The sequence below is a fragment of the Lepisosteus platostomus genome, chromosome 3 (genome assembly GCF_059453375.1).
Source record: "Lepisosteus platostomus isolate fLepPlt1 chromosome 3, fLepPlt1.hap1, whole genome shotgun sequence".
Taxonomy (NCBI): Eukaryota; Metazoa; Chordata; class Actinopteri; order Semionotiformes; family Lepisosteidae; genus Lepisosteus; species Lepisosteus platostomus.
In genome coordinates, this window is record NC_142613.1 from 71,016,420 (window position 1) to 71,133,942 (window position 117,523).

General features: G+C 37.8%; 1 protein-coding gene across 3 annotated transcripts; it reads right to left on the bottom strand.

The window, feature by feature from the left end:
• Positions 1 to 16,721: 16,721 nt before the first annotated feature.
• col12a1b (collagen, type XII, alpha 1b) lies at positions 16,722 to 110,069 on the bottom strand. 3 transcript variants are annotated; one of them, XM_088626664.1, is made up of 66 exons: positions 109,941 to 110,069; positions 107,797 to 107,902; positions 101,609 to 101,725; positions 101,069 to 101,212; positions 99,715 to 99,777; positions 98,313 to 98,576; positions 95,362 to 95,526; positions 94,829 to 95,002; positions 94,180 to 94,470; positions 93,263 to 93,865; positions 90,685 to 90,957; positions 89,836 to 90,111; positions 87,766 to 88,038; positions 80,577 to 80,846; positions 78,328 to 78,594; positions 77,591 to 77,783; positions 75,756 to 75,880; positions 73,161 to 73,310; positions 72,949 to 73,068; positions 72,608 to 72,772; positions 72,041 to 72,181; positions 71,044 to 71,183; positions 69,807 to 69,936; positions 68,998 to 69,143; positions 68,482 to 68,611; positions 67,647 to 67,786; positions 66,312 to 66,441; positions 64,846 to 64,985; positions 64,597 to 64,729; positions 64,483 to 64,503; positions 64,095 to 64,234; positions 60,308 to 60,437; positions 59,388 to 59,527; positions 57,737 to 57,866; positions 56,124 to 56,266; positions 54,491 to 54,620; positions 53,993 to 54,135; positions 53,260 to 53,389; positions 52,681 to 52,800; positions 51,746 to 51,892; positions 51,326 to 51,442; positions 47,489 to 47,641; positions 46,848 to 46,922; positions 45,834 to 45,973; positions 45,545 to 45,668; positions 44,926 to 45,069; positions 44,325 to 44,489; positions 44,062 to 44,100; positions 43,405 to 43,543; positions 42,190 to 42,332; positions 41,707 to 41,816; positions 33,388 to 33,546; positions 33,007 to 33,084; positions 31,382 to 31,468; positions 30,998 to 31,051; positions 30,493 to 30,588; positions 29,434 to 29,487; positions 27,747 to 27,800; positions 26,791 to 26,844; positions 25,486 to 25,557; positions 22,179 to 22,214; positions 22,024 to 22,090; positions 21,689 to 21,877; positions 21,274 to 21,351; positions 19,315 to 19,485; positions 16,722 to 17,738 (listed from the first exon to the last, which is right to left on the bottom strand). In XM_088626664.1, the coding sequence occupies exons 2-66, from the start codon at positions 107,870 to 107,872 to the stop codon at positions 17,587 to 17,589; spliced, it is 9,363 nt and encodes a 3,120-aa protein (XP_088482790.1). In that variant the 5' UTR covers positions 107,873 to 107,902; positions 109,941 to 110,069; the 3' UTR covers positions 16,722 to 17,586. The 3 variants fall into 3 exon arrangements, with proteins under 3 accessions (XP_088482790.1, XP_088482789.1, XP_088482791.1); XM_088626663.1 differs by having other exon boundaries at positions 109,894 to 110,059; XM_088626665.1 differs by lacking the exon at positions 16,722 to 17,738 and adding an exon at positions 18,589 to 18,967 and having other exon boundaries at positions 109,894 to 110,059.
• Between the last annotated feature and the right edge of the window lie 7,454 nt (positions 110,070 to 117,523).

Consider the following 117,523-nt stretch of genomic DNA (forward strand, 5'->3'; position numbering starts at 1 on the left):
ACTATTTGTGCTGTACATTTACTTTTTACAATACTGGGGGAAAAGAATTTTGATGTAGTTACATTGTTTAACTAGTCTTGGAACAATTTGATGTTTTCTGCTTCAAAAGACAGCAGAAGTCCATGACTCAGCAAAGAAGAGTTGCTTTTTTGAGGATATAGCTTGTGCAAAATGTCCTTATTCAATCAATTGCATATAATGAATATTGTTTGACTGATGCATACACTATCAAAATAGTGCCAAAACTAATTGGAGTGCAGCGATCGCAGTTTTTGTTAAGAATTTTATATCATTTTTTACAGCAAAGTCAAAATGAAACAGGGCAGGGCAGCCGGGGCACCAACCTTAACCAAGAATCTCTGCTTGTCAGCGTCAGAAGAAGTCGTGACTGCTCCCTGCTATTTAAGGGACTGGGGAAAGGACCGCAGCCAGAGCAGGCAGTTCAGCCAGGGATTCCCTGGCTTGCTGTTCTGGCCCTTGTTCTTGGACTGGGGGGTAACAGGGGAAAGTTGAGAGGACAGCCAATCTAAGCACAAAGCCCCTTCCTCCAGCTCCCGTGCAAGTGAGAGGCCAAAGCTACAGTGTTCGTGAATGAGAGTTTCAGCATTTTTATTGTACATGGGTGGTGGAAGATAAATAACAGCATCCATGCATAAATAACTTAATAAAACTGGAAGAGGTGATGAGATTGAAAATGATAGGAGACATTTTATGCTCTGCGCCTCTCTTTACCTGGCGTCCAGGCTGGTTGTACATCTAGTTCTTGTTGTGCAAGTAGCAGCTGTTGAAATTGTCAATGCCATCTTGCAGGAGAGCTCTGGGTAAGCGGAAGGTACATTTCACACACATACTGTACATGTACCACGTTGAACAACTGGTATAAGAAAGAAAAACATGAAAGAACAAGCAAGAAGAAGAAATGTATCGATGTGTGAATAATAATAAGAGAAAGTTATTATGATTTCTTGCCACTGAAGAAGACTAGAAAGCTTTGTGAAAGTGCTTTTAAAACTGAGAACAAAAGACATATTTTTACTAAAAAAGGATTTTGGATATCGGGACCTGGCTTCCTAGTCATGTTTAGAAGCTGATAGCTTCTTTCAAGAAACAGCTGGGTGAGATCCTCAGATGATTAACTCCATGCGACGAAATGAGCTGAGCTGAATGGCCTCCTCTAGTTTGTAACCTTTCATATGTCACTATTACTGTAGCTTGGCCTGGTGTAACATCATTAGTTGAGTACTGTACAGCTGTAAGCATGAGTCAGAGCTGTCAAGAGGTCGTGAATTTTAAAGCTGTTTGTAAGTAGCTTATCATTGAAGCCTATATGACAAAAATACACAATTTCTTTATCATTTTTGTCATACTTTTAAAGTAAAATTCTGCAAAGTATTATATTTTTTTACCACGTTACATTTATACTTTTACAATTATAACTCTTTGGATATAACTGGAACAGGGTGAAATATGTAGTTATCACACAATAATCTAAAAGAAGGATTATTTAGTTGAAGATAGAGATGCTTAATGCACCTGCCAGAAGTTGCTAATATTGAGAATAATCAAACACACCTGTATGCCTGACTGCTTATTCTGGTTTTTTCGCACCTTACATGCTGTACCTACAGTACTCCCGCATGCCTTGCTAAATTACTGTGTGCCTTATCGGCATCACATATGAAATCCTCCTGCCCTTTGTTGGAACCCATTCTCTTTGTTTTATTTCGCTCTGGTTTCTACAGTATGTCATTAGTTTCTTGGTGTTTAATACAATAACTGTTGAATATTGTTGCTGGATATTATTGGGAGTGTCATGGTTAACGAGCTTCTTGAATATTATGGGGAAGGCAGTGACAGTACCTCTGGATTGGCAGACAAGAGGATATTTGAGGGGGCATGGATACAGTGTATCGTATGGGAGTATGAGTCGCCAAAACTGCCGCTGTGTGCCATCCCAGTTCCTGTATTTACAGAGCAAGAGCTGCATCTGCATTCTTGTCGTTAAGTTGAGCCCATTTAAGGTGGGTGTCGGGCTCCGCCAAGGGCGCATCTCGTCTCCTGTCCTGTTCATGATCTTTGTGGACAGGATATCAAAGCACAGCCAAGGCTGGAAGTGTAGCAAGTTTGGGGATCTGAGGGTTGCATCTCTGTTGTTTGTGGATGACATTGTCCTCTTTGCCTCATCTGACTGATCTCTGGCACGCACTGAAGAGGTTTGTAGGTGAGTGTGATGACTGAATTCCAGGCTCAGGATGAGGGTCAACACCTCCAGATCTGAGGTCATGGTTATCTCCCGAGAAACACTGGCTTGCTCTCATCAGGTGAGGGGGAAACAGGAGCCCTGAATGGACCACTGAGTGCCTCAGGGTCTTATTCAATAGAGTAATAGAACAGCGGCACATGCAATCGATCAGTGGAGAAGAAGGTGCTGAGCTTTCAGATAAAGCTTTCGGTTTACTGGTCAATCTATAGGGTTGCTGGGCTTACTCTCCATGACAGGTTGAGGAGCTTTGCAGTCCAGGGGGACCTGGGAATAGAGTCACCACTATATCAAAAGGAGTGTCTCAGGAATCTGGTAAGGACTCTCAGAAGAGACCTCAGAGTTTACCCAGTATATACTGGAAGGACATGTGTCGCATGCCCTGGGCACAACTGGGAATCCCCCAGAAAAGCTAGAGACTGTTGCTGGGGAAAAGGAAGTTTGGCCTGCTCTGTGCTCAGTCTGTTACTGCTGCGACCCTCACCAGGAGTAAGCAGTTAGAAAATGATGATATTAACAATGAGCTCTGACGTACTATAGGCAGGTTTTTCAAATATGATATGATATGGTAGTCCATATCTTGTCACTTTCCTTTTCTTTTGGAAATATTAGAACAATTTGTTGCAGGCAACTAAATACTCCCCTAACTTGAAACATTTCAAGCTGGTTTAAAAAATTTCACTCTTGTTAAACTTTCTGATGATCTCATGGTGGTGGATTTGATTGCACTGTCTATTTTAATTCTCTTGGACCTCAGCACTACTCTCTAAATCATGAAAGTCTTCTTACTTGGTTTGAGGGATTATCCTTGATGCAGCCCTTAAATGGCTTAAATATTATGTTTTATTTCTCTCTGTGGTTTTTACGTCTGAGGTTGAATTGGTTACATCTGGTGCTCCACAAGGCTCAGTACTGGACCTTCAGTTGTAATCATGTTTTCTCTTGGTCAAATATAAAAATTATATGGTCTGAAAAAAATTTTCTATGCAGATGATACTCAAATCTATTGCCACACTAAACGTGATACTAAAAGTGGCTATTTCAGTATTCCCTGAGGCTTTTCTGATCTGAAATCTTGTATAAATAAAATATAATAATAAATAAAAATGGTTGCATTGTGTTATAATGCTGATTTAGCAGTCCCTTGCTTTACAAAACCAAGGGTTTAGGTGTCTTCTTACTATGAGGACCTGCATAAACTGAATAAAAAATAAAAACCAAAGCTACACCGTATTGCCACTGTGTCAGTTTCACGCGCACTCTTGACATAGAACATACTAGCAGTACCATGCATGGCAACCAGCAAACACACTACTCACCTGTTTCTCAGTCTGTTGCCATGACTACATGCTCAGGTTTGATGTCTGTCTGATGTCTCCTCCACCTGTGCCAACGTTCTGATCACACCTGTCTCATGAGAAACAGATTATTCACGAGTAACAGAGTAACAAGTCTCGGCAGTACAGTACTCTGAACTCTGTTTTAGAGTCTGCTTTGAGTATCAGTCTCTAGATTTGTGTTCTCTGCTTTGTGTACTTTCAGAATTCTCTGCCGTTGCTTCGTTTCAACCTCACCTTTCATTGCACCTTGCACCTTACACTTGGGGTCTCTTCTCGGCCTTAAAATGCTGCTTTACTTTGTATGAGCAGAGACATTATACACTGTTCGCTGTATCCGACTTAATTAAGACTGGGGTCTGTCACGTTTCAGGGCTTGTCAAGGATAGTATCCCAGTGGAAAGAAAACAACTCTAAAGCCCTAAAATAAGTTCCTAGAAGGGCAGAGAGCCAAATTGGAAAGTGGCAAAGTGGATTTCAGTTCCAAAAATGTAGCCAATGGAGCCGTTCGGCTTACATGACCATGGGATCTCATCTCTGCAGGCCTAGTGGATGAAAGCAATCAAGATGCAGAGTTGGGAAAACTGCCCCAAGAGTGTATCAAATGTGGCAGGCTAATGAACAGCAGAGGAACAAGGAGTCCAAGGCGGCTGCCTGTGAGACACAGATCAGCGAGATGCAATCCAGTCAGGTTGTCAGGGATTGCTGACTTCAAAATCAAAGGAAGGTGAGCAATGAGCTAAAAGTGTCTCCGAGCAGCAGCTACAGCCACCAGGCAGAAATGGAAGGGACCCAGCACTGGATGACTGCCGACCCTGAGCTCCAGTCCAGCATGTCCAATTGGAAAGGAAGTAATGAAGGACTGAGGGGTCAAGGTGAAGATTCTTCACTCCCAACTCAGACAGGAACTTGCTGAAAAGTGACATCTGGAGGAGCAGATGGCGCCCACAGAATCCCTGCAGGAGACTCTCCAGAAGAAGACAGGGGGAGATCAGAGGAATATTCTCTAACTGAAGAAATTGAGCAACAATAGTTTCAGATCAACGGTCTGCTGGTTTAACACCCCGAAGCCATTGAAGTGTCAGTGACTGCTGAAAAAAAGTGTCAAAAGAGATTTGGCTCAGACAGTGAAATGAATTGCAGAAGAGCAGCTGGGGTAGTGCCAAAGAGAGATAGGGAAGGTTCTTCATTTGCTTTTCACTCAGATTCCCATTGACACAGTGCAGAATAACTGGGTTTAAGAATTTACAGAAGTGTTGAACAGTAGGAGCTGGTGTGAAAGTTCAAATTGGCTGAATTCCAGCTGAATGCCACCTGAAAATATCCCAGTTGGAAACTCAGAAGCTGAGCAAGGAGCTAGCTTTGCTTCAGCAGTGTCTTGAAAAGGAATGTGCATTCTGTAATTTATTAATAGGCTCTGTGAGTTGTATTTAATTAATTCAGAGTAATTGGTGATGAGTCTGGAAGTCACATTCTTACAATGGTGTACTTAGTGGATTGTTTGGTATATTAAGGGACTTATGGTGTCAGTTGGTGGTTTGGTTTTGATCACTTTCTGAGGAGGCTGTTTTAGAGCCTCTTTGATGTAAGTACATGCATAAAATCTGAAATAAAACATCCTGCACTGCAGAGGTTGGTTTTACAGATTTAAGATTCCAGGAGCCACCTTGATGAAGTGAGGGGTATGTCACAATCTACAGTACATACAATCGTAAATGGATCTCTTCCATTAGAAAAATGCCAGGATTCATGATGTATTTCTATGCTGTATATCTGTTTGCAACTGAAAAACTTGTCTTTTTAAGTGTCTGTATTGTAGTAGGAGTTTCTAAAATTACACTTAGCAGGTCACGTTTTGTTTTAAAATTAGGTACAGTAGCTAAGGTGGCAAGGTCACAAGTGAGCACATTACTCCCATTTTCGAAACATTGCACTGACTTGCTGTCAGGTTTCAAATGTATTTAAAAATCCTCTGCTTACATTATAGGTTCTGCATAGTGTGGCTCCTCAATATCGAGATATGTTATCAGCTTAATCTTCCTCGCTCATCTGATTCTGATTCAGTACACATTTCCCATGTTTGGCTACACTCAATGTGTGACAGGGCTTTTTATTACGCCCCAAAGGTTTAGGACACCACCTCAAAAGAAATCATTGACATATTGAAAACAGCCACACATGGTGTTTTTAAATCTAAACTGAAACTTTAAAAAGGCTTTTATGAATATTTGTGAATAGTCTCCTGTAATTGCTTTGTTTTTCCTAGCTTTGTAATTAAATTTAATTTTATTTTATTGTGAAATGTGTGTTTTATGTGCTCTAAGGGACTTTGAGATGATTCCATTGCACTGAAATGTGTTACATGTATTACTACTTTATAATTTAAATGTACACTTAATTAAAAAAAACAGTTAGACATTGATGAGAAACCTTAGTGCCTTTTATTATGAGTATGACTGGATTGACTGGATTGGATTGTCTTCTGATTGTATGGTAGTTCGTACTTTGTCTCAGTATGGGTAAAATCAACCTGCCTTAAAGTGCTTTTTAATGTTTTACCTACAGTATTAACAACTAAAAATAGAAAATTACTTGCAATAATGATAGAAGTATATCTGTTAAATAAATGTAACTTGTTAAATTGTGATTCTAAAGAATGTAAACTACTAAGGTATGATTAACAAATCAAGACAACTAACATTTAGAATTCTTTCTTATTATTTATTTGAGCTTTTGACAACTAATTGAATATTAATACAATTTATCTTACGATCTCTAATAAGATTCCACAGTGTTATTTCATTTCTTCCCAGCTCAACATTAGAGAAGCCGTGCACCTCAAAGTTTGAACTGTTTCTGAAATGCCTATGAGGATGACTCATTTCCCTACTGTATATCCAGCCACTTCATAAAATGTGGTCAGACACAGACAGGTAAATCAGTCTAGCAAACTTATAGAAATAATAAAAACAATGTCAAAGAAAAATATTCTTTTTTTTCATTAATTGAAAAGTAAATATATGACTAATACTAAATACTGGGATCTCAGTTCTCAGATTTCAGTTTATATACAGTAGGTTGAGTTGAACTGCCTAAGTAAAAAATATTTAGCTGTTTCTGGATCTACAGTATATCTGGAAGATATTTAAGGCAACAAAAACTGGTGACAAATAAGATGGAGAAGAATTTTAAGGGAAAAAAATGTATTCCTTGGTCCAGGGTAAAAAGAGACATTTGGCTGACTTGCTGTAAGCAAGCTACCTTTCAGAGTGAGAAAATTAAACAGCACTCCAAAGTTAACCCAAACAATTCTTACTGAAACATACGCAGCACTTAAAACTAGTTCCTGAACTCAATAAATCTTCAGTAAGAAATATGAAGGATTATGATGATGAGAGAAGGCACAAAATTGTTTTTTTTCCACAAGTGGGAATTCACATTTTGTGATATGTCATTATGTGTGAAGGGTCAGAAGCTGGGTTTTTAAAAAGACATTACTCTCACATTGAGTGCTGGTGAAAGGTGTGATCCAAGTTTAAGAATAAGCTTGGCTTCAGATGTCTTTCTGAAACAAGAGTCCTGGAAACCCTGTAAAAGTACACAGACAGAAATCTCTTAATGGCAGAAATCTTTCACACCTTTCCATTCATTTACAGATTTCAGCTTTTCTCGGTTCTCCCCCTTGCTTTACATTTAGTTAGACTCTCCTCTCCTCACCTGCTGTGGCCATTTTCACGTGTTCTCTGTCGATCTCCATTACTTTATATCCTTGAAATTATTTTCTGTCTCCTCCGCACGTGAAGAAGACACAACAGCCTTTGTTTTAATACCTCCTACTTTTCACCATGGAATTGACTTCTATTTGTTGCTTTGCAGCCAGCACAACAGCACAACTTCCTGCTCGAGCCTATTCATAACGGAATGCATCTTAATGTCTTGGTTCAGAAAAAAGAGCCTGTTTAAAGTTTCCTGACTCTGACACTACTGATGTATGCCTTTCTCACCTGTGCAGGTGTGCATTGGGATAGGATATATTTTTATTCAGGACAGTTTATCTTCACAGAACTTATACGATAACATATACTGTAGTGTGTCAAGTCACCCACTTTATGTGTTTCCAGACACAGATCTCTGAGCAAAAATGCATGGTTTCTCTACAGCAATGGCTGTAACCTTTACCTTCAGCTTTAGGATAGTATTTGGACCTACAGTACATCTGAAAATGAGTCTTTCTACTGCCAACACGATGTGTTGAGCTTTTTTGTGAGATGTTGTATTTTGAGGCACCAGTAACTCATTCCTGCAATGTCTTTTTTTCTTATCTGATATACCTATGAATAGCACTATGAAACAGATGTCTTTCTACAGCAGTCCTATTAAAAATGTGATCCTGTCACATAACTTTCATCCTGGGCTCATTGTGCAGGCTACCTCAAAATAATATAACAATGATACAATTTTAACACTGCTCTCCTACATACATTTGACCAGTAAATCTTGGGAAGTTGTTTATACTGGAGTTCAGAAAGGACTTTATGTTTCATTTTCCAAAACTATTAAATTCACTTAAAATGTAATTAAGAGACTTTAAAAAATTTTCATCATAAAAGATAAAAAGACAAAGCAACATCTGTTTTTTTTCTCCTAAAGTCAACGATGTCAACATTTTACGTAACTAGATGCTGAAGAAATTTGATTCATTTTTGTTTCCAGAATATTTCTCTTAATAAGTAGCTTTGTCAATCTGTTCATTGTATGACCATCAAACCAATTTTTTTGCTGTCAAATGTGAATCATATACTATCACAGGAGTCCAAGGAGAAAAATAAAGGCGTAACTTGGATGCGTGCTAACACCATCTGATACTAGACACAATCACGGAGGCATGCATACTTGTCTGCTGCCCCTTGCAAACGTTTCACTTTTTTTGCCAAATAGCCTGGAATTAAAATTGAAATTACTGAAAGTAAAATCTTTTTTCTTCATTTATATGCACATCCTACCCAACAACTTCCAAGAGGAAAAAAAAAATTCCAGAAATTGTTAGAACAGTGTTTAAAAATTAAAACTGAAATATTTTGGTTGGATTGTAGTAACAGGCAGACCAATAGCACCAGGTTGCCCCACGTCCTCTGCCTGGGGGCATTGGTTTCTATACGACTCCTGAACTCCTGAGCCCGGGCTTACCCCCGACCCGCCGCTACGCATAGGGTCTTTTTCCGCTCTCCTGCCAATCCACGGTTCATCCCTTCAGACATCCGTGACAGTGTGTGCATTTCAGTGACCTGCAATCGATTGGTGTCCTGTCCAAGGTGTACAATGCCTTAAGCACATTGCTTGAAGAGATAGGCTCTGGCTCTCCCGTAATCCTGAATCACTGATGAAATTAGTAGAAAATGGTGTAACTGGTATATCGAAATAGTACACCAAATGAATTGGCCTCCATCTGTGTTAAATTGCAATGATTCAGTGATTACAGAGAAGTTAATGGCAACTTTAAAACTTTACAACTTTACAGCCAAGACTGGTCAGAGTGTGCAGGTGGCAGCAATATCCTAAGCGCTCCACAATTATGCCCTGTATTGTAGATTGACAAAAAAACACCAAAACATTTAATGCTGACAACATGTGTCAAAAAATACGGTCTGACAGAACTAAAATGGAACTGTTTGGCCTAAATGCAAAGCCTTACATTTGACACGTTATTGGAAATACTGTACTTCAGGTAATATATTTTATCAGGAACGGATGGGACTCAAGACTGAATGTGCAAAAAAACAGTAAGCTATTTAGTGCAGTACATTTCTCTTTACAAGGGTAGACTTTACCAACAAAAGCAGGAAAGGGAGTTCTCTTGGCTTTGAGGACAAACATCCTGGATATTGTATAAATACTTCTGACTTAGCAAGTTTTAAAAATATCAATTGTTCATTTAGCTTTTAAATGCCACCTAGTTTGTAATGGCCAGCTGTTATAAGACTTAAGTCTCCTGCAGTGAATCTCTTACTAGCTTGGTAGAGAATGAAACACACACAAGCTCATTCTAGGAGCTAGGAGTGATAAATTTCTCACTGACAGTGCTGCAGGCCTGCAGACTCCAACAAAGACAGAACAGTTGGAAAAGTCAAGAGAGTCCTGAATGATCATTCCCTACTCGCTACACTATACTGCCAGAAGACTGCCAATTATATACCACTATTTGCTCACATGGCACAATTCTCGACTAAACTCAATCAAAATAGCATCTGCATCACAGAGTTCAATTTGCATGCCAAGTAAGCATGCAGAAACACCAGCTGATACAGCATTGATCCAGATAATTATTTCAATTAAGGCAGGGTGATGCAACGTCAGTCCAGCCTACATATGTTCTACATCTCTTCAAAGCAGCAACACTTAAGAGCTGGAAGAGGATATAAGTTGTTCCAGTTAATTTAAGAACCAGCTGATTTTAGTGCTGAGTTAAAAGAAAATCTGCTTGCACACTGGCCCTAACATGATCAGAATGTGACCTCCCCATCTAAGCAATTAAGATTAGATGTGAAACAAAAATCATAGGACCTAAATTGCACATCTCTGCCTGAAAAGATCTATAAAAGTAAAGTAAACTAAGTTAATGTTGAGTTATTGAGCTAAGGTAAAACAAAGTTTCAGAGGTTAAAGTTAACATCCTAGCAATAAAACAAAATTTCCATAAGATAAATATATTGCTTAATAGATTATGGCACTTTTATCTATTTTCCAGGCAACAGCATGTGTTGAATTCTGATTATTGAGTTTTCCAGATGTGTTCATGCAATTAGGAAAAACTAACCAGTGTTCTGAATTCTAGAAATCATACATGAATACAGAAAAATGCCGGCGGTGAATGTTAGCACAGTAACTAACTTGCACTCTTTTTTAAAAAGCCCTTCAGATAATCATATTTCTTTATTCTGATGTAGTCAATCGTTATACAGTATGATATAAAGATGTCATAAAAAAAACTAAGATATGAATAGTAAATGAAGATTTCCAAAACTCATTCAGGAATCACACTTGGTATCAATTTGATGTGCTGACACGATTGTAGATAAATGATTAAACTAGAAGATAGAAAAACACAAGGTTACGAATTTCTTCATGTATTCTAATTCCATGTTGTAGACTTTTATTCAATATGCCTTTTTATATGTTTTTTTCTCCCATCTGAAATTAGCTTGCTTTTTTCTGCTTGTTTTCACGTGACATTATGAGTTATAGTCAGAAAAATGCTAAGCAGTGTGTTGAATTTGTAAGAGAATAATAATGATTATTGAGCGGGATAGTACCAGGGCCCTGGGTTCAATTCTGGACCTGGGGTGCTGCCTGCGTGGAGTTTGTCTGTTCTTACTGGTTTTCCTCCAGGTGCTCCGGTTTCCTCCCACAGTCCAAGGACATGCCGGTGGGTTAATTGGCTCCTGGAAACACTGACCCTGGTGTGAGCGTGTGCTTGTGTGTGCCCTGCGATGAGCTGGTGTCCCATCCAGGGTGTAGCCTGCCTAGCTCCCAATTTTATTCCCAGCATAGGCTCTAGCTCTCCTGCAACCCTGTTTGGATAAAGCAGTTAGAAAACGGATGGATGGAGTTTTCATATCTAGTAAGCTAATAAAACCCTTGATCAAGCTTAAAGCTGCACTATATGTTTAAAAAAGGTTTTTGTTTTTTATAATATTATTATTTTTTAACACTCCAGCTCCCCTACAACCCTGAAATGGATAAAGTGGACAGAGAATGGATTGACGTATAAATGTAAGCACTTGAAAGAGTATCTTGTGGAGAACAGTCTGTCTGTCTTGTGTATTAGCTGAAAGTCATGTCTTTCAGCGTGCTTACGTTTATGATTTGATAGAAATATCACAGCGTAATTTCCATGGTGAAATCTTAGTAGAGAGAGCACATATTCTTCATCATAAGCCCATGGCCCCTGTTTAATAAAAATGAATGTATCAGTTCAAGGATGGCTAGCCTTGTTAATTTGGTCGGACACTTACCACTGCTGTCACATCCTGAGTGCTTGTGGGAGCCAACTTACAGAAAAAGCTGACCTGGGCTGGTGTGTCAGAGTGTCCTCCTGCTGCATGGCAATGCAGTTGCATACTGTCAACAGCACCAGAGAGTGTTCAAGTTAACATTGATGGAAAGGGCTGCACCCCCTGCCTCACACCCTTGACCTGGTATCCAGTAATTTCCAACAAAGGTAGACCAAGCGGTTAAGCCTTGACTTCAACAGCTTGATATGTGTCTTCAAATTTGCTGGATTCAAAATTCTGGTGTCATGAAATAATCATACCTACTAATTAGAAGAAAGTGGGATGTGGGAAAGTGATGAATACTTCTGCTTTTCTATTGTTCCTATCTGTAGCTTCATATGAATAAACGCATCAACAAAATAGCTCTTGTTTCCTTACTGAAACACCTTCATACAGTATGTTAAAAAACGATGGAAATAGAACATACAGTACTGGGAGACTGAATGAAGATATTCTCAAAATAAAGTCAGGAATATGTTCATATACTTTTTAGAAATTTAAAATCTTCTTTAATTTCGTTTTTGGGATGGCAAATTGTGTGTGTTCCACCTCTTGGCTCACAGCTACAAACCTTGCACTGTGTGACTGCACGCAGGGGAGAATGAGCAAGCACAGGCAGACACTTCCAGCCCACTCACCTCCGAGCCATTTGTCTCTTCACACATCAGGCAGCACAGCCCCGTACCGGAGCTTCAACGCCAACTGGAGGAGAGGTGTATCCCTCACCAACAGCACCGCATGCCTGCAAGCGCCCTGGAGACCACAGAATACTTGCTGTATCGCTGAGAGTCCATTTAATCCCACCCCAGCCTCAGTGGCGCTCAGCCAATTGGTGCTTTTGTACAGCATATGATTTATAGTGTATCAGTGCTGCTATTTTCCAGGCTACATTTTCCATAAAAATATTGTGGAAAGACTCAATCAGCAATGCTTATGCTTCAGTTCCCAATGGTTGCCAATGAACTTGTTCAGTATTAATGTGCTTCATTGGCAAACTGGTCGACTATTTAGTTCGGGTCGTGCCTTGCACTTGACGAACAAAAACGGCTAATGATGATCTAAACTGAAGTAAAAAGAGGATATAGACAGACTGCAGTAAGCCTGGGAAAGCAGTGTGTGTATATATATATAAAAAAAAAATATATACTTATCCAGTTGTGCAGTATGATCTTAATGACATGATCTTAATACAGACATGACAACATTTGCAGGTAGCAAGCATCTCATTGTGGTGGACTGCAGGATACAGTGAAAAGGGGGGAAAGTTGTTTTTGAGTCCGTTTTAGGGGCTGTACAAATCTAAATGTCCCTCAGTGATTTACAAGGCTGTCTGAACCCAATCTGCTAATTAGTATCAATAGTTCCTCATATAGTGTCCTATTAACTGCCCTATTATCCCCTCATATAGTGTCCTATTATCACTGCCCTGTCTTTCTCACACCTGAAGAAGGCTCCACAGCCGAAACGTTGTGCTTTCTTCTTTAAACTCTTACTTGTTCCTTTGCAGCCTACACATCCTGACGTAGCTACCCACCTGAACTACTAGTGTCCTGTCAAGGTAGATATCTCATATTCTTAGATTGCTGCCGTACTTATGCATAAAAAACGAAACAAGAAGAGGGTTGCAATGACCAATTCACTGGTCATACCACCTGCAGTTTGTTTTTCTAGGAACACCCACATCAGGCGTCCCAGGAAGCTTGCAGCCGCAAGGGTGTAGGCCAGAACCGGCAGTCATCAGGCTGCTTTGGCTGTGATCTGATGGATATCCGACAGCCCCCTCCCAACCTGAGGCTCTGCAACAAATGGTCTTTGGTCTAGATCTAAAGATCTAAGGAATTCTAACGACCGAAGACAGGGTCAGCGAGGTGTGACAAGCAAGGCAGTTCAACTGTGGAATGCAATATGCAGACTCCAAAGAGGCTCTATTGCACTCTCCTGCTGAAGTTGTCGTGTGTCAAAATCAAGGTCTTTTCCTAGATTCTACAAACCAAATTAACCGACTTGATTAAACCAATTTAACTGGTCTTGTCATGCCCATTATAAAACCTGTTCAAAAGTTGCTTTTCATTATATTCTAATGCTTTTCATTAGAAAACATGAACAAACAAATTAAGGTTAATTTATTCATTAAATTATTAATTCTAATTTAGCTAACAAAAGTACCATCTTGGGGATGATTTTTGTTGAATCTCAGCTGCTAAACAAGGCTGGGGCTGGTCAGGGAAAAGCAAGGTGTTACGGTAAGTTGTGCAAGAGAACTAGCAGGTATACCAAACAGCGTCCTGTGGTTGCCAGGGGCAACTTCCGCATTTGCATGAGCTCTCAACATGTGCTGAGCCCCTGCAGGTGAAGTCGGGATGCTTGTCAATTAGACCAAAATTTTATCTCAATCATTTTAATAAGCTGCCTATTTTAGGCAACTCACTCTGTGGTGTCAGGGCTCTGACACAGAGCTACGCAGCTTCTGAGCAAGTTTTCTCTCACTGGCAGCACACTCGGTGTTCACTGCTGGCAGTACACCTCACTGCAGCTTTTTTTGAACAGAAACTGCAGTATAACAATAATAACTTATTTATATAATGATATCAATAAGACGTAATTTGGGTTGTGGAAGAATGGAGAAAGCTATCCATTCTTGTTGTTGACGTGAATTTCTTTCATGACTTAGCAGGATGAGGTCCCTGGAACATGTAACTATGGTACTACCAAACTGGCTATATGACCAGAGTGACCTTTCCTGGTTTGTACCATGGTATCCTGGTATGTTGTAACATGCCTTGCTTGGTATGAAGCATATGAGGAAAACTCAAGCATTCCAGCTACAGAAATAGAAACCTCACAATGCTTAACCCCAAACACTTGTAGTTTAAACCCAGAGCATTTTCTCAAAAAAAAACCCTTGTGTGTGAAGAAGCAAAGATACATCAACGAAATGTCTGAGGATTGACCCCCCAACACGGCACGTTATAATGTAAGGTGTACAAACCAGCTGAACAGTAACAGGGCAGGATTAACAATGGGACTGGATATTTCAAATCATATAAAAAGGGACAAGTCAGAGCTGGAAATCTGGAGAAACGCCACGGAAGATGTGCTCCTCATGAGATGGACTGGTATTGAAAGCCTAGAATTGCACCCTTGACCTGTTCACTCTCCATTATCCACCATCGGCTACGTCAAGGTTCCCAAACCTGGTCAAAGAAGCCCACAGGCCTGTTCCAACCGAGCTCTCAGTTACACAGCTGAACTTGTGTGGATGTTTTCAGATCTTGAACATCAAGTTGCTTTTTTTTTTTAAAACGATGCATTTCACAAGTAAATTAAAATCCTAAAATGGGGGAAAAAACTTTTCAAATATTCCAATCAAGCAAATTGTTAGCTCAGTTAAGGCTTCAATTAGTTAATTAAACTTGGCTGGAATGAAAACCAGGGTTTTTGTTTGGCCTCCAGAAATAGCATTTGGAACCCCTGAACTACATCACACAGAGTCTAATGTATGTTCTTTGTAAGAGAATATCTCTAAATCTTATCTCTTTAACCTGTTTGAGTATGGGCTCTGAACATTACAATAGTTCCACAGAGCTTGAACATTTTCCTAAATAAAGTAGTCATTATGCCTCCAACGGAAAGCTCAAGTTAGTTGATAATTAATCACATCTTCGTTTAGGATTTCTAACGTAAAACAATCGACCAGACACTTATACTGTATACCTGTATATATATATTTTAAGCTTAGGAAGCTGTGATGCAGCATCATCCATTAAGTATTTTCCTCTCTTGCAACCATAAGACTTCACGTCTGGCAACAACTCTTTCTTTCCTTATTTCGTGATCTTTTAGCAGATCTCTAACAACAGTAACCAAAAGATTCTCTGTTCACTGCAATTTATTAAAATAGTTCAAAGGTAATTCATGTATATCCATCTCACCATTGTTAACTCATTCGTTTAGAGTCGTTATTTTTGTTCAATTTGATACTTTATCTAACCATGATAAGTCAATTGAAAACAGATTTTCATGTACAATGATGATCTAGACCCATTTGACCCATTGTGTAGCAGGGCATTTTCTGCGCTAGCAATGCTGAAACATTCTCCTTTTTGGTATTTGAGTCCTAACCACTGCTCCACAGTGCTGCTAACTAATGCAATGTCACATTAATATGATTGTATTATCACAGGGGTTATGTGAATAATTTAAACTAGTGATTTAATAGAATTGGACTTATTTTGAGCACTTAATATCAATATATACTGGTCTATGAGCCTATGTAGAGACTGCCACACTGCAGTTACGATAACTGAGCCACTATTTGTGTTTGGATATGCCCCAGAATAGCTTAATATATTTTCAAATTGCTTAATATATGTCTGTATTAAATGTTTTTTTTTTTATTTTAATTGACATTTGTACATAATTTGGACTTTCTAAACCTTGATGTTATCCAAACCACAAAATATAAAGGAACTGTGCAGCATTTTCTTTTAAACACTGGGCCCATACCCCTTTCTTTAACTCGTTTGTTAAAACAATTCAACCCATAAGTCTCAATTTTCCTTACACTGATAGAATTAAACATACTGTATATGGAATTGACATTTGCATGCAAAAGATAGCTTCATAGTTTGCCCTGTTATGCAACACATTCATTCTCTACCTTCTCACCTGGTTGGTAGAATGATTTTTTTCACAGAAATAAAAACTGCTCAGTCCCCAGGTATCATTCAGCTCAGAAGACTCATCTGTTCTACACAGTGCCTGTGAACTCTCATCTCAAACCGTTTTAAGTAACACTGCATTGCACTAAGGATTTAATCTTCAAACTGGTAATGCATTTTGCAAATAGCAACAATTCACTGTAATCATGGAACCATCAAGGGGTTCTCATTACTCTTTTGTAACCAAACTGTCTAAAATTGTTTAATGTTTTAGTGCTTACTATTTCATTTTGTTTTGGACGTATCTTATGCTCCCAGTTTTATGATAGTCTTTTTGTCTTTTTGTTTTATTAAGTCATATTATTAATAATGTAGATATACAACTTTAAGAAAAGACACTGGACACACGTGGTACATTTTCAGTAGTTTTATTGAAAAATGCCTCTTCTGTTTCAGAAATAAATAAGAAAATAAGGCCGTGAAATTCACAATTTGCAGTTAAAAACATGAAAGCAACAATTCTATAGCCATAGTCTTGCAAACAAATTCCAACTGCATTGAATATTATGGGAAAAAAAACATTAAAACAAAACTATATTCTGATAAAAAAAAATCCATAGTAAATATACAACACAGACATGCAATTCCACCTTTGGTAAAATCAGCTGTGAGTTGGTATAATAAAACTGTTAAATATTTAGTTTAAAATAACCATCTTGAAGTCATGTTTAATTCGAGTATTGAAGTTTGGTGAACTGTAGGTAGATCTTGTACAAACTGTCCTCTTTTGCAATGACAGTGAAAGAGGCAAAATCTATGATTGCAGTACATCAACAAACATCATTACAATCAGTCATTTGCGGTGAACTGTCAGAACTCTTACAAATGTGGAAGGATCCATGTCGCTTATTGATGAATACCCTCATGCTGCGAACATACATTTTGCTCTTATAGGATGTTTTCAAATGCTGAACCTGGCATGATGAGTGCATTAAGAATTAGACTCTTTAGCAAACAAAGCAGTTATATTACAAGCAAAGACACTGATGGGAACAGATAGCAAGCTCACAGGGTTTTATGAAATAATGTGTGGGCGTTTTATATTTTGTCCTTCCCCCCCCAGTTTTTGCTATATTCACACACACAAGGGTATATCAAATGAAAGAAGAGTATGAAACCCTTAGAAATTTCAAGCAAGGTTGTGTCAATGCTAGCATTTGTGAAAATAGCAAATAATTTTGTAAAAAAAACAACAACTTAACTAACCCTCTTTTTTTTTAGGATGACCTGCTCTGGGGATTCTTGCTTGAGAGTGATCTCTTTCCACGCTGGTTTCGTGTGTAACCGGATGACTGTAATTCTGTTTCTTCAGGCTGCTCCACTGGAATTACTGGGACTACGTAGGTTTCGTGTTCAGGCGGGTAAGGTTCTGGTTGGAAATATTTTTTGGCCAATTGAACATAAACATCATCTGCAGTTTTCGACTCCACATGCACAAAGAGTAATTATTGTATTTTCTGAACACTGCTCAAGAGCTGTAGTCATGACAATGCAGACATGAATAGTCAATGGTTAACTACCAGGTTCCACGAATGTTATAAACACGTTGTAGCTTATTTCAAAGGCAGAGCTAATACATGTACTGTATTTGTAAACATTTAAGTATTTTTTTCTGATTTTCTGACAACTTAACATATGAAAACATTATATAGTTACTGTACGTTTAGTTCAAAATTAACAGTACAATTAAGGGATATTGTTCTTAAAAAGATACATACTGTATATTATAGAAATATAAAATATAATGTGGTAACATACTGTTTAAGTACAAGTACGTGCCATAGTGATTAAAGGAGTGCATGCCAGGCTTGTGGCATTATATTATGTTCCTCTGAAGAGTTTTGTCTTTATTTTTTAAAAAATATCAAGTAAGCTTTCCATCACCAGCCTTTTCTTTACATTTAGCATTCTGGTTGCTATTCCTCAAAACATACTGAGGTACAGCTGGTGCTGGGGGAGCACACTGACTACAGCAAAAACAGAAGAAAAATAATTGGGAAAAAAATACTTTCAGCATTCGTTCTGTAAACGCAGAGAAACTCCTAGGCTATGTGTACAAATGGCACGTGCTTTATTCTGGACCTGAGCAGAGCCTGTGTCAATCAAGGTAGGCAAAAACAAAAGGAGGTTATGTTGGCATTCAGCAAGCAGCCGGTTATAATGCAGAAGCTCATTAAAGATGTTAACTGATTTTAGTGAACGTGATTCAAATCGAATCCTTTACAAGGCACAATTAGTTTATTTACAGATATCACTTCTACATTGTCATGTTAACACTTTTGTTCTTGGTTATAAATCCACCTTGTTAGTAGGTCAGCATGCTCCTTTGCTGAAAGAAGCTTCTTTCTGTTGGTTTTATTGATTCAAGATGCAAACAGGCTTGCTATGATGCCATCACTGTTGCTTGTCTGATCTAGTAGCTGAAAAGTTATTAGTAAGAGTCCCCTCCTTTACGACGGTCAACAATGTTCAGTAATCATATCCACGGTGATTATCCTTAAAGGCTCATAAGCACGTGAGCAAGTATCTCAGAAACAGGACTTTCAGGATTTCAAAATGTAAGCAGCACAGGCGACTTAGAAAATTACTATGCCGAACCTGAAACAGGTTAAAGAGGATGTTAGTTTTCAGGAAAGAAGTATTTTTCTTCTTTTTTTAAAAAAAAAAAAGAGGTGAGGAAAAAATACCTTAAGTACTTCTAGAGCAGATCACACTAATTAAACAGTGCATAAGTATATCATATATGTTACACATAGCACAACAAACAATAAAAACTAGTATAAAAACTAGTACGAAATGCCATTACTGGTACAGACCTGAATTGTCTAGGTCACATCAAGACATTCTTGTATTAAATTTAATGTTGCTGAAACAATTCAACTTCCTAGAGCTGAGCAGTCCCTGCTGTATTGGTGGCTGCAGTGGTCATGGATTGTCGAACCTACCTGGGAATCCTTGTCCATTGTAAGGGATGCCAACGCACTGCGAGGAATCACAGTACCCAGGGGGTCCGGGGGGGCCTCTCACTCCCGCAGAACCCTGGCGACCAGGTGGACCACGAGGTCCAGGAGAGCCTTGAGGGCCTGGCGGGCCAGTTCGGGAATCTCCCGGAGGGCCTGGCGGGTTGCAGACAAACAGTTCTCACCAACTGACATCACCCTCAAATCCCAACTGAACGGAGAAGGGAAAAATTGGGTTGTGCCACTGTAATTTAAATATTTAAACTGTTCAATTAAGAATAAAGAGAGCTATGCTCTGCTGAGTTACTGGCACTTTTTTTTCCCTTTTCCGTCTAGACGATATAAACCTACTATGGAATTTTTTCTCTCTCTTTCTAAAATCCGCACATGTGTTGTCAATGAAGCCACCAGAAAAAATCTCATTGTACAACAATCTGATTAGCCTCTGAACAATGACTCATCATCACTAGCTTCCCCTACTTGTAGGCAATTTCTCTTTATTCACAGAAACAGACCTGGCTATGTTTGACCCATGCTGTAGACATCAATGAGTTGCATGGTTTTTTTCTAATCCTTGTGTGATAGGAAAAGCTCTTGAGACCTAGTGCTTTAGACAAGCACACTGTATTACAATTAAAGTGAATGACTGTGTTAGTTCTGCTACCCCAAGCCCCCTGGGTGGGTGAAGTAATGCTTTTGTTGGACAGGCTACATTATAGTTTACAGAAATGTAAAGCCTTTTCTGCTGGTGGTTAAAATCTAATGTAAATTCCGTATGGTGTCTCCAATAAAAAAAAAAGTAAGACTAAAAATTATCTCCAAGAAAAAGAACAGTATTGTTGCCAGCAGAACTGTAAATGATCACATGACAGGAAAATGAAAAAAAAGGAGAGTGGTCCATTGTTCAACTACGAAAATTCTCCTCTTTTTGAATAAGTAACAAAGTTTTTTCTAACAAGAAGCGCTGAGTTCCAATGCTTATGAAAGATAGCTTAATAAAAAGATTAAAAAATAAAATCAAAATCTGTTATATAAGAGTGCTCAGGGGTTAATTACAAAACCAATTGCAAAAAAAAAAGAATAAAAGATGGTATTGTCGGTTACGGTTATTTGTCAATACCAATTACATACCTACTGTACACACACAAACATCTGTATTGATTAATTTGGATGATCTATTTTATACTCAATTAGTAAATATAACATTTTTGCCATAATAACATTGGTGCTATTTTGAGTTTCAGTCAAAATCAGGTGTTGTTTTTTCTGACAGTTCCAGCCAATCAGAACTGTCCAGACGTCTTTAATATGCTTCCAATTAACAATGAATTTGACCCCCGTAAAAAAATCGAAACATCTGTGAGCATCTGTGTGTGGAGGTGAATCTCACGCATGAACCACATTAATTCATAACAAGGAAAAACTTTCACTAGTATGATTGTTCTTGTACAGATTTTTGGTCCAGCTGCGCTTTTTAAAGATTCTATTAATTACATATTTTTTTCGAATTTTAGCAACGTTTTATACTTTGTTGAATGATTTGGCTCAGAGTTGTATACTGTTATTTATAGTACAGATATTAGAACACACGTTATGAAAAATCTGCATCGAGAGCTATATATTTTTCCACATTCTGGGGTCTGTCACTGGCTTGTACCAATTTTACATCAAATCAACAGATCTAAGTTAGTATTAGCACAACGTTTCTTTAAAAGCTGCTGTGAGAACAATTAGACTTTCCTCAAGTTGTCATCTCCCTCTACTCTTCAGGCACTGCAGGGTAAATAAGGTGTGTGTTAATGGAGATTACTGTCAACAGAAAGGCCATTTCGGTGCCAGCTGTTGTAAGCATTGGGTAAAAGGGAACATTATGCTTCTGGCTTCATTGAACACTAATAAGGGGAGAAACAATTGTCATTTGGCAGTTGGTTCTGTAACACATACCAGGTGGTCCGGTTAAACCTCTTTGTCCCTGGGATCCTATTCCAGGACTGCCTCTTTCACCCTTCTCTCCTGCCGGTCCTGCGTGAAGCACAGAACACAGTCGAAAGAGGCAGAGGTTAGTTTTACTAAAGCGGTGTCAAATGGAGGGGTCTGGAATTGCTGTGGAAAGGAGTAAAACACGATGTTTCGGACGCAGAGCCTTCTTCAAGTGAGGGAGACAGCAGAGGCACGGCAGAAAGGTCTCTTCTCTCTTGACTGCACTCCCCCACCTCTTGCTCCCATACTGTATCTCTGCCATTGCACTCTCTGCCGTACACACCCGGAGAAGGCTCTGTGACTAACCTGTGCGCTGGCCACAGTGCCGGTGGCTTTGCTGAGGCAGCGCCTGATCTGTATATTGGGAGATCTCACCCACCTCTGTCTCCGGGACGGCCTGGTAGCCCGGGGGAGCCTGGGAAGCCGTTACTCCCTGTTGGCCCTTGTTCACCGCGAGGACCAGAGCTGCCAGGGGGCCCAGGTGGCCCAGGAGGACCGGGATTGTTGCGGTTGGAATAGTACCCGTTGGGGATTTGGTTTAACATCGTGTCAATCCTGCTCATTTGACCTGAAGTAAAAAGAGACGCAAGAGGGCTTAATAACCCATTTGCAATTCCTTTTAGGACGTCAAAGCGGATTTACTTTGGGACAACCCTCAAGGTTTTTACAGAATCCCCTAAATTAATGCAAGAAGCTGGAAAAGTGGGAACTAACCGTTCACCAGCTGTTCGCAGACTTGTCTGGCAATTGAACGCATCATATTCTGGGATGCAAAGTCTCCCTGCAAGAAACAATATTTCATTAGGATGAAGTTATATCCCCTTCTGCTCAAGAACAAGGGAAACATATCTTTAAAAAATTACACTTACTCTCTCCCCCTTTTCTCCTTTCATACCAGCTGACCCCTGTAATGAAAAAAAAATCAGAAATAATAATGTAATTTGTCATTGAATTAATAAGAAAACTGGTCAATGTGGCTCACAGTTATTTGTCAGGTACCAGTGCATCCTGGAAAGGGCAATATTTGCATCACCTAATTCCACTTGGTTTATAATATGGAAGCCTCAGACCCCTGCAAACCATCCAACATAAATAGCAGACAGCATTTTATTTTGTTCCTGTCTTAATATGTAAATTGAAGGGACAGGTTATTGTTATTTGGTGGTACACAGCCCTACCAAAATATTAGGGAATTATATGTTCCATAAAAGTGACCTATTGTGTAGAAACAGAGCAGTATACCCTGATGCCTGAAGCTGTCAAGAAGCAACAGGTCAAGTCTGTTAATCAGTGTACTGTGCTATAAGAAAAAAGGCCGATGTAAGAGACCCCTGACTACTGTTGGTGGTGTACAAGTTTTTTGTGCACTGCTGCATAAATTAACTCTGTAAACCCTTGCATTAATGTAGCAATTTCTATCCCAAGTGGATGAATTAGCCACATTACACAGCAGATCGAGGGGAGTGGTGAGAAATTGTTTCAACAAGTGAATTAATGTGGAAATTTAAAAAGGCCAAATCGTACAGACCCAGACAAGAATTGCGCCAGGACACTGAGGTTAACACCTCTACTCTTTCAAAAAGTGCCATAGGAACTTTAATGATGGAAACTGCAGAACTGACAAACGTGTCAATTCAGACACATCAAGCCCTCAAAGGCAGCTGGTGCAAACAAATGGAAGTGCACTTGAGGTTTCAAGAAGTCAGAGAAGCAAAGTGAAAGAAGGGAAATTTCACATCTTGTGAGAATACCACCATGTGGCCTCATAGCAACATGCCCAATTGTGAACATCTAGCAGAGCTGGTGCTTTGAAACACTGTGGCTGAAATCACCATTGGAGGTGGACTCAATTGCTATTAAAGGTCACTAATATCTTGAGAGAACAGCACACAAATACAGTATAAGCAGAGACACCAATAAAATAAAATAGACTAAACAATCTAGGAATGCACATGGGGTTCCAATGTGAATTTATGAGTTATGTCACAGTTTTTAACATTTAGCCCTGTTTCTATTGTTTGCTTAATTTTCCCTTTTGCAAATTCCTTCTATGGTTAGCTTCCTTAAAGCTGAAAACTACTCTTCTATGAAGGGGCTTTCTATCCCTACCCTTTAGAGCCAATCTCCTCATTTCAAATAAATCAAGCTCTTCATTAGTAAATTTAACCTGTTATTGTCTTAATCTGTGCTCTTGAGCCACTTGTTGAACATGTATTGAAGTAAAAAAGCTGAAGGACTGGGGATCTCCAGGGAAGGAGTTGGAGATCATCGTTTTACTGCCTCTAATACCAATCCTTTAAGGATGTTGAGCTCTTGCTTTTGTTCAGAACCTGCAGTTACTAAACTGATTTTGTTTTTTTTTGTAGGATTGGACAGGCATTTATGTTCCACAACCACTAGGTCCTAATCCTTTCAAAAGACAATCCACTCTACTGACTGGTAAAAAAATAAATCCAGTTGCAAGTTCCTTTTCTCATAAGGAACAAGCAGGAAACCAGCCCAAAACCTCAGCAATAATAGTACAAGGGTCAGACCACCTGAGCCACTCAGTCCCATAACTGGACATTTGCTACTTAGTTTTTCCAGGCTATGTATAATGGGTTGTCTGCAGATACATTCAAACTTCGGTATTAGAAAACTGTCTCATCATATACAGGACTGCAACAACCTACAGCCTATCTCAGAAGCAGGGCACTGTGATAACACAACTGCTTTACCTCTAGAAGGGATGCTAATCCATTGAAGCACAATGGTGGAAGTGACAACTTAGCCAATCAAACCTAACCAGAATATCTTGAAAATGCAGTGAAAAATAGCAAACACCACATACAGTATACAGATGCCTGAGGCTCGGATCAAACCCAGGACACCGGAGTTGTGAGGTACTGTAGCTGTGCTACCCGTGTTGCATTTCACTGTGCAAAACAGACATAAACGTTGGGATTTTTGTAAACTTCACTACCTATATATTTAATTTTGCACTGCAGCAAAGAATGGCATGTGTCTTTTTACCATGAATCATTTGGGATAAAATCTCAACTTAAGACACAATATGATATCTATTTAATTTCCCTTAATTGTGGAAATTGGCATATTTCCCTGCTATGTACAATTGCTTGCCTGGAAAGTTCACTTTTAAATTTTGAAACAAAATGAGAAATTGTAAGCAAAAAAAACGGGAGTATTTCAGAATTGCTATGTCTAAAGATGATGATATTGTTGTCAAAAAGAGCATTCAAGATCCCAAGAAGATATTAACCATTATTTCAAGGGATCATGTGAATGTAAAATATACCACCAACTTCCTGCCCCCCTGTCAGTTTAAACAAACATATTATTAATACACTCCCTATGACATAGCTGTAGCAATATTACCCTAATCAGGTATAAAAGTTAATAATTACACTACAATTTGGTACCTTGGTACCAGCATAACAGGACATGTCATGCTAGTTTTTTAGTTTTGTTTCAAATCCTGCAGTAAGTGGCAAATGATTTGTTTCTAAAACATTTCCGGAGCATGAAGTTTTCCTAGGGAGGCTTTTTACTGCATGATTCCAGCAGCCAAGAAAATGTCTGTTCAAATTTTGGCTATGCCAACTGTCGGAAAACTCTTAGGCACAGTACAGAACTGGCTGCACATTGATGGTGGAGTAAACCAGCTCTCAGATTACCATTCACCACTGATTTGTGTAACCAATCAGATGTTTTCAAGTCTAGACATTATCAAGAAAAGGCTGTATCTATTCTTTTGTTGACACCAAAGCGCTGCAGTTTGCAATCCACCCTTCGTGAAGAAGAGGAAAGAGAACAACAAGACATGACATCTTGGCAGATTCTTGGAGGCCGCATTTATCTTCTAAGATAAAGTACTCAAATGTAACAAAATGAAATATAGAAAAACACTAAATCTTTTGCAACACAGAAAAAATGTTCAAAGTCATAATTTCTACATCTTAAAAATCAATCAGTAGAAAAACCTATGCTCACGCTTAGCATGTTTTTAATTTAGAACCAGATTATATGACATTTCCATTGGCTCCTTAAATGTCTAGTTTCCAAGATAGTTAATGTTGTATTGGCAAATGTTTCACTGCACCTAAATATTTTATGTTAAACTGAAAGAGATTGAGTTAAACCATTCTTATTTGACATAATAACGAAAAATACACTTACCCGTTGTCCTGTGTCTCCTGGTTTCCCTGGTTGTCCAGTTTGTCCAGGCATTCCAGGAGTCCCTGGTGCTCCCTATACAGCAAATAAAATGGCTTCATATTCTTGATGTTGGCAGGACAAAAGTAGATAAAAAATTGTGTCTCTGTCTTATGGTCTCTCTTAAGTGATATTTAAAAATGACCTGGCCTGATCAAATTGGCGATACTGACTGCAAAATAGACTATGGGGTCGTGTCTACTCCAGAAATGGATTTCAAAATTCCATATAGTGAACACTGCTTACGGCTGGAAACAAAAAAGCCTTTTACCAATAAAGAAACAATGGCAACTGTATACTTTCTTTCAGAAAATGTACATACTGTATACTGTAGTGAGAGTTATCAGACTTATGTGCCAACAGAAGAGTTGGTACTGACTGAAGGATCACGGGCAAGCTCACTAACACCCAGTAAGTCACAGGGGTCACTATTACAGTACATAACAAAAAATGTAAAGTTGCCAACTCAAGTACACCCATTCATAGCAGAGGTCATTAAATTGTGTGCCTTCACATTTCTCTGATGCTTGGTAGCCCACCGTCTGTGCTCTTTGCACCCCTGGACAAGTAAACGTGCAGTGCCAAGTGTGATGAGCGGTTTTGTACTGCAACCCGACAATGTTATCCTGTTCTGTGGAGTTTTTCGGCAACCATTTTTGATTAAACAAAATTCTGCAGTAGCTCGCCAGTTTTGCCTTGAACTTTGAACTAATGCACGGACATCACAGTTCTGGAGCATGTGCTTCTACCCACTATTTATCCTTGGCAGATGATAACTTTCCTTGTGGTTCCACATTGACATCACCTTCATCCTTGCTGCATATAAAATGTTGAACAGTTTTGGTCACTGAAGCTTCTGCCACATGGGCCTGAACAATAACCTCTCTTTCAATGTCACTGAGGTCTCTTCTTGTAGCAATCCTAGCCTTAATTATACACAACCATGTCTATATACACCTATTAGACACCTAGGCATGGTGAGATAGTATTTGCCTAATTTTGCCTAATTAACATGAGCCACACTTGAAGCCTTGGTGTCCTGCATTTACCCCTGGTGTTTCCGTTTTTTTGTGAATCCATCATCGATTCACAATTAGGGGATTAGAACTAAACTGGCCCAAGACTATGCAAGCTAGTAAAATAGACATTGATATTCAGGCTTAATGCTGGTGGTGTGAAATGAATGTGTACAGATGTGTTAAACCGACAGCTCTCTCAATAGAAGTAATCTCTGTAGATTAAAGTACTTTGCCTTACAAAAATACATACCATTGGTCCAGGAGGACCCCTGGGTCCTGCAGGTCCTTCTTTTCCTGGGGGTCCCTATAAGGAAAATGTAAATAAAATAAAAACTAAATGATTGAAGAACTCAATAAAATGTCAAAGAAAAGGAGTTAAAAGCAATCTGTTTAGCACATTATGTACATCTGCTAAATTTATGGAATTGTTTTATCACAGGGGAAAACACTCATTTAAATATTTATGTTCACAGCTATCCTTAGGAGAACAGTTAGATTTATACATCTAACTAGGTATATAACTGTATTAAAAAAAAAAACATCATACAGTTTTAATTAGATTTGATGAAAACTGATGAAGTATCAATGTTTCTTACAGAGGACATAAACACTAATCACTGGATGAATCTATGCTGATTTTTATTGCCATTCTTATAATATTGAGCACATCATTAGTGTAAATAGACACTTAAAGATGTGGAATTATCAGCGGCCTTAGGTTTGGAAAGATGCTTTATAAATACAAATAAATATTTTTGCTCTGTTATATTTTCATACCATACTACAAGTGCTGAACACTCAAAGTCTCTAAAAACAGTTTCAGTTCGTCTGGAATTGCTTGCCATTTCTTTCATTTTAGAAGCCTTCTCATGTTCCTTCTGATAACCTGAAGCATGTTGTAGTGCTAATCACATTCATTAAGTTACTGGCAAGTTCTTCATTTACTCAGTTTCAGCCAGGAGAAGACCACCCAAAAAGTAAAATGCAGCAGCATATCAGGTATCCTTATTACTTCTCACATGGGGACAATAAACTAACTACCGTACGTACTGTATGATCTAAAAATTCTTTCCTAAATAAGATTGCTTTTTCAGGAGAAATCTAGAAATAGTAAAAAGCACAAACTGGTTCATACAGAAAACAAGTGATTTCGCGGTTCTGAAAATACTACATACTGTAGCATATACTGAGAAAAGCATAACTCACCCTTCCACCAATTGGACCAACAGGACCTATCGGGCCAGGTGATCCTGGAGGTCCCTAGGAAAGCAGCCAGACAACAGTTATAAGGACCAGATTATTTTGCATACATAACCTATGCTACAAAGATACTTTTGTACCTACGACCTACAGTACATGCAAAGGTACATAACCACACAAGTTACAATGTTACAAGCATCCACATTTTACTCAAAGGCGCTGGTGTTTTCTGCTATTATAATAACTTTTCTTTACAAGAACGATTTGGAACAGCTGATTGTGTATGTGTGTGTTTTTGGCATCTTGACCCGCAGCCAAGAACCCTGTGACCACACGGAAAGCCCACCTTTGAGCTGCTCATCTTATAACACATCATAGGCAGCACGGCCCCACACAGGAGGTGCAGTACCAACTGGAGGAGAGCCACTTCCCTCACTGACGGCACCAGTAGCCGGCAAGTGCCTGGGAGGCCAGCTAAGAGCTAAAAGAGCCCTGGCCAACTAATCCCACTCTGCCCTCTGTGGTGCTTGGCTAATTATGTATCAGGCTCAAACACGTGTTCAGTGTTTGTAGAGCTCAGCTAGTGCTCAAGCATATGTTTTTATCATTTGAGCTGCTCGGGAAGCTCAGCCAAAAGCAAAACACTTGATATCTTCTTTCACCCAGACCCTTACTTTAAACCTAATTTGTATCTTAAACGTCAGGCCTGTCCTTAACCCTGACCCTAATTCTTATAAAAATTTCATCAACTTCTCCTATTTGTGAATCATTACCTTAATCCAATCCTTCAATCCAACCAAACCCTAATCACACGACACCTTAACTGTACCCATGGCCTAGCAGGAACTCCCAGATGTTTTCCAAACTGGGTTTTGATGTGATTAGGAGGTGCACATCCATGGCATCAAAGCTATCGCTACACCACTGCATCAACCCAGGGTTCTTGCGTCCTGAGCTGAACAGCTGGTGCTGCTTTTTACTTTGAGGAACAATCCATCCTCATGATTTCTTCTTGGTTAGGATAGGCATAGTTTTGTTTGCTCACTGTCCACAGTCTGAGTCAACTGGTCTAGCACAAGGTCCATATTAAATGAATGATAGCATATCAGTATATATACAGTGTATAACAGTAACAATGGTTCTTTCTGATCTAGTTAAAATCCCTTCCTGTTTACAGGTTCCAACTCTCACGTTTATATATTTATTTTCTGGACGTGACTAATTCTACTAATTAGCAATAAAGGCTATTTACTCAATGCCTGGCATATAACCATATACCCTGCTTCCCCTAACATGCATTCAGATTTCCACTGTAGAATTTTTATTTTTTTTAAAAAATCAACTTGCAAAAGGTAGAAAAAAACAGTCCCAGTTCCAAGTAACCTGATCTTGTGCATGATCTTCCCACCATCTAGTTGCATTCCTTAATTTTATATTTGCCCCTAGTCGCTCAATTAAAGTAATAACTAAAATGTGAATGATACATTAATAGTACAATTTGATGGAAACAGATATAAATAAATATAACTTACTTGTAGTTTTAGCTACTCATGATTCTTTCCCCTATGGAATAGTGTCTTAAGCTTGCCAAGTGGAATGTTTCCAAACCAGTAGCTAGTATTGCACACTAAGGACTATCTTCAGTTTCCTTTGAAACAACACAGTACGAGCTGTAATTGAAAGCAGAGCTTACTTGGCGCCCAGGTAGTCCTGAATCACCAGGGTCACCTTTTGGTCCAGGGCGGCCCTTAAAAGAGAAACAATTAGACAATTGTAATAGGTTATATGTTTCCTTAAGATGTAGGCTGTAGATATTCTGTTAAAATCATTCATAAGCTCCATTGGTTCATGGGGCTGGAGCTCACTCTGGTTTCTTTACTCTTAAGAGCATTCAGAGCACACTGATACCCAGTTATACAGCTGGGTTGACTGCGGTAATCAGAAAAGTACAGCTTGTGGGTACCAGCCCTCTGTGTATCTATTGAAAGCAATGTTTTTTTTATCGGTGTAAAGGGTATCGATATGACACTTTGGTAACAATCTGTATCATTGACCTCATGCTTCTCCAGTAATGATCCGATATACTCTTGCTATGAAATCTTAATGTAAAACTTCCACAATATTCAAAAAGATTTTTTCTGTGGTTGAATATGGTTGAATATGGTTTGAATACCTGCATATTAATATATTATAATGTAACATTTTGAAACTATAAATGCTGAAACACCACCGTGTATCTTTTAACAAAGGATGCAAGAAAATTGACACAAAAGACTATAGAAATTGAAATTAAAACTTTTTTAACCCTGGCCCAGGAGCCTTTTAGATGTTCTGCTGCAGCATAAAATATTTCAGTTTTATCATTTCAGAAATCTGCTAAGAACTCCACAGAAGCAGAAGGTTCACATGTTCCCTTATTTATCAACTGCACAGGGTTTTTGAACTCGTTCTGAGTCTTAGATGGCAGAGATGATTCATGTTCCTCTGTTAAACTGATTTAAACCTCTCTCCCACCTATATAATCCAGACATGGAGGAATGCTGGAAGACAGGCTGTCACCCACAGTTAGCCAGTAAATTTGAAATACTGTAAATGGGTAACATAACTTCAGCTACAGGGGGCTTTTGTTGAGGACAAAAGTTTGAGATACTGAAGTAACATAATAACTGATGGAAATACACAATGCAGACGGTGAAATTAAACACATCTGTGTAGATAACGTCCAAAAGAGATTTTCTACTACAAGACTTACAGGTTCTCCAGGAATGGACAATCCGTTGGGTCCCTGTGGGCCTGGAAGTCCCATAGGGCCAGGTAAGCCTAGTTCACCCCGCGGTCCAATTGGACCCTGCCAAAATGAAACAAGTTTCGATTCAAATTGTGTTAGGAATTTACACGTTTCTTCAGTGGATCATGTGTTCAGAATGTGAGAGAGAATTACATATCCCAGCAAGAAATGCACTTTGTTTCACTTTCTTACTTTTCTGACACCCTACTGTATCTTCTTTTGCAGGAATAAAATATACTGATGGTGGCCCACAATAAACTGTTGTTAGATAAACTGACTGAACATGGATTCAATCATTGAAATGGAAAGTCAACATCATCTTCCATCCATGACCGGAAAGCGTAAGGACTCCTTTCTCAGATTTCCCGAGTCTATTCTGGAAGCAAGGGTCGAGGATGGACAAAACTGAGAACCCCCGATTCTAAAACCCCGTTTAACGTATCCGTCCCGGGTCAATAAGTTAACTTACAGCTGGGCCCGTTTCTCCTCTTTCACCTCGAGGACCTTTGTTGCCAGGGCTGCCCTGTAAGGAAAAGGATTTCAATTAAGCAATTAGGCAAAAGAAGAAATTCACGCCACAGTCTCACACTTCTCAAGTCACAATATCTCACCAGTTAAAAAACAGTACAGTATCAAATCAAGCTTTAAATCAATTTTTAAACATGCCTTCACCAAAGAATGCTGAAAACACTGACCTTTAATCTCCTCCACATAATTTACATCACACTTATTAGGACTGTGCTTGTATGTTTACTTCGAACAAGGGTGTTGCAATCGCCTCTCCCAGAACAGCACAGAGGCTCACTGAACAATGAGACGGGTACAGATGTGAGACGAGGGGAGATGTGTTTACCGTAGGTCCAGGAGGCCCCGGTGGACCAATGCTATCCTGAGCACATGTGCAGGCATGAGGAAGAGCGGGGCATTTCGCCTCATCTCTCTGAAAATTCAAGAGGACAGCGCATTTTTCAAACGATGCATTATCTGAAACCGAGTTGCACAACTGACTTGAGCAATGTTGGGACTCTGCAACCACATTTGCTTTTTTTTCCAGAAAAGGAAAAAAAAATCACAGGAAAAAAAATCCTTGAAGATATTGTGCTTTTCCAATACCATTAAGCAGATGTAATAATGTGCAAGACTGAAATGTGATGGGCAAGATATTTATTTATGATGTAAATATACTGAGCCCTCAATGGGTTCTATAGACAGATCACGCAGGAACCATGCGAATATACATCCACTGCAAAATCATATAAGGGTGATTGGCTTTTTTGGCTTTTAAGTGGTAAAAATGCAACCAGAAGAAATCACCTTAACTTAGTAAGTGGTGTTTTCCCCTGGCAGGTTGAAATCTGTTCATTTCATCTGTTCAAGGGCTAAAATTGGACTCTCTTTGAAGAGAGCACGCAATGCTTGATTAATCAGAAAATCTAGTGGCTTAAAAGTGAACATTTGACTATGAAAGCTATCAACAATGACAGGATTTATTACTGTATGAGTGAGTGGATATATTACAAGGGATTTCAAATGTGAAACTCCAAAATTAAAGCCAAATGTCTAAATCCATTAAATAATAGAACTATACGTATGCTTTTGACAGTGTCCTTATTTCTTAATTAATTTATTCACACCATTCACAAAGGGGTTTGCCATTACACACTGTCAAACACTGAAATTATTCAAACAAAACGAAACCCGATGTTACATATGTCTTTTATATAGCATATCAATAGAAAAATACCTCTGAAAATATTTCTGAAACTGTCACATTAGACAACACCAGAGACTTTTTTAATCAGATTTGTTTTAAACACACTCTGACACCTGTACACACAAAAAAGTTGTGTAGTTTTAACTGAGGTTTTGAAAAAGGCAACAGTGAAGACATGAATTACTGGCCATATGTTCCTGTGAAACATCCTGTAATAAACCTTTTAATTGCAGAAGCTTTAATTTTTCCATAAAATGTATCTCCTTAGGGATATCGGTTTTCTTTTATGCAGTTGCATCAGTCGTGCATCTGCTTATATTTTGTAAAACTAAAAAAGTCAAATAATTAAAGCGCTACGGATAATTGCAAGGGGTCTGCTTCGGGAGTCATTCAATTTCTATTTGATCAGAATTTGACAAAACTAAAAAACTAAAGGAAACAATTTGGAATCATTGCACTGCGTGTAAATCAATGAATAATTCTGCCCTTACAGTAATACAGTATACAGTGAGTTCCACGAGTCTCACGGGAAAGTTCCATGCAAATGAAAAAATAAAAGGCAGAGAATCTAATTTGTGGATATCTGCATAAGAAGGATAGTTCTTCTACACTGACGTTCAAATCTCAATCAGAAACACTGACAGACACTTCACACAGTCACAATAGCTTAGTAATACTTCCACACCAGGCTGTCTGTCAGATGATAACAGAGTGGATAGCTCAATGATTTTCTCTGCAAGGACACACGCCAACGTTAATCTTACCGTTGACGGCAGGTCACAGCATCTGTCTCTGCTCGTCCAGCCTAAGCTGCAAACAATATCGAACATCTGGAGCTGGAACTGCACAACAAAACGAAACCCGATGTTACATATGTCTTTGATATAGCATTTGTACTTAAAAACAAAAACACGAATTCACATGGAGGACCCACAAGGCTTCGGATGATGAATGACCTGCACCAAGTTTACAGGGTCACAACTCACCAGAATTAACATAAATTGAATTGTATAGTCTTAGTTTAATTGTATGCCAACTGGGAAAACATCAACGTTTAAACACAAACTAACAGCTGTAATAAAATACAACTTTTATGCCGAGTTTGAGCCGTTGTTGTATTTTATAGTGATGTGGCCTTTACTCACTGTTGCCGAATCCCCTCGTGTACCCCTGGACTTCACCAATTTGCCAAGAACTTCATAGCCATCCAGCGTGATGTTGTTTGCTTCCTTTATTTCTTTCTCCGCCACTTCCTGGCAGTCCACATGCAATTTAACATTCTTGGGGGAAACAGCAATGTGAAGCTGCAAAGAGAGGATTTTGGATGGAGGATATAAATGTTTTTTCCAGAGCAAAAATATTTCTCATGCATTTATCCTGTCACTCCGCAAATCATTGGCAAATCTAGTCTGGCAGACAGGAACAAGAAATGACTTGATGCTGATGTGCTGTATCCTCCCGGTTTCATTATCTGAAAATGCAATTCTGAAAGCAGATCAAAAAAGAATATCCACATTTTAAAATCATTAACGATGACCTGGGGTAAAGGCTTTACAGATATAAACTGATGTATGTGTAACTTACAACAGAGCAATACTATATTTAATACATTTTCTATCTTCAGTTTCAGTCAGAAATGACAAACTGGAGAATTCAAGCACTAGCTTTTGTACATTGAACTGGTGTAAACTCAAACTAGCTACTCAAACCTGTTTGTGGCCTGTAAGGGGTATGACTGTGGTAAACAATAAATGTGTAAATATTTCCGCAATCCAAGATCCAAGAGATCTTAATACTGTATATTGAACTTTATTGATTCCTGTCCAGAACTGCCATACCACATATTCTAATGAAGTCATTTTGTGGTTTGCCATCAATAATACAATTCTACCCCACTTACCCCTACTAACATGCAGTTTAAGCTACAGTTAGACAGACTTGGAAAGAACTGCGAGATTGTGAGATTTCATTCTTCAATATAACAAGTAATGCACTCATGGAATGAGCCACAGGCTTTGGCAACCACCTCTGGTGGTGTTACATTCAATTTCCTTGGTAACAAAACACAATGTTTGGCTTACATCTGAAGTAAAGGGACAGGTATCCCTAGGGTTTGGCAACATTAGTTGCAAAGACGATAAACATTAATAAGTAATTTACACTTGGCATTTTAGCCTTAGGGAAAATGTAGCCGTGACCCACACACCTACTTTTAAAGCAGAGGGAGTGAAAAATATTCCTGTGCCAGATTTTCCTCTAACTATTGCCATGATCCAAAGTTTCTGTCTTATTTTTTTAAATTATAAATACCATGATAAATATATGAGCCATGAAAGCTAATCTTTGTAAACAACTGGCAATCAAGCCCTCTTCTGCCCTAGCATGAACTGTGACCCCTGCTGTAATTATCTAGGTGGGTTGGTGAAGAAGAGAAAACTTCTAAACTTACTATGGGCCTTACCTCCCATCTGACATTGCACTAGGCGTAGTTTGTGAACTTAACAGGCGAGCAGAGCAACGAGAGGCATGGTTCAGCCAAATGGTATTACTTTGTAATAATTTCATTAGCACAGGCAAAATGTGTCCCGTTAGCTGAAATATTAACTGGCAAACAACATAAGGATAGCTAGCAATAAAAATGTATTAGCTTACAGTAGCTACTGTAAACTCTACCTGGTTAACATCAGCTTGTTTAGCTAGTGCGGAATTTAAATTAATTATGTGTTTGAGGTGACAGTATTGCAGATTTTGGGGCTTAGGGACGTCAAGCCAGTACAACTTTTTTTTTTCTTTCTGCAACTTGTTAAGAAAGTATGATTTGATTTACTTGGAAAATTACAATCTATTGAATCTAATGTGAAAGCAACAATTCATGAATTTCACAAACCATGACTTGATTTACTCCGGAAATTAAAAGCTATTTGAACTTCATGTTAAAGAAGCAATTCTTGATTCTGTGTGCTATACTTATATTAGAAAACTTCATTTATTACATGATCTTTTCTACAGTATAATGCATATGCGAAAATCCAGTTCTTGTATATCACAACATGTCACCAGAGAAATTTTTGCCCTCCCCACTGTTCCAGAACATTAGATGCCAATGGTTTACATTTCCTGAGTTTAAGACTCATGAATGTGTTTCACTAAACATTAGAAGAAATGAGGTGTGAAAACTCCTCTATTAGAAAAACTATTAGAAAATGCATAATAATGCTAAATAAAGCATCAGAGCAAATTGCTTGTTAAAATTGTCTTAATTTCCTAGCAATAATGTTTTCAAAAGCTGTTTAACTAGAGTGCTTCTGGCCAATAATAAGAGACCATGCATATGCAAAATTCAAGACAGGACACACACCTGACAAATTATACAAATAATTGTAACACCTCAATTTCGCTTCCGGATCAATAAAGTCTTATCTATCTATACTTAATGTGGCAAGTACAAAATATTACATGTGTGACTAGTATAGCTCTACAGCGTCCCTGCCAGAATTAGACCACAGCCATGTTCAGCTTTGGTCACCACACTAGAAGAAAGATATTGCTTCTCTAAGGCAGTACAAAGGAGAGTAGCCACACTACCGCAGGGCCTAAAGGAAATACCCAGACAGTCTGTAACTTGAATATTTATAGCGTGGAACATAGGTTATGTGGGGACTTGATTCACCTATTGAAAACACTGACAGACATTGATCAAGTCACCACACTTCTTCAAGATCTGCAACAACGCCATTCAAGATAGAAAACTGGAGACACGTCTTTACAAAAGGGGCATGTGGAACCAATTCCTGAGTCATGTGGTTGAAACTGGCCCTCTGGGATCATTCAATATGCTGATCACAACAAGCAACAAGCCTCCAAGCAAGTAAGATGTGCCACGCTGCATGGCCTCCTGTCAGCTGCATTTCTGTGTTGGCCTCACACTATGGGATCCTATATTTGTTAAGCAAGGAGGAAAATGTGTATACCACATGACTGAGAAAAAAAGCAGATTTTCGGTCAGGGTGCACCTCTATCAGCCTTTGCGAGAGAGAATGGAAAACAATGCTCACATACTGTATTTCAGAGTCCAAGCAAATTAAAGATGAAGACAATATTAGGAAAAATAGATACACAATGTATTAACTGTCACCACCTCTGGGGAAACCACTGACGGACTAATAGGCAGTGCAGCTGGAGGAGTTACTCAGGGGCCAACAGGTTTTGGGATTCGCTTTTTGCAAATGTCTGTATAAGCATTACATTTCCGAGTTCTGATTCATTCAGCAAAACAAGGAGGAACTCTTTCCCGGACGGCAAAAAAGCTGTAAAGCAAAACAAAAATTGCAAGGGGAACACCCAGTACACGCAGAAACCTGGACTAGAAACACATCTTATCATTTTTCTGCCACTGAGGGAAACCCTTAATGTAGGTGAACCTACAGTATTTTGTTTGAAACGTCTCGTCTTACACTTGTTGGTGTTTCACTTACCCATGTGTATACCAAAACACTCTGCATATGGTTTTATTTCTAATTCTGTCTTGTTCTATTCCCTGTTGACACATTTCCATTTCCAGATTTTATCTGCCTCCATTTTATTATTCTTGGCTGGGCCTTGGGGCCAGGCTTTGCTGTGTCTCTAGTTTTGACTGCAGTTAAATCAAAAGGTTGCAAGTTCACCTCCTAAGAATGAATGTCATTAATTTAAGAGTGCACTGAAAGACAACACAGGAGAATAACTGATATCAGACATTAAAAAAATGCTCAAGACCATTTCAAGCTCCATTCAATTTTTCAGTTGGGGAAAAAATAACTGAAAAGACTGTTTAGTGGGAGTATGACTGTGTGCCACTTTCAATTAAAAAGACAAATCTTGACAAAGATTATTAACACTCTTTAACAATTACCTCTGCCTTGTTCTGAATACGTCTTTGTCATGCAAAGCATGTGATTGTCAATAATCGTGGACAAAAGAATAAGATATGCATTTTGTCCTTATCAAAAACAGAGAACTGTGAATATGTTAAATATGTGGAAGCATTTTTGTTCATTTTATTCAAGTCTGTTGCTGGTGTTTTGTGTAAATCAGAACCCCTTGCCTTGATTGCTTTTGTCCAGCAATGTGTGGTGATGCATATTTTAACGACTTTCGGCAGATTATTGATATATAAGATTATTGCAGATTTACAGGAGAAAATAAACACTTTAAACACTTAAATAGATTTTTAATGGTTTGATGCCTATTTATCTATAGAAAATAAGAATTAAATACCAGTGAAAGAAACCTGTATGTCTGCAATTACACTTGTTAAAGGAACAAACTCCACAGTTACCGAAGGAGGTTTAATATAACAGGTTTTCCCATTGCTTCTTAGTTTGTACGAATACTGGCACCAACTACACTGCTAATGGAAAGTATGAGTGGTAAACCAACTCTTGCTGCTTTCACAGAGCATTTAGAGTTCCTAACATGGCAAGGAGTTTCAACTTCATAACTTAAAAACAGTTTTCAGAGTTTAATTTAGCACACAACTGCCTCCACCTAGTCACACATGTATTTGTCCCTTTGAAAGGAAGATGTTGGCTCATGAGCAAAGTGCCCGTTATGTCTCCTTTAAAGGTCCTAAACACTGACAATCCTTTAATCCCCTGAGAATTTATGTAGGACTATTAAATTCATCCTTAAGTTTTTTCCCACATGTTCTGGTACTGCCAAGTCAACAGTATCAAGGTTTTATTTTAACTGTTTAACTATTCCAGGGAAAATAGAAATTGTTATTTTATGGAATAAACAAATAAATACATAAAAGCACCTACACGATATTCCGTCTAACCATATATAAAACAATACAAATCATCAATATGCTAATATTTTTTTTAAAATAAGACTCTGTTCCTTAATATGATTAATGAAAACTGATAACATGGAGCTTACCGACTGGAAAATATGAATTTTGAAATTTGTTTTTAAACCTGCAGCTTCAGTACTGAAACAGGCAACACATTTAAATAAAATGGGATTCAAAGTCTCTTCTTTCGTGTGTTTACATGAATGATATTCTTTTAAACAACATTTTAAAGTAACAATGGTTGTAAATGAAAGACAGCATCATCCCATTAAAAATGAAGCATCCAACAGCCTAAAGATAAACAATGTTGCTGTCATTTAACCTACTGTGAGGGAAAACTTTTGCATATTGAAGGGGTCAATTATGTTACTGCAGCCAAGTACAAATGCCATTCCTGACATTGATATGGAACAAAGCATTTGCACTGAATTCTGGCACTTACAGAGTGTCTGGCAAGGCCCTGCTGAGTATCTTTACTGAACTACAAATGAGTGCACCATGCTGATACACCACATTAACTACTGTGCTATGAGGCAAACCACAAGAACTACCTCCCTCTGAGCAACTACTAGAATTCCCTGTGGTCAACTACTAGAAGCAAAGCAATACAGACCTTAGCCAGAATCTGAGCAGCAAACTTGCAACACAGCCAAATAAAGAAGAAAAAAGCTCAGCTGGCATTCCAAAGGTTTTCTGATGCAATTGTTTAATAGCTATAGCAGTGACCCAACATTTTCCAAGCTAACATGCCAGCTTTTCCAATTTTTTTAATATTCTCATTGAAGCACCTTATTGGTTCCCATGAAAGTTGGGGACATAACTGCCCATGGACTATGTCATTTGTTTTCTTGTTTACAGTCAGTTACCTTTCATGAACTTTTTCACTGCCTTAATAAAAGAGCTGACGGCCTTCTGAAACTTTGTCATTTGATATTGCAATCGATTTTCATACAAGTGCCCTTGTACTCTTATCTTATTATTCTACTGGATTTACCCTAAGCCTTCTCACTCATTTTAGATTTAAGTGAAACAAAACAAAACCTGACTTCCTTAGATATTACATTGCAGGCTGGTCTGACACTCCTACAAGGCCTAAAAGACTTTGGCACTGCAATAAAGTGAGACAGCCCTTCAAAGCAGAAATGTGATTCTTGTCTGGGTTATGATTTAAACAAAAACACTGCTGTGCTTCCTCAGAAAGAGATAAGGAATCACACAGCTGATTCATCATTTTATACACTTCAAAAAGAATGTGATTTAAAGTATTAATTTGTGCAAAACGTGCAGTAGAAGGCAGATACATATGATAATCCAAAAACTGCTTTCTTGTTATGTTGCATAATGTCATTATTTATTCTAAACAAATTATTAGAAGAACAAGGCAGTGTATAATTTAGCTTGTTCTGGTATAACATTATGTCTGGACTGACTGCACACAAGGCCATAGGTCAAGTGAGTCCCATACCCCATAAGTGATGTTATTCAAACAAAACACACACATCTCAGCAAAATATACACAATGGGGCGCATTTTCCTATTTGGCAATGGCATGCTTCAATGAAAGAAAGGATCACATTGTCCCTGAACATCTTCCTGCCACCAGTGAACTTCTTGTATGCCCTGCCTTCTGTAAGTGCCTGCTCAATAAGAGGACCTTAACAGCATCATACATTAATCTGTGGTGGTTTCTGCTGGAATATACAGGCAAATGCAGTTTGTAGGGTCACTAGCCAGATGAGAAATTCATTGCTATTGTGAGTTAAACAACAGTTTTCATTGTAGCCATCCTAAGCAAAAATAATAATACTTTTTTAGTGTGAAATCCAAAAACAGAAAGAAGCCTTTTGATTTAAAATGTATAAAATCTTCACAGCATAACTTCAGCATAATGATTTCTTGTGATCTTTCACCCTTAAATAATGGTTCAGATTAGCACACCATTGGCATTGTTTATGGTTTTGTTCTACTTTAATTCATGTATACGTCTAAAACCAGAATTTATGCTAATGCTATAGTCATAATGAACAACATAAATCCTGCTTCAACTATAAGTGTTGTGGACTTTCATCTTGAGTTTCCAGTTCTATGGAGAAATTCATCTTATGCATGCTATAGAATTTTTTCTTGTTCCCTGAAGATGAAAATCCTATGACAGCTAGGAAAATATGTTTTAAACTCATTGGTGGGTCCATTATACTGGTTTAGGTTGAGAATCACTGTTCCACATTACACTAACCTAGAATATATTTTAGTTCAATGTTGAAGGCAGATGGAAAACAGTGCCAGATGCCAGAGCTGCAATGTGGACCACACTGTTCATTAAAAAAACAGTGAAAAGTACTGAATGTTTATGTGATTTGTTACATAAAATTGAAATCAACTAATTGTACAAAAATCAAACTGAACAAGCTTTTAACCTATCCACCTATCTTTGTCTTTTAGAATTGTTCCTTGAACAATTTTTTAAAGATCTAAATGCTCTTCTGAAGACATTGTCCGCAGAATCCAAAACATTATTCCAAAAATAGAAAACAGCCAAATTCTAAAAGTCCTTTACAGGTTTTCCAAGACTGTCCGGGGTTCAAGATAATACATCTAGTCTTCCGAAAATTGCTGTTCCAAATCCACTATCTCTGATTCTGAAGAATCTCAATCTTACCAGTTTTAAATGTATATTTTATCAATGATGAAAGACCTGATTAACTTGCTTTCTATTTAGTTTTAAGTATTCAATAACTTGAGGTCTGGAACCCAACCCAGAAGATACTAAAGGTCTCCAGGTCCACGTCTACATCTCTAAAAGTATACATATTACAACACAAAACTCTTTTTTCCCCACTGATATCTATCAACTTCTCCAACATCTTTTTTTTTTACTCTTACAACTATTTTGCTCCCATCATGCAACATTTTACACTTTTTGTAATATTAAACTTAATTTATCATGAATTAACCTGTGCTTGTAATCTCATTTTTGGATTTCATCACACAGCCTGGAGAATGTAAGATATTCGTACTACCTTCACAAAACTCAGACGTTACCAAGCATATTTATAGACCTTAACCTTCCATGTATGTCTAAGGGCAAAGACCCCCTACAGCATCCTTGTACTCTACAAGGCACTGCTCAAGAACAGGTTCTGTTGTTGTGTTCATCTGCACTGCCATCTACAAAAAGCTCCTTTTACTTCTTTAAATTAGCTTATCTTTTATTAGGTATTTTATTAAATCCCTTTGAAAATCTATGTATACAGCATAAAATTTTAATTTAAAAGATGTTTTTTCATTGATGCCAAGGAAATTCCTGAAGCGAAATCTCCATCTGGGAAACTCATGTTGACTGTGCCTCTCTTTTCTGCTCATTACTAGGATTGCATATTTTGAACAATGGATTTCATGATCCAACAGACATTAAAATAGTAATTTGCAGTTTAATTACAACGTCAGTCTCTGAATGCTGATACTATATCACTAGGTTCAGAATTTTAATTTGTTAAAATATTACTTCACAGAACTCTTAACTTTGCACACAGTTTAGCAAAGATAATTACTTATTTTTTAGGGAAAGGTTTAAATAAAAGTCCCTAAATCATTTGCGCAGAAACTGCAAATTAAACATCATTTACTGTACCTTGTGGAAGCTTCCATGAAAGATCTTCTTAACTTCATCATTGTCAAATGTCACCTTCTGAATCTCTCCCCTAGTATCCTTGTTGTAGAATGATAGTGTTCTGCTGGAAGCTAAAGGAAAGAAAAAGCATTTTATGTAACTCTTCAACAATACATTAAAGGAGATGTCACGCAAAGCTAATAAACTAGAAAGCCTGGATGGGAAAAGCACAGAAATGAACATTTAACATGCTGCCAAGCAGATAGACAATGTAAACTCTGCAGAAAACAAAAAAATCTCCATTTTAGTGACAGCAGTAGTATTCAAATTTATGTTTCTGTTCTGAGGCCTAAGCTGTTGTGTAATAATCAAAAGATCAATGCAGTACTGAGATCTGGAGCTTATTAAAGCCACTTCATCATGGGAAAGTCAGCAAAACCTCAGTTCAACTACAGCTGCTAGACAGCTACTCCTTTTATCCATCCCAAAAAAAATGTTCCTTACGATCCATCGTGATCCCAACTTCAGGTTTGTTGCTTTTATCTGCAATCTGCCAGATGTCGAAAGCTTCAGAAGGTGAGTCTGGGAGGAGACGCAATGTCAGGATGATGGTGTAAGCATGTGGCAACCCTTCTGGGTGAACCTCTCTGTGAAAAAACAAGACACGTCTGTCAAATCCACTGAAAGCTCCTGATGGGCCAAATGGATTTTTTATTGCAGCATTTATATCCATTTTCAAAGGAATTTCTGCTGTCATTTAATATTTTAACAGGTAACAGCTCGTTAAAGGGAAGGATATTTTTATAAGAAGAAAATACAAGTGTGGTCATACTGTATAGTGAGATATTTTATGAACTGTGGTGAAAACTATGGCAGGTCACATGAATTTAGATGCATTTCGACGCATTACACTCACTTAAAGTAGGTAGGTCAAGAAAGATTTAAACAGGGGTAAATTATGGAAGACTAGACAAAATAGGAAAGGTTTTAAACTCGTCAACCGATGAGGAGATACAGTTACAGATAGTCATATGAAGATAATATCAAATCATTTTACAAGCAGACTCCATCACTTAAAGTACTTGGATTTGTCTTGTGTCTTCTCTCCTTTTAAATCTTATAAGTGCATGTGTTTTAAATGTATCTCATGGTGCAACCAACTGTGTAAATAAAATATGCATTAATTCATGTCATTAACATTCCCATGACTGCTGGTACTAAAATAACCTTAAGGAACATGCACTTATTGGAGATATATTTCTGATTTGCAATAACTGTAAAAAAATGTTTCCTAGTACTCGTAGTCTCATGTATAAACTTAAGGACCATTATGAAAAAATATTCTAAGTGTGGTTTACACTAAGAAGTCATAACACCAGCATTTCTCATACCTAAATATAGCCTGAAAATATTTAAGTAGAGCTAATAAATTGCATCTTGTGCCTCTTAGGTGCCTCTCTAACCTCACTACGGAAGAACAAATTGATTCATATGCAGCAAATGCACTTTAATTAATTTAATGTCACATCAAAATCTGTTTTTGGCTCGCATTGTACAATCTAAAATAATAAACAAGCCAGGACTAAAATCATGATAATGTGAGCACAGGGAATTGAAATTTTCTTGGTTTGAAAAGTCATTAAAAATAATTACTGACGTTAAACAATATTACACCAAACATTAATCTCTGATATTCCAAAATTACTTATTTTTACTTACTTTGTTGGCTGTGTGAGGTGTGCATTTTTGTGGAGTCTGTAGGCTATAAAACTGTTGAAAGATCCTGGCTCCATAGATACTCCTTTTACAGAGGCAAAAGTCTTCTCTGTCAAGTTGAATGCCTCAAGCATTCGGAAACCTATAAAATTTCACATAGTCGAGATAAATAAATGCAGAAACGTATTTATCCCCATTTCATTTATTTCATTATAGTCGAGTCTGTGGCGTGAGCTCCATGGCATCTTTTCCCTGGCTAGTCACATCCCACAGTTCTTTCCTCCAAAAAGGAGTTTTAGCTGACCTGCGGTTGGATGTTTCTTGTACAATCCTGGCTCTTCTCTGCTCTTGAAAACCGTAACCCAAAATCTGCCAACCACAACCTAGAGTTCCGCTAACTCCAGGTCTGGACAATCAAAACTTCGGTAACACAGTGCTCTTCTGTCTCCTGTGGGAAGTTATGTTCTTAACCCTAAACGATAACCATAACCTTTAAACCACTAAACCTTAATCTGGTCTCCAGATCCCTCAACCAACCAACCAAAACTCTATCATAATGACAGTTGTGCAATTATAGCCCCAAACCAAAACTCCCTCATAATGACAGCTACACTGTTACACTTCACACTTGAGATGATTAATAAGAAGTAATAGTCTTACCGGGTGAGGTGTATCCATTGAGATATATCAAAGGACAAGCTGAAAAATCAAGAAACGCATGTTTTGTTTTCAAAATGTAAATAAAGAAACAATTTTAAGCTGGTTATGAAAGTAGTTTTTGTTTTGCAGGTACCTACAACACAAATACGTTTAGATTTAAGAGCTGGCTGTTCTAAATGGCATAGTTTGCACCAAAACTGCGTATGGGTAACATCATATCAAAAGGGCAAAACCTTACTCGAAGTATGAAAAAGAGAGCTTACTTGAGGTTGCCGTCTCACAGATGAAAGTAATAAGATTATCCTGAATCTTCTCAAAGGCGTCAAAGTCATCCACCACGAAGACGTGACGGTCGCTTGGCTTACTACCGATGTTCTGTAACTCTGCATAATCCACATCCGCAACACCAATAACAAAAACACTGTACCCTGTAATGAAAACACACGCATTTCACTCAAATGTGGAAGCAGTATCATTTGTATTTAGCTAATTTTCTACATCTGAACGGCCATTTTGTCCGTACGAACTCTTACGAATATGAAGAATATACAAGTCATCCACAGACACCTATTTTCGAGACTGGAAGCAATTCCTTCAATGAAATCAGTGCCAGTTGGGAACATCTGTGAGATTCTGTTGCACCCTCTGTTTGTGCTAAAAGGATCTATCTCAATGCCAAACAATTACTACTCAACTGAAAACAACCAATTCAAGGAACGCATTCCTATTCTTGGTAAAAGTGAAGGCTATAAAAATAACATCTGAAAAGCTGTTTCACAGCTTTCAAAGACTCTTCTTAATTGTATGCACTGTATCTACTAAATTTTCTCTTTAATATTTCCAGGAAGTACTTTTTCTACTTACCTGCATGCTGTAATGCAGGGGCAGTCTTCTTAACTTCATCTTGTGAGCGGCCATCTGTGACAACGACTAGCACCTTTGGTACATTCTTTCTCATTCCATTCTCTGGAGTTAGAACTTTCTCAGCAATGTATTTCAGAGCTACACCTAAGGAACGAAATGAAAGCAAAAGTCACAGGTTTAAAAATGAAAGAAAATAAAAGCTGTGAATTTTGAAAAGGGAATAGGATGAAGTCAGGAAAAGGTCAATACTTCTAGCTATAATATCCTGTATAGGTGGACACTTTTAATTTCATACTGTTACACTTGCTTTACTTTTCACAAGTCTACCACTGTTTTTGTTTTATCCAAAAAAATGTAGTACAAGTCCGATGATTGAGTGAGGTTTGCACTGTGTGCAAAATAAAAGCAAAAGTGGGACTGAACCAGATTTCAAGCCAAAATGTCTTAATTGATTAAAAATTTTTCAATTTGACTAATTCTGAAACTATTTTTAAGACATTAACCCAAGATCTTCTAAATATTCATCAATGGTAAGAAAACATATGAAGCTTAAATAAGATTTTCCTTTTGATAATATTTTTAGTTACCATGAAAAAGAAGTAATAAGCATGTGTTGTACCTGTTCTGGTATTGCCTCCTCTGTAACGGACAAGCTGAAGGGCTGACAAAACCATTCCCTTGTTATTATAAGTGTTAAGTTTAAATTCAGTCTTTGCATCATCACTGTACTGCACGAAGGAAACCTGTGTAGAGAGGTTAAGCAAAGTGTGAGTTGAGACAATTCCATTGAAAATACCAATCATTAGTATGTCTGGTGCTCTTTAATGCTCTTTTAAGTTGCACCATATTGTTTTATAAGCAGAATAGAAGACAGATTCCCCCCCCCACTCCTGAACAGAGAGACACACCTGCATTCCAGCTGGGCTGATCACATCAAAGGCTCCAATGGTGTTGAAAACAAACTGCAGGACTTTATTGAAGTTGTCATCACCAATACTCCATGATCCATCAATCAAGAACACAAGATCAGCCTTGGCACCTTTGCAAACTAGAGCAGAACAACAACCAAATTCACAAAAAAAGATGGCACAGCTGGCTTGGGCTGAGCAGTTACATTAACAAAGCCATGATAATTACACACAGCACTCCCCAGCCTCTTGAAATTTCACAAGCAAACCCACTCTATGCTCTGCATTTATCAGTTTAATTGATCAGAATTGCTCAGAAACAACATTTGGAGACCAGAAGGTCTAGAAAATAAAAGCATTTTAATAGATTTTGCTCGGAAAAAAGAGAACAAAATGCTTGCTGAATAGCGCACAACATTTTGTTTGTGATCTCCAGTGTATGTTAACATATGCTGCGGCACGTTAACCTATAACACACAAGGAAAATCATTTCTTTTGAGAGAACCCATTATTGCACTTGGCACAGAAATTGTATAAATAATTCTCAGGATTTGTAGAAACACCTTCAAGGCTAACATACATTACATGTAGTCTCCATGGCTAAGTAAATGCAGCTTTCTTAATGTACCGAGACAGGAATTTGTGGGCCTGGTCACCTCATGCAGTCAACTGGATATTGATCTGACCTACTGTACTGTATATCTGACTTGACCACTTCAATTGCAGAGTTTCAAAAGCCTGCGAGTTTTATCTTGGATCATTGATATTTTGTCACACACAGGGTGTTTTCTACCTGGCTGTATGGTCAGAAATTATATTTACCAAATGGTGGTTTTTAAAGTATTCTTGTCGCATGCACTACAGGTACATAGCAAATACTAGAATACAGATTGTTCATGTCACATCATGAACTAATTTAGGACTATTTGCTGATAAGCTGTTGAGAGCCAATGACAAAAGCAGATTTCTAAACTTTGGATCACAAATGTGCCTTTATGGGTTTTGTTTACTCACCTTCCCAAGCTGGGGGGATAGTGGGAGGAGGAGGTGGGGTCGGGGGCAGAGTTGGAGCTTCAGTTGGTTTAACCACTGCGAGAATATAAGAAAAGAAAGTGTGTATATTCAACTGTCTATGGAGAAGCACTTTCTAACTAATTGTTAACCAAAAGTAATTTTGTCTTTTTCCTTCTAATCAATGATTTCTCAAATTCTATACTTAAACACAGAAAAAAGTAGCATCTGAGATTTAAGTCTTATCGAGAATGAAGACCTTTCCTACAGAGAAAATATAAGAAATGTGAGGTTCTGTAACATAGTCTTAAAGTAACATAATTCCTAGGACAGTTTACGTTGGAAATAAATGGTAACCCCTGTCACTTACAATATAAGTAGTGAATTATAAGCTGTACTGTTTGGTGTTTTACACTGGAAAAGTCTAGATTCTTCAGACTTTTATTGGTCTAATTAGTGTTGTAAGTTAATACAGTTCTGGTATAATGTTGTTTATAATGTCAAGGTAAATATATTAAATATATATTACAATAAATATATCACTGTGCAAAGATACATGGCCAGTTCTAACTGCACAGACAGTCTTCTGTTCCCTTGGTTTCTCATGATTTTAGCACCAAGGACACCTGTAGATCAATACTCACAGGTTCGTTCTTTCACGCTAACTCCAGGTCCTTCAAGGTTGGGTGTCTGGGCAAAGACTGTGGCATTGTATAAGGCATCAGGAGAGAGGCCACTGAAACAGTATGTTGTCTCTCCTCCACCTACAGTCACTTCTTGCTGGCCACTGCTAGAGGCTAAAATTAAAAGGAAGAAAAATAAAAGTTAGCAGAAATGGAAAGTCCTAAATTGACGCGCTTCACTGAATTTATCAAAGCCATTTTAATTTAATACACCACATTCAGCTTTTATGATATCAATCTATCTATTTTCAAGTAAGCATGCAGAAATTTATTAACTACCATTACTGTATGGTAAATGATATATTATTAGACAGAACAGTGATAGAGAATGTTGTTACACTACAGTCCAGATAAAACATCAATGCTGCAAACACTTTCTATTTTAAAGTTCTTAACATGACTGAAACATATTCATAGTATTGGTGCAATCAAATCAGGCATCCCTGTAGGAGTGATAAATACCAGATTCCTCTATTATTAAAAGTAACACAAGCGTAAAAACTGCTTGGCAAAGGCTATCAGAACCAGACCACACTAAAGAGATGTCACTGCATGTTCTGATATATACCGATATCCTGCTTGTTCCACTTGCTCGACAGAATTATGATCCAGCTACATAGTTGGAGAAGTTTTTAGTTACTCTTTTCATGCAGGAAGGGGCATTGTTGTATTTAACGCTTGAGGGATAATCTTGATGTTGGAGCTGTTATAAGAAACAGGTCAATCACAGGTCTGAATTTGTGTTTGGCACAAAGCTGGGCTAGACGCCTAACATTGACAACATCAGCCTGCCTTCTTGAACTTGGCTTAAACACTCACTCTACTGCCACCCCAACAATATTATTCCCACACACACATTCCAGTAAATATTTCTACAATTGCCAAGCCAAACACAGAAATGGGATTCAAGAGAAAAACACGACCCTCTTCCAGTATCAAGTTGGACAACCATAATCATCGGCAGAGAAGCCTGGTAATGGTCACTCTGAAAGATGTTCATACTGTAGGTCTGTCATGATGGCCTATTGTCTGAATAGCCATAGCTGTAGCAGACAAGAAGAATGTCTCAGTGTTACTAGTGGATGACCACATCCAGGTCTATTTTTGGTTCTCCTTGGGAGACAGTAGCCCTGATAGAGTTTACTGCTGTCTAGTGAATAAATATTCACTAATGACTTCGTCTTTTACTGTTCTTCAAAGCAAGGTTCTAGTGTGCATTCATTCTCTTTTACTGTAACATTGATGCATTGTGATTAAAACCAGAAAATGCTGCCTTAGCACACGCAAGCTCACAAGCACACATTTTCTACTATGTAGTTCAGGGGGGTAGCTGCATCAGCATGCGTAGGCTGCAAAGGAACAAGTAATAGGTTTATTACATGCTGAAGAGAGAAGAAAGAAAACACAACGTTTCAGCCTTGGGGCCTTCTTCGGGTGTCAGGCCGAAACATTGTGTTTTCATTCTTATCTTATCAGCATGGAATAAACCTATTACTTGTTCCTTTTCTACCATGTACAGTATGTTTTCACTTGTTTTGTCATAGCTTATTCAGGAGGTAATTAGTAGTGCAAAAGAGGAATATTAGGTGTGACATTTTTATAGGTTTAACAACCTTACATAATATGAGACTCAAACAAGCTCATCAGTTATCCCTGCATAATTAATAAGAGCAGTGAAAGTATGCATTGAGTTCCTACAGCATTTCAGCACATGTTTCACAACTGAATCAATAATGGTTAATCACAGAATTATTAATGGACTTTTTACCCTTTTTGACTATTTGCTTTCTGGGAGTAATTCTTCCAACAGCTGCATTAGTGCACTAACAAAATGGATCTACTGTAATTTGGCAAGCTGTCTGAATATCCTCTGTAATGACTACCATGGAGAGTTTTAAAAATTCCAATACAGTTACTCTAAATCTAAGTGAGAATATATAACAGATGGATAAAAGGCAAAATGCAAATTAAAAACAGTAATTTCAGTTAGTAACATTGAAGGTTTTAACCTGAGAAATAATATTTTATTCTTTTTGAAATTATTCCCTAAACCCAAACACAATACAGATTCCTTTTAACAACAATAGGAGAAGAAGCTGAGCACTGCCATGAATGTATAGGCAAAATCAACATAAAATAGTATTTTTTCTTGTTTTATTTTTTAAAATATAAGGTCTATTATATATAGTATACCAAGTGTGGACCAAGTGACACAGACATGCTGACGAAGCATGTTTCTTTTAAGAAACAGCTGGATAAGATCTTAGGTTCAATTAGTTCAATTAACTAATGGGCTAGATCTGCCAAATGGTGTGCTCTCATTTGTAAGCCTTCTTAGGTTGTTATGTTTAATAACCCTTAATTACATTAATGACCCTTAGCCACAGTGTGTTACAAAAGTATTTAGACCCCTTGCACAGTTTTCACATTATACTGCTTTAAAGATTGAAGTCATGACGCCTTGGTGTGGCGATTAATATATAACCTCCCCCACAAATTCAAAGCAAAACAAGTAAAACAAGTAAATAATATTAAATTAGGAAAAGTTATGATTGCATAAGTATTCAAACACTTTACTGTGGCAAACCTGAATTCAGGTGCACAAAATTAGTTGAACAAGCCACATATTTATTTGAGTGGCATCTGCCTGTGTGCAGGAATAGTTGTTCAGATGATTTCATAACAACTGCTCCTGTGCCTGTAAGGTCCCTCACTCAGGAAATGAATTTCAAGCAAGGATTCAACCATGAAGACCGAAGAGCATTCAAAACAACTCAGGGATAAAGATATACAAAGGCACAGTTCCGGAGAGGGGTATAAAAATATTTCAGAACCTTAATATCTCTTTGAGCATGGTGTAGTCAATCATTAAGAATTGGGAAATACCCTTACACTATCTAAATAGATACAAACCACAGAGGGGGCTTGTTTGGTACTTGAAAAAAGCATCTCAAATCCTGCAAGGGGTTTGCAACAAAGGACCTAAATGATACTGCAAAACATGTGGCATAAGGTTTTGTGGTCAGCCAAGAATAACTGGAACTTTCTGAACAATGAAAAGTGTTAGATCTGAAGTAAACCCAACAAAATGCAGCACTCAGTCAACTGAGAAGCTTGTTGAGACTGATGGGAACATACTGTAGGTGGAGCAAAGTACTGGCTAATCCTAAACGAAGACCTGTTTCAGAGCTAAAACTAACACAAATTCAGCTTTAAACAGAATAATGCCAAACCAAAACCACACTGGTGTTGCTTAAGAATATGTGAATGTCCTTAAGTGGCCAAATTGAAGTCTGGACTTGAATCCTATTGAAAATATATGAAAAGACTTGAAGACTGCTATCCATAAGCAAATCCGTCAACAAACAGTGCACCAAGCCAGTATGCAAAGTTAGTAGAGCATTATCCCAATAGGACTTTTGGCTGTAATAGGTGCCAAAGGTGCTTCTGCCAGATAATAATTATTCGTGGGTATGATTACTTATGCAATAAACAGATTTCTTTTTTTGTTTAATTTTGCTGCATTTAGTTAGGATTTGCTGTAACTTGTCTTATCCTTAGAAGTCTCCAGTTTGAGCTTGTAGATTTTGAATAAAACATTCAAAGTCTACGTGTGAACTTAAACTTGTCAGTGCGAGGCAAAACACAAAACATGATTTTTCACCTCTGGATTGCACATTCTGCAAAATAAATCACTTTAGTCCTTTAGTTCCTTTCCTTTTGTAAGCAGCAATACAGCACAAGCAAATGTCTATAATATCTGACAGTTTTAAAGTAAAATGAGATTAAAAGAATTACCTTGTAGAGGATTCAGTTTAATCCTGTAAGACGTAGCTGATCTGTGAGGCGTCCACTTGATGCAGAAAGTGTCGAAACCAACCTGGTACGTTGTCAGATCAGTGACGTTCAGATACACTACAACGAATGGCAGAGAACATTGGTGCCTTACCAACCATATGAAAAAAAGTTGATAATTAAACTTAGCTTTTTAAGGGGGACCAATTAAAAACCACCGAGAAAGTAAAATAAAAGTACAATGATTCTCTTGAGATATGGCTTTAAGTCAGTATCTGTCGTGACATATCATTTAGAGCATAGCACAGTACATTGCTCTGTTGTTCCTCCAACATTCATTCTATTTAATAAAAACTATAGCATTTATTAAAATTCAAAAAGAGTATAACAAAGAAAATAAATAGAAAACATAGAGGCATGTACGTGTTGTTCCTTGTCCGATCAGGGCTCCACTTGCTCCTCCATCGTACTGGGCGTAGACTTTGAGATCGTATGTGGTACCAGGGAGCAGGTTATGCAATGTGTAGGCAGTGACATCACCAACAAATACCTCCATCGTTTCATCCTGATCTGAAATTCAAGATGAGGCAAAACCATGGGTTTTAAACCAAGCAAAAGCACTCGCTTGGGTGATGCTGTGTGTTTCTCCAGTATTTAACCTTCTTTCCGTGATTCAATGTTTAAGGTAATTTTCTGAATACTTGCAATTGAGCATTTGGCTGTCCTTTTAATGTTAAACAAGTTCACAAATTTTCACTTATTTTTATTTAACCATTCTAGTATTCCATTTCTTGACATGAAATACTCTACATGAAACTAACCCTTTAAAAATAAAAAGTTTAAACGTTTAGTGCAGTTCTGAAGGGCAGCGAAAGATCTTTCTTTAAATTATGGTCACCTCTTACTGAGTGTTTACAAGTGGAGTTAACAGAACTGTTGCTTAGTGTCAATGTGTAATAAAATGTAATCCCTTTGGAGCTCTGGAAACTAAGGGAGGAGGGGAGTTACTCTGGATGGGAAGGATGAATGGATTTGGAGAGGAGACGGGACAGATGTAACTACAGAGCTAGAAGGGAACTGGAGATTGGAGATTTCTTTGTATCTGTATCTCTACAATATTGTAAACTATTTCCTTTTTTTGTTCTCTTAATCTTTCTGCTCTTTAATGATGGTATGTGAAATGTGTTGAAAATGAATAACAATACAGGAAAGAGACTTTTTTTAAAATTTGAAGATTCATGGACGCAGATAATCAAAGAAAGTTATTTTTTTTTAAGCACTGGTAGTAAAACGTTTGCTGAATCCGATGGCCTTTACCGACAGGATGCTTTGTTGCAGGAATGCGCCTGTTTCCTCACCTGTGGGCTGGTAGACAAGCTTGTATCCCAACACGGGCAATGGAGCAGGGTCCCAGGACACACGGAACCGAGTGTACCACTCGTCCGAAACACGCAGGTTGCGAGGCTCCAGCAGGCCCACTGAGCGATTCAAAAACAGTCACACCGTCTCGATCAACAAAGCAGTTGTGGTCAATTGCAGCTGTATTTCAACACCTGGTTTTCTATCTTTACACCGACTTGCTGTGTTATGTGCGTGTTTCAGTTTTTACTGTGGAAATGGAAACAGAGGGCCTACTTGGACAGGGCAGGAATAGCAGTGTGGCTTAAACCATTGAAGGACAGCCCATTTCGACCTTCTTGCACAGACACCTTATTGAAAACTTACTAAGCAGCTAAAACAGGAAGACGCTGTTTTAATTCTTAATTAAGACCCTTTTTTTAAAATTCCACAACCCTGAACTCATGGCTGATAAGCCTAGTGAAAGTACATATAGCATTCTACACCTAGCTCTATGGGACATTTAATTATTCAGTTGCTCCTCTGAAGGATAATAAATAGTTCCAGAATGACAACACTATCCACTGAAGCCTTATTACCTGTCCTTCCGTTTCCAGTCAGTTCGCCACCAGGTCCATCAGCATACACAGCCACCACATTAATCCTGTATGGAGTGTCAGACTGAAGGTTCTGTAGGACGACATTATTTCTTCTTCCAGGAACAACAGTCTGCAGGAAGCAAAATGGGATTCAAGAGCATGAGCGAGCTCATCAGCTTCAATAACACATATTCAGTTAGGTTTTCTCAATCAGTCTGCACTAAGAAAACACTCCACTTCACATATCACAAGACACGTTCAAAGCACGCCTTCAGTTCCAAATTTGCAAAGATTTTGCCACAGTTTTATTCATTGGCAATCGCTGTTTTCTCTCTTTAATTCACAGGCATTGGTCAACGAGGATGGAATTCACTAATGCACACACGAAGGTCACTAACGTTTTTTCTAAACACCATAGAACATTTTCATTGAACAAATCTTGTCTGCGGCCCAAGTTAATGTTGTAAACATCCAATAACTTATGCGACTGCTTAATGTCTCCATATTCAGTCATGCGTTTTATCTGCTGCGCACACTGAAGTGCGTTATTTATTCAAGTCAAAACTAGAAAAAAAGCTAAGTGAAAAGTTAGAAAAAGATCTGAAAACATAGATACGCCAAAAACTGGCTTCCTTTCCTTAACAAATACTTATTTCAACCAAAAGATGTCCCCCTACTTCATTAATTTGAAGGTGATGGTATAATGCAACCCTATTATCAAAGGACTGCTTACAAATTCTTCAATGGGATCTCCGGTAGTGGGAGCATAGGAAATCCTGTACTGCTGTACCGGTCCCTCTGCATGATCCCAGCTGACACTGAGGGTGTCTGTAGTTGCCCCAAAGACACGAAGGTTTCTTGGTCCGCTGCGAGGCACTAAAAATAATGGCACAGGAAAAGGAAAATCAAACTGACCGTACTGAAGGTCTGAAATGTAGAAATCCAATACTGAATGTGCTGGACACACCACATAACCAAAGCCTCCAAAATCCGTATCACTTCATTCATACTGATGTTTCGGTATCTCGGGCAAGCTCATTTGAAGTGCAATTTATAACACTTGGATAAAAAGCAAGTTTGAGAAGAAGGGATGGAAAAAAGAAGACTCTTAGTATTTCATTAATAACAGGAAAAAAATGACTCCCCCACAATCTGAAATCTGAAAGAAATGTCCTATAAACATTCCTGCGCAGCCATACAATAAACGTGCAATAAAAGCAGAATTCCTTACGTGTTGTGCCCTGTCCTGTTACTTGAGATCCTTCTCCATCAGCATAGAGGGCCAAGACACTAACAGAATAAGGAGTGTCCGGTATAAGCTGTTCAATGACTGCATTGTTGGTGTTTCCTGGCACAAGAACCTAGGCAATACAATTTCATGGCTTGAGTTATTAAAAAAAAAAAAACAATGTCCTAAAATTATAATTCCCTATTCGATGGTTTGGTTTTTGCGAGACGGGTAAAATGAGTTTGAAAAATTGTTCCCATGGCCACGAAAAGACATCTGGCCAAGTACTGTAATTTTCTTAACGCCCGGAGAGTCATTGCCATGGTAACTGATTCATGAAAGGTGCTACCTGGAGGTATACCAGTTCTCATTTTTTGCTAATCTTCTTTTGAGTAAACTATTACTTTATTAAAACGTTTTTTAATGAGATTCCATATTAAGAGAAAAATACAAATGTCCCATTGTTTCCAATATTTTTTATGTATATCTAACATTTGGACATTCTCTGGATTTTATTTTAATTAGAATGACATTATAAAAGCACATGACATTTAGAGTTTATGGTTGGTTAATTAATTTAATTAATACTCATAGCTTGCATGATTGTATGCCTAAGAGTATACCCTCCCAGTTTGGGTCTGTAATTTTGTGTTTTCTGTAATGAAGAGCTCTTTCCAAAAATAAGAGAAAACCAACAAATATTTCTTATTCATTTTTTTCACAGAATTATAAGGCATCTCATTCTGTGCCATATCTTTAATGATTGCTGTTGATGTACAGTTTAAACTATAAAATGTATTATATAAAGAATGAAATGTAATAACATTAAACTGCCTGCTCTAAAAATTCTGAATAAGAAATTAGATTATATAATGTAATTCAATTTAATTTATGTAATCAATTAGCACCATGTACTGTGCTTCATTTCTGATGCAAGATTATTACAGGTGCGTTATCACAGAAGTTTTTAGAAAAAACCTTACTTGTTGCTTTAGGACAAACATTCAATGAAAACACTCAGAAGGCTGTGATTTTGAAAACATAAAGAAGCTTGTTACTTTTTGTTAGTTTTCAATGTATTTTGCTGCACAAAAATACTGCGATGGAACACTGGCATTTTAATTGAAGTGAGGTTGTGTTTAAAATAATTAAAATATGTTACTTATCTTTTAACACTAATATCACAGCTGTGATACATTAAGTCTTGATAATTATTTATTTTTTATAAAATGAGAGCATCTGATCAACCCCAGCATCTCTCCCACTGTGAATACAATAAGTGATTCAACTCAGATTTAATTTTGAAGTTAATCCAGACTCACACACAAATAAACAGCCAATTAATTTAACAGTCATCACTATAAACAGAAAAGACCCCCCCCAAACCTCTGTTGTGAGAAAACAGTTCACATGTGTCAAAGTTGGTTTAAACTTAAACATGTTCAATTATTGTTTAGGAAATTTTCTGTGCAGCAAAAAAAAAGATAACAATTAAAAAGTACCAAGTTTACTCAGAACTTTTAAGTTAAATCTGAATTTGACTTAAAAACTCGACTTCAAAGCGCTCCTTGGCTTTTATGCCAAGTGCTTGCTTTGCAGTTTGGGCTTTAGATCATTCATGAGCTTGTTGACTCACATATTCAGAAGGCCTTGTTCCACTCAAGGGAGCGTAGACAACACGATACTGCTGCACTTGGCCTGAAGCAGGCTCCCAGCGCACATTCAAGCTGTTTGGAGTTGGATTATAAACCTGAATATTTCTTGGTGGGCTCCGCTCCACTGTTAAGAGAGACAAAAGCGTTATGAGCACAGCACAAGTTCATGCTTCATTTCTAAGGCTTCCACTAATAACCTTGACTACCATCCAGCTAAAGGTTTTAAGAGAGACTTCTACTGTTGACAATTGGACTTTTACAGGGCCAATAAACAATGACAAATGGAATAGGGCATTGCTTCTACAGCCAAGAAGAAAAGAAAAAGAACACAAAAAACACAAATTAATCTAGAAAAGTTCTTGGTTTTGAAAAGAGTGCATTTTGTGAAGATGGGGATATTTAAACTTCCAAAAAGATGACCTAAGCAAATTTAACAGGATATAAAGTGATTTTATGGCTTACATGCCTCTCTCTCTAAAAAAAAAACTTTCCTTGTTATTAAAACAGAAGCAGATGTATTAGCAGTCTTGGGGAAAGCTACTTTTAAAAAGAAATGGACAGCAGTTACAATTTGCTTTCTTAAGTGATCATATTTTTTAATTAAAATTTAGAAACATTTAATAAAACGTTCCTGTGATCTATTTTGTGTAGTGTGTATAGTCACTTTAAAAAGTAATGCATTACCACTGTATAAGCAATTTCTGGCATTTCTATAAGCAATTTATAAGCAATGTACAAGCAATTTACTTCTTATTAATTTAAAGTAACTTTAATGCATTTGAAAGTAACTTTTCACAATACTGCTTATTAATTTTGCCAGTATTTAAGGTGTATTACCAGATTAAATTCTTAAAGAAAGATGAGGCTCTTAATTTGATCATTTGTTCCTCATATTCATATTTACATTACAATAACGGTATAATGGTGGGAAAATACAAATCAATGCACTAAAAGTGTGTAGTTAATGTAAGCAAAAATGATTCACTGATGTCATTTCCTTTCAATTATACTACCTATTTCGAAGCTGACTTTGATGGACTAATTAGCAAGAAACAACATAAAGGATCAGATACCGCATACACAATGGGATATTGAACATGAAAGAAGTTTAGAAACAGAAAAATGTTAATGAGATAAACTATTCCTTTCATGTTGTTTATTTTCAAGCTATCTGCGTTCTCTTTTTATAAAAAAGCTTGACGGTAATAATTTCAAAACCACAAGTATGTTTTACAAGTGCTTTGTTTGAAACAAGGCCCAATTTTCCTGTGGGAAACCAAGCTTACTCATCTAACCCCCTTTAAATGGACTACACAAAGTCTAGACACGAGACTCTTTGATGTGCTTTTCACCAAAATTAAGATACACTATATGGTTAAAGATAAATAAAATTTGGAATTATTTATTTCAGTGTGAGCAATGAGCACACGCTACTTTTTTCATCTGTGCATTAAATATTCTCTTGGATAGAAAAAGAAGTCACGCTCGTGACATGACTACATGCAATAAAAATCTGGTTAAATGACAAACCCTAAACCCACAGAAGACAGGCACGAAGTTCCTCTCCTTGGCTCATTTAAAATGAGGAACTCACATGTCTTTCCAGACTCCGTGAGACGTTTGCCTTCCCCTTCGGCATACACAGGGACTACTGCCACATTGTAGACTGTGTCGGGGAGAAGATTCCTCAGAACAGTGGAAGTGGTGCCACCCGATACTTGCTCCTGTTCACAACACAGAAGAAACAATAACTTTATACGAGTGTGCATCTACTGTTTGAGGTAGCAAATCGATAATTTGTAAGCCAGGTGTTAGAATGAAAGCTTGATAGTTTGGAATACTTTACTTTACCGTACGTCTCAAACAGGTACTCAGAATACCGCACACCTGGCATGCAAGAACGCTCCTTTGGAAATGTTTTTTCTAAAGTAATCTGCTGCATCATTCATTTTGACACAATGTTGAGCGGAAACTCAAAGCTCTGAAAAGCTGCGCTGTAAAGCAAGCTTAATCCATACAGTCATGTAAAGGATTTTTGTGCTTCACATAAAACGTTTATTCAATACACACATGCCACTAACCTTGTTTTTCTTCCCTTTTATTTCGACAGTACATAATGTTGCGACCTTGAAACTATATATGAGTGGGAGGGACGTAATCTTTGGGGATGAACTACTGTATCTTCTACTGAATTTGCCAGTCATGGGGAATGAATGAAGAAAGCATAAGATAGGGGGCACTTAGTTACATATAGTTATGTTCTTTTCATTCCAAAAGACCTCAGAGAGCCTTACATACAGTACAGGAGAGAAACTACTTCATCCACCAGTGAACTGCAGCTCCCACCTAGACGACATGCATCTGCCATTATGCGGCAGCAACCTCACTGTACTCCAGAAATGATGGATGACTGAGAAATTGCCAACTAAATTAAGGGGAAACTTCAGGGAGGCCAGTTTGTACAAGCCCAAAATGGAATTTAGCACAAAAAGGGGTTAAAGTCCCTATTGTCCCTATTGTTTGAAAGCTGCCAAGGGATCTTTAATGATCAAGTGGTCAGGTCCTCGGTTTAACGTCTCATCTGAAGGATGGCACCTCCTACAGAACTGTGTACCCAGTGCACAGTGTATCTACTGATTCGCCAACAGCACTTGCAGAAGGAACCCTGGAAGTCTCCCATCCAGGTTCTCACCACGTACAGCTCGCTTAACGTCTCACATATTTGACAAAATCAGGCTACAGAATGATAAAGCTGCTGCCAATGGGCAGAGCCCTACAGTTGGAGTTCGACGTGATTTCTTATTTGTTGTGCTGGTGCCGACGGCAGCTAGCAGCAGTCTTCGTTATCACCTATTGAACAAGCTTATTTTTGTTATTATTCACATTTGTCCAAAGAAGGATGAAACTATTGATTAAACTATTGAGGTTAAATTATAAGTATTGAACAAAAAAGGGAAACCCCATCACTCCTGACACGCTCGTGCTGAAAATGTAAATGCTGGGCAACAAGGTGTATGAGTAACCTCTGATCTTAGATGCTGAAATAGTTGCTGAAAATCTGTATATAAGGATTGACAGGACTTGCTTAACAAAATCGAAGGTTTTACCATCAAGGTGAGGTGGCTAACTTGTAAATCGTGAAGCTGAACTGGTGGAACCTTTTTAGGCCGATTTCTCTATGGCCAGATGTGCTGCTATTAGGAATACAGTTAGCGAACAAGCTCGGCACTAGAGGAAAGTCTTACTATGTCCTCGGCTCCCCCGGCGGCTGGGACGTACAGGATCCTGTACTGGCGCACACTGCCCTCGGCTGGCTCCCACCGCACGTTCAGAGTGCTTGTAGTGGGATCAGTGACCTGCAGGTTCCTCACTCCGCCAAGGGGCTCTGAAACACATCAGGGGGTCACGCAACTCTGTGAAACCTGTTCAATCAGCTGAATCTCCTCCCACCACCACCTCCTCCAGTTTTAACAAGCTGCAGTTTAACACGCTGATCTTGTCCTACCCACCGCCTTACCGAGTGTAGAGGGTAAGATTGGACCACGCTGCTCCACTAAAAGAAACATCATGATGATGATGTATATGATGCTGCTCGATAGTTAAGCACAGATATAAATATCCAGCTTTCAAATCACTCATGATACAATCATGTCAGTCTGTGCATTCAATTAAATTCACATTCATAGCTGTTTACCTAATGTGCACTATTAAGCACTATTAGATACTGCAGCACCATTAAGATAAAGAAGCAAGTGGTTGAGATACTCAATCACTGAGAATGATTAAGGGTGTATTTATGATTTAAGGTTTGAGGAAGTAATGTATGAACCATAGAGCTGTGTTGTTGAAGCCTACGCCCTGGCTGTTGAGATCTTCAGCTACTAGATACCAAACAAGCTACATGGACCAAACGGCTTCCGCTTATTTGTAGTCCTTCATGTATTCCAGCTGAGGTGGTCAGATTGTTCAGGATGTTTTTCTTTGTTGTTTTAGTGACAAGAATTGGTGGGAGAGCAGTTTCCCAAAGAATCCTTCGGCTAGCATCCCGCGGAGGAGCTGGTTTCTCATAAAAGGACAAACTCTTGTAACACGGAAGCACCACATAGCGTCTGAGACAATTACAATGTTATAGATCGCAGGTCAGTACAGCCCAATGGACACTTACTGGTCTTGCCACTTCCTGTTATTTCTTTGCTTTCCCCAGACGCATACACTGATGCCACACTGATGGTATAGGGGGTGTCTGATGTCAGTTTCTGCAAAACAACGCTGTTCCTTCTCCCCCCTACTTGAACCTGTTCATAAAAGACACATAAAAATAGAATAACAACAATCAGATGACTGGGTTGAGCCATTTGATTACAATAACGCATTGCATGTAGTGAATGTACTGTAACTGGAGCAACGTTGATTTCCACAGTCAATACAAAACACCTTTGATGAGATGGTATTGATATTTACATGAGTAGATATAGAAAAAGATAATGACATCTGAAATCTCCACAGAAAACTATTATTTTTATGTAGTGTATTTTAAGATCCTTCAAATTGTCAGAACATGCTCGTCACACATTTTGAAAATCTAATAATATGTAATCCCTGCCTTACTGCTCCATAAATTTTGTAATACAGCATAATCTACAATCTACTTTATCTACGGTCATATTTTCAAGGAATGCAAAATATATACCATATGAAAATGAACTTATTCACTATTTAATAATATAATAATTCGAACTAAATAAGTTTTAATAAGAGATTGTTTTTCTCTGATATTAGTTTTCGAAGGTTTGTTAGGATAGCATCATCTATTAGCCCTACTCCCAGACAGCTTCTGTATGTTTCCAGTAATTGTGGATATAAGCACTGTTAAATCCAGCCAATATAAATTTAACAACCCAGTTCCATGTCTTTGACTCAAGATATAATTATCTTTGCTTCTGGAAGGTCATTAAGGCCTAGCAGGAATTTCTCTTAGAAGTCTTAAAACTACAAAAGGGGTTCCCCAAGGCACAATGCTAAATCCCCTGCTGTTTGCTGTGTAAACACTGCCCCTGGTCAAACTCGGTAGTGACTCATAACCTCCTGACACCAGAATGCACCAGGGATTTATGACTATTCCTGGAACAACCATCAGACATCAGTAAAATTTGGAGTTTCTTAAAAAGCTGTAGTTTCTCACCTCTCCGAAGTGTAAAATATTTCTCATATCTTTTTTTTGCTAGGATTGTTATATATATATATCTCTGACCATTGTTAGTATCCTTTAATTCCCTTAAATATGTCGACAAAGTGCACCTCAGAAAATTACTAGACAAAACAAAATTGCAGGCAAAATAAACCCCGCCTGAGAATTCACACATTCCAAGCCTGGATCTCGATAATAGAGGCCCAGTTACAAAGCCACATGTCAAGAAATAGATTATTTTGGAAAATTACTGGTTTAGTTATTAAGAAGCAATAAAAAACTACTGATCCTGATGTACAATGACTGAAAAAATACTGCCACTGTTTTTTGCCAGTTCCCAACAAAATTATTTTGAATCAAAACAATCATTTTTCTAAACACCACCCATGCTTGTAGAAAACCTGGGGCGCTAGTCAAGCTTACAATTGTACCATCAGTAAAACTCCTGCTGAGGTTAATTCCATCAAAGCCGTCAAATTAAGACTTAAACAAAGTGAAGCAGTCTCTGGCCTCAGAGGTGTAATTAGGTCATTGAAATCTAGTGAAATAGCATGCAGAATGACATGTGCAGCCATCTGTGTTGTAAGACACTTTAGGATTTGTAACCACAAGGTTGTGAGTTCAAATCCCAGGTGGCTGGGATTGTACCCTTGAGCAAAGTGCTTCAGTCAATTGACTGCAGTAAAATGCTCTGTGTAAATCAATACTTTTCAGGTTCTCATGGTGAGAACCTGTTCACACTTGACTTGATCACTTAAATAAAAAAAATATCGTCCTTCCAATTTAGGAACCTTTGTACCGTAGTTCAATAATCAGAATTCTGGAGTATTCTAGGTAGAATTCTGATGACATAAATAAATGTCAGGAAGCAGCCATACGCAAGTATAAGTAGACTCACTAGAAAAGTGAAATGATTCAGTCTTGAGGACTTCATCCTACAAGTTTTCCATGCCTGTTTTCTTGGCAGCATATATTAATGCAAACCATATTGTGTATCATGAAAAGTCTGCTGGATGTCACCCTTTGCAAGTAAACTTCACAAATGTGGTATGAAACTCAACAGTGCGATTTTCATGCAGGCTTTTTTTAATATTGTAGCATCTACTAATGAGAATGGAAGGCCTATGTACTTTATACATATACAGTAATTTCCATGCAGATAACACCCCAGGTCTGGAACCAAGGCCTCAGCACTGCAAGGCAGCAAGCAGTGCTTACCACTATACCACTGTATCTGTACCAGGTTATGTTAATCTTCTGCTGAACTCAAATCTTGTGAACATGGTGTACTAAGGCAAGAGTAATGCCTTTGGTACAAAGGATTTCTCTGAATTCTTAAAGGTTAAGTGAAACTTCTTAAGGTTTTGGTAAAATCCTTAAACCACCAAACAAAATGTGCAGAAGATCACATTAATGGTAACTGCACATGGCCTAAGAAAAGTAGTTGATCAAAGTCTAGTCTGGGGGCTCTTGCTCTCTTTTGTTTCAAAGGGTGATTTATTTCATTAAAGACGTACTGCTGCTACACCCTTGTCACATTTTGCAGCAAAATCATAATAATTAAGCAAACGTTGATGTGAAATCTCATTTTTGAGTCTTCTAGCTTTCAAAACAACAGATTTGATCTCAGGAGTGGGAAGCCTTAAGTCCGTTATTGCCTGACAGAGACAGATTTTGTCAGTACTGTTCTTATATTTGAATCATGTTTGAAAGCACAGAAACACAGTTCCAAACACTTAAAAATTAGGCCCTAGTGCGTTTTTGACTGAATACCAGCATTTTGCCAAATGAAAACACTGATCAATTTACATTAACACAGCTGCACAGCTGTACAAAATTGTTTACTGGGTTTGACTGATGTGCAAACACAAGGCAATTTACCAGTATTAAAAAAAACAATTCTGAATGCATTCATGAATAAGTATACTTTATATTATATTATGGCAATACACAATGACTGCCATTTTGAAGCTCTGAATAGTTCAAGAACAGCATAAACATTGCTTTTTACTAAAGACAAGAACACAGGTACTGTGTCATACCCCGGTATAAGAACGTTCGGTATATGAATTTTCGCTAATCTGACCATGAAGAATTTGTACCTTGTAATTTGTTATAAGAACAAAATTTTGCTAATCCGAACTTTGAAGATCGAAAGTGACCAATTTTGGCTGAGAACCTTCTGAGAACAACTGGATTCAGCACCACTGAACAGCTGCATGTTTCTGCGCAGGCACAAGGCACTGTGGTTAAGGCCACCGTGAGGCACCATTGCTGAGTTTACAATCACAACGCAAGGTTGTGCTCTCATTCCCAAAGTGTTTTTTTGTGATTGTTTTGTAGTTGCTGTTCATTAAGGAATTGCATCCTTAATGCTGTTCATTAAGGAACTGCTTGGGTCTTAAGGAAGAGAGAAAGATTCTTTAGCGTAATAGTCAACAAGAGTATACACATCGTCCTAGCTAATCGCTTGGATAGCGATCAATTACGAAAGAATAAAAAATCTAAATATTATCTAATTATAGTTGGCTTATTTGAGTAGAACTGCATTGTTCACTTAGCTTGCTGTAATGGCCTGTATGGTATTGTATGTTTAGGGTGGTTTTTGAGTGAACTTTTCTTCGGTTCAGAACGGGGTGGAATTTTCCCCATAAGAAATATTTTTTTTTCGATTTTACAATCTCCCACCTTCCGAACAGATTTTCGGGAACAAATTAGGTTCGGATCCCGGGGTATGAGTGTAATTGCATGGCGCTTCATTTACCGTTTGTAATTGACCCCCCGCTGTAGGGATATATGTTATCCTGTAGTTCTGCACTCTGCCTGGAGCAGGGTCCCACTTCACAGTTAGGCTACTTGTAGTGGCATTGTACACCTGCAGATTTTGCGGGGCACCTGTTGGAGCTGCGGATATAATGAAAAACGCACTTCAGAGCAGGCATTCATTCACAGAATCCTGATCAGATTATGCATTTTACAAGTCCTGTAGATTAGAAAGGTGGATAGCCAACTCAGTACATTAGAGAATGTGGCTGCAGCAAGAAAATGGAATTTTATGCCATCTGAAGAAAATTAATTTCACATCAGAAGGAGCACATATCACTAAATGCATGCTGAGTAAGTATTATATATAGAATAGTAACAGATCTTACCTGGTGTTGGAGCTTTAGACACTAGGAAAAAAGGAAAGGGAAAAAAAAGAAGAAACGTTGAATACCAGGCATTTTTAAACTAAGCTAACATAGCTTGAGGAATATAAGCCTTACATGTGCGTTGGCTCCCCATTAAATCCTCACTCTCTGATTCATCTGGATAAATGGCTGTAACTTGAACATCGTAGATTGTATTCGGGTCTAGATTCTCCAAGACACTGGTGTTTTCGTCACTGTTAAGGATTGCCTAGGGAACAAATGGCTAAGTTACTGATACAGTCAAATATGTAGAAAGTAATACACAGCTCTAATACTAAAAAGTGATCACAACCGTAGATGATCATGCTTTGTCTGTGCTCTTACATATTGGATGTCGCTTCCACCCTGTTTAACCCAGCCGATCCTGTAAAGAGCCACATCAGGAGCCCCGTGATCCCATGTAGCTCTGAAACTCGTCTGTGTGACTTCAGAGAACCTCAGGTTTTTCGGCGCTGGAACAACATCTGTGTAAATTGTGAAAAAGAGATAAACTCAGCTCGCGATACTGTATTTAGTTGAGAGCGCGCGGTAAATCAAAAAGACTGAGATCAAAACATGATCTTGTCAAAACAGATGCAGTATATCAGGTTGTGGGAGGCTGAGCAGAGTCTAAATGTTCACAATAAGTTCTACTAAATGGAACTTTGGGAAGCGCTACAATAATCCATTACAGAGTACAGAATGTGTCAGGTGACTCATGAGTCATGGCAAAGGTTAGAGAGCAAGAATGTGCTGGAGCGGGGATGAACTCCAGAACTGTGAGTATCAGGAGGCCAGGCCATTAAAATTTGGCTGAGCTTCACCACGTTGGACACGGCCATCCTAGTAATTAGGTTCATCAAGCAGAATTAAAAAGTAGCCAAAAAGTGAAATCATAGAGCTCTTGTCCGTTTTCATTTTTGAGACTAAACATGATCAAAGCCACTCAGTCTGCGTCCCTTTGTACTGTAATACACCTGAGGTGTATCAAAATCGAGGATATTTGGATCAAATAATTTAAAAGCTTCTACTTAGGTGAAACTGGGGATAATGAAAGTTGTTTAGTAAGTGATAGATTGCTACGGATGAAAAATATGAATTCACTATGTAAACTATGTTGATATAAATGTCAATGGAAAAAAGCCCCTAGACAATTTTAGATGTGGAAAGCAACTATAAGTTGCACAGTTTAATATATTATCATTATTATCTTTCATCTACATTGATTTCAGTCATATTACACAAATAAGAGGTATCTGAATAAATGTGCAATGCTTTGATTGTCTAGTCATCGTCTGGAACACTGCATCAACTATATTTTTAAGTGGCCCAGATGTGTAGCAGTGCCTTAATATCTCAATCATAATATTGACTCTGCCGGGATGTGACTCTTCTTGTTCTGCTTCTTCACCTGAACTTTATCCAAATTATATTGGCTTTAGCATTCCAGCAGCACTGCTCCAGACAGGACATGTTTTAGCAGAGAGTCAGCTTACCATCAGTGGTGTCAGTGGAGGTGGAAGGAAACTGGGACACCCAGAGAACGCCCCCTCCTCTGCCCGGAACCTAACTCAAGACCTTAGAACTGTGAGGCAGCAGCACTAATCCCTATGCCACCACTCTGTCCCCTACAGGGATGTGAAATAGGTTCATAAATATTTGCTATGTCAACTTATATTTGTTTGATCCAGGGCACAAAGCACACCGGACGGGTGTGGGTGTTTCATTTTGCAGGTTGGTTGAAAGTTAGGGGGTTATATTCCAGCAACAGAGCTGATCCTAACCACGATTCTTCAGAAACTCTTCCTTACCAGTTACAGCTTGTCCAATCATTGGATTTCCAGCACCTTCGTCATAAACTGGTGTAACAGCTACATCATATTCCGTCTGAGAAGTCAGGCTGTCAATGACCTTTGTAGTTATGCTGCCCGCAACTTCGATCTGAAAGCGAATTAGGTAAAAAAGTTTCATTGTTATGGTTAAAATATTTTATAAATATAAGAATAAGAAAAGGATTTTATTTGAAACGTGAAGATCAGAAATGAGATCATCAATACACACTAGCTACTGTTTTGTCTTTTTAAAACCAAAAAGCCACAATATTATTCTGAATCCTTTGATGGTGTCTTCATGATATCGCAGAATCCCTTAAGGTCCCAATACTGGGGAGGGGAGGTCTATCCAGGAAATGTCCAAAAATTTGCAAAGCCATTCGACTGAATTGTTTGTAATCCTGGGAAAGTGCACCTTCATGTCCAGACTCTTAGAAAGAGAAACCATTAAACAGCACTGCAGCCTGTGTGCTCCCAGACCGTTTGAAGTTTATATTACAGAAAGATGGATTTTCTAGGTGACTGCATGCTGGGAGAAGTAAAGGTGTCAATGTTCTCTACACGCCATCTCATTCTCCTTCCTGCTGCAAAATCAGTGAAAATACAGTGCAGTCCCAATATAATTCCACATAATTAGCTGATTTTTGATTGACAAAAACATTTATCCTGAACAAAAATGAAAAATCATTTATCCCGTTGAACATTATCATCCATCAGTTAACAGAGTCGTTGAGCTGTTGTTATTTCTTGGGCATACATCACTTCAAAACTTTGCTGAACAAGTCCATAAGGGGCTTAAGATGCATGAGCTTTTGAAATCCAGCGGAGAAGTTACGATGGGTCCCACAGAGTGATTTATTTCACAGGATATGATAGTCAACTGGGGCCGAAATGTGCAGCCAAGCGATCTTCAGAAGGCACTGTCTTCCAAGGGGTAAAGCCATAAAATATACCTCCCACTACACTGGAATTGTGAAACGACATGGTTCAGGTGAAGAATTTAAAATTCCAACAACCAAGTGAAATCTGTTTCTGCATTTGCCTCCGGTACGGATATCCCAAGTGTATCAAAGTGATGTGAATACATGTTGAAGCCAAAGGAAACAGTAGCAAAAGTAATATAAACCCTTGGTAAAAAAAAAGCACAAATACCACAAAACATTCACCATGAGGGCATTTCACTCAACTATTCCCATACTGTAGTTCAATATATACGCATACAGTGTAATTTCAGTAGAAGTTACTGCAAAGTTAGAGACATAGGATAAACTCTGGACTTCTGATAAAATAGACGACTCCCCATGCACACCCTACCTCTTTGGCTTCTTCTCCATCTACAGGCTTGTATGTGATAATGTATTTGCGAACTTTTCCTGGTGCTTTATCCCAGTTAAGTTTCATGGTGCTGTGTGTGACATCAGTGATCCTTAGCTCGCCAGCTGGTGGCAGTGGCACTGGGGTAAAAAAAAAACAACCAAAAAAATGAAACAGAGGAATGTGCAGGTTAAAGATCAATTAAATTCCTTGCACATTAAAAACGGCTACATTTCTCAACAGCATCAAATCCAAAGGAGAAAGAAAACATTTTGTAATTCGGGAGTTTTGCCTGTTTGGAATTTGTGTTTTTGATAAGAATGATTACAAAGAAGAGGAGGCCCTTTGTCCCTCTTAACTTATTGTAATCTATTTCATGATTTCCTGTTTCTGATGAGAATGAATAACTATTGTTTGCAGCAAGCAGTATCCAAATGGAATACTTCTCATTGACACAGCAGAAGAGCAGGAATTTTTAGAAATGTCAGATTGGACTAAAAGGCCAAGGAAGCACAATGGAAGAAGTACTTGTCAGCCAAGTGAAATAACTCTGTCAAAAACACATAGAGTTGTGTTTTGCTGTCCTGCGCTTGTTAGGATTTCACCCTTTAAACAGAGTTCGGAAAACAATACTCCTTCAAAAACATCTAAAGTACGAGAGATAGATTCAGTGGCCGAAAACAGATTAATAAAAACCAGGCAAACATAACCTGAAAACAGGTTTGAATTTAACAGCATCTAAAGGTAGTTAACCACATGGAGAAGCTACAAGTGCCAAGCTCCTCTATTTAAAGCAGCAGTCCGAATCATCAGCCATTATAAAGAAGCAGCGTACATGTCACTCCCTGCGATGTCAGAGGGTCAGTGGCGGCTTCACCATGAAGCGCGTACAGGGAGATAGTGTAGGCAGTATCAGAAAGCAGCTGTTCCAGCTGGACATCATTCACCTCAGATCCAACCCTCATCTGCAGGATTAAGACAAGGACACGCTACTGATGAGAACAGGCATTCATTTCTTATTGTGTACCCTTTAAAACACGTGGTTTGGCTGTATTTACACAGGTGTACGCCAATTTCACAGATGCAGCTTTAAGGAAGAAATCAGTTCCATTTTGCACAGAGACACTGATGGCGAGTGAAGCTACTTTCTAAACTGGAATGTAGGATGAAAACTACGGCCCAGTTGGCAACATGAATGTTACTTACTAAAACAGAGATTAAAAAGGCCAGGCCAGTGATACCTACTACATAACACTGCCCTTTATTTTATATATTATTTCTAAATATTCTGTACATATAATGTGTTTCCATACACAACTTCAGCATCTTGAGCACAACTTGCTGACTCTACCTCTTTCTCCGATTCAGGCGTGGTGGCATTGATAGCACTGTACAGTAACAGGTATCCCGTAGCTTCACTCGCTGGTTCCCATCTCACCCTCATGGAAGAGGAGGTCATGTCGTAGACATTCATATTTCTCACAGATGGAAGAGGCACTGGTAAAAACAAAATGTTACATTGCAAAAACAACTATCAGTAGATTTGTTTCTGCTGACCTTCACACTGCAGTTGCCAGCACACTCAGGTCTCATTCATACAGCTACAAGAGGGCTCTTAAACTTGAGAAATGTCAGTAATGACATGGAATAGCATAAGTAGGAGTAACAGCTGAAGGAAAGTTTTATATCTTAACTAAATTAGCACCGTAGTACACAACTGGAAACATGCATGTTACTATAAATTTAGCCAGTTTCACAAAGATTTTTTCATCACATACAATTGCAACATCAATTCTCATACCCTCACATTTAAAAATAAGAAGCCTTACTACACAATAAATTTTTAGAATTAAAATTTTTCTAATAAGCAGAAAATCTGAGGGACTATAATGATATATGTCTAAATTCTAATCCAGTTTCCTTTTCCTGCCCCAGAGGGTTTTAACAGTATTTCATGTCAAGCAGTGTTCATTTTCTAAAATATATTTTGGCAAAATATACCATAATGAAATACGTTCTTTTCAAAACTGTCACTTGGGATCTATCTGTTCAGTAAAAATACATTTTGAAGGTTTATTTTTGGTAATCTAATAGAGCTTCAGAGGAAATGCATGGTGGAAACATCATGAGTAAAACCAGAGGAAACAAGTCTGTACTTACAGGTGGTTTCGGAACCTTTCAAGGGATCACTGCTTTCGGTCCCACTCACAGAATAAACTTGAACCAAGTATTCTGTCAGTGGATTGAGATTAGGAAGGACTGCCGTCGTGGTGGATCCATCAACAAAGATCTGACAAGACGAACAGTTATTAGTTTCAAACAGGTGTTTATGTATTGAAAATAAAGCGCTTCTTTACAGCAGACTTGCAGAAGAAAATGTTACAGGGCAGGGGGGGCTCCTCTTCCCTACTGCTTGTTTAGTTGTTACAATGTAAACAAGCGCAAGGAGTTTCGTGTAGGTAAGACAAATGTAAACTCTTAGCTAGAAGAGGCTACTTTTGAAGAAGACGTGTTTATGTTGGCATTTCATTGACATCTTCTAGACAGTGTAGGCAAACGATAAAGAAGGCAAATGAAATGTTAGGATAAATACCCAAAGGTGTAGAATTGATATGAAGGAATGCTGTGTCAGAATTGTATAATGGCCTTGGATGGGTCCATTTGGAATATTGTATAAAACTTTGGTCATAACATTAAAGAAAAGCAATAACTGCCTTGGTTAGGTATCAGGGAAGAATAACCAGATGCATTCCTGGACTACAAGGAATGTCCTACACTGACAGGCTGAAAGAACAGAACTTTTTGTCTTGAAAAGAGAAAACTAAGAAGGGACCAGACCCAAATCTTTCAAATCCTCTAAGGAACTGGCAAAGTCCACACAGCGGAGTTCTTCAGAAATCCCAGTGAAAGCCACGAACCAACGAAGAAACTACTAAAATGGAAACTACTGAGGGGCCACCCAAAAGATTTAAATCTAGAACCCAGCTGTCAATACATGTTTCTGTAAGAAAAAAAAAAGCCACTGAGACTTTGCAGCTGACGGAATGGAAACGCCTGGATTTACTTTGTTCTCGTTCTCTGTCAACCTTTTGCTTTTTACTGTGCTGACGTGGTGTGGCAGCAGCCAACTAAAGCACAAGGTGATGGGCTCGGGGCCAAATCAAGGCTCTTTAAAGAAGAACGCCATGTAAGCCTCAACAAGATCTATAAGAAACTGATTCAGAAAATCAATACTGACTTTCAGAAAGGTTCGAATAATTGACTTCTAGATGTAAAGATAATTCAGGATTTACCCACGCAGAGTCGCATTTGTTTAATGTCAGCAACAATATCTCACTATCAACCTACACCCTTACTACACGTGCAAATTTGAGAACAGACATTGGAAATCACCCACCTCCTCAGTTCTGCCTCCAGCAGCTGGCCTGTACTCTACACGGTATTGTTCCACTGTCCCACTAGGTGCTGTCCAGGTGGCCCTGAACGACCGAGCTGTGACCTCAGAGGTGACCAGGTCTGTGGGTGCTTCTAGTCCCCCTGTTTTACATGTGATGTAACTAATGAGGGATTCAGATTTAAGCATCTCCTAACATATTAAACAGAGACCCTTATCAGGCCTGCTCAGTTTAGGCAATTTCTAGAATTGTACTGATAAATGTAGTATGTGCTTTAATACACATCGCATTCATTCCAAGTCAATTTAATTGTAACTTTAATCTACTAATCTTATACTTACATATACATTGAATAACCTGTTCTGTGAATATCTTGACTTAATCAAAACATGAAAGAGATTTTGTTAAAATATAAATAAAAGATTTGTTATGCTGTTTTTGGTTTGTAGATTTTAGAATTCAGATGAGAGTATATACAGTATGAACTTGCTTTCATGAAATACAACCTATTATTGGCAAAAGGTACCAGTCTTTATACCTTTATATTAAATAATGTACTGTTTACATGTTTGCATTTAACCACGTATTTTAGCCACATTTTACACTTTTTGTGGGACTAAAAACTCATATGTGTTTATACAATTGAAAGTAAAAAGAGTATTCCGCTGTTTGTAGTACTGGAATTCTAAAACAAAATAAATATCCTTTCCTGGCACATTCTTTTCTGGACCTGAATTTACCACTATGTGTTTCTGACTGATACTTTATACACTGCAGCCTTTAATTCTGGCATTTTAAATCATTATTAAAACATCAATTTGGCATGCCCTTAGGCTAGACATTTAGCTGCCAGGGTAACATAAATATTTTAGAAAAACGTTTTTTAGCCATGTTGTGTTTGACAGTGTTATACTTCTACCAGATCTGCAATTTGTTTCTCAGGACACGAATACAGAGAGGCACTGTTGCAGCTCTCAGTGGCAGGAGGCTGGTATTTACCCTTCACACTGTTGCAGAGGTTGATGGTGAGATCATCCACAATGTCAAGTAGGAAGGAGAAGTCAGCCACATTGTACATATGGATCTCATCTGGGTCCGAAGCAATAGACCTCAGTTCATTCTCATCAGCATTCTTTACACCTGCAAACAATGAGAAATTGTTGAGAAATTGTTGAATGAGAAAACACATTTAAATCTTTAGTATACTGGCACAGAGAAGTAACAAACCAGTCTTTTGTACATCAGAATTTCTAGTTTTCACGCTCTTTTGGACATAATAGAAACCAGAAAGCCTTCCTGGTCAGATCCTTTTTTTTTTCCCCAAAGAATTACTGACTGAATTAGAATACCACAGGAATCGCTGATACGCATCGTGTTCCAACTTTTCCTTTTCAAATTTCTTACTGCACGCTCAGCGCTGTTATCACACAAACTCACGTATATTGGTTCAGCTGTATTGAATAAAAGACTCAACTGCACTTCAAAAAAGCCTCCCAAGCTTTAAAGAATCTAATAACCTTTAAAAAGCGAGATAAACAGTTTGTTTGAATGCTTTGCAGTACCTACCAACAGCATACAGCTCAATCCCCTGATCACGCAGGCTCTGGGAGCTCATGATGATATCATCTTGTGATTTGCCATCAGTGATGAGCACTCCTATTTTGCGGGCATTGGGCCGAAGTCCTACATTTGGCTTGAAGTTGTTCTGCAGGATGTAATTCAAAGCCAGGCCTTGAATAGAAGGGGGGGAAAAAAGAGAATACGAATGCATAATATCTTTCAATGTCTATAAATGACTGTGAAAAATTTTCCTTTAACTTAATTTGAGCCAACATTTTAAAATGCTGTAACTACTGTGTTTGGAAGAGCTGTAACTAAATAAAAATTGAACTAAAAGTTTAGGATACCTGTTAAGGTGTTGCCTCCTTTGTAAGGCAAATTGGCTACTGCCTCCAGCAAAGACTCTCGTGTTCGGTGGGCATTGAGATGCCACTCGGTCTTTGGGTCCCCACTGTACTGAGCCAGGCCTGTAAAGACAATTCAAGATGATCACTTCAGGCATTGTCTCATACGTGGGGTACATTTCCAAATCTTTCAGAGATATCTCTGTATCACTCACCAATTTGCACTCTGTTGGGGCCAATTTCAAAGACACCAACCATACGTGCGATAAAGGCTCTGATGGTTTTGAAGTTCAGACGCCCAATACTCCATGACCCATCGACCAGCAGAACTATATCGGCTTGCGCTGTGGTCTTACACTCCACATCTGTGAGGCCAGATGACAGCATAATTACCAAGACGGTCTTTTCAGTCACGATTCCGATTAAGTTTACAAGTGAATTATGGAGAAACAATGATAAAAATAATTGACAAGAGCAAGGAACATAGATGGTGCAGAAACGTGCTTTGACACCTCTGTGTCAAAGCAAAAAGTGAAAAGGGTAAAAACAAGGAAAAAGATGTGAATACCGTCTCCAAGGCAAACATAAAATACAAACATTGTGCTTCATGACAAAATTGACAGCATTTTAGAATGGTAACAGGTCATTACAATGTTGACAAATACAATTACACTTTGTATATTTGAAGCAATTACAGAATAAACATTCTCAGGATAAACTTCTTTTTCAGCTCGGATCCTTTCATTTTCCACCCGGTTTGCTGGCATGTTGCCTTGACAATCTTTCGGAACATCCCATGGGAAACAAAAGATACCCTCTTGACACATGAAATATGTGTTGTTCCTCTTTGAGAGTTATTATGCATTCCTCATTGGGACAACGCCTGCTATTCCAGACACCTGGGGGAAGAAAAAGATTTCTCGTCCTCTGCATAAAAATGCAGATATACAGTTTAGACATTTGTGACATGTGACCCTGTGTGCAGTTAGAAAAAAGGTCAGTTCAGTTTTTCAACATCCTTTACTGACTAGAATAAAATAAAACTCGATTTGCATATATACTGGAGAGCAATGTGTCCTTTGTGATTTCTAGACGTGCTACTGAACACTCAAAAGACTCTCCCTCCACCTCCAAGCCAGAATTATTGAACAGGTATCTCCAGTTCCATCTCAAAACTTGTAAACTCTACATTAAAACAAAAACAAAGTCTGATTGTAAAGGATGTCCACTCATGACCAGTAGAATCAAATATAAACTCAGTGTTTCGGTGTCTTTATGTAAATTAAAGCACCTCACTGCTGGGTGGAATAATTAGTTACTGTAGTACAACGTACATACATATACATTTAGTTCACATATTCAAGTATATATGAAAATTCAGCACTAAATCCTGGCACAGAAGGATTTAATATAAATTACTCACTGTTTACAAGCAAATGCCTTTATGAACAAGTCTTAATGTACTTATGTGTGATTAGAGTCAAGAAATGTTTGATTCTTACTGTTTTGTATTGTTTATCTGAATTTTATGGAACCATCTAAATATCTAAATGGCGTTCCTCTGTTTACTGGCTTTGTTTTAACACCTCTTAATCCCAAGCCAAAGTACTGTATCTATCAGAATCACTTGATTTGTTCCAGATTAAAGGAATTTCTGCCTGGGTCATTATACTCTCTGGAGTCTTACATTAAAATCACAATATTTTCCTTCTTCCATACTTCTTTAGCTGCCCACCATGTCAGGCTCGCTAAGTTGTTGAATATTTATAATTGCAAACAGATTTTTTTTTCATTTTGCTTTTGATAAAAGAAGACTAAAAGGATTAGGTCAAAAATGAATCTTCGCACATTGATTTATTAAACGAAATATGTTCCGGACCGCCCCACAATTGTACACACTGTCTTTACCCACAAAAGAGAATCAAAGTATTTCACGGATATTTACAGTATTTACGTGAAATATTTTTGCACAAATGCGTGTATATGCTGTCAGAGAGGAAAAAATAAAATAAGGCGGGAAAAATATCATAATGCATGAAAAATCATATAATGCAGGAAATTTCGACAATTCACATCTGACACGGCACACATCTGAGCTACACTTCAAGAACGTGTTACACAGCCTGTAGCTCCCTAGTGCTTTCTTTATCTGCGTTTTCTTTTTCGTGCAACGACATCCTCAATATCGCCCGTAAACCAAAATATCGAGATTTTGAACATGTTAAGGGGTGAGATGACAGTGACCAGTTTGGTGCATATGTTTTGCAAGAATGAAATCTTCGATTCGTGCAATTAAGGCTAATCGTGAGCGTTATGCATCTGTTGTGTTCTCTGCATTTAATAATTATGAAATTTGACATGATCTATTTTGTACAGTATTTGCTGTATCACTGTTTTCATAATACTTCAAACTGCATACTGTACATACACATACTAATACACTTACGATTGATTTTACTTGTTTGAGGGAGGGGAATGGGGTATAAGGGGGTGTTGTGATTATACATGATTTTGGGTTCATGCGCTATGTCAGGAACCTTACTACTGCGTAAAACACTAGATGACTGCACTGTTGGCCATAAAGCTTATTTATGCAAAAATCAGAACACTGCATACAGTGTGTGAAGTGAGAGCATTGTTTATTTCATTTCACAATCAACTGTGATTATCAGTTGCGTTTCTGTTGCCTTGTCACTTCCAACATGCACTATCAGTTTTTATTACTTTTATAAGGTTTATTTAATACTCTGCTGGCCTTCATGTCTGTTTTCTTGATACAATTCCAAAGTAATGAGGGATATATACAATACCTGTAAAACGTATTGGTGGCGGTTCAGGCATATCTGAAAGAGTTGTCTTTTCTTCCCCAGCCAAAGGAAAACTTTCTCCACCATCAAAGACTCCAAAGACACTGACTGAATATTTAGTTCCAGCCCTGCAGGGTGAGCAACAGTAGTTATGATTGGAGAGATATGAAGATATGCTCTGAAGCATTCCACAGTTCTACCCTGGGAATGCCTGTCCTTTTTTAATGTATTTAATTTGTCCTTTTATTTTAATTTTTCATGTGTCATAGGAGTAGGAAATGAAAACATGCAAATTAAGACATGGCTATTGAAAATCAAATTAAAATTAAATATACACAATATCACTTTTTTAGTCACAGAATAATACCCGAGATACAACAGTTCATTCTCCTGACACATATACTGTAAGTATAACATTCTACTTACAGTATTTATTTGCTTGCCATTTTTTCTAAGATCTTATAACACCTAATTTTACCTTCTGAAATCCGTCAAACTTAATTTTCTATTTTAAATTCGGTGGCAAAGGAAAACTAGTCTGAAGATGTTATTGCATAATGATATACTGTAATTATTTTTATTAGAAGGTATATATCATATTGCAAAAGGCTAATGCAAAAGGGGTCAAGAATGGGTTAAAAATGCAATTTTAGGGCTGGATTTAAAACATGGATTTGACCATAGGTCTCAGCCTCTTTTAATCTGACATGCAGTATGTGCCCCATAATCTAAATTTTCAGCCTAGTCCTGAAACAGGAATCTTTTACGTTTTTTCCTTTCCTTTTATAAATTGTTTTGTTTTAACATCCTGCCCCCACCACACCTCAATTTCAAACGGCAAATTCTCATTAGATGCTACAAACACCGTGGCAGTACTGAAGGATGAAAGTCAAGCGCACACTTCCTTTGAAACATGTACTGTCAAGTCCTGTGCCTTTCCTTGCAAAGCTGCAAGCCTCCAGGATCTGCCTCACAAGGCTAGACTGATGCTGCCGTCAAGCAAGAAGATCCAAGCTCACTGGCGCCCAACAAGCCAAAGAGGTCTATGGTGCATGGAATGCCAAGATTACACTGCCAAACATAAACAGTGCTCGGCTTATTTTTCACCAGCATGTAGGGAATTTCTTTTACTGCTGGCTAATGATGTGGGCCAGACTGGGGATGTCTGGTTTGTAGTGTTTAATCTACTGTATGCCTTTATTGGGAGAGACTCAACTAATTCTGTAACAAACCGAATCAGATCAGTGAGACTTTGAATATGGATTTGTTAATTGATATCGAGAAACTAATAGTTGGAGGCCTGAAATGGTCTTTGTAACTTTCTGCATTTCTGTCACCACAGTTTTTATGATTTTTATGAGCCAATGTAAACTAAATGTTACCATGTATAAGGCAGCAGCTAAAAAAAACAATTTCAAATTGCTTCTTCTGAGATAACATCTCAGTAACATCTATCAATCACTGTGCAATAACTGCAGTGCAGCACCAACAGTGTGACAAAGGCATAAAGTGACACCAGCACCACGTTTGGCCAATTTACAGGCTTTTAATTATATACTGTAGACATCTTATATTCACTGATGTCAGACTTACTTTAGGTTTGAATTTGGCACAAACTATGGTCAGCTGCAGCAAACAACCAAAGAACTAACCAGATGGTGAGAAGAAGGTTTTGTCACTTGTCCAAATGTTTATATCGCATATACATATCAGAATACGTTGTTCTTTCTGGTGATGGAAGGGATAGATGATGGACGAAGAATAGGTCATTTAGCAGACATGGTTAGGTCCTTGATTCGGTTTGCTTAATCATCCAGCTGCATTTTAGATTGACATACCTGAGTTCTTCAAGCACTACCGTGTTGTCGTATGGCCCAACAAGCAGCTCCCCAAGATTCACTTCGTCATCGGCGGGGTGAAAGGTAACCTTATACCCTCTCACCTCACCCGGCGCAGGATCCCAGGAAACCCGAAAACTCGTCTTGGTTGGCTCAGACGTTTGAAGGTTTCTGGGTCCTTTGAAAGGTGACACTAAAAAAAACAAGAAAACATTCTAGTCCCGCAGTCTCATGGGTGGTGTACAGGAAAAGCCATTTATTCCACTACCATCAAATTTGTATAGTTGTGTATTTATTTTGTGCTGTTAAGTTGGGCAAAAGATATTCTCTTCCATCACCAGAAACAAAAATATACACAATCTTTTGTGAATTACACTGTTAAATTGAAGGTTAAGAGAGGCAGAAAATAGTTTGTAATTGATACGTTTCGGGTTAGTGATTGAATTAAAGTTTAGATTATGTATAGGGTTTTCAGCCGTGATTTCAGGCTGCCTTCTGTAAAAATGGTTTTAAAATATCATAAAAGGGATAGCAGCATAGTTACAGTGGAGCACGTAGAAAACACTCTGAACACTGTGAATATTGTGGGCTACATAAGACCACATCCAATCTAAGAGTTACCAAGAAGGCCGTTGCTCGTCTGATGTGAGCTTTATCTAATTTGCGATGCCCGAAGGTTCGCGAAACAATGATGACACAAACTCATCACTCATGCTGTCCGTTACGGCCCAACGTACATGTTGTTCCCACTCCTTGCCTTGCTTTCCCTTCCCCTCGCTTGTACACAGGCAGCACGGTGATGTCGTAGGAAGTCATGGGCTGCAGCCGCCTGAGCACGGTGGTCGTTACAGATCCGGGCACTTTGGTGGCCAGCTGCCGGCCGCCGGCCACCGGCCGGTAAGTGATTCTGTAGTTTACGACTTCTCCCGGTGCGGCCTGCCAAGTCACCCTCAGACTTTTCTCCGTTTCCTCAGAAACAGACAGCGTCTTTCCCTCCGCAGAAGCTACAATGAAAGAGAAAAAGAAATGTGAGCTCTTTACTAATTGTGACATACAAAAAATCAGCGAAGAAGTCATCAGGGCTCATAGGTGGTGGGCCTATATTGCCATTGTGACTCTGCAGTAGTGTCCTTGTGTACAGACGTAGTCACAGTCATTCACAGGCAATATCAATAGGTCCTGCTATTCCAGCTATCCAGCTGTACAAATGAGACCCAGCATTCTCTGCTGGTTCTTCTACAAAGGAAAAACCACCTCATGCAGATTAATCTTGTGCTCTCTAATGACACAAAAAATCAGGATAAACTCTGGTCCTACTAGCAACTCAAGCTCGTGAAATCTATGCATGTAAACTAAATTAGTTGTGAAGCGTGATTATATTTTGCTTGTCCTAGGGAAAGGTTATGTTTTGACTGTTTCTGCAAATGGATGTCTTGAAAAAACATATATCTGCACTTGCTTTTCAGTTCTTACTATTTAAATATCTTGTTATGTACAGTATGTTATAAAACATTATTTAATAACATTTCTGACAAACCATCCTCAAAACTATTTCCTCTGAAAAGAGTTAAGAGTTAAAAGTCCTAAAATTAACCGTACAGAAAAGCAGTGTTATACTATGCTCTGAAGCATCTGAGAAAAGCATGTTTTTACTATAATAGTCAATAAGACTGGCAAATGTTAGCCTAACTAAAGAGCACAAGAATAATAGCACTAAGCATAATCTGAAACTAAAATAAGTAAGGAAACAGAGAGTAAAAGTATAATCAGGTAATATAAACCAGTCTCTCTCTTTTATCTCTATCTTCAAACAAAAGGCTTACTCTAAAGGGAACAGGCTCATTAATTATGGTGTTACCTACTGCAATAAAGTAGAAATTTAAAAAAAGAGCATCATGAGATTCCATGGAATTAATGTGTTCTGTTAAACTTCACAAGATCGAATTTCTATTTTAAATATGCTGTTTGGGTCTAATAGACATAGCACATTACAAAATTTTCAGTGCATTTACAGTCACTGCCAGTTAACCTACTCAATAACAGAAAACAGCCCTACAGTGAAAAAGTACTTGAAATTTTTGTTAAAATTATGTCGACCAGCTTGCAGGAATCAATAAGCAAGCTGCTTAAAAGAATCATGTTTCATGAACACAGTTTTGTCTTGAAAACTAAAAAAAACATATTCATGTACAAGTATTCTAATACTTTGTGTGTATGCAAATGATTAAAAACTAATCATACCAAAACTGATAGATTTTCCTGAATATACTTGGATCTTGTAACTCCCTTGGTAAAAAATCACAGACAGCGTTTGAACACAATACAACACACATGCATAATTTTAAAAGTACTAATATCTCAGCCAATAACTAGGATGCTACAGTACCTCAGCCTTTTCTTAATTAGGGTTCAAGAGTCTTCTACTGATAATTCTATATTTTTCTGGGTATATGAAGGAGAAACTGCTCAGTGGGTGAGTACTTAGCAAAACTGAATGCAATGAGTAAAAATATTCTCTGGGGAGTTTGGCCAACTCCAACCTTGGAAAATGATCAGATCTGAGTTTAACAGCAACCAATCACTGCAGAAGGTGGCTCTTAAGGTGGCTCAGTTACTTGATGCTAAATGCTGATCAAGTCTTTTTCAGTCCTTCAGTTGTCCAGCCCGGACCCCATTAGAGTAACTACATTGCTGCAGAGGCCTATAACTGTCAAAGAAAAGTGGAAACACTTTGCGTGTACTTCTTCGCTGTATTTTAAACATGAAAATCAAATAACGTTAAAATGTCTTTCACACCCGGGGGGATATTCAAAATTAATCAATCTACACTTCCTGGTGGCATCTTATTTCAGATCATGCATGAAACAAGAGATGTTGACAACTGCTGACAGGAGATCCTTGCAGGAGGGCTGGAGAAGACAACATGAACGCTTCAGAATTCCAGCACAGAGGAGGGGTGTTGAGGGAAAGAGCTGGGCTGAAATACCGTCTGTTGTTTCCTCGCCCACAAGTGGATCTCCTTCCCCATGGCCGTATGCCGCATAGACAGAAATCTGGTATTTGGTTTCTGGCGTTAGTTCCTCCAGAACGGTGTCTGTCACGTCTCCGCGCACAGTCTTCTCTCCGGCCTCCTCAGTGAAGGCCGATTTCCAGGCGATCCTGTAAGACCGCACGTTCCCAGGTGCGGCGGCCCACGAAACTCCGAAGGACGTGTCGGTGACGTCTTTCGTCACCAAGTCACGGGGGGAACCGAGCTCTGACAAAAAAAAGGAACAGGGAAAACCGTTATCATTATACGCAGCAAATATGTGATTATCACAAGAAATAAGTAGACATCGATACTCTTCTAGATCTTCAGTTTATGGTGCATATGTATATTCAGGGTTTATTTTAAAAACGGTGTTGTGCTTAAAATCACCTCCAGGACCCTACTTTGTAAAAGGAGGGATACCACTATAAAACACAGATAAATTGATTTATAAATGTATAGGGCTTTATGTACACCAACATTTAATTAAAAAACAGTACCTAGATTAAACATAATGCTATGAAATACAAAATAGAATACAATAGTCAAAAAATAGTTTTTTCTACTTTTTATCTAATTCTTCTATTTTTTATCTATTTCAGTGCTGGGAATAAAAAGTAAATTGTTGGACATAGAAAATAACTATAATTGCATAAAAAAAGTGCACTACACATTATATCATAAAACAGAATAAAATGCAGCTATAATATATAAACATATCAGTTGCTGTTAGAGTATAAAATATGCAGTTAAATCATTTTAAAGTCTTATTTTAAAAGAAACTCTTCAATCTAGGATAGCATTCCTAGCAAAAACAGGTGAAAAATCCCCATAAACTTGGATCAAACAACAAAACAGAGCTTCTTCTTTCCTTTTAAGGCTTACTGTAAGAGCAGTAAAGCTCTTATTGCTGTCACCATGGGGCCGATATATTATCTACTTTAATATACCATCAGGAATATGTCCTGGACCAGCACATATTGTCTTGATTACAGCTGTGGATGTCAGAGACACAACAAAGTAGCATCAATCTAAAACATAGTAAACTCCTGATTGGGAAAAGCTATGGATTAAGGAAAAGGGAACTAGGAATCCTTTTAGCCCTTAACATTTAAATTTCTGAAACAAGGCTACAGCTAGACAGAGGGAAGTCAGACTCAACTCAATCTAAGCACCTCCATCCCGAAACTGAGGTCATGATTACGTGGTCAGCACTGACCCATGGCAAAACTTGGCAGGGTAGAAGTGTTAACACTGGACTCCTCTGAGCTTGTAACTTCACCCTGAATTCAACTGTAGCCGTAATTCTCACGTCCCCGTCTGCTCTGCTGTGTAGTGGCTCTGCTGGTGTAAAATGGCTGCCATGTGTCATCCAGTGGGGTCCTGCACTTCAGTGGTGCATAAAGTGAATACTACTGTTATAGCAATAGTCTTTGGGATCCTTTAAAATTTGCTTTTCAAATTGAAGCAACTATTAATTAGGATGAAAATCTATACATCCATACTGTAAGCAACTAATAGTGATTACATTGCACATTCTGAATATATAAAGTTTCATGTTCCACAGACCAAAGAAAATATTTCATTTTTTTTCTGATCTTATTTATTTTTTCACTATCCAGAGTTTCTTCTGAAATCTAGTGACATTGATCTAAATATCCCCCAAAACTAGCGGAATGCATACACGCCTTTTTCCGCCCAAGACTGACCAATTCCTGCTACTTGTGCAATGGGTAGATATAATAACAAATCCAGCAATGATTCACAAGAGAATTATAATTCTCAAGCCTTGTCAAATTTAAAGCATTCTGGTGATTACTGGTGCCAAGTTGACTTGATCCAGACAAACTTGTGTTGCCAAAACTGAAAACTAACTTCCCCTCCTAAACACCACTGGGAATGGCTCACATGATGATAATGAGTTCAGCAGGCGCATCCAGTTTTCATCATTAATATGCAGATTGAAGTTTGTTCCAGACTGTCACACACCGCGTATCCAATGTTACCAAAATGAAGGCCACATAGAAATTTTTTTTTTTGTTTTGTTCTTTTATAGCTGGTTCTATTCAGACATTAAACGTATTTGTCTTTTGTAAAGGAGTCATATATCAAAGCCACAGAAAGCACTGAAACATTAGGATGCAATTATAAATACCTTGGTTATCTCAGTAATATTTCTTTCCTACAGATTATAAACCATTGAACAGTCAGTTAACCAAAACTGACCCAAGAACAGTGAGTAAATAAACAATGCAGAGCATTACAAAAGGTACAGTGTTTTATGCTAATATGCCAAAGTTTGAACCAAGGTACTGATTAAATGAAAAAAGCACGTTCTAAAATATGTAAATGCCCAGTTTACAAATTTGCAGTTAACTATTCAGGCCTCAGTAAGATGCAAAAATCAGTAACGCTCCAAAACTTACAATTACCTCATTATAGCCCCAAACGTTAGCTAAATGTTCACCACAGAACAAATGACAATATCTTTATCCAAATTCCACACACTATCAATGTTTTCTTTGTGGCACATTTTCAAATATTCTTTAGTTGATGTTATTTTAATTGAGTTATCAATGTGGTTTAATAAATCATGTCAGTGAAACACATCTAGTCACTTTCTTACACCCTTAATATGAAAGCATGCATGCTATTCTACATGGATTATATAGTCTTTAGGAAATTTACTAAAAAAGGTTATTTTCTAAGAAAAGAGGGAGAATACGAATGTGTTTAATTTTACAGATCAGTAGCTGGGCTGTGTCAGATTTCAGTACAATTCTTTCCAAATACTAAGCCAAAAATAATCTATCAAACATAATATCCTTCATGAGTATCTCTCTCATCTTTGCTAAATTCTTATTTCCTTAATTTTATTGCACATGTGCACAGTACATTTGAACACATTTAGCCACTGAAAGAGATTTAACACATGGTAAGAGATTAAGGGAAAAAATCTGTAAAGAACTTTTTGTGCTCTGCAAAATATTACATTAATAAAAGAAAACACCTGTGGAAACAGGCACAAAGCTGAAGAACACGGTCCAATAAACCAAATAAACAAGAATATATTTTTTCCAACAAAGGTGAAGAAATAAACCCAGAAAAAACAGAACAAAATTCAGTACCTTTGTGGGAACTTCCCCGCCAAATAAACAAGTCTATGTGTTTTATGCTGTGTTTTCTGGCTCTGCAAAGTACATAATTCCTACAACACTTTCAGCAGAGGCACAAGACACTTTTTGATGGAGGTACTGTATGCTGCAGTCAGAAAGTTCTGCTCCAGTGCAAGGCTTAACTGCCTTTTCATTGAATGCAGACTGTCAAAATATACAGTAGAAAAAAACTAGAGAGACAAAAAATTGTTTTGACTTATAGTCTTTTAGCTTCATTGCACCGAATTAGGCAGAAATCAAAATGCTTGTTGTTCTCAGACATCCTAATGGAGCATTTTATGCATTGTATGACCATGAGGATACTGCACAGGGTGAATAAACAGCACATAATCAGATTATGACATACACTTGTCATTGTATTTTGCATTATCCTAAAATTAATGTTAATCTGACTGCATCACAGTCCACTTAAAGATGTGATATTTCCAAATAAGCAATTTACAATCGAGTAAGTTGCCTTTTTTCTTTGAATATTTGCTGCAGAACCCAGAACCTTCCAGATTACTGTAGAAGTTTTGCGTTGTGGAATAAAATGATTAATGTTGCCCATCAAACATAAAAGCAAAGTCAAGAACATCCACAAATGAACAAAATTGTTGATGAATCTGTCTGTGATAGATTGGTAATGCTCTGCAGCTAGCTATTTTGAGAAGCACCAAATAATGGTGTCTGAGAAACATCACATATGATGTCCTTAAAGTGAATTGAACATAGGAAATTGAAGGCTCAGGAAAATATTTTTTGGCCTTTAACTCATGTCTGATTGTGATTGATTTTATTTCCATTTTCCTCTTTTTCTCTGTATTCCTTTGGTACCTCCTTCAGGAAATGAACAGCAAGTTCTCACTTGGACTAGTCATCGTTCATTGCTTTGAAAGGCTTCTCAGGTAACAAGTTCCATACGCTTTTGGTGAAAATCCTCCCTCAATTTATTATTTTCTCACGGATATTTGGAAAAGAAATTTCAATAATTATTTTTCCCCTTTGATACCTTAGTTTTGGAGCAGCCGGTTATTATTTCATGCGTCATGCCAATCCAGCCCACAGTGACTTGGGAGAGCTTGAAACAAACACCGCTTGCTGCAAAACCATGTGTCAAGTCTTGTTTGTTGACCCAAAACGGGCCATTTTTTATCTTGAGTACAGGCAGGGCTTATACTTAAAAGAGCATCAAGTCTTGCAGTTGCCCACTGTCTACTGGGGTCACTGCTAAGCACCTGGACAAATATCCAGGCTTCACCCAGCACAATTCCCACAAGCATTGCATCAATATACCGGTACCACTGAAGATCATGGAAGTCCTGAATGGCACCAGTAACCACCAAGCCATAGGCCTCTACCTGTACACTGCTCAGAGGACTTCACTAATACCAGATAGTTTACTCATGTCAAACACATGTGAGATATTTCATTTCTGTTTTTTTTTCTGTTCATAATTGGAAACAAGATATTTTATCTCGCTTTTAACTTTTGGGTATGATACCCTTTAGTAGTTCAATTTAGTAGTTAGCTGCGTCAGCATCCATAGGCTGCAAAGGAACAAGTAACAGGTTTATTCCATGCTGAAAAGAGACGAAAGAAAACACAACATTTCGGCTGTGGAGCCAGTGGAACTTCCTCACACCCGAAGAAGGCTCCACAGCCGAAACGTTGTATTTTCTTTCTTCTCTTTTCAGCATGGAATAAACCTATTACTTGTTCCTTGGATACCCTTTAGTTTCAGTTTCTCTACATTATCAATTGCAATATTTAAGTTGGTATTTAAAGGACAATCCTTGTTAAATTACACCTTTCATATCATTTTCGACCTAATCTTGATTTTGTATGGGATGCATTCAAACTACCTGAGCTAATACAATTGCCCTCAATAGTCTAATATTTTGAGTGTTTTGTTCCCACTCTGCCTTCAGGTACATGGCTTACGTGTAGATTCATAGAGCAGGAAGTGCTGTTTTAAATGCTGTTTTTATATACAGTAGAATAAATGAAACTGTACAGAAAGCAGACCTAGGAAGCATTCATTTCAGAGGCTCTTACACGTGTTTATCAGTGTGGGAGTTTATCAGCTGATGCAGCAAGTCAAAAAGGCTGAGAAGTGATCCCAGAAACTGCATTAACAGTACACACGTCAATGACCAAAGAAATACAATATGTGCTATTGTGTGAATCAAGAGAATCAATGGAAAATGTTAAGGTCCTCTATGAAACAGTGAATGTGCACTATTCACCATGAAAAGAAAAGGCTGCAATGAACTTCCTCTCAGGACACAACTGCCTTGTTTTAAACTGTGTAGGGGAAAAGGCTTCAGATACCAGATTGCGTAAGCTTCAATATACCGCATAATGTAAGCAAATGTCACTCTAATTATCTTTTTTGGCAAGAGAAGCAGAGAATAACAATTCTGAAGCTTCCTTCCTGTTGTTATACTGAAATCGAACGGTTTATCTAGGTAGGAATCACTTAGAATATCCATCTGCCTTCCACGGCTAATGTACTTCATTTAACTGAAACCTTTAAAAGGTCATACTGTTTTTGCCAAAAAAAAAAAGCTAAGGCAAGGAATTCATAGAGAAATCTCTACAAAGAGTAAATGCTGTAAATTTTCTGATGGAAAAATGGTACACAGCACATTCAGCTCATTTGAAATAGACACTTTGTTTAAAATGAGATATGCGCTGCCAATATTCTGTCACTGAAGAGGTCTGTGTTGTTCATGAAGGGAAAAAGGAGAGGTCACTGGTCAGAGAAACAAGCCTTAGTCATTACTTACACTGCATTTGGCTAAAGTGCCCAGATAGTTGCCGTTAACCTTCTTTCAGTCTTAGCGCTGATGCCCTTGTTTGTTGCAGAGAACAGCAACAACTATGATCCAAACTGACACCCCCTACATTTCATTTTGCTTAGTTCACAAGGGAGGCTTAAACTGCATCCCACGTTCTATTCAGCAACCGCATTCTCAAAGAGTTTCATAAACAATTCCCTCAATACTTAAAAAGAAATCCATAACAAGCACACTGTGCCATAAACTAAATTAACCTAACAAGAGAGACAGACATCTGTGAGCAACACAGCACATTATAAGAACAATGCCGAAAATAATGTTCATGCCACACTGACAGGGAATGAGAAGGGATCGAAGTGATTTGCTACTAACCGGCTTTTGTATGCTGTGTCTTTGGAGGGACATTAACCCTTTAAGCAATGTGATAGCTGTCAAACTCCCACTCAAACTTGAAAATCAATTTTTGCTAAAAAAAGCTGTTGGTCAAACTTGAGGTACAAAAAATATCTGTTACAGAGTCCTTTACAGCACTTTCAGACTGATATGAAGCCAGCAGAGGGCAAAAGGCAGGAAATTAAAGGGCTAACTTCCCTTCAGTATCTGCCTAGCAGAGCTGGTGCATTTTCTACAGTGTGAAATTACACTTTAATTAGGAAAGGTTACAAACGAGTGCAGGCTATTTTGACAGTCATTAATTGATGCTAGGAACAAGTCTGGGTAGCCTTACCCTTTGCATAAAGAAGCCCCTCCTATTCTCAGTTTTACATGCATGTCCACATAATTCCCATCTTGTGTGCTATACAGAACCTTTTTTGTTAATCTTTTCTCACTGATTTTAAGTCAACCTCGTAAACTGTATGAAACAAAGTAATCTGTCCAGCTCAAAAGGGAAAACTATGATAGCCACCAAGAAATGGTCCAAACTGCGCTCAGAAAATATGATACTTATATTAGAGCTGAGTAGCTTTTCTGTAGGCTGACAGACTAATGCATTGATGCCAGATTCGTACATAATGATTTGAACAATTCCACTTTAGTGATTACTGTAATTTTAACAGCAAGTGTTAGCGGAAAACCCAGCCAAAACCCTTTAACTACCTACTCTTTACCCAGTGGAAAAGTCTAGCCTAACAACAACAGTCGAAAACTCTGTCTATACCCATGCAACAAATGGCAAAATTTAGATACCTTCCAGTGTAGTTCCTCGTCCTGTTAACGGATCTCCTGAGCCAGAGGGGTATACTGCACTGACAGATATCTCATATTCTGTGGCTGGCTGCAAATTCTTCAGGAACGCTGCAGTTGAATCACCCTTGACATATATCTCTTTGCTGTCTCCTCCAGCGGTGGGTACGTATGTGACTCGATATTGTAAGACTCTCCCAGGAGCTGCAGTCCAGGACAGCCTCATGCTAGAGACAGTGTGGTCAAACACCTGAAGGTCTCTCGGGGATCCCCTGGCTGAGCGAAAGATAAAAACACACCCCTTTTAAAAGATCGGTGGAAAATTCCCATTAAAAGGGTTTGCCTAACAAATGTACATCTTCATTAAAGCCAATCTGCCTGGAGTTGCCTCAGTGCCACCAGAATACTTCTACAATGCTCAAAACTGGATGTCAGAAACTTTTATTTACATCTGAGAAAAAAATTGCTTGTGGTGTCTCCTTTGCCAAATTATTACATTAGATACCTGTTGCCCCTTTTCAGTGGTTAACGAAATCCTGGATGGATAAAAAATTTCATATTTTAATTTGATTTAATTACCTGTAATTTAACAAGTTTTAAAAATACTGCATACTTTGAGTGGCGTGAAGGCAGGATTAATGAAAGAACTAAGCAATATGATACACTCTTCCAAAATCTTGAATAATACTAGGTGCAAAATGCCAAGAAAAGATGTGATGCTTAGAAATTTCTAAAAATAATTTAGATTGACAAAATATAAATTCTAGAGAACTCAATATCCCATTAAAAAAATGGGAGCTATTTTGAAGCACAGCATGAAACTACACAGGACTTCGTACTGGGTACACAGGGGCATAACTCTGTTCCTCTAGAAGCCACACTGAATGCATTGTTAGATATTTGACACCAGTTGAGAGTATCACAGATTGCATAGGCCATAGCAGCAAGTCTCAAAAAAGCACAATTCACTGGGGTAATTCAATAAAGATATTAAATACATAAAAATATGTATTTTTTACAAATCCTAAGATTCTTTCTTGAAAACACATTAAAATTATTTTAAAAAGTAATAAATGAGCAATATTCAAGTTCACATTTTTGGCTGAATTGGCTGACTTCAAATGTCTTTGCTTCTAGTTCTTGGCAGCCATATTGAATTTAGGACCATGGTGAAGCAAACCACCAAATATAGTGCTATAGAAATAAAGAGCAGCTTAGGCAGATTTGACAGAAATATACTTTTAGATAATTTATGCATTCTTCTATGAAATGGTGACTGTTTAATTATGCATACCTCTCAAATATTTAAAATAGTTTGTCACTTAAAGAGTTTACATATGACAACCTAGACTAGTTGGCTACATGACAGAAACCTGATAAAAAGAACATTAGTCATCTGGAATATGTCTTGAAACTGACATCTGCTTGTATAAACAAGCCTCCAGAGTAGGCAATAAGAAGCCATTTTTGGTTTCCATAGTAAATTTAAAAACTTAACAGACCATTTTGTCTATTTTTCACTTTCTCTGTTGATCAAATTGTTGGCAGGGATTGTCCCTTTCTTGCACCTCTCACTTAAGTACTGAAAAACTACTAAATCTTTGAAGACCCATCTTGAGAACTAAAAATATAAACGATGATATTTTGTTTTTCTTTTTCGAATATCTTGCTTTCCAAATAAGCCTAGCCAAGATGTGGAACACAAAGAATAGAATACAAGATATATATGTTTCATTGTGGAGTTGACCAGCTGCATCAGGTGAACTCCAATTTGAAAATCGCAATTTGTAGCGGTTGAGCCTTGTTCTCATGTAAGAAATTCTCACTACTCAAATCCTCAAACCTGAAGAAGGTTTCTATCTCTTTTTCAGAGGAGAATTAACTTGTACGTGCTCAGTTTTTTATACATATTTTATCCATAATTTACCAATCTTCATCTTTATTATCTCCAACAATAATTTCCAGTGTTTGCTAAAAATTCACCCTAGTTATCACTATCATACACCCCAATAATTTAATTTTAAAAATGCAGTTAACAGATTTCAGTCCCTGGAGTTGGAACAGACATCTAACCTTCTTTAGTTGTTCCACTCGTATCCATCTTCCTTCCAAGCCCTGAAGCATATTCTGCAGACACAGACACGTGGTAGGTGGTGAGCTGAAGAAGGTCCTGGAGGACTATTGTGGTCTCAGGTCCACTGGTGGTGATTTCCTTCCTCTCTGCTTCTCCTCTGATAGGACTGTAGGAGAGGTGATACCTGACCACGGCCCCAGGTGCAGCATCCCAGGTGACCCGAAAGCTGTCTACTGTCTCTTCAGATACCCTTAAGTTGCGAGGTGCTCCTTGTTCTGTAATGATAGTTGAAGCCAAGCGGTTATTTATCCCCAACTGAAGGAGCAAACGTCAATCCACTAGGAGTCTGCAAGCATTGTCACAGTGTTTCAATGCCATTAATCGCCTTTCACAGTCATAGTTGCTTTGTGCATTTGTATGTTTCCAGAACAGGAAGGAAGGGTCCCACACATGGTACTGTACATGTTTCAGAGACTACTGGGCAGGAAGGCATGGCGATTAACCTTGTCAGTTCAAAAGCAGTGTAGTGTGGTCCTATTGTAGACAGAAGTGAAAGATTCGGCTCCTTCTGTGTGTCTTCTGATTCAGCAAAATCATAAGACTTCAGTTTGGATTCACATTTTATATAATCGAGTGATTTTATTTAGCTCCAGTTCAACAGCTTAATAAATCAAAAAAATATTGTTTACAAACAAGAGCCAAAACTATCCAATCCTGTAGCTTTTCATCGATTCTACTGTTTCCTTCCATGCTTCCTCATTCATTTTCATGCTTGTCTGTGGCTTTATTTAAACCGAAAGGCATTTACAGTACATCTTACAGTCTAGATTCATGATAATGTGACGTACCTTCTAGGGTTGTCTCGTTTCCTGACAACGGGAAGCTATTTCCCCTTTCATACTGTGAAATAACGTTGACCTCATACAGGGTAGAAGGAGTGAGGTGATGCAGGACAGTAGACCTAGTGTCTGGTGCAACGTACATGGAGATGTACTCTCCACCGGCAACTGGCTTGTATGTGACAAGGAAGGACAAGACATTCTCTGCATCAGACGTCCAACTGACACGGAAACTTCTAGGTCCCACTTCAGAAAACTGAAGGTTCTCTGGAGCAGTTAAATCTAAAACGAAAGCACAAAACAAAACAACAAAATATCAATGAAGAGTTTGCATTAGACTTTAAAAATACCAACCTCTGCTTTATTTTTCCTTCTGATTTTTGTAAAAAAAATATTCAGGCTTTTTAACTGAGCTTCTTTGAAACATTTAATATCTGTAAGTTTGTGCTGCAGTCAAATAGCGCTGGCAGTTTTAAACATCCATGGAATACCAGAAAGATCTTTTTAAACTGCTAACCATTTGCTGACATAAAAACAACATATGTGTTTCTTCCAATATGACCACGATGCATATTAAGATGAAATGTTTTGCTGAGCTGCTAAAGATTGAAAATATGTGGATTCAACTAATGTTTTTCTTAATTCTCATTTATCTTTGACGTCTTAAGCCTTTGAAATTCTTATTGCAATATTGTTTACTTTTTTAATTCTTCTGTTTCTGTGCACATTGCTTATGAATATTGTCTGTGTACTATAGGAAGATCTTAAAGTCCTTAAGGGATTATGGTAAGACTTTTAGAACATTTTATCATTTTATTCCTAATATACGCTTATCCTAACCAGTCTTGGCAAGCTAAAGGCTATCCCAGAAGTTAATGGTACGTTATTTCTCTCCTCTGATCAGGATGTTAGTCCATGTCAGGACTGCCAGGAAAAAGTTGGGGGAAAATGGACACTCCTGGTGAAAACCCGTGAGAATATGGGCAGAACATGCAAACTCCACACAGACAGACATTCAAGGCAAAAAATCAACCAGGGACATGGAGGGGTGACGCGGCAGTGCATACTGCATCAAGTTAATGCCAAAACAGGTTCTCTGTTTGATACAAGGACCACTTTATGAGTTTAATGTTTTCTATCCCTTCATGCAAATAAACTACTGACATCACCATAAACATCCTAAAGTACCCCGAGTCTAGTAACTTCAACTTTTCTTCCTTCACTGTTTTTTAAACTTCGAATATTACATGTGTGATACACATTGTGAGCAAAAAAAGAACAAACTCTGTAAGCTATCTAACATGATTGGGTACTTAATTGAAAGTAAGTATTGAAGGTAAGTGCATGAAATCTGAAATAAATTCTAAACAAATCACTGCATAACAAACAGGGCTTTAAGCTCTAATATGCATACAATTGATAACAGTTAGTTGTGTTGAATTGGGCAAAATGTCTGACATACAGTTTGCTGTCAGGATTTCTGAATCTGTTCCTTCAGAACGTTTCAACCAATAATGGTTTGCATGTGTGGCTATTTATGCAATACGTAAATACATTAATATGTAAATATTCATTTTCATGATTGTACTGTATATAAGGAACGAGTAAGAGGTTTATTCTTCTTGTTCCTTTGCAGCCTACGCATGCTGACGCAGCTACCCACCTGAACTACTGTATATAATGTAGATCATTTCATTAAAATAATTTACTGAAAGCTATAAAAACATTTCTTCGGTCATATGATACAACCATTTTTATTCAAATACTGTCCATACAAATTCCAGTTCTTTCTTGGGAAATAATATAAAGCTTGCTCATGCATTCTGTTGCTCTTGTCCACACCCTCCACACAAGGAAAAATTCTGAAATCTCAGGTTAGTATTTGACATGACTCCATGTGCTTTTAATTAAGCTAACTTCCGTGCTGCAATTTGGAAGGTGTTAGGAAAGAAATGCATGACGTAACATCATTGCGATCCCGTTCTGCTAGCTTATCCAGTGTATACAAGAAGCTCCATTTCATAGCAAAAAAATTCATCTTTCCACACAATTTCAGATAAACTGTTATCCAAATATTTTCAGTGTATGATTTATCTCAACACATCGGTCCGTTTTGTGTAAATGAGAGCTTTCACATGTGCCAAACCTTCTTGATTAACTGCAGCAAAGCTTTTATCTTTCTTTGCTAGCTTACGAAATCAAATGCTACAAAAAGGCTCAGTTAAAAAGCCTGGTTCATTTTTTCATCCATTAAGTGCTGAAGTGTGGTGTATTAGATTGGCAAATTTGGTGGCACATTAACCTTGAAAGAAAGCAAGATGAGTGATTTGAAAGACATTTTAAATAGCCTGAAGATATAAGAGCTTATGGATGGTTAAAGACATTCTCAACTGGCCTACCCCTCTCATTTAAAAGAGGTGGGCAATATGTTTTAAATACCTAGCATAGCAAATACAGCCCTAAGGTCAAACATACCCCAGTTTACCACCTTAGGGTTAAGTGTTAATAGTTATGTAAAACTTTATTGTGCCATTGAGTTGCTGGAGTGAAATGGTCTACACATCATCGCATTTTGAACCATACTTACTTCTCGTTTTAATTTTAAGCAGTTCCTGCTCAATTCTCAAGCAGATTGACTGGGTGAGCTCCTTGGATATCCTTTCGAAAGCATCAAAGTCTTCTACAGTGTACACATGTGTTTCTACAGGCGTGTTAGCTATGGACTCCAGTTCTGCACGAACAGCGTCTTTGACACCTACTGCAAAGATTTCCACGTCAGTGTTCCGCAGCTTGGTGGCAGGGTCTTTAAAGGCATCTGACGATTTACCATCTGTGATGAGAATCATGACTCTTGGCACATTTAGTCGGGATCCTTTGCTGGGAACAAATATTTTCTCCCTCACGTAAGTCATCGCTTTGCCCGTGTTTGTCGAACCTCCTCTGTAAGGGAATGTCCGAATCGCTTTCAGCACAGACGCAAGATTGTTGTGCGTGTTCAGGGCAAATTCGGTGTAAGGATCTCTGCTGTACTGGACAAGACTTATCTGTACCTTTGCTGGTCCGATATCGAAGGAGTTCACTAAGACTTCCAGGAAAGCTCTGACTTTAGCAAAATTTGCTAATCCTATACTGTAAGAACCATCAACCAAGAGAACAACATCTGCCTGGACATCCACTCCAAGAGAACACTCTGCAAAAAAAAAGGAAACATTAATCCTAGAAATCTGTAGTAAACAGTAATAGATTTTAAAGGCTTATATCTTTTCTTAGTGGTCATGATATGTCATCTGACACATGCATTGCTTCTCTTTTCTAGGAAAGGGGTATATTGATCTATGCTAAGTGATGCATGATTGTGTTTCTCAAATTAAACAGGATGAAAAGTTGGCCAAGTTGGAGAGTGGACGCAAGTATAGCTGTTTAATCAAGAGTGTGTCGTCGGGAGTGGAAAGAATTACGTGAGAAGCAAGTGATTAACAATTCAGGCAGCTGTTATTTTCTTACCCAGGGACACTCTGATAGGCTGGGTTTTCTCCATGGCCATGACAGGTTCACTAGGTGTGAGGCCCTTCAGAGCATACAACATGATCTGGTACTCGGTTTCAGGAGACAAGTCCCGGACATTCATCGAAGTGGACGAGGGCCCCGTATGTATTTCCTGTCGTTTGCTGCCAGCCAGCATAGGAATTAGCTGCAGTTTGTACCCTGTTATTGGCCCTGAGGATGGATCCCAAGTCACCCTCATAGATTTGGATGTCAATTCCGTGACCTGTAGGTTGGATGGTGGCTCAACAACTGTGGGAACAACAACACACTGTGGAGGTCAAATTTTTCATAATTGCATTATGTAAAATCTGTGATTACTGAAATTTTTGTGTTGCTGTCTCTTTAAAAATATATACACTGCAGTAGTGCATTTATGTGTCAATAGAGTATAATTATTTTAGAGTATTGGTTAACACTTTCAATTAACCATCATACAACCATGAATACTTTCACCAGTATACTGACTCTAAACTCCTAAAATATTATACAAACATTATTTTGATTTTTTTTTGTAATAATCATTTCCATATATCCGTAGGTGACCCTAAAGTTTTTCAAGTCAGAATTTCTTCATGAGATTGACTTGACACTTTCAATGAAGACTTACTTTCCTCTCCGCTCACTAGCTCATTGAGCTGTTCATCGACTCCAGCGCATACTTGGGTAATGAGATCATGCTGTACATCTTTAATCAGATCAAAGTTTGCTACATTGTAGACATGTTTCTCAAAAGGACCAGAAGCCATTTGTTTCAGCTCTTCAACATCTGCTCCTTTGATTCCTAAATTGGATTAAGCATAAAAATACAATGTAAGATTTATATACAAAGCAATAATCAACATGAACAGTGTGTAGTTCTGATTTCTTGCCAGTACAAAAGCATTTGAGAAGTCTATCCTTTAATTATCAGCAATTCTAAAACAGGATCACCTATTTTAAACCTTGCTGTTGAGCTTATCATAAATTTAAAATTAAACAACAGATTTGTTTTCGCAGAAACAAATGCAAACATAGATGGATTAAACAACTCAAAATCTTTGAAAACATACACTTTCAGTTCAGCTGGACTTTCGGTAGTAAAATACTACCAATACTACCGTACTGTATAAAATATAATGATTATACATTATGACTACAAACCTAGAACAAAAATCTCAACTCCGATGTTTCTGAGCTTTTTTGCATATTCCTCCACAGGATCCTGTGATTTTCCATCCGTGATGATCATTGCAATTTTGGGAAATCCTTTTCTTGCTCCGGCTGCCTCCGTAAAAGTGTTTTTCAATAAGTAATCCATAGCCTCACCTAAATGGATACAAAAAATGATTAACATTCCATTATTTCTTTTAGATTCACCTTAATTTACTTCACATGATGTGCCCGTTGTGTTTAGAAGGAAAAACACACGATGTCTATCTGTATACAGGTAAAGGTTAAACATTTTAGAAATGAGCATGTGTCACAGAGTAAATCCTGTTAATTTTCAAGGGCTCCTTTAAAAAATATGTAAAACCGTTTTCAGATGTGAAGCAAGGTTTCTGGTCAGCGTACGTACAGTACGTGCTCGTGTGCATGGTAAAGGTTTTGGAAAGTCAGAAAAACGTAATCAGAGGATCTGGCCAAGCTTTTTTCTGGCTTTTCTAAAGTTGGCTGAACTTTATAGTTAACAGCTTCAAACAATAAACAGCGAAGACACTGTGGAAGTCAGCTGTCAACAGCCTCAGGAGAACATCCTAAAACGTGGAAGAAGAGTTCATGGTTTGTTGGTAACCATCCACAACAACTAAATTTAATTGTTACAAAAGTTACCACCTGTAACACTGAACTCTTAGCAACATATGAAACATGTAAAACATCTGTAACAGGTACCAATGTGTTTATTAATCTTCTGGCCAGGGATGACTCTAGTCATTTTAAGGATTTAAGGATTTTTCCTTGTTTTTTATACCAATATGTCTTTCTAGCCTTGGTCAAACACTATAACCCGTGGTGGGACTGACAATTGAAAAGGCCATTGGCATGTGGCAAAGATTGATGTCCTATGTCAATCAAATTGGCAGCCTAAACCATGTCTTCAAAAAGGAGTTCTAAATCTTCTTTGAAACCGGTGCATCAACTTAATTGAAACATGTCAGATTTGGTCAAAACCAAAACCTGCTACATATTTGTTGAAAATGTTTTTTTTATTATTATTATGTACACCTTTTTGTCATCAAATTTTGTCCATCTGACAATACAATTTAAATATGGCAAAAAGAGCACCCTGTATAAATAAAATGGCAACAGGACTTTAATTTTGTTCTCAGATATCAAAACGCCTCTTTTAAAAAATGCTTTAGGTATTGAACACCAAATTTGGCAGCCATTATACCTGGCACAACATGGTTCACATTTTCAAAAATGGTGATCCCACATAACAACATATCTGAATAAGTCAAATTATAAGGTAACTGTTCAAAACCTGTTCAGCCAGTTAAGTGCAGACTTGTTCGGTATCAATCTGAGGTAATTATAATTATGATATGTACAATGGTACTCTTGTGAAAATCAAGACAGTGAACTAATTGACAGTGATAATAATGTAAACAACCATCTTCAAAAATATAACCCAATGGCATTTTCTAATTGATATGTGATGGTTTAATTGCTACTGCACCAACCAAGATGGCAGTTTGAGTCATGAACTAGTTTTTTCTTCTTCAGAACCAATAAACTAATTGATTTTGAAACTTGAAAACTTTCAACAACATTCAGAACATCTACCCCTTGACTCAGCATATGTCACTTTGATCATTTTTAACATCAAAATGGCTACATAGAAATACTGGAACATGGCCACTATTAAAATTGGTTCTGCTGAGACTGCTGTTAAAATACGATTTAACCAATTAACTTAAATGTTGATAGGCATAATAATGTTGTTTATTTTTAATTGTTAAAAATTATTTTAACTTCAGATTTTAAATATTTTATAAACAAGTTTTTTTTATTTATTCTATGTTGTTATAATCTCCCTGATTACAACACAGAGAAAATGTTATATTAATTACTATTAATACATAATACATCTATTTCCATCATTTCAAATGATTCACTTTTCTAATGGTTCTTTCCTTGTCAAATTATTTGAAACTATTTTTTTTAATCATTTACCTTTACTTACAGGTGCAATATTTAATATTGCATTACTCTCAGTGTAGTTCAAAACCCAGTTAGTGTACTTGGCAATAAGCAGAACTATAATTTGAATTAAAAATCCTACAAATTTATTAAATTCTGAGGCAGACACCAATTTCATTATGACTAAAGAATCAGATGTCAGTGACTGTTATTAAAGACTCAGATATTTATACAGTAGGGTCTTGAGATCTATGGATTTGACATTCACAAATTTGCTTGTTCGTGATTTTGTTTGAACATTGGGGTTTTGTATGGAGGATGAGCAGGTGGACTTGGGTGGACTTAGTTATTAGCATATCTGGCTATTTGCGATGATTCTCTTCACCAAACAGTTGTGGATGTTGTGGATGTTAAATATTGGTGTCTTACAACTAAAATGAATTCTGTAGAACCACAAATGTGTAATTCAAATTCAAATGTTATTATTGCTACTACTTCAGAGTACCTTTAGCTTGAATATGTAATACAAACCACTTGATTGCATATTTAACTTTATTTAGATTTTTTTTCTTTCTCTTCATACATGTATGTCTGTTATTTGTTAATGGGTTCATCTTGTATTAAATGTATTGTGCTACAATATGTCTTTTACCAGCCTGCAAAGCACATTTTACATCTGGACCTATAAAAAGAAATATAATACACTAAAATCTACAATTGTGTTTAGTCTAAAGTTCCCAAATTAGCAATAACAGCAAAGGTTGTCAGCCCCAAACTACACTTCATACAGTATTTTTGACAAACAAAAAGTTAAACACAAACAGTATGTGTTGTAGAATACTTTTTTAAAGAAAATATTAAAAGGAAATTCCTTACTGTTGTTATCTTTCAAACAAATTGGTCAGGAATTTTCGTGAGACACATTTATTTTTAAACAGGTCTAGTCATAGTAAAAAAATAAATAAATGTACCTGTCATGGTGTTTCCACCTTTGTAAGGCAGGGAGTTGATTGCTCTGAGAAGTTCAGTTCTTTTATAATACTGATTGAGGTTGAATTCAGTCCTGGTGTCTGTGCTGTACTGCACAACTGCAACTCTTGTCTTCTCCTCTCCGATGTCAAAAGCAGATGCAAGGGATGAGATGAAACTCCGTATGTGCTTAAAATTTTCTCTCCCAACACTCCAGGAGCCATCCACCAAAAACACTAAATCTGCAATGGCACTCACAGAGCACTCTGAAGGAAATAAAAAGTAATCAAACTCAACTAGTTTTACTAGGCTGGTTAAGGTTTTTTACAGTACCTTGGAAAATAAGAAACAAAAACAATGAGGAACGCTTCCAAAAGGGAAATGTCTCCAAAATAAAGCGAAGCTCCATAAGGGAATATCCTAGTTCCAAGCTGTGGAGGTGTCTCCTTGAAAAGCAATTATTTTGCTGGACAACAAATTAATCTATTGAGCAGTTTCTGATTGATAAATTGCCATATATTTTTAAGGTACTTGAGAAGCACACTCGAATATCCACAAAGATAGATATCATGTTACCATGGAAAGTTTGATGTACCATAAAATTGGATTTAAAGACAGAAATTCATCATATTGTTCAAAAATGTGCTGCCATTATGTTTTATGCCATGAAATCCTTTTGGATTCCAGACTGAGTATCTCTAGGTATAATTCTAACATTCTTAATGATTCCATTAAAGTAACTAGGATGATTCATGTATTTCTGTCTTTGTACAATAATCCCTTGGGTCCTGTTTCAAGGTTTAACTACAGCAACTCAATTGCCCTTGGGCTTGCAAACCAAATTGTGTCATGATTACATACACAAGTCTACTTTAATACTAACAACATCTGAAACATGTCTGAGGCAGCTTCTCGTTCTAATGTTTGTTAAGCGCAATCAGTGTTTCACTTTTCATCTGGATTAGCGTAAAGAAGAGTTCTGATTCTGACACAGCCACTCCCAGGAGTGTGGACCCTCCAGGCATGCTTCTCAAGTAAAACATACATTATTGTGGCATCTTTGTGAAAAAACACGATGTCCTTTGTTACTGCTATAACAGCTTTTTCTTGCTTATATTTGTTTTTCTTTCATTCCAAAAAACACACAGTAATCTACCCTGCTGGAGTGTCTACTTCTGATTTTATTCCGATGTGATAAAGCTCATGAAATGAAAGCACTGAAATTTTCACTAAACAGAGAGACTTCGCTTTCTGATAAGAGGTAGAACGATGTATGAAAATATGAAATATGATAAATAAAAACAGGTTCAATATATACATGAACAGTACAATAGTATAAAATAGTGTACAAAAGTGTACACAGCACAACAGTGAATATTGAATTAAAATAAACAATACACTTACTAAGAGCATCTTCAGTCTGTGGTCTTTTCCTTGGTCCACCAGGTGCTTGACTATTTGATTGAACTGAAACAAAGTGGCACAGTTAGCATGGTTAACAAGGTATACCATAAATGAACATAATGTATGAAATGCACCACAAAGATGTTCTAATATAATATGTTCTGTTTTATACAGTACAGCAAAGACTCTGGCAGAGGAAATTTAAGGAATGACTCCAAGAGGAAACTAAAAGTAATTTTAAGAAAGCTCCAGCTCCACACTCCAGTTAGCTAACACATTCCCGTTGAAGAATTTGGCACTTTTCTATAATGCTACTGAATTACATATTACACTTTTCAGAACTTAATTTGTCAAAAAGGAAAACACAGTTATGAAATATTGTTCATCACTGGGACATGAAACTCTTGAGTGATCTAATAGCTGTTTTATAGCTGTAAATTAGAATTGTTTCTTCGTGCAGTTGTACAGACCTTAGGAAAAGGGCACTGAAACTGGAACTGATACAGTTCCCCCTGGTCCAGAAATTCAAAACTAATGTTCAGGTGTGTTAACACTTAATTCAGCAGGCAGATTATCAAATAAGGTTTGAAAGAGGTCTATTCTCATTGTCCAGTTAATTCCAGAAAAAGTCAGAATAAGCTGTTTTAAGAGTGTCCTACCTAAATTAACTACATAATTTCCCATGTTTCCACATTTTCTACTTTTTTGTGAGTCTGTTGGCCTAGTAGTGACTGCCATGCTAGCTTTGCTACTTTCTGGTTTGGGCTGAAATGCATTACAAGTGATTATGTATTGCAGTAGATTAGAAATCCCGTATAAACAAAAATATCATTATCGTTATTATTGTTTTTGTGTTTCCATAACAACATTTCTCAATAATCTAAGAGGACAGAACAAAATTCCCCAAATGTTAGTAACAAGTTAGTGTGAACAACTTGTATTTATGAGAATAAAAAGAACATACTGTACATTTATATGTACCTAATTCTGTGGCTAGAACAAGATAAATGAATTTGCTTGGAAGTTTTAAGTGTTGTAGATTGTTCTGCCATCTTTACTTAAACAGATGCTTCACTTTCTCAAGCTTACTAAGACGATATTGTGCAACATGGACATTTGTATTTCATAGCTCAAATTAATTATAGCTAAATACAATATATGTTTTACTATCCACACAAATTGTACCTGTAAAGAGCCCCTGAACATATCACTTTGCTTTAAGAAACGAAGTCTAACATAACAGAATAAAAAATCCTGTTCAAACATCCTATCATGAGTTTGTCAATTAGAATGAAAGGTATTTACTTGTTATTATAAAAAATGTTATACATGAGTCATACAAACATTTACTTACTTGTGAGCTGACCGAAGATGGGTATGCTTTCCTCTGCCCCGTCATACGAACTTATTGTTACAACATAGTCTAAATCTGGAAGTAGTTCTGTTATGGAGGTTTTTGTCGCAGAGGCAGGAAGGTTCAGTTCCTTGGCAGGTCCATCTACAATACATTTTTACATCACAGTCTTCGAAGTTAGAAAATCATTTTAGAACCTCAGTTATTCATATAAAACTACAAAATGTTATTGCTAGTGTAAGCCTTTGTGCGTGGCTATGCAAGGCTATCAAAGCTAAGTGCTATATAAAATAGGCATTCTGAGGACCAAAGATCCTTAATTACTATATTCATAAAAATAAATGAAAAGGACTTTATCTGAAACACTATATCTTGGTGCTTCTGGAGATTTTTGGCTTATTTAACAGAAACCGTATGGCATGCCTTAGAATCAATCTAAGCACAATATATATCACAAGTCCAAAAGAACAGCTCACAATCAAAAACATTACACTTTAATTGACTGCTAAACGACTGCTTTATACAATGAAGACTACCTACCTGTTGTCGGTAACACTACGATTCTGTACCCCTGTATTCTAGTAGATGGCCGTTTCCATGACATTTGTACTGTATTTTCATTAATAATTTTAAATTTCAAGTCTGCAGGGGGTTCAACTGCAAACAAGAAAAGCAATCGCAGTTAATTCCAGTGTGGGTTCATGAAAACAATAGTTGTACAAAATTTAAAATCAAATAGACTGAAGCAAAGCGCTTTAACATTTTTGCATTAATTTGCTCCAACAACAACTACTTCAAGGCTGAAGTTAATTGTTGGGAGACAAGGAGAACCAACATCACACTGACAAAGATAACACAGCATAACAGATGGGAAAAGCCATTTTGGAGCAAAATGACATTTTCTTGAATTGCTATGACCATGAATTCATAGCCAGCAAATCAAGCATAGAAAACCAAGAAAACACATTGAATACACAGTGACTTCACACAAAATGTCCACAGGTGCAAACATTAAATAGACCATTTCGTACATGCTGAGTGCAATCAATACAAAGCATGCTTAACCAGCCTACACAAGTTACTTACATATAATGGAACAGGATAAAAACAAACAGAACACTGCACAACATATCTTCATTCCTGAGTTAACCGATTGTACAATGGAATCAGGTAGCCAGATTGTTCTTATTAGATATTTACAGATTCACACCATATTATCTATAGTGTATATCTACACAAAGAAAACATATTCGTCTTGAATTTTAAAGGTAACACATATCAATGACATCACACATCCATTGCAAACCTCTTAAAAGAATACACAATATGTCACATCTGACTCTTGTGTACTTTCTTTTCATTTCTAAACGCTTACAGATTCAGTGAAGTGATGAGAAACTACAATAAAATGAAGAGAGAGAGTTGAGAAACAGACACATTTTACAAGTAAAAAAATAAAGGCGGTATGACGAAACGTGTTGTTTACATTGAACTGGTTTCACAGAATCATGCACATGTACATGAAAAGTTGTTTGGAACAACTTAACGCACTGGACAAAAGCCTCCATGTACAAGAAGGACCACACGTAGAGATTATAAACATATTTTAAAATGATATTCTTCTTCACGTGTTCTCATGCTCCACATGCTATTTCAGTCCCCTTCCCAGTACCCTGAGCGTGAGTTCTGCCCATTATGTGAATAGGACATTAGAAGAGGGTGTGTTAGCTATTACACTTCAGAAGTTCTGACTCTGACTCTCTTTACCAAACACTTGGTAGAGATGGCCAGAGAAAAGTACAGAACTTCAGGCTGTTAGGTGTGAAAGCCTGGCAAAACAGGTGGCTTGTTCACAGATTGCTCGTTATATCCTATAATGGGAAACACCTACATGAGGATTATGTTCTAAGCTTATACACAAAAGGCCGTGAAATATGTTTATGGCTGACATATAAACGTTTTGACTAATTTGAAATCAGACTGCCAGAGCAGTCTAGGGATCTCCTACTCCGACTGTTAAAATCAATCACACAGGGAAAATGTCCCTGATAATACCATGAAGTGATCAGGACACTACCTTCCTATTATGGTGGACTTTTTGACATTTCTGAAAGTATCAGAACTATATTGGCACTTCTTATACATATTATGTACCAGTACATGAAATGGAGATGTAGTGAAACACATGCAGATGCTCAACTTAACACCATATGATTTAGGCACAGCGATGATATCTGTATTAATGAAGCTAACAGAGTTATATTCACATGCAAAGTGTTAGCAATCTGTTGGATGCAAGAATATCATTCTAAAATACTGTTGAAAGCCACAGCTCAGGACAAATTCAATGCACAGGCAGACACAAATGACCTGAGCAAAAGCTTTATATTCGGTCATGGAAAAGGAGGGTCACCAACCTGGTTGATCTATTCAATGGGCGTGGCAGAGTCAGTCCTGGGCTGCCTGCTGAGCGGCCAGCAGCAGCCCAACCTGTTCCCCTCCTGTCTCGCAATGAGCCGATTCCAACCAAACCCACATATTGACTGCAGGGAAAGTCTTGAAACTTCAAATGACTTCAGCAAATCGTTTAAAAATTCAAACATGGAGGGGTTGATTTCATGAAATTGCGCCATGGGTTTTTAGATGAGTGCTGAAAAATTGGTTTTAACCAACGCTTTTACGGTACGTTCAAAGCATATATATTATATTACATTCTAAGTATATGTATATAATATATATGTATGTATGTATAAAATGCTGTTAACATAAAAACTATCATCAAGAGATTTCCTGCTTCAGAAGACTTGTGACATTGTCCCTTAGATTCCAGCTGAACTGTGGCTCTTTGAGACACAGCGTTGAGCCCGTCCAAAAATTTTGTCAGCTGCAAGTTGCATCACAGTTCAGTTCTTAACAAGAATTATACCCTTAGTCGCGTTGTTGCGCCGCATTAACCAAAGTCATTTCTCGGTTTCCGTTTGGGAAGCCTGTCTTGTTTCCATAACCTCATCATTTAGTCATTCAGGCTGTTCTTTGGCCTATGTCTTCCCCAGTGAGGAAGAAAGAAACCAAGTCCCACAGACAAGCAGAACGGAAGCCAAAATATTACCACAGCATGTGCTAAACATTAAAGATTTCAGTATAATAACATTCCTTCAACCGATTTCAGCACAGCAGTTTTTTCCTAATAATACAGTATGTAAACTGTTATAAAATTAACTTTTTGTTGTTGTGTCTCTAATAATTACTTTTTTTCAGTGTCACGTTTCAGCATTTTGTTCTATATCAGAAGAGGAACATTAACAGCACAAGACATTTTCAAAGATCAAAATCTATATGTGATTAAACATATTTTGTGCTTTGTTTTCATAGTTTGCCATAGGCAGTTTGTAGATGAAATATTGTTTCATTTTCTTGTTAATAAAATACTTAAATTTGTGTTCCTGAAAGAGTTGAATAATGGATTTTAAAATCTTAGATTGTTATTTCATTTTGTATAGAGTTTACAGTTTCCGTTTGTATATGTTTCTGAAAAATATTTAAAATCTGTTAAAATATTTAATAATATTTTAATTTTGTATATATAAAATATATAATATCGTGACAAGATTACCTTTATGGCTGTCTGACTTTAGGGATGTTTCTATCAGATCAACAATTCAAAAAGGTTATAGTTTATTTAAAAAATCTTGCTTTTAAAGTTTTAAGTTATTTAAGTTATTAGTTTACAAAACAAATTCATTTACTTATACAATTCTATAAATCCCCATCCCCATCACTTATACACATATAACCTGTCAATTAATACTCAGCAGCTAAAGAAAAGATCTGACATAGAACCTTTTGCTGTTATTTTAATGTCTGAATACAGAAAAACAACATTTCTACAATCCTATAAAAAATGTCTTGCCCTGAAAGCAAGGGCCCCCTCCTCCACCCAGGAATTCAATATTTCCTTAAAGTGAAACCTCAGTAAGAGACAGTAAGAGCCAAAACTTGTCAAGCTTTAAAAGTTCTAATATATACAGTACTTAGAGCATTTGCTACCCACAGTATTTCAATGTTCTCATTCAGCTGTTTTCTTGTCCTTAGCAATTTATGTTTTAATTGATCTTATGGCATGTTTAATTTTATTTTCTTCAAATAAATCCACATGAAAAATGTATTCTAGAAAATGTGTAGTACTTGTTATCTAATTGAACATTTTTCCATTTTTTACAGACTAATACATGAACTTATTGTCGCCCAATGAGTGGGCCTTTTTTGTTGGTGCATACAAAGATTGATTGATTGATTGGTTGACTGGTTGGTTGGTTGGTTGTTTGACATCATAGAGCATGATGAGAACAAAGACTGTATGTGATATATTCAATAATAAAACAAACTGAGATATTGCAAAGTACAAATTATATTTGTGGATTGCATTAGAGACTCACTAATTCTCACTCTCACTAAAAAGATCCTACCAAAGAATCTTGACTTTCCTGCCAATGGTTATCTATTGTAATGCACCTCTAAGCACACAAGTCATAGACTGTAAATAACCAATTAAGAGGAGACGCTGATAGAGTTTTCATCAAAGCTGCCTCTTAAAACAGCTGAAAAATGTTCCTTTCTGCTTTACACCTGAACTCTCACTAGACTTCTGGCAAAGGCAAAATGAAGAAGCAATGTGTCTGATAAAATGCTCTTTGGCCCTGATGCACGTTCTCAGGAAATGGTTCATTTTCAATTTGGAAAGCAAAATGGAAACCTGTCAAAGTGAAACAGGCTAGCATCTCATAAGCAAATCCCCCCTCCTGCAGGACAAAGATGTGAGGGATTCTAACCAGACATACAGTGGGTACTGGCCTCCCCCATTCCCCACTCGAACCTGCTGGAAAAAATCACTCTTGAGCTGCACCAAATAATAGAACATCTTTATGCATTCAGCATTTATTCTTTGCTCTCCAATTGTAAGTTTAAAGGACTGACACCCTGCAGAGAGACATTAAAAATGCGGAAAATGCATCTTGGAAGCAATAGCAAGCACTGCATTTTTAATGGCTCTCAGAACATTTTGATTAAAACAACAGTTGTGAAATTAACTTGTATTTTCAATGATGAAACTATTATCTTCACATTTGCATTCACCTATCTGGAAACCTCAATTTAAATGTCACTGCAGCAGTGCACTTGTGCAAGACGGAGATTGAAGGCAGATGACTGATCATTGAAACCCGGACGGATTCTGTTTTCTCCTGCCAAATTTCAAAACCAGATGTTGGTGAGAACTGGAAAACTAACTAGGAAACCGGTCACTGCTTCCCAGCCCCGTCTTCAGGTCCTCGTACCAGTTCAGGTTTATGATAAAAACAGAATCTGATCACTGCATTAATTTTGATTGTGTCTACTGGACCTGCATTGCTCATATTAAACGAAAGAGTTGATTCTCATGTAAGCAAAGCACTGCAGATTTGAATACAAATGTTCCGGTTGGATCAATAAACCCGAATTGCTAAGAAAAATCTCTCATCCAGTCTGCTGGGGCAGTGACTCCACCTAACCTCAATATGCACCTTCTAAAATGGGTTAGTTATTCTTCTCATTTTAAAATTCTGCAGAAATTAAGTATCAATAATGATAGTTGTCTGTACAAAATTTTCTTTTATAAATGTAGACTTTGGGGATAGTGCAATAGTCCCAAAGTACATACATTTATAAGAGAACTTAGCTGGAAAATGCCTAGCATCCTTTTTTTTAAAAAAAAAAACAAAGAATAAATTTAAATTTTAGAGAAAGGGCATCAATTGAGATTTCCTATTTAGAAATGGTCAGATTTCTATCTAAGCATGAAAGCACAGAAAGCTGTTTGAAAAGAACATCAATGATTCACTTCTAGAAAAGGTTTTAGTCACCAAAAGGGTTAATGATTTGCTTATGCTTTGTTATTGATCCACCCCATCCAGCCATTGTGAATTGCCAAACTCGTACTGAGGATTTTCAGGATTCTCCTTTGATGGGGGCTACTTCTCTGAATCCAATGGAAACCCATCAAATACTTCATTGGAAAACAGTGGCTGGTGGCTAGGTCAGATTTTGAGATATTCCTGAATCAGAATCTTTAAGAACTTTGAATTATATTTCACAGCAGTATAAAATACATTCTTCATCTGAATGTGACACTTTTATCTCAAATGTTCAGGACTGATACATACTCTAATAAAATATACAAAACTTCAAGTTCCATTGCCTGATGTGAAAAGATGCACTAATGGCAATGATAATAATGGTATACGTTTCATATACATCTAGTTGCAAAATGCAGACAATAAATTATCTGATCACACATCTTGCCATAAAAGAAGGAGAGGGGAAAAAGGCAGGATTTGCACCATGCTATGTTAGTGATTCATCAAAAAATACACATAGTCTTTTTGAAGCACATAATTTTATTACGGGAGGAGGTTTTGAAATGTACACACTGTAACCATTTTTCTTACCATAACCATCTGTGTTAAGGTTTTTCCTTGGGTATCCTGGCTATAATCTTAATTAAAAGGATGATCAACATTTGTGCTTAAACCTAAAGAAAACAATAGCTCAGACCCAAGACAATGGAACCATTCTTCGTTTTCAGAACAGCAATCGGAGAAGAGAGACAGAGAGTGAGAATTCTGCACCATCTACAAACTAAGTAGCACTGAAGTTTGTACGGAGACAATAAGGAAGAAAATTGAAGTGTTTACCTTGAGCTTCGACCGAGGCAATCAGGGTTGCGAGGAAGGCAATAGCTGCCAAAGACAGCCTTATCTTCATTTTCATTCTTTAGGACTCAGGAAAGCATGAATGAATCTGGTAAAGAAAAAGACAAAAAAAAATTAGGATACGCTTCGGTTGAGCCAGGTTCTCGAGAAGCAGGTTTGACGGTAAAAGAAGAAATGGTCAATGAATATTTCTTTTTCTAAAGAGAACTAATGTGATCCTGTAACTGCGCAACGTAAGAAATCAAGTTACGGAACAAATTGATTCATATATGGAAAGAAGAAGAAACAGAGGGAAATTGATCACTTGTCTGGATAGAAATATTATATCACTTTTTGGCACGTAAGAAAAATAATTTTAAAAGAGAAAAATGCATTCTAAATGTCCCATATGAGACTAATCAGGTTAAGGCTAGACCATCTGAAGATATCGGCAGCTATTCTGTTTATGTTTGATGATGCCTGGGAGTCTTATTCTTTAGGCAACTCAAAACGATATCAATTGGAAACGAAAACCAGTATATCAATCTTAAGTCAAAACCCGCAAAAAGCCTAATACAACAAAATCCATATATCTACAGTAAGTTGCAGTGAAGACAATGTCAGGTAGGAACAAGTGATGTTAGCGTGCAAGAAGAACTCTGTTTTTTCTTCAGAGCTACGAGAGATTGAGCTAGGAGAGAAAGTGGAAACATCTTTGTCTTACTTAATGTTCTAACACACTGTCCTATTAACAAGAACTGGTCAAGGAAATCATCTTAACAAAAAAGCCTAATAAACCACTTTCGTATATTGAAACTCATTCTGACTCCGTGGGTTGTTTTTTTTTCAGTAAAACGTGGTATTTTTTTTAAATGTGTCCTTTAACTCGTTAATTCGTAGATCAAACAACGCGAATCAGAAATTCTGTTCAGTTTTACAGTATCTGCCCATGAAAGTCGTTTAATTTCCAGTTTCTAATACAAATATGCCGACTATATAATAAGAAGTTACTAAAAAGCAGATATTTTAATGTAACTAAAATAATCTCTCTTTCCAGACTTTGGTGACCCACTGTAAAGTTGAACAATTTGCGGTGATAATATTAAAAGAGAGGAAAAAGGGAGTTCTTTAGGTGAACAGCGCCTCCTTGAGTAGATAGTCCGCACGTTTAGGTTAGACTCAGGCATTCTGTCGCTAGTAAAGTACTTCATAAACTGTACTTCTAAAACAGAAAATTAAAAAAATAGATTGTAAAGGTGCGATCAAAACCATCAATAATGTTGGGTAGGTCAGTACATTATTATACTGTATGTTCACGATACGTTAAGAAAAATACGTTCTTTTTTTAATATGCAGTACCCTGAAAGGTGAACGAGCTAAAGATGACTACCCGTAATACTTCAAAAAGCTGTACGTTGAAGGCATATTTGGGAGCACTAGTACAATGCAAACTTAATGCCATTTTGATAGGTTAAAACGTCAGATGAGGAATCACCAAAAGTAATAAAAAACTAGGTTAAAATCATGAGAAAATGTCAATACTCAATCGTTCAAAAACATTTCTAAGGAATAAATAATCTTGCTAATGCAATGTACAGAAACAGTTCTTCTCCAAGGCATATAAAATAGATCAGCTAACGAAAACTGAATTAATTCATAAATCAAGAACGTATAGCCGTTTGCAATTCAAAATACGCTTTCTTACGCTTGAAAAATGAAGACCAGACATTCACCTGTCAGATTTTCACAACTACGTGAATAAAGTATCACGAATCTCCAATGGATGAAAAAAGTCAAATCTGTTGATAAAAGTCTCCGAATTCGATATTTTATCGATTGATATATTATAACACGTATTTTTTTTTTGTAATACAACGTAAATAGAAATATATTGGGTCATAGTTCCAACAAAAGACCTCCAGCCTTTCCATAGACTTGCAGTCTCAAGACTGACTAACCAATTCACTGACAGAACCAGCAGGCTGCAAAATTGAGCTTTTTCGCGTTTCACACCACTGAGGATTACATTTTAAACAGCAAAAAAATAAAGTACTAACGCTTGGTATTAGAATATTTCTTAAAAATAAGTAAAATGCAAACCTGGAGAATTTAAAAAGGGGGCAAAATGTAAAAGAGAAGCTTCGTGCCTGGAGATGCCCCTGATGCAGATGATGTGGTGGTCGGCTAGTTCGTGCTGCCGGTAGTTTGGAGCTCCTGCTACAAATGTCCCAGTAAGGAAGCCTCTTTCCAAGTGGGAAGAATCTCTCCCAGATCTGCTACTTAATAGGGGGCTGTTCCCAACTCTCATTTTACTATCGTAAGCTATTACGAAATCCAGCTAGCGTGGAATCTTGCCATGGTTTTGATATATGAAATATCGCAAAAGTGGGGATATACTTTTGGAAACTTCTGCATACTTTTTGCATTCCTTTGGCATGATGGTCATCCCAGGGTTTTGTGCCACAGGTCTTCTGTAAATACTCGAATGATAGCATCTGCGTTTGGAAACCATGAGAGAGCTTGTTTTTTTGCTGGCAACTGTTGAGGGCGATTTTTTTAACATGGAACAATGGAAAATCTTAAACAACCCAATACTATTTCGTTTAGGAACACAATTAAAGAAGCAGAAACGATATCCCCCTTAATTTACTGTGTTTTACTAAGTCGATTGAGAGGTATTTAAGCCCATATTTCATTTTGATTGAAGTGTGTTATAGATTTAACGAGAACCATCTGTTTAATTACAATCTCCTATAGACTACTGCGTGATGCCTCTGTGCTCAAAACCGAGTATTTAAGCTACATCTTGTAACACCATAAGCTACATACTGTACACAATTCCAGACAACTGTTCATCTACTCTTTAAGTCATCAAAAAATTACAGATATTAAACTGAAAGTTTAAATACTTATATCTTAGATGTGTTACAAAAAATCATTTCTTAGATTATCCATTATACAGAACAGAATAACAAACTAACAGAGGTGGATAGTACATATAGTACAAACCAGCTGATATAATGTAAAAGTGAGATCTATTGGCCTGATTTCAAAGGCTCTCAAAATCTTAAGTGTGCTTGTTCTGAAGAAAGCATTCTTCTTGATGGCATGTGTCAGAAAGCCAGTGTATGAACATTCTCTGAGGAACATTTATTTTGATAAATTGAACAATTAGACTCTTCTAAATCTCATTTATTTACTCTACAAAGCCAAAATCATAAGATTAATTATTATTGTTGCTGTTATTCAATCTTTTGTTTTTTTAAAAATTAACCAAAGTCTAGTAGGAGTTAAGTAAACCCTGATTTTTAAGGGGTAGAGGGGTAGAAGTCCTAGAATGAGCATGAAATTGGGTAACAGTGTAATAACAGACCTTGGAACATTAGTCGACCCTCAGGAAACACAATCTCTACTTTACTTCTGTTTTGTAGTTCAAGTCAGCTTCCATTCAGCTGCATATGAAAAAGAAAGGTCTACCTTTGGGTAAATCCTGTTTTCATTTCCATATGATCAAAAAGGCTAAAACGTTATTATGCACAGATATCAACAGAATATAACTGTCCGTGGTTATTAGTAGAGCATGACACTTTTACAGCCAACATACTGTAGGAAAAACAAGAGAATAACTTTGAACCATACAGTATAGTGTGTCATCAAAGACGACAATACCAGTCTTTCAAATGTTCCGCAAATAAAACTAGGCTTGATGCACAGCAAACTTCTCACTGACATTTCTGTTTTCTAATTTACTATTTCGATCGTGAATTTGATGGTTTGACTTGCACTTTCTGTGATTCTTCCAGAACTCAGGAAGCCAAAAGTGAGAATATCAACACAACAGATCATGTAAGGTCACAAATATCTGCACCTGTGGATCTGCGCCTGTGGCTGGGAGGTTGCTGGTTCGTATCCCGCGGCCGGCAGAGTAATCCTAAACTGTTGGGCCCCTGAGCAAGGCCCTTAACCCCAACTGCTCCAGGGGCGCCGTATAAATGGTTGACCCTGAGCTCTGACCTCAAGCTTCTCTCCCCGTCTGTGTGTCTCATGGAGAGCAAGCTAGGGTATGTGAAAAGACAAATTCCTAATACAGGAAATTGTATACGGACAATAAATTGATCTTAATCTTGAAGTCGCCTGCCTCTGAAAGCTAGATGGGATTAAATTCTGCCATGGTCATGGCACATTATCTCCGGTCCAGGAAGCTGCGCTTGTAGCCCAAGAACTACTGCTATCAAATCCCAGCAGGGGTGCACTCATCACACTGGTGGTGACTTAATTTGTGTGCACAGAAGCCTGCTCTCTGGCCTTCCAGACTTTTATTATTCAAACCTGAATGTTTCGTGTGTGTCACAAGAACATAAGAGTGGTTTAAAACAAGCAGAGGCCATTCTGCCCATCAAGTCTGTCCGGTATAAGTCTCAAAGTTTGCATTTATTCAAGCTGGAAAATCAGATTACTGCTGAAGTTTACTTCCGGTTCAGCGGTGAAACTAGACCTGAGGGCCTAAGCAGAGATTAATGAGCAGTGAATTTAGAACAAAAGTAGTGGGCAGTTTTTTTACACCAAGGATTGTGGATGTCTGGAGCAAAAAAGTATCTAGTCCTGTTGTTGAAACTGGCTTTCTTATATCCGTCAAGAAATTATTCAATGAGAGCTTTGGATCAGTAAGTTACCAACAACGAAAAATAGCTAGAACATCATGGCTCTTTTTTTAGAAACGCATCTTTTTCTCTTTTCTGTAGGGTGCAGTGGCTAAATTATTACCCGCATATGTATATATTATACGATTGCCGGGTAAACACTGCCCTCTAGTGGTATAAGTGGTAAAATGCTTATACTATTCTCTACAGTTCGACACATTCCTATTCAAAACCTATCAGCTCCCTGGGGTAACAGGGAACTAGATATAATAAAATAGACTATTAAACATCTTGGAACAGGGCCATTAGAGCTGTCGTACAGAGGAAAAGGCTTCAGAAGTAATGGCCAGGAGACTATTAATGATTTCTATTATTTACAGAACAGATGCCTTTATCCAGCACAACTTACACTGTACTGTAAAAGCTTTATATTAAGTGTAAGTACGGCATATGTAGTACCTTACTACATACAGCAAGTTAGCTATTGAAAGTACATCATATTTATACAATGATAATGAAGCTAGAACAAAGTTGAAGAGCAACACAAGTGCCAGCCAAACAAAATTAAAAAGTTCAAACTAAATCAGTGTAAGGGTAAACAGCAGTAATGCAAACATAATGTCGGTCTGTACAGTACTTTTGATGTTTATGGTAAATGAGTGCAAATTAGCAAGATAGATTACCATTTTGGGAATTAAAAACAATTAGGCCAATTATTGATTGTATAAGAGTTATTGAAGGATCACAGGCACCGCCTAAACAGGTAACCCTTGGTCAAGGGCCCAGACTATGGTTCAGCCCCAAGTGGCTCTGATGAAATTCAATAGTTCGTTCTCCGGCAGAAAATCTGGCAGAAGAGCAGTTGACAGGGCAGGAGGTTGTAAGGAGAGATCAGAGATTGGAAGCAGGTGCCGGCTGAGGTATCGACAGGTGAAAAACAGGGGTTTGAATCAAATGCATCCACCGACAGCAAGCCAGTAATGCAATAGCGAGAGTTAAAGAGAAGAAGAGAGAAGACAGGGCGCGCCACAGAAACCTGGACAAGATGGAGGGGGCAGATGGCAAAGAGCAAGCTACAACAGCCTAAGCAGAACAGGGCACATCTTCATCTTCCCAGAGGCGCTGCCGCCCTGATTCTAATGGCGACGATGAAAGAGGTTAAATCTGCGTGAGTGTGTGGCGCGGCTCGCCCAGCCGCGGGAGTGGCGGCCCGGCCGTGAGGACAGGCCTGCTCGAAGGGGCGGGGGAGCGAACGATGGGGAATCCGGCTCGGTTAGCGCGACGCTGTCACGCCCTCTGCAGCCAGAGGGCACTCCTACTCTGTCCTGTCTCTTGTTTCCGGTGCTTTGCTGTCCTTCCGGTGTTTCTCTCTCTCTCTGGGGCTATATATTTCCGGGTCTTTCATTTGCCTTCGCTCAGCATTGACGTTCGGATGTCCTGAAACCCGCCTAGCACCAGGTCGCCCCACGTCCTCTACCTGAGGGCATAGGTTTCTATACGGTATTTCCTGAACAGCTGAGCCCGGGCTAACCCCCGTCTCGCCGCTACGCATAGGGTCTTTTACGCTCTCCTGCCATTCCACGGTTCATCCCTTCCGACATTCGTGACAGACGCAGGGGTGATGAGGGAGCCAATCCCCTGAAAAGAGGGACGGAGGAGACGGCTGAACGCGAAAGAGGTACACGGAGGGAAGATCTGGGTTCGAGATTTACATACGGAGGTGAGCAGGAGTCTGTGAGATCAGGGTCTAACCTTCCTCTTGAACGTTTCTGAACTCCACACAATTGCAATGGACGGAAACGTGTGTCAGATAAGCGCTCTTCTGCTGGATTATTACCTGCCTATATGGAGCGCTCGGAAAGACTACTGTATCTGCATCCCATCAGGCATGCCTGGGCTTCCAGTTATCAATCACATCCAAGAAACTTTCATGAGCTCAGATGTGGCCTTGAGCAAGAGTGGAATTTCCTGCTTGTTGGACAACCTCATTCGCAGCATGAGAAGATGCTCTGAAGCAATGCCAAGTGGCTATTGAATACATTTTAGGTATGTTGAGCTCATAACATTTGATTCTCGGTTTCAGGGATTCCTTATTTCATTGTCATAACTAGCAGAAAACCCAACCATTTTTTTCTGTGCATATTTTTAAGCCTTAAAACAGTTCTCCAGCCAATTTCTTTTATGACACTCCTTGAATGGGTCATGGGAAAATTACATTTGAGTCTGTTACTTTTTTAACACAGGTGTAGCTGGCGTTTCTGAAAGACTTAGGAATCAGTGGCCGCTGCAACATGAAACCCACCGCTGTGCTTTTTGTTATTTTTATCATTCCAAAGGAGAAGAAAAAACATTTTTGTATTTCTCAAAAAGGGCAAGATGAACCAATAATTATCACGGATGTCGGAAGGGATGAACCGTGGATTGGCAGGAGAGCGGAAAAAGACCCTATGCGTAGCGGCGGGTCGGGGGTAAGCCCGGGCTCAGGAGTTCAGGAGTTGTATAGAAACCTATGCCCTCAGGCAGAGGACGTGGGGCAACCTGGAGCCAGGCAGGACTCAGGACATCCGAACGTCAATGCTGAGCGAAGGTGAATCAGGTACCCAGAAATATATAGCCCCAGAGAGAGAGATACCGCAAGGACAGCAAAGCACCGGAAACTAGGGACAGGACAGAGTAGGAGCGCCCTCTGGCTGCAGAGGGCATGACAATAATGAAGTATTTTGTCTTATATTTTTATAATGAAGCAGTGGTAGAAAGAATAACTTTGAGCTATATGCAATTCTCAAAATTAGTAGTTCAGTCACATTCTAATTAATGTCGCAAGCTAACCAATATAAAGTAATAGCCTATGTACAGTAATATTTTATGTTTGATTCTAACTTGCCTGGCTGAAAGACACTGACCTACCATGGCCATAAGGTCAAGGCTGACTGATCCCAACCCCCTCCCTTCAAGGAATGAACCAGGGAGGCAGCTGCAAGGGTGAAGATGGAGTGGAGAAGGATGAGCTAGAAAAGATGTTGGCAAAGGGGTTGCTCAGCAGGCAAAATATTTATATGCATGCTGATGCACTTCCTAACTGAATGTCAAATATTTATACATATGAAAGCAGAAGTGCAAAATTACAATCTGGCCTCCTCCCGAACTACTGTTTAACTACTCCAGATTTTCGATTATCAGCTACAGGATTTGTAATTTGAGATTAGCTCATGGGTCTAAAGTTTCATCCATTATGGGCCTATCTCATACAAGGATCATGTTATGAAGTAACCTGTTTCTCGTGGTTGCTACACATGAGTCTCAGAGTTGTATGGCAAAAGCGTGAGGTCTTACTTTGGTATTGATTGCCAATTGATTGACCTGAATTGAATTATAATTAATTGAATTGTTTGGTATATGATTGACTGTAACAAAACAAGACTGGACCATCCTGCAGCGACAGGGAGTTCCGTGGGCATCAGCAACTGTGTGGAGAAACAAACTGTGGAACAAAGTCATCAACACAGCATCCCAGTTTAATACCCTTAAATCTTTGAAGTAGACCAGGGATAGACAGCGTCTCTAATAAAGGACCGCAGAGCCCTTTCCTCCTCTGATGTTAGCTACTTCATTGTATAATTATTTCAATTAGAAGACATCGTTTTTTGTAGTGACCCAAGATTCCTTTTCTAAAAGACTGTACAATACAAAACAAAAGAAGCAAATAAGCCTATTCTGATCTTGCATCTCATTCCAATAAACATGAAAAATATTTGAATGTAAGGGATGGACCCCAAAACCCTTAAGATACTTGTGTAGTTTTAGTTAGAAATGTGTATTCATCACTACATGCTCTCATCATCCCATGCTTATCAGACTGTGCCAGTTTTTGTTTTTATTGACCGTTTCGTTGAGCACATAACCCAAATTATATTGCCTGTGTACGTCTTTGAACTGAGAAACACATTGTTTAAAAAAAATTAAGAACATATGTAATGTTTCAGATAATCCAGTTTGTCTGGCTGCTAGTTCTCCAGATATACTATCACGATAGTGCTTTACAGATCATCATCAACCAGTATCTACAGCACAGCTTGGAAGTTTGTTCCTTGTAACCACAAGAGTTATATTTAAATGTACAGAAATGTATTTGCTTCTCTTGTTCTAAAATAAATTGCTGCAAAGAGAACAGTACAGTCCCAGCACCAACAATTTACCCTATCAAACCTGTTTGCTAGACGTAAAATAAGTACCAAATGATCGTATGTGGACACAAGCTTGGTTATAAGGCTTTCTTAATATTAATATAAATACCATCTGTATTAGCATATTGCATCCTTGATCATAGCTCTATTACCATATTTCCAGTTTTGTCATGGTTTTCCATTACTTTTTCCAGGATTTCTTTAAATCAAAACTTTATTGGACTTTGTCAATTTTTTTTTTTTTTGCAGGATTGCCAGTCCTGGAAATTATATTCACAATGCTTCAACTTTCCCTGGAAATATGTATCCCTGATTTTATTGTTCTATTCCGCGTTCAAAGCGCTCAAAGCCAGTGCCGTCGTTAACATTGCATGCTCTATTACGTTACACATTGAGCCTTTGGCAATTGTCTTAAAATGTTTTGATAAACCATGACGTGACTTAACGAGAAAAAATTAACGGCATATTACTAAACTAAAGAGAGCTGCAGCAACTATATATACATTAGACCCTACAATGTACCATTAATACATGAATATAATAAAACTATAAATGTCATCAATTTAGGAAACCAACAATCAAATGAAACTGCTTCCTGACATTGGACCAGTCATATCCCAGAGCTGTCTTGGTCTTATCTACTTGGAGATTTCCCAAAACCTTTTAACTGCAATATCAGTGATAGAAAACTGGTTTACATGACATCAAAAGAAACAATACAGAAAAGATATCTGCAAGGTCATGTATTTAATTGAAAACTATACCCCTGTATATAGAATGTAATGGCATGTTGTGCTCACACTTGACTCACTCATTGTAAATCTTTAGAATATTCCATACTCTTTGAACTCAGCATGGTCATGAACTATCTTTTCTCCCACTTAAGCCCTGAATCAGGCCTCTACT

What these genes read in the sequence shown, in the direction of transcription:
- col12a1b (XM_088626664.1), bottom strand. Translation starts at nt 107,872, where the DNA reads ATGAAAATGAAGATAAGGCTGTCTTTGGCAGCTATTGCCTTCCTCGCA. An exon ending in AGGTGGAAACACCATGACAG is followed by an intron (nt 95,527 to 98,312) that starts GTACATTTATTT and finishes GTATCCATTTAG; the next exon opens with GTGAGGCTATGGATTACTTA. An exon ending in GCCACCAATACGTTTTACAG is followed by an intron (nt 73,311 to 75,755) that starts GTATTGTATATA and finishes CTGGCCTCACAG; the next exon opens with ATGTGGAGTGTAAGACCACA.